The sequence below is a fragment of the Sesamum indicum genome, linkage group LG7, assembly GCF_026168435.1.
Source record: "Sesamum indicum cultivar Baizhima isolate 11 linkage group LG7, ASM2616843v1, whole genome shotgun sequence".
Taxonomy (NCBI): Eukaryota; Viridiplantae; Streptophyta; class Magnoliopsida; order Lamiales; family Pedaliaceae; genus Sesamum; species Sesamum indicum.
In genome coordinates, this window is record NC_142663.1 from 10,219,873 (window position 1) to 10,328,770 (window position 108,898).

Sequence of the window (108,898 nt, forward strand, 5' to 3'; positions counted from 1 at the left end):
TACTTGTTTTAAATTTATTTGATTTGACCAAACCTGATTTAAATTAGAATTTTCTATTTATGAATTCTTATCAGATAAAACATGACAACAACCAAAGACAGGATACTATGTTTGGTTTCATATTTTTGCATTTTCCGAGACAAGATAAATGTTCCAATGTTTGTTTTTGTGTTTTTATACCTTATCTGTGTATTTTTTTTATTTTTCAACTTTTTATATATAATATATATACATATAATATAAGAAAGATATGATTTGACAATAAACAGTGATTACAACATTAAACATACAATATTTATATATATACATATTATATATAAAAGAGATATGATTTGACAATGAATAGTGATTTTGATATTCCAAATCCCAACATCAAACCTACACCACTTATTTTAAAATATTTTAAATTACCTCAAATTACAAATCTAAACATACCATCTATATTCAACACACTTATTTATTTCTACTTTTCTCTTTCTATCTTCAGAACACAAAACAAAACACTTAAAATACAAATTCAAACATTATGAGTGAGTCCAATGTCCCGATTCTTAACTCAAAAACAAAAAAGCAATGTCCCAATTCTTTAGGACTCATAATCTTTGCCCTTATTATAGATTACTAATACTTGTTTCTTTACATTGCTATAAGCACAAAAACCACAGGAACCAACTCTTTGTTTAAGAAATCATCACAAAGATCGTTGAGCAGCTGTTTTAAGATTAGTAGTTCAACAGTTTCTTCAGCTTCCCATTGCATATATATATATGTGTAGCGTTCGTCTAATTTTTCGCAGAATATTCACACACCCCTCACACTACACACACACACACTCTTCTGTCAGATTCTTACAACATTTTGCTATAGCGATTGTTGCGATCAGTTCAAAGATGTACACAAAGAAAGCCGCAAATACTGTGATTTTTGCCTTCTCCTTGTCTTATATCCTTGCTTGCTCATGTTAGTTCCTCCAACATTTTTTTATTTCACCTACATTTTCAATACTTGCATTTCAAGAAGTCATAACATTCTCTATTTAATTTCCTTTTCTCAGGTGCATTGAGTTCAGAGAAGATTGGCATAAACTACGGCCGCCTTGGGAACAACTTACCATCTCCTTACCAAACGATCACACTTCTCAACTCCATGGAAGCCGGGCACGTGAAGCTCTACGATGCCAACCCTGAAGTCCTAAAACTCTTATCAGGGACAGACCTCCATGTTTCAATCATGGTCACCAATGAGCAAATTTCCGGCATTGCTGCAAACCAGTCGAAGGCGGACCTATGGGTGCAAGAAAATGTCGTGGCCTACTACCCGAGTACTAAGATCCGGTTCGTTCTAGTAGGAAATGAAGTTTTCAGCTATAATGATCTGAAAATGTGGCATGATCTGGTACCAGCAATGAGAAATATCAAGAGATCTTTGAGTATTAGAGACATTCACAATGTTAAAGTCAGCACGGCGATAGCCATGGAAACATTGGAATCAAGTTTCCCACCTTCAAGTGGGAAATTCAGGTCAGATATACCGGGTGAGGTGATCCTACCATTGTTGAAATTCTTGAATGGGACAAAATCGTTTTTGTTCCTTGATGTATACACTTACTTCCCATGGTCTTTGGATCCGACGAACATGAACTTGGATTTTGCATTGCTGAAGGATGGAAATGAGACATACCAGGATCCTGAGAGTTGCTTGATTTACAAAAATCTCCTGGACCAAATGCTTGATTCTGTCATCTTTGCCATGGGTAAATACGGGTTTGACAACATTTTGTTAGCCATATCAGAGACCGGTTGGCCTCACGCTGGCGACATTGATCAACCAGGTGCAAATGCCTACAATGCAGCAACTTACAACCGTAATCTTGTAATGAAAATGACATCTAATCCACCTCTTGGGACACCTGCTAGACCTGGGATTGAGATTCTGACCTTCATATTCTCTTTATACGATGAAAATCAGAAGCCAGGGCCTGGAACAGAAAGGCACTGGGGACTGCTGAGTAACAACGGAAAGCCAACTTATGAGGTAAGAAAGAGATGAAGTCCAGGCCGGGGATGGCATGCAGTCTCCTTCCTTCAACTGATTATTAGTGAAATCTTTGTATTATAACAAATCTTTCCTCACCCTTAACCTATTATCTTCAGGTGGACTTAACCGGGACACGCCCTGAAACAAGCTACGCTATTTTGCCAAAGCCTTCAAACAACCACCCGTACAAAGGGAAGTTATGGTGCGTGGCGGACAGCAGGGCGAGCCTGACGGATTTGGGGCCAGCTTTGGATTTTGCATGTGGACAGGGCAACGGAACTTGCAATGAGCTTGCTCCAGGAAAAGGTTGCTACCAGCCGGTGTCAATCAGTGCACATGCAAGCTATGCATTTAGCTCATATTGGGCTAAGTTTAGGAATGCTGGTGCGGTTTGTTACTTCGATGGCCTTGCAGTTCAGACCACCACAGACCCCAGTAAGTCTTTAGAAGCCATATTCTTCTTCATCTCCTTCAATATTCACATCTGCAATTTCCAATATAGGTTCATTCAGGATTTATCACATTGCTTTCCTAGATTCAAACTACTTATTTCTACTTATTCGTCGTCTTCGAACAGGTCATGGATCATGCCAATTCCCAAGTGTGCTGCTCTGAAAATGGCTATTGTGGATAGTGCGATGGGCAGAGTTTGCTTGGTGTTTTCTGTTTCTGTTTGTTCTTTACCTGTTCATTCATCTTTTGATGATCACTCGTGTTACACATGCTCTGGATTGAGACAATTCCGAAGAATTTATGTCCAAAATATGGGATGTTTTGTTTGGATTCACTGCCTTTGATGTGCTTTATATTGTTTCACTTTCTCATTTATAAGCATGGTATATATAAAGATTTAATGCAATTTACTTCCAAATAATATTATAAATGAACAGTTCATCACCCTATAAAAAAATAATAGAAATTTATCTTACTGTGTTTGTTAAAATAATGTAATTTACCTCATTGTATAAGAAAGTAAATTGCTTCATCTTGAAAAATACAGGGAAATAAGTTATTATATTTTTAAAAATAAGGGAAGTTGCATAAATCCCCCCTATAGTTTTAAAATTTAGCTCAAAATTCCCTTTGTTAAAATAATAAGCCAAAAAAAAAAAACTTGTGTTTTTCAAAATATTGCATAATTTCCCCTTTCGTTAAGTAAGTTTAACGGTGTTAAATTTTGTCTTAAATTGCATGTTATACCATTTTTATATCAACCATTGATCTCAATTGTTAAAAATGAGTGGTTCAAATTTTAAGTAATTTAATATATATTTTTTATGTATATATAATTATATATACCCTATAATTTCTTTCCTGCTTATAAACTATCAGAATGAATTTAGATGAAGGATCTGGACTAGAGGGGAGCTTTGAATTAAGAATTTTAAATAAATTCATACTAAAAATAAAATAAAATTTATATCAATACCACGAAATATAATTCAAAATAGAAGTACAAGAATTTTGAAATCTTTTATGACATGAATTTATCCAAAATAAGTGTGATGAATTTGTCATTACGAACTTGTAACTCTTATTAGATCCAACTTTTTAATCCAAACACAACATTAAATGATTAACTAATAGAAATGGAAGTCAATCGAGATTACTATTTAATTTTAAGCTAATAGATGCAACGGTGACAAATTCGATAGACATGATCAACATCCCCAAAAGTTTCGATAAAACTTTATAATGTTCGAAAAAGAATGTGTAATTTAGATAGATATATTGTTGAGATAAATATTAAATTATTTATCTTTACAATGTAAGTATCCTGCATTATAACAGTATAAGCATAATCTTCTGAAGTAATAATATGTTGTTTTTGCTTCAAGGAAAAAAAAAAAAAAGTTTATTCTTCTTTCATAATACAACTCCTCCTGTTATTTGAATGATAAATTATAAATCTTAAAAATCATAAATTTGAATTGTTGAAGTTGAGGCCTCATGGCTTTAAAATTTTAAATAGGAACTCGACCAATAATGTGAGATACTATTCTATTTTAATAATAATTACTGTTCTATTTTCATAATAGGTACTCATTATATATAATTATTTAATATTAATAATTAGTTTATATGATGCGTGCAAAAAAACACAAGTGAAATAGTTCACGGACTTGAGCTCCCCTGTGGGCCAAATTCCTTACAAACCTGGAGATGGGAACCTACAAAATATATATATATATATATATATATATTAGCATCTCGACACCCAAGTATATACGTATTTTTGAAACGGTAACGTTAAAAGAAGAGACATGAAAATAAGGCATTCAATTTTTTGGGGGATTGGGGGAAGGCAAGAAAGAAACCCCATGACGCGGGATGAACACAAAGAAATCTGTCTCCGCCCTCTTCAGACGGTAACACTAGATGAAAATATTAGCAAAAATGGGGAACTGATGAAAACGAAAAACCATAAAGAAGCTAGCTAAAATCCTGAAAAAATTGGGGATTAACTGGTTCAGAGGGACACCAAAAAGATGGTCCACGTCGGAGTAAAATGAGGGAACAGGAAAACGTAGACCTGATTTCAATTGGGCGGAAAGAAAGTCAAGCAGTTGGGAGAAGGGTGTTGAGGACGGCTCTTAGGGAGGGGGTATAGAGGACGAAGGCTGGAGGGATATGATACTCTCCTATCAATTGCTCTATCCCTATGTTTGAGGATGGAAGATGCCCATTCCAAAGGCGAAGGAGAGACCTCCCTCTCTTCTTCCATAGGGGAAGAACCTTCTCCTTCCTTCCCTTCAAAATCCACGTCCTCCTCGTCGATCAAATGGCAAGTCGCCACTGCCGCTTGGCGGAGAATCCTCCTCCAGCCTAAGGAAAACTAGGCAAAAAACCACTTACCTCCCTTGAAACAGCCTCTATGGGATTATCGTCCGCGAAGGTCTCGCCCATAAAATGGACCAACTCATCGGAAGAAGACATGTTTTATACAAAATATTTATAAAAAATTCAAAGGAGGAGAAGCAAGATACCTACAGAGTTTTCTCAAGGTAAATGCCTGTGATGCTTCAAGAGAAGAAAAGAGGAAGAAATAAGGAGAAGTTTCCTGTTTAAAGACGTGGGGAGGAAGTTGAAGGCACGCTCTTGTAACTACCTATGATAGGACAATCTTGTAACCGCCCTTACACCTGATAGAAGCAGTTATCACCACTCGGCAATTGAGAAGGCTAGCCTTAAGCCTAGCAGTGGCATAGCACGATATTCGAGTACAGACCGTCGAAAGGATGCGTATAGGCAGGAAAAAGCAAGGAAAAAAGGAGGCTGCTTCAAGGCATCCCTCTCCAATTGACAGAAGGATTCCTCTTGATCGAAGGAGACGGGAAGTCCTACTCTAAAGAAGGAATTGAAGGTATCCCTCCTCCTTAGAGTGGGGGAGACTCAATAATGTGTATGACCCAACGAGTTACAGCCTAAGAACGAGTTAAAATGCCAAATACTTTACCCCTCAAACACGACCATTATAATGGAGGAAGCCCGCCTCATGAAACCTAATGATCGTGGCCCAAATACCCACAACTGGTCCTACCCCTACATACACATCACTCTTTGACCCGCGTAGCATATACTAGGACCCTCCACGTGTGCCCCCCCTGACCAGCGTGGAATACATGTGGTAGGAAGGTTTCCCTAAGAACTCGGATTCCTAGACTTAGCAGACTCCTTACGAACTAGGAGTCCCCCTCCGCCTTGAACTCTCTCTCTCACCTAATTAATAATCCTAACAATATAATTCCTAAAAAATAGGACATGATTGTGCTTTATCTTAACTAATTTCACCCATTCATTGCAGGAATATGGAGCATTATTAGTTCCTTAGTGAAGGAGGACACTCTTCTATAAATAGACGATTCATCCCCAAGCAGGAGGAGACCTTCATCAGTCGAAACTTTGGCTATCACTCAGCTGCTTTTGTACTACTTTTACAAACGCGATTTATTCCTATTTTTCATCATTACGATTCATTCTTATAATGTTTTGTGCTATTTCAAACTATTATTTTTCAAATCCAATACTAACTTGGGTGTTGGAGTGCTAAAATTTTGTTTTGTAGGTCTCTTCTCTTCGAATTCTTTTTTAAGCAATTCAGACCCAACACTCAAATCTAAACCTACTGAACCCGTGGTAAAATCACACGCATAAATGCCTATTCATATAATAAATCTGTAATATTCTATGATTATTTAGTAATGATATGATGTATTTAATTATGTGTACAAGTAATTGAATGTAAAACACATAGGCTATATAACATGTTTTTTTAATAAAATTATATGCATACACGATTTACAAATATTTACATATAGCTTTAACATTATTAATTTACTTTATAAAATATATTTGACTATATTAAACTTGCAACATTATTTTATAAATAAAAATTTGAGTAAAATTTTAAAATTAATAAAAGTAGTTTAGTGATTTTTTTTTAATAAAATATACTTTAAAAAGTAAAATAAAAAGTATAGTGTGCAAGTGTGAAGGGCGTTTTTGCTTTTACAATACTAAATTATTTTTTACCAGAGTTCTTAGAGAATAAAAACAAGTTCATGCATACTTGGGATGCATAATGTATTTAACCCATTATTCTATTCTCATCCAAATTTATTATTACGCATCAATCAATCAAGTCCTAAATTGTAAAGAGATTTTGCTGCAAGAAGTATATGTAAAGAGAAAAACGAGTATTTATGTCAGAAAGTGAACTAAAATGGTAGCAATTAGTACGAGATTATACGATGATTGGGGAAAAAACCGGAGGTTCGCATTGGTTTCGACGAATCGAGGTTGATTGACCTACCCAACCAGCCGGAGACTTCAACGTTGTTTCTGCCACTACCCACCAAAAACTTCACTTGTTGGCATTTCTTGGTTCTTCTCCGTTGAAAATTTTATCGCATTCTCCATGAATTAGCAGACACACTGGATATTCTAGTACAATTTAAAGACCCCTCATCTGTACCGTTGAATTTCACCATGATGAACCTGAATTCCTGTTATTTATCAAGTTCGCTTGATCCAAGACTTGCTTTGAGTCATTTGTCGTTTAATCAGCATAGATTGATCGACTCCAGGTTGTTCTTTAAGAAATGTGGAGCGTTTGCCACCGGAAATCGAAAATTTCGAGTTTACTGCGACTCCAAGGTAATTTTTTTTTTTGGGGGGGGGGAGGTGTCCTAATTTTGTTTTGTTGTAATAGTTTTTGACTATCGATTTGTTGAAGTAAAAGCCTTTGTCATGTTGCTGTCTTTCATGGGAATTTACCATTTGTTGGTTGATTAATATAGGCTGATTGATTCTTGAGTTGCTGTAACAAGTGATCACTGTGTTTCTTGGGTATTCGTTTAGTAAAGGTTTGGAGTTCATGACCTGATGATCTTCTTTCAAGTAATTAGTTGAATATTGGTCATATCTGGGAAATTTCTCCCGCTTGAAGCTGACAGGCTCTGAATTTCTTAAGTAATGGATTAGTAATGTGTAAGATCAGTTTGAAGTTGATGCGGAGAATAAAATTTCATTTTTGAATTAATTGCAATTGTTTAAAGTTGATAGAATATAGCTGGTTGGGGTTGGGGCAAAGGTGGTTTCTAGGGTACTTCTGAAAGGAAAACAATGGGAAGAAAGAGGAGTTATCATCTACTCTTTCTTTCAAACACAGGGATGAAAGATTTATTTTTTGGGCAACTTATGACGAGGTAATTTAATCATTTTTTATGCTCTTCAAGAGGAATAATGCTGTAAGCGCCAGTTAAAGAATCTATTACTTCTATACCAGAATGAAGAGTCTATATCGGGAATAGAATTTTAGAGTCACAAACATGAACTTTTGTATACTTTTACACTATAGGGGTTTTGAATGAGCGTTGAAGAACTGTAAGTTCTGTGTATTTTTAATTTATTGTCTTTGAAGCTAGTGGTTAAAAGTTAATGATGTGAAATCATTATTTCAACGTAGAGGATATTTTTGAGAAAATATATTTCCATTTTGGGAACTTAATCTTATCTTGGGCTGTCCTAAAAGGGAAGGTGTATATCGTATCACCAATGTTAAATGTATAAAATTTTGAAATTAATCTCATCAGATCAATTAAGTATAGCAAACGAACAGGGCATGCAAACACTAACAGATGACTGGTGCAGCTTGTTTTAACAAGTAATAGCTGCATAGCACATCAAGAAACAAATGCATTTATGACAGTGGAGTTTGCGAAAACCGAAAAGCTGCATAGAAGTCTGACATAGCAATGTGTTTTTGTTCTTTTGCATGTGTGGTTAATATGTTTTCATTAGATACTCCATATATTTTTGTCATTAGAGACTACCAAATCAACCATGCTGGTTTCTCTAAGATAACTTCTTTATTAACTATAAAATGTGGAAAGAGAAGCCAGTTTGAAAGGGAATGATATAAAAGGAAATATTAAAAGGCAAGCTTGTCAAAACATCTTCTAATCCTGACGAGGGTGATAAATCTGGAAAAGTGTCTAAAGAGCATGGAATGGAGCACATTTTGATCTTTAAACAAGCTTTAGCACATAACATGAATTTAATGAAACAGGAAAGAAACGTTGATAAAGTTCCACCACTGCAAGCCACATGACATTCATGATGCATTAAATTTTGTATATTATTCAGTCTACAGCTGTAAGAACGATTCACCACCATATTTACAGAAGAAAATTAATCTGATAAACATATAGTCTGAAACTAATATCGTTGCTTTTGCATGCCTCAGCTGGTTATTTAGTGCAAAAAGAACAGTGTGAGAAGCAATGCGATTGAGTTTGTTATTATTTCTTAGTTGTGCAAAGACTTTGATTTTAAATGATCTTGTAATGTGGAATTGCTATGCAAAGCAACAAAAAACGATCTGACATCCTTTTCCATTTGAATCCTTTTCGAAGACAAAAGAAATGCAGATCAGAAAGTTTTCTCCAATTTTAGAAAGTGACTTGCTATCAGGAAATGAGGTCTTACCTTCTAATGGGTGGCAAGTAGTTCCTGACATTTGGAGGACTTCTGCAGAAAAATTTGGTAATCGCATAGCATTGGTGGACCCATACCATGATCCCCCAACGAATATGACTTATAAACAGGTTGGCTTCAGGTCTTTGTTCCTTTATGTTCTCTATCAACTCAACATTTCAGGTTTATTACTTACATGGTTCTTAGTTTTGATATCCATCACTTTATTTTCTTTGATAAACTATGGAGAAATGCCACTGAGACCTCCGTCGATTTTATATTTCTTGCTACAACAAAGGAATTTATGTCAAAATGCCAGAAACAATGTGCATGAGCTCCCCTTTGTCATAATGCGCTTCATGAGAAGCACTTTGAATGAACTAGATTTGCCAAGAATTAGAAATGAAGATTGAACAATCACTGTTTTGGGCTAAGTTTTGCAGCTTATTTTAGAGGTTTTCCACATAACTATGATGTCCCATTCACATGAAATGAAAATGAAAGAGGTGAGTATCTTAAGCTTTGGCTGAAGTGTATCATTAGACATCACTACTGGGCTAGTTTTTAACAGTCCAATTTCAAGTTGCCATTAAAAAGGGGTTTGGGGGCATTTCTCTTGTCCAATTGGCTAGTGGGAGCTCAGGGGTGTGTTGTACCAATAATTGCTAGTTGGGATGCTGGGCACTAATTATTGTACGAGGTGAGTGATATCTGCGTGGGAGCCATTTCTTGGGCCCTTGACACGAAGTGCAACGTGTACAAGAGCCAGCAATTAAACCCATAGGAGTCATCCCTAGATCTCGGTGCTTAGGACTTGGTCATAGGCTATATCCTACCCTGATTATGACATCACATTCTGAAGGAGGGTGATGCTGATGTCCTACCACACATGGAAAATGGAAAAGGTGAGCCTTTACTTTGGCTAACAAGTTTAAGGGCATCCTTTGGATATTTCTTTTGGATAAGTTTCATCGCCCAACTTTACGTTGCACTTGATGGATTTGGAGGTAATTCTTATATCCAGGCTTTGGGCATGATAGAACAATTTGTTTGTTTACTTGAAGCTGAAATGGTCTCTCCGTAGAATTGCTTTTGTTAGGAACTAACCACTATTGTGAGTTCATGAACAACCTTAGACATCCATTATCTTGTTTTTGTTTGGTCACGTGAAACTATTTGAATTTATATGAAGAAAGGCTCTTCATTTCAGATTAGTAGAATCCTAAGACTGATTGAACTGTTTCAGTCTTCTCATGGTGGCACTGTCTTGGCGTGGTTGACTGAGTTGGGAAAAGATTCCAGTGTGTATGATATCTTTTGCACTATTACGACCAACTATACCCAATCGATTCGCATATTCAAAATATTACTCGATCTTGGTCGGATAGCAGGAATTGAACCTACATCTTCTCCTTGGAAAAGAGAAACCATATGTGATAATATGTACTTGGATCATATTTCTGCAGCATAGACTCTCTTCAGAGTGATTCCAATAAAAAGGATCACGTCTGGGTCCAAAACATCAAAACCCGAGACTGGTCCCAGACCCAGTTATAGTTCTAGATCCAGATCCATTACCATCCTACAATAAACATAGTTAAATGGATACATATTTTAATGCCTTGTTGAGGAATGGGAGTTCGAGTTACCAAACTTTCCACAATTGAATTGATATTTAGGAGACACTTCCAAGAAATGCAATATCCTTGTGTCACCAACTCTACCCATAATGTTTTCAAACAATTAAGAGACTTCTTTGAGACATCCAATTTGTGGTTGGTCTTGTGCTTCACAATGCTAAGCTCACTTGATTAGACATGTCCTAAAGTGGGTTTTATACTATTGGGTGACCATATATTTCATATATGGGAACAGTGGAACTTTAAAAAATTTCTCAAACCTTTTATTCTCCAGATTGCCAGGTCTTATAATGCTGGAATAAGGTACTTACGTGAGGTTTTTATAACTTTGGGGTCTCCCATTTAAATTGCTAGCTTTTTGAGATAGAGTTTTCTCAAGGTCATATTGTGAAAACATACTTGAAACATTTACGAATATATCTACGTAACCTGTCAGTTGTACTTCTCAACTCCAAGCTCAAGATACATTGTGAAGGGGTTTTATACTGTTGGGTGCTCGTAAGTTTCACATATGGAAATAATGGAATTTTAAAATTCTCAATATCCAAATTGCAGGGTCATATAACGATGTTATAGGGTACTTATATGAAGTTTATATAGCTTTGGAGTCTCCCACTTAAATAGCTAGCTTTTGAAAAAGAAATCTCTCCATCTCATATTATAAAAACATTTACAGTTATATCTATGTATCCCGTCACTGCTGCAAATGATTCATTAGTCAACACTAATTCTCGAAATTCACAACTTTGTTTCTAATGGATCTGGCACACCAAATGGGTACTTAAGCAAATTGATTCATGACCCACAAATGTCCATGGGAAAGAAATTATTACCCCTCTTGTGCATTGGGGTCTTGGTCATCTTAGAGTTCCAAAATTATCTAATTTAAAGTTGATCCAAACCTTGGATGTCTATGTCATCAAAACTATCATTGCAGTTTTGATGCGATAATTCATAATAAAGGAGTATTGAATCTTCAAACAAGGAAAAAGCGAAACCTTTGTCGATGAGAATCTTTATTCTTGTGTTCTTGAATTCTATGACTTAGAATTAAGAGCACAGAGCAAAGAGAAGAGAAAATAGAGGGAGGACGGGGATGGATGTTGTTTGGGAGTTTTTCGGTCCTAATCTTCATGCATTTCTCTCAGACACCTTAGAGCTTCCCTTCCATGTAAGACTTTTTCTCATAGTCAGATGGCAAACACCAAGTGTAAGTTTGCCCATACTAAGTGGACATCCGATAAGTTATTCACATATGACACAAAAGGCTGCTGATGTAGGAAGTTTATGTATTTGGTTCCTTTGAAGAGCGGGCTGCATGCTGTGAGTGGCATTTCTCTTTGCTGCTTTATTTATGTAATCATATTCTCAGTTTTTTATTCGAAAATGAAATTAAATTGCATTCCTGAACTAAATATTAAAATGTAGATGAAAAATTAATTTTGGCATGGAGAATTTAATTAAGAAATTCTATTTATAACCAAATTTATATATAGCTATATGTTTCTTTTTGTTATTCCTGGAAGATTTTTCATTAGCCATAGGTTTTACTCAAATATTGGATTCGTGGTTATCTTTTCTTGTAACCAATTTTATCCTTTATCTCATGACCTTACTCTTTCATATTTAAAATTTTTCTTAGTAGTCTGAGGGCATTTGCTTTCTTATATTATTATCATCTCTCCCTCTCTCTTTTTTTTTTAGTCAGTTTTTTCTGAACCATTTACCTTGATAAATTTCAGCTAGAGCAAGAAATTTTGAACTTCTGTGAAGGTCTGAGAGTCATTGGATTAAAACCAGAGGAAAAGCTTGCAATCTTTGCTGATAATTCCTCTCGGTGGCTTGTTTCAGATCAAGGTATGCAGTGGCTCTCATTATCTCTGCAGCACCTGGTAAAAGCATAGTGGTTACTATTTCGGTAAACTGCATGTGGTATGGAGGATAGAAAAGCTTATGCATTCTGCATTCTCAAGCATTGAACAGTTTAGAAATTTGCTGCTCCTCAACATGTCTACAGTTTACACATGGGCTCCACCTAAACTACTATCAGACATGAGGAGCATATAAAGATTGCAATATTTTCCTGATATCTAAACTCTATCCATTAAAACAACATTAGTACTGGCTTCTTCTCATTATTGGGTTTTTGCCTTGGTTGCATCTAGCAATCTATCTGCTTGTTGCAGCCACATTTATTCTATCATCCAAAATTTCCATTTGGGTAAGAAATTGATATGGATTCCTAATTGGCCAATAGATTCACTTTGACTGAAGGGTATAAATGCTTCCTTGGCTAAAATGCTTATGTAGGTTTTTCTTTTCTGAAGTTATTAATAACATATTGCCAATTTTGCCTTCTACTGGAGGATGAAAGAACTAGCTTGATATCTGTGATTCTCTTCAAAATTTTACTCTTGAAATTTATATTCTCTTCTGAAAGAGGATGATGGATATATATTTTATAATTACCAGTTTTATTTGACTTCATAAACTCCTATGATATCTTAATTGTCTTCAGGTATCATGGCCACTGGAGCAATCAATGTTGTGAGAGGTACGAGGTCATCTGTTGAAGAGCTTTTGCAGATATACAACCACTCTGAGAGGTTAGAGAAGTTCCATTTCTGACATGTGGTCTTCCTGTTCCAGTATATCATACATTAGTAATAGGGGCGCCCAGTGAACCCTACAATTGGGACAGCATCATTTGCATATTCTATCTTTATTGGCAAAGTAAATATATTATTATGCAAGGCTGAACAATTTTAGAAGAAATACAACTCAGCTACCACCAAGCCTGGAACAACATGACCGAAAACTCTAAACCAAGAGACACACAAGAAAAAGTAAAAACTGAGCAACTGAAAATCATAGCAAATAGGAAAATTTAAGTAAGGCGTTCAGTAAGAGCATTATCTTTTGGGAAGCCATCCCAAATTGAAATGCACGATAGTGCTCAATGGAATAAAGCATGAAATGTATGATAGTGCTCAATGAATAAAGCAAAGATAACCCATTTCAATTAAGGCTATAATACAGGTTTGTGAATTTTGTCATTCTGTGTAAAATAATTAAAAGAGGATCTATCATTCCAGCATGTCAAAGAATTATGTTATATGTGATTTTAACTCTCAAGCATTAGAACAGTAAATAAATAATGATAAATGACCCCATCGCTCATCTAAAGGTTATCAGAATTCATATTCCAGAAGCAAAAATCTTTCTGTTTTTCTTATCTGCAGTATTCAGTTGAAAGAGTTCATATCTCTGTTCTTTTGAAATGCTTGGTGAGAGGATTTTAATACCCAAGTATGGTATAACTACAGGAATTGCTTGTCATCAGATGAGGGTGGTGTTTTTATGATTGGTGATAGAATAAGGTCAAGTAAGGAGGAAGAAATGAAACAAATTAAGAATAAATGCTCCTAGACCATTTTTTATGCGTAAAAAAAAATACTGTCATGTAGCTGTAGCAAAATTATACCATCATGATTCATGACCTGTGGTTGTGGGTAAAAAGCAGATTTGCTCATTCAATCGTCCTAATTGTCAGTACTTTGTGAATAAAGTAAAAGGTATGGTTGGTCATCCACTCCTTCAGATAAACAGAAAGACGAGCGAACAAACTTCCATTCACTAGCGTGGTATCATAGTTGTACCTGGTTCCCTAGTCTTTGACATTTACAACCATTTTTACCTTGCAGTCCCACAAGCCTGCCACCATAAAAAAGGGCTATGCCTCACTCTCCGTTCTTACTTTCCTTCTTCTCCACCAAGATGATAAGAAAGACTAATTCCGATGATGAACACAAAGCTAATCAATGATGGTGCAAAATAAGGAAAGCTATAGAAATGACCTCCTATGATATCTATTATTATTTTGGGATTTGTTTATTCACTTCCTACTTGATTATGTCTTATGTTGGAAAATCTGATAATTTTTATATATAACCAGCCCTGGTAATTGTTAAAAGTTTACTTAGCCTGAATTAGAGATTTGATTAGTTGTGATTAATGACAGTTAGATTTGATTAGATTATTGGATTTGACTATTCTTGATTGATTCTTTACTTATGGAGTTCCTAAATATACATGTATAAATAGGGCCTTGTTCTATGTAAATAACACACATAAAAGGTTCTCTCAGTTTTCACATTCACATTACCTGAGCCATGAAAAAAACGAAAGAAAAAAAAATGCCAGAGTTCTACAAGTTGTCTAGATTTCTTCTCTTCCGCCATTTGTGCCTGTTTCCTGCATCTGTTTCTACAAATTCCTCATCCATTCATCTTATTTGATTGGGTTAACTCTGTTTCTTCTCTGTTCCTTACATTTATTTCCTGTCAGGTAATGCTAGTTCAGTTGATGTTCATCTTTATCCCAGTCTTTTACCATTATTGATCGCCAAACTTTCACCACAGAGAAACTGATAGGGTCTGCCAACTATCTTTCATGTGCAGACTCCGTCAAAATGTGGTCCAAAGGGAAGGGACAAACAATAAAGATGTGCCTGAATCTAGTCGTGATAAACGGGAACAGATAGATTTACAACTTTGCAGTCTTTTGCAATCAATTGATCCCTCTCTTATGCAATTGTTTCTTCCCTTTAGACTTGTTATGCAGTTTGGAAGGAAGCCTTAGACTGCTATACAAATGATACCCAAAGGTTTTACACTATTGTGAACAATATAAAGAATTTAAAGCAGGAAGGCAATGGGGAGTCTTATGTAGGTCAAGCTTGTGCTCTTATGGAAGAAGCTGTTATACCTTTTTTTCATACCATAGGCCATGGGAGATGATGCTGGATTACATGAGAAATTTTTCGTGGTTATGGCTTTATCTGGGCTCAATATTGATATAAACCAGCTCGGCATCAAATCTTGACTAGCTCCACCAGTTCAGGCATGAAGGACACTTTCAAATGGTTACTTAATATGACTGTTATTTCCCCCTTCTTTCTGCAAATATTGCTCAACTTTGTGTCTCAAACACCTAAAAACTAGTAAAGTTAAAGGATCCAATAATAATTGCTCGCAATGTTCTTATTGCCACAAATCAGGGCATACTGAAGGGAAATATTGTTGGAAGAAGCATGGTAGCCCTGCAGATCCACCTGCACTTAATAGAGATTGCTCGAACTTTGATGTTGCATGCCAATCTTCCCACTAATTTTGGGGTGACATGTTCTCGCTGCGTGTTATCTCATTAATCATATCCCATCCTTGGCTTTGCAGGGTCAAATTCCTTATTCTATTTTGTTTCGGAAACAATCTCTTCATCCTCTTCCACTTCTCCCCTTTGATTATGTTTGTTTTGTCCATTATGTATATTCAGGACAAAATAAGTTGGGTCCCAAAGCTCTCAAATGTATCTTTGTGGGCTACTCTCATCTTCAGAAAGGATACAAGTGTTACTCACGTGATCTAGTCGGTAATGTCGGTTGGTGTCACCTTTTCTGGATAATGGTTCTTCTACCAAGACACTTAATCAGAAACATCAAACCTCGATCAGGTATTACATAATCTAGTCTTCTCTCCATCTTTACATCCTGAAGATACACAACCTATACCTTCCAAGGATCCTCCTTTGCTCGCTTATCACCATCGTCCTCATCTTAATACTATCGAGTCACCTGATGAAGTTTCCCATGACTCATCTTCTCCATGAGACAATACTTTTACCTCAGTCCCGCATGAGAACGATCTACCCATTGCCCAATGAAAAGGTAAACTGTCTACAATCAATCCATATCCTATCTACCACCATTTAAACTATAACCGTTTATCACCTACCTATTCTGTTTTTCTTTGGAGTTTTTCCTCTATTACTATTCCTAAGACAACAGGTGAAACTTTATCCCATCCTGTTTGGCTCTAGGCTATGCATGATGAAATGGAGTCTTTGCAGTTTTCACTCGGATGGTACTTGGAAATTGGTTTCTTTACCTTCTAGGAAGAGAGCAGTTGGCTGTCATCGGATTTTGACACAAAAATTGGTCCTGATGGAAAAATTGACCTCCATAAGGCAACGCCTTGTTGCAAAGCGATACACACAAATCTTTAGCTTGGATGACCGTCTATTAGTGTTTGCCTTCTCTTACCTATGGCAGCCATGTGAAATTGGTCTCTACATAAGCTTTGGCGATTTATAGGAGGAGGTGCACATGGAGTAACCTCCTGGGTTCGTTGCTAAGGGGAAGTTTAAGAAAATCTCTATATGGTCTTAAACAACCTCCCAGAGGTTGGTTTGATAAATTCACCAATTTGATTCGAGCATTCGGAATGACACAGAGTGAAGCTGATCATTCTATCTTCTATCATCGCTCATCATCGGAACTTTGTATCTATTTGGTGGTTTATGTCGATGATATGGTTATCACTGTAAATGACAACAATGGTATCAAACCACTTATGCACACACTTTGAGACAAAGATATGGGAAACTTAGGTACTTCTTAGGTATTGAGGTTGCACAGTCAAAAGGTGCGGTTTCAATATCCCGAAGGAAGTATGCATGGACATTGTTGAGGAAGCAGGCTTATGCACTGCAAACTAATTGACACTCCAATGGATCCTAATGTTGAACTTCTATCAACATAGGGGGTACCTCTGTCAGATCAAGGAAAATATCAAAGATATCTCATAATAACTTGACCAGACATCTTATTTGTTGTGAGTGTAGTCAATTTTTGAATTCCCCATGTGATACTCATGGGGAAGCTGCACTTCGCATTCTGAAGAACATCAAAAGGGCGCTAGAAAAGGCTTAATCTATGAGAATAAGAGCACGAGGAGATAAGTTATTCTGAAGCAGAGTGTGCTGAACGCCTTTTGATAGAAGGTCAATCTCAGATTTTGTGTTTACTTGGAGTAACATAGGCTCTTGGAAAAGCAAGAAACAACATGTGGTAGCAAGATCAAGCGCAATGGCCGAATATCGAGCTATGACCAATACAACATGTGAGTTCATATGGTTGAGACAACTTCTAGAAGAGTTAAGATTATGCAAAATGACTCCAATGAAACTCATATGTGACAATCAAGTTGTTCTACACATTTTATCTAATCCAGTTTTCCACGAAAGGACTAAGCACATTAAGATCGATTGTCGCTTTATGGAGAAGTTAGTTGAAGGTGTCATTATTACTGAGTTTGCCAATTCCAACAATCAACTTGCAGATGTTTTCACCAAGTCTATTAGACGTCCTTGAATTTGAGTATGTTTGTAACAAGCTTGGAGCATATGACATCTATGCTCCAACTTGAGGGATAGTTTTGAGAGTTGACTTAGCCTAAATTAGAGACTTGATTAGATGTGATTAGATAACAAATAGGGATTTGAGATTAGGCGATTTGGCTGACTCTTGATTGATCTTTTACTTGTGGAGGAACATGTATAAATAGGGCTTTGTTCTTTATAAATAACACACATAAAAGGTTCTCTCAGTTTTCACATTCACAGCAATTATTCATTCACATATACAAATGTTAATCCATTTGCTTTCCTTTCTCTTGAAAAATGGTGGAAAATTGTCAGAGCATTTTTGAATTCCAGAAAAACAAGGACATCACTAGCTTGGATAATTTTATTAAAATACAATCGAATAAACTAATGTAATCTTCATAGTATGAGGAAATACGCAGTAGATGATTGTTTTGTTAGAATGGCCAGTGAAATGTTGATAGATAACACTAGATTGTGATTATGTGAGATGAGACTCTCTTCTGTCCTCTCTCTTTGCGTGTGATGTATGCTATCAGTGCAATTATGTGCATATATTATTAACTGGCACAAAATGCATACTGCAGTTGTGGACTTGTGGTGGATGATCCTGAAATGCTTAACCGGATTTCAGAGACCTTTTACTCCCGAGCTGCAGTGAGGTTTGTCATTTTGCTATGGGGAGAGAAATCAAGCATAAAAAATGAAGCAGCAGGAGAAATCCCTATTTATAGTTATAAGGAGATAATAGATTTGGGTCATGAAAATCGTGAAGCTTTACGTCATTCTCAAGATGCTAGTAAGTCACTTTAAGTTGTTTCTATTGTATTATTATTTATTTCTTTTACATCAAAACTGTTACACCCTGATGAATCCATTCTAAGATATGAGATTTCTTTGCTGACTGCTTGCCATACTCTTTGGTTTTTGTAGGAGAAAATAAGATCTTTTACATGTTTTATTTTATTTTTTTCTTTCAATTGTGTGGTGATGAGCTTCATCGTTAACTCGTCTGCTAATTTTCTATAAGATTGATATATTATGCATAGTTGAGTTCTAAAATTGGATGAATCATAATTTTAGGTAAATTTCAGATAAGATTGCAACAATTCATTGATTGAATTTGTATTAAAGAAATTAATATCTCTTCCCTCTTTCTGGGTGTTGCGTGAATATTTAATATCCTTTCAGGGTTGCGAAGTTGACATATTTAATTTGGACTTTCTGAGCAAATCACTGTTTACTGCTGTGAGTTTTATTTTACAGTATTCCAAGTGAACACTGCTGATCAGTGAACATTACAGGGAAGCAATATATTTATAAAACTATAAGCTCTGGTGATGTTGCTACACTTGTATATACAAGTGGGACCACCGGAAATCCTAAAGGTGTTATGCTCACGCACAAGAATCTGCTGCACCAGGTGGGCTATTTTCTGCTAGGCCTATCTCAGATATCCTTGTTGAAAATTACTCTTTCTAGTTATCCTTCTAATTGACAACTTTGAGGCATGTGACTTTTTGATCAAGCTACATTCAGTTTTAATGGGTCTTCCTACATAAGGTGTACTATTTATTTATTGATAGCACAAAATCATCTCATTTTTGCTTCCGAAGATTTCCAGTGTTCTTATTGTTTTGCAGTTAGTAGGGAAACAGAAATATTAGATCTTTTATGCATATCTGACAATAATCCTTCTGTGGACTTTATTGAGATCCAAATGGCAAGAAAGATGCAGCAAGCATATGTAAAATGTTATATTTCCTCCAGCATAGCATGATTTTGTGTGAAAGCCTGCTTTGTCATCTCATACATGCAAGGAATATACCAGACAAACAGAAACTTAAAATAAGCATGAGCTTCATGCATTGTCTTGGTCGAGTGTTACTCCTTTATGCTTATATCATTGCTGGGTTATGTCCTACCTACATGTGTCAATTTCTCGTGCATACTTATTTCATCTGTAGCACAGTTTGCTTTCCTACAGGATTCAAGAAAGGAAACATGATTAACTCAATGAAGTTATTCGTATAGAAACTTAAAAGTGGTCTGGGTACATAATAACATAGATCAATAGATTGGTTCCCTCATCTAAAAGCTTATGCTATTTTAACATAGAGACAATTGATATTTTCAATGTATATCCTTCTCTACAGAGCAAGGAAGTGAAAGCTTTTATTTTCAAAATTAGGTACTACTGAGATTTAATTCCTTTTATTTTATGTAACTTGGTTATCATATTATACAACCATCTTATCTTAAGGTGTTAAAGAACACAGATGTGAATCCTTAATTGCTTCCAACAAGAACACGTACTTCCAAATAAGTGAAGGCAGGTTGTTCATACAGAGTCAACAAATAATGTTATTTTGTCTAGATTTTGAATTTCAGACTTCTATCACATTCTGCAATTGGTTTCCTTCTTGGGAATACCCAACCAAATGAACTAAAATGAGTCCATGTATAGTTTATCCTGATCTATATGTAGCATAAAATATGAATTGAATAAAGGTAGCAGATGCTTTCAGGTTTTCAATTTCATGTTTTTAAATATTTTGTTGTTGATTATAGACATCAGGTGAGCCTTTATTAATGAGATATTTGGCTGTTGTACTTAGATTACAAATTTATGGGACATTGTGCCGGCTGTTCCTGGGGATAGATTTTTGAGCATGCTTCCACCTTGGCATGCATATGAACGAGCTTGCGAGTATTTCATATTTACACATGGAATTGAGCAAGTATACACCACAGTGAAGAATCTAAAGGTATGTTGTTTCCTTAAAAAATGGAAGCTATACACCTTTAGGCCATTTCTACTTTGTCCCTCCAAAAGTATAGCAACCAAATTATCTTTACTCATCATATGAATTTATTTGATTTTTATTTTTTATATATCAGTAAGTCGACTATCAATTTGATTGTAGGAAGATTTGCGTCGTTATCAACCTCATTATGTTATTTCTGTCCCTTTAGTGTATGAGACACTTTACAGGTAAATTCTACCCTCTAAAATTCCTAATTATTTGTGATGCAGTAGAAGTTAATGAATGTGTGCCACGTGCCTTTGATGTAGAACATTGGAAGAATCTGGTCTGGCTTGTATTTATCTGTTGTTGAAACACTTCATCTTGGAGAGGAGTTGAAGTACTGAAAAATATTGAAAATTCTGATCATGAGGGGGGTTGCACCGAAGAAGATTTATCACTGATATTTCCGTCCTCTAATAGTTGAATTTTCCCTTCCATAGTTTGTCTAATTATTTAATAGTATCTAAAATAGTTTCTCTCATCTCCGTGCTATATGTGAAATTTTTCGCAGAGGTGCTTTGTTTTTATCACATGGCTAGTTATTTCATGATATTACATTCCGTAATTCTTAAAGATTTGTGAACAACAGGAGTAACTATATCATCACAATTTCGGCATCATTCAGTTTGTTTTAACAAGTTCCACTACCCTCCAGTATTTTTGCAACCACTACGATAGAAAATTTCCGAGTTAAATTATCTCTCATATCAGTCTTTTTGTTTCTTGTTAAAGTGTTTTGCCTATTGCCACCCTCTTTGGTCGTTCCTGCCCATTGAATTTTACTCTTTCTTCAAAAAAACATTGCATCTTGTTTCATGTACTGCAGTGGGATTCAGAAACAGATTAGTACGAGTTCTGCTGCTCGTAAACTTGTTGCTCTTCTATTCTTGAGGATCAGTTTAGCATATATGGAGGCCAAGAGAATTTATGAGGTTGGACTTCCTGAACTCTAGTGGTGTTATTAATTTTAACTTATTTCGAGTGTATAGTTGTTTTCTTAGATAATTAAAGTAGAGAGCAACATATTGATACTTTTTGGCATATAGTTCTGGTCAATATGATATAAGTATCTAACATAATGGCTGGATTTCTCCCACTTAATAGATGACATGGACGGCATGTTCTTAATCGGCGTTTTCGGAGAAACTTAAAATGTGCATAATAGAATTTTTTTTTTTTTTTGGTTAGATTAATGAGCTATTGCCAAAGAATATTACTACACCTACTTTGTGTACATTTATGTATTTTTTCTTAAGATTTAGAACTTACACATTATCTTTCTCTAATAGTTTGAGCTTTTATACAATGGACATTGAACATGTAAAGAAACCAAAGTTCTTGAATTCTTTTTATGAAATGTTGTCATAATGACTAAAATTCCAGCATTCAGCATAGGCTTTAGCACGGATGTGATGTGACATGGCATCTAAGCATTGTTGTTGTTTAGCCCATGGTTATTTAGATTTCAAAATCCCTAGTTATTTTCCCGGATTAAATGCATTTTTCGTCCTCTAACTATAGCCACATCCCATTTTAGTTCTTTATCTATCTAGGGTTTGATTTTGGTCCTCTATGTAATTAAATTGCTCAATTTTAGTCTCTATTTTGGCCGGAAAATTACCCAAACCACCGGAAAATTCCACGTGGAGCCTATGTGGACATTTAAATTGGGGCTGAAACCTCATTGGTTTACATTTTTATGATTTGGAAATTTTTCAAATTTAAAAAAAAAAAGAATGACATGGCAGATGTGGAAAAAGAGGGAAAAGGGAGGGCTCTTGCTGTGCTCTCGGCGAGGACGGCGGCGGTCGAAGACTCCGATCTCGTAAAAACTCTGATGAAAATTGATGGGTGAGGTCTCGTTGAAAACGCCTTGGCGAGGGGAGTCCAACGGTGGTGGTCCGAGACGGTGATTCGTTTGGATGGCGGAGATCCGGCAGTTCAAAGGTGGCGGCGTCGCGAAACTTTAAAAGAACTGATCTCGTCGAGGAGTTGATGAAAATGGATGGGAGAGGTGTCATTTGACTCGCCTTGATGAGAGGAATCCAACGGTGGTGGTGCGCAACAGTCATTCGTTCAGACGGCGGCGTATTGACGGCGGTTCAAAGGTGGCGGCGTCGCAAAACTTTAAAAGAACTGATCTCGTCGAGCAGTTGATGAAAATGGCTGGGAGAGGTGTCGTTCGACTCGCCTTGTTGAGAGGAATCCAACGGTAGTGGTGCGAAATGGTAATTCGTTCGGACGGCGGCGTATTGACGGTGGAAAGTTGCGTCGGTCACCTCTTGAGCCCAATGTCAAATCGCAATGAAACTTCAAATTGATGGAGGGGAAACGTTCGCCTCATGATGGGATGGGGAGTCGACTGATATAAGTGGTGTCCGATGATTCATCGGAAATTGGTCGGAAATTTAGAGAGAAGATGCGGCGAGAAGAGGGGAGAAAAAGTGGCCATGTCATTTTTTTTTTTTTAAAATTCGAAAAATTGCCAAGTCAGCTAAAACTGACCAATTATATCTCAGCCCTAATTTAAATGTCCACATAGGCTCCAAGTGGAATTTTCTGGCGGTTTGGGTAATTTTCCGGCCAAAATAGGACTAAAATTGAGCAATTTAATTACATAGAGGACCAAAATCAAACCCTAGATAGATAAAGGACTAAAATGGGATGTGGCTATAGTTAGAGGACCAAAATTGCATTTAATTCTATTTTCCCTTTACCTAGAATTGCACATGTAAGAACATGAATTTAAAGGAGAAGGTAGTAATTATATCAACTCTATTACATAATTCTAATAATTCACTATCATCACATATAGTTATACCATAAAAAAGTGTATTTCCTTCCTTTTGTGTGGATGTTAACCTTTTAAACACTTTCTATATTTTGGTGAAATTTTAATTCTCTGGATGCTACTTCATAACGCTTGTATTTGTTTCTTGTGTATCTTTGCTTGCAATACTAACATGGTATTTCTGAAAAATTATAACAACAAAATTAATCTGAATGTTAGGTCTTACACAAATTTTAATATCTCCATTACTTGTTCGATTTATAATATTTTTAGTTAAATATAAGCAATGAACTTGATCTCAATTTGTTTCTTGTGTATCTTTGCTTGCAATGCTAACATGTTATTTCTAAAAAATGACAAAAAAATTCATGTTAGCATTGCAAGCAACTGACTGTTATGCCTTAAAAATCCATTTCTTGTATATTTTTTTTTCAGCTTGACTGACTGCCTTATAGATTTTTAAGATATACTATATAGAAGGAATAGATCATGATTTACTTATTGAACCATCAAGAATTTGTTGCGCCTTGTTTCATAACTTTTAATTATAGAATTCAGTGAAGTTTTTTGTAAATTTTGATTTCTTATGATAATTAAACTTAGTGAACATTGAAGATGAATAGTGATCCAATAACATTTGTAGTGTAAATACATTACTATTAGTCTCTTATAGAATAAGATAAAATAATATTTAAACTCTAATGGAAAATTGTAAGAAAGATCGTAGCTATCAAATTTTCATTAGAAAATTTACATGATACATTTAATTAATATTCTAATTTTTCTCTGACATAAGATTAAACAATTAAATTAATGCATTTCAAGTTATTTTATCCTTGGAACAAATAAAATGAGCATTATTATGTTCTATTTATTCTCAAGATATGTAATGTAGAAATAACTCTATTAGATATAATCTTAGTTCGGACTAAGTATCTTTAATATGATGGGCTGACATTCTATTGGTCCTTATTTTTGTTATTTCAAATAAGGACGCAAAAGTCTTTTCACACGAGAACAAATATTTTTAGGATTCACACTTTACATTTTTATATGTAGTGTAAACACAGATACAGATAGTCTTCTAAGTCTGCGTCAAAGCACAATGTTCTAGTATAAAAACATTTGAGTTGTGTGCTCTCTAACTGGGTAAGGTAATGCTTCAAAAATTCCCTCCACGGGTGGGTACAGTTCTTCCTTGCTTTTGTATTAGAAGCGAGCAGAAAATGGAAGGACAATTTGAATCTTTATCCATTTCACAACAAAGGGAGGAAGATACATCCTCTTATCGAAGTTGGAAACCACAGAGAAAAAGGAAAGACGTAACCTGATCTAGAGAATTGGGAAATTATCCCTGTTTCTCTTGTTACAATGATCCTATCTATGAACTAGGAAATTAGAAATTGAACAGGATTCTTGTAGTTGACAAAATATAAAATTCAAGGTTCACTCCTTTCAACCGTGTTCCCAAGGCTTCAGGTTTGTGAGGTTACTTAGGTTTGTGTGAGGATCTACTTAAGATGAGCAAGTTTAGCTTGAATGAGGCCAAGGCTTGAAGTGTTTGTCCACAAATGAGATATTATGGTTGGACAAGTTTCATCTATTGCAATTTAACATTAACTGGATTCTTTGGCTTGAGCTTGGCAAACACAAAATGTTCATTGTCAGTGCCCACATACTGCGGTAAAGATGATTCCTTGGATAAAATGACGAGAGATTGAAGATTGAAATAATTAAACTGACACTCTGTTACGGTATTAAATCATTGATAAGGTTGTGAATCTTGAAAACACACACGTAAAGGCCAAAAAATGTGCATTCTGGCAGGGCTCTCATTGTAACTAATTGTAACATGCTGCTTAAGATGACCTGCTCCATTGCAGTGAACAAATATCCATTAATGCAACATGTAGTATTACTTCTAGCTGAGTCCTTATGATCAATGATTGAGCAAATAAATTCCTTTGATATGTCTGACAATGAAAATCATGTGTACTCATTGAAATGATTATATTAGTTAATGAACTTGTGTTAATTATCTCCTCTTTTTTACTTTTCAAAGTTTCTCCATGTTGCAAAATTTTTCCAGAGGTTATCTTCTTGTTGGAGATTGGTCAGTTGGTTCCTTAATCTTTGGTACTGCACTCAACATCAGTTTTGTGCTTTACTAATTTTGCTGCCTGTTTCCTAGGGGAAATGTCTGGCCAGAAACCTTGCACAACCTTCTCAGCTTTCTGCATTTTTTGACTGGTTGTTGGCAAGGATCATTGCTGTGATATTGTGGCCACTACATGCATTAGCGAAGAAAATCGTCTATAGTAAAATTCATTCTTCTATTGGAATATCCAAGGTTCGTATTTTCTATGTTGTCTTTGAAGATACGGGCACTAATATATGATCAGAAGTTCTTCAAAAAGTACAACTTACAAGAAATTCTAAGCAAAAAACTTGCTTTCACATTTGGCAGGCTGGTATAAGTGGAGGTGGCAGTTTGCCTCCGCATGTTGATAAATTTTTTGAGGTGAGATGCTTCTATATTCTTGGTCAATTATAGAAGGGGATGTGGGTGTATTTTTCACCTACTATATTCTGTTGACACAGGCAATTGACATAAAGGTTCAAAATGGATATGGTTTAACAGAGTCATCACCGGTTGTTGCGGCTCGACATCCAACCTGTAATGTAAGAAACCTACTTATGCATTTAGTAGCCATGGAGTTCGGCATCCACTCAAGCACTATAAAATTCAAGATTTTCTTTTAATTTCTGTGAATTAATACTAAGTAGGTTAGAATATAAATTGTTACACCAGTTATTTAGTATACTTCCGTCGAGGGTTAACTTTGATTTATTTACTATATTTGGTCTAATCATGTTTGAGAATTCAATCATCCATTGGGAATAACATCATTTCTCAAAAGGCTACTTCTTGGCATGAGAAAAAAGAGAAACATCAATTTTTCACTACAGTCTACAAGGATAGGGTAAGGAGAAGTTCTATTGATTGAAATAGGAGGCTCCATTGATTGTGAGAAAGAAAGCTGTTTGAAAGCTCTCAGGATCAAGAGCAATTCTAGTATTTCTGCTTTAGGAAGGGTGGCATACTTGAGATTATGCAACAATTTCTGGTAAGGGTATACAAATTTGATTACATGAAACATCAGCCAATCCATAGACATAACAAATTAAACATGCTTGTGATGAACATTGCTCACTTGGAACCTCTGTGCAACAACACTCACATTCAGAAAGTGATAAATATTGATGACACAACAATTTATTTACCAGCATTGTTTTAATCATTGTGAATTGCAATTGGTGGAAATAAAATGTATGCTATAGTTTTATGCTAAGCTGTTCTGAATAGTTTTGTAGGGAATATTGCAGCGCATTCTACTTCTCTCATTATTTGACATTTGGTGCAAGCAGTCTAATTTATGTTTTGGGGCAATAGTTAGATTGCTGAGTTCATGGAAGCTGCGCCTCTCTCCCAGACCCTATTGAAACAGGCACTGAGAATTTGATTCATTATTCGAGAACAAGTTCATGATTTGATGGCAACCCAATCTATATCTGTCTGACCCCTAAATGTTTTCTTCCCTTTCATTAGATAAACAACTGTACTTATATGCACTTCAAGAATATAGAATTGGGACCCATCTTGTATATTTAGACCTTTTAACAGAATATGTTCTTTCTTTCTCCTCCTTAGTAGGCTAAGCATAAAATCAATTTCTAATTTTTTTTATAGTATATACTTTTATCATATGTTATGTGTCTTGACAACATCACAACTTGAACGCTTGAAGGTTCTTGGTTCAATTGGACATCCTATTCGACATACAGAAATAAAAGTTGTTGATGCTGAAACAGATGAGGTTCTTCCTTATAGCTCAAAAGGCATTGTCAAAGTAAGGGGGCCACAAGTGATGAAGGGTTATTACAAGGTAGCTTCAGCTTGTACTATGACAAATGAGGATGTCACATGTGAAGCATTACGTGTTGAATATATCATTATATCTTATCTTATCTTATCTCATGATTTCTTCTAAGATGGATGTTTGTTTGTAGGATTTTCTTCAAAATATATCTCAAACCACATTTTACTACATTGATAAACCACTTTATTTATTACCTAAGACCTTTTATGCATCATTCAACTATTATCATTACATGCTTATCTCACGTCCAAACAGATGCTCAAAATTCCTCCTATCTCTCAAAAGGTATCCATCTCACTTTTTTCTTGTTGAAATGAGATCAAATGAAATGAGACGAGAGGTCAAACAATCATGGCTTACAGCTTTGAGCTTTTAGATAAGATGGCCATTAATTTGCTTTTGTAACAGCTCAAAAGGATAAACCTAGATTTGCCACCAGACACATATGAAAATTCCATGTGCTTGGCCTCAAATAACCCAGTTTGAGCGTATAGTTGAAAACATCATCAACACCCCATATCCTTGAAGTTCACTTAACTAAAAAATTGTTTTCTACAAATTGTTTACGGAACAACTATTAATATAGAAGGCATGTTAATTCTATGACTGAACTCTAAAGAAAGTGTAAGGACAAAAATATGCTCTATCTACCTTGCGCAAAAGGTCCCATAAAAAATAGGTAATGATACTTTTGGTGATGCCATTTTTTACGTTTGTCTTTAATACTTCTTGAATGAATAGATGAGTGCTCTTTTTAGGATTTTGTATTACATGACAACTTGTCCACTCGTCACTACATGCATCTGATGTTTAAATTGTTCTTATTTGTACCTCAACTACGTGTCATATAGAGTTGACATTAATCTAGACATTATGCTTTCGTGCTGCCTGGCTGAACTGAAATTAGTAACCAGTTGTCTTCTGGTAACTCCCAAACATTGGTATTATCATTATTTTCCTAGGAGTATAAATCCAACATGTATATATTTCCTTGTTTCGGTATTCTCAGTTCATTTTTTAGAATTTTTAAGCTTATATAGCTTAGATCAGTAACTAGGAGATAAAACATTAATTTGTTTCTTGTGGAAATGTTATCAGAATCCCGAGGCGACAAGACAAGCTATAGATGAGTATGGCTGGCTAAATACTGGTGATATTGGTTGGATTTCTCCTCCTCATTCTAGAGGACGAAGTCGTCAAGCTGGAGGTGTAATTGTTCTTGAAGGACGTGCAAAAGATACAATAGTTCTTTCAACAGGTAACTTAAGCGTTTCTGGTTGAATAAGGTTTGCTTTCCAACAAAATGACCTCCTTGAATTAAGTAAATTAATGCTGTCTAATATATGTCTTCCAACAAAAAGAGGTGTGAAGATCACGGTGGTCCATATTATTTGAGTATAAACTTCTCGAAAAACCAGAGAAGTTTTCCACTTAAAGAACCAACAAAATTAAAGAGTGTGCATCTGTTTCTTTCTTTTCAGAATTAGTAAATGAAACCTCCTTCCATGCTAGTCATGAGGTTTGACTGGATGGAAAAGAGACTTACATGTAATCTAAATTCCTCAGCATTTCTTTGAGAGAGCAGCTATTTCATTAAGTGCCCATGTAACTGATAATGTATTCTAACTCATGCTAAATGACCAAAACAGGCGAAAATGTTGAGCCATCAGAGATTGAAGCTGCTGCCCTGAGAAGTAGCCTTATTCAGCAGATCGTTGTCATTGGCCAGGTGAAAATAGTCATTTATTTCAATTAGGCCTCTATTGTCTTAATTTGCATGCAACATTACCTTACAGGAGGTAAAGTTTGTGATAAAGTATATGATATTGTGGTCAGTTGCATGATATGGTTTCAATAATGTGTAGGATCAAAGACGACTTGGAGCTATAATTGTCCCGAACAAAGAAGAGATTCTCTTAGAAGCTAAAAGGCTGTCCATTGTGGAATCTAATGCCTCGGAGCTTAGCAAGCAGAAACAGATCAACATGTTGCATGAAGAGTTGAGAAAATGGTAAGAAAAGCTTGTAAAGCATTTGTACCATTTCAAATTACCAGTGCTTATTTTGTCATTGAGACATAAATAAACCATTCAAATTAGCTGTGCTTGAGCTTTTGCATAAAACAAAAATGACTTGGGAAAAATAGCATCTTTCTGCCAGGGTAAGATATGAAATTCATCAGTTTGTTTAGTTTCTGAAAATTCTGTGTATCCATATTCAATAGAAAGCTTGAACCTTATCTAGGTTGGAGGCCGGAATATAATGAATAAAAACACAGAAGCAAGTCTTGGTAAAAAAAACAAAAGTACTGGTTTTATAGAAATCCTGTCTACAATTCGAGTTTGTTGAAAGAATTCTCCCCTTTAAACTTTGATAGTTCGCATTCAAAACCTCTAGTATGGCTTTGATGAGACTTAGACTTTAATGTAGCTTCTCTCCATATGCTTTTCAACATAGACTCATTTCATTGTAGACAAAAGGGGCATCCAAACAACAACCCAAGCTTATGATCAGCATTACATGCTAAGCAGCCTCTCTGCCTGCTCAGAAGTAATTTCAAATCATTTGGATACAAGTAATGACAAGACAACTAGACACTGGTCTAGCGACTGAAGCTTGTGTGAAGCAGCTTATATGTTGCTCAAAATATCAGTCCTCTTCTTTCTTTGTCAAGATCAGGAAAAACTCCTTTACTCGAGTCAAATGGATGTCATCTAATACTCTGTAAGAGTGGAAGGTCTACTGTTTTGGGTTAGGCTTCATTTCTCAGCTCGCCCAACCCTTAGAGCATACCAGTCTACTGAAACTATATAGTAACCCTTGGTTCCAGCAAATGAATCTCAATACAGATGGTGTATTTGTAAGGCTCCTCCCTAAGCTCTATCAGTTGCATTATCATGAAGTCGTCATCTCCCTTCTTGTCTCTTGTGTTTCTCATAGATTTGTACAAAATACCCTTTAGTGCTGGCTTCCATATCTGTTGAGCCCTCAATTAAGTAAACGTAAGAAATCCTTCCAGTCAAACTAAAGATCGTTATTCAATTTAGACATGCCTATGCATTATCTAGAAATTATTACTTACATAATGCAGAAGTTAAAGAGAGCTTTTCTCTCCTCAATTGCTACTATTGCAGGACCTCGGATTGTTCATTTCAAGTTGGGCCGATCCTCGTGCTTGATGAGCCGTTCACGGTAAAACTCTTGCACAAGCACCAAGATCAATGTCGAAAAAGAAAAAAGATCAACTATTTCCCTGAATCTACTCCTTGATGTAGTATCAATAACAGTTTTTACGTCTGATTTCGTTGCAGATTGATAGCGGTTTAATGACACCTACAATGAAGATACGGAGAGACCGGGTTGTGTCTTTGTACAAAGAGCAAATAGACAACTTGTACAAGGGAGTTGCCTGATACAGGTTCTTTATATGCTTAAATAAGAGCTTGTGTGTGTCCATATAAACCTTCTACTTATCAACTGGAGACAAGAATCCCAAACATTTAGAATTTTGAACTATATTTGTATTTGTATATCTATACATCTGGTTGAAGCTTACAGATCATGACCTATCTTTTTGATAATATAATAATTCGACTTGTCCTAATTTTGTTATGTCCTTTTCATATTTATTTTACTCAATTATTTGAGCCATTATAGGCCTACACTAATCAACTTTAATTTTTGAAAAGCTAAAGGCCTTCAAACTTTTGTTATACTTATTGGCCAAATAGCATAAAATCTCTGTGTGTTTTAAAAACTATGTTTCAGAATAGACTGAAACCCTCTTTTGCTTTTTTTTAAAATGATGCTCAATCTCCTCTCCTAGTTGAGTGTAATTAATGGCGTTAACCTTTTTTTTTAAAATGATTGTTGCCATTGTTTATGGTATATATTATTTATTATTTTAATGACGGTTGGATTTTTTTTCTAAATGCATAAAAGTTATAGAATCGAATAAATTTATTTTAACCGTTGGATCTTAAAAAATTAAAAGTCTAGGACTTGTGTTAGAGGAAGGACAAGTGTGCTCCTGCTCATGATCAAGAACGAAGACAGGCTCTTCCCATTGGGTACCAAAATTCAAACGGATTCATTTTGAAATCATTTAGTTCATCTTCTTCTCTTGAGTGCATCAAACGTTGGTAAATAGAATCTTATTCAACTAATGATTTTTTGTTTTGCATGAAATTCATGTCATAATAGCAACGAAATGTGAGATTAGAGTGCAAATTCGTATTACTAATCGTCACGGAGCCGGAACATCTCGTGGCACTGAGCTAATTACACTTATACGATGCATTTGCGTTCCATGCACTGCAAGAAGTGTTCAATTAGCCGACTAGTTTTTGGAGAGATTAGAGAGCTTAAATCCAGATGTCGGAAGTGCAGTCGCCACCGGGATATCTCATCTCATGCACCAAGGAGGGGCCATCTGGTTCAGCTCCAAAGTCCACAACGAAATTCGGGTTGATCGCAAGACCACCTTTCTCAGTATCAACGTCTATCTGCAACATATGGCCACCTTTTTCCACAAGCTCAGGATAAAATTGACGATCCCATGCGCTGAAGACAGAATTCGTAACATAAAGCCTCTTTCCGTCCAAGCTCAGTTGAATCATTTGAGGTCCTCCTCTTAATCGATGTCCCTAAGGTGAACAAAACACGAATAATTAAGTTTATGTCATTGACTGTCAGGAAAAACATCACAAGGATAAAATCTGTCCATGAATACGTTTCGGCGACAAAAACCTGAACGTCTGGTATGTCGACCTGGAACGTCGTACCATCTTCAGCCTCAGCAACCACAGGGCTTCCTTTTCGACATAAACCTCCAAGCCATACTTGGCCAGTTAGCATAGGATTTGCCGGATCTTGAATATTATATTGTCGAACATCACCATGAAACCAGTTGGAAAAGTAGAGGAAACGATCATCAAGAGATATCAAAATATCGGTTATGAGAGCAGGCATCTCAGGAAGAATCCAGTTGTGCACCTTGAGTGGCTTCACTGTTATTGCAACCTGCGACAGGTTCGCTTCCACCTCTGAATCTTAATGCCTTAATTAGAGCTATTGATCACAAAGAAATGTCAATTCTTTCACCTACCTCATGGCCCCATGACCCATCAGGCTTCTTGAAAAATCTTACCATATTGCTTGCTAAACCACACCCCACGAATCCAATATCCTCGTCTGGGTTGTGCAAGAATCTTATCTAAATTCATATTAAGAACACAAATGTATTACAAACAAGTTAATAGAGAAAAAAAAAAGAAAAAACATGTTAGTACAAGTGGTGAAGAGTCGTGATTACCTCCAAAGGCGTGAGACCAGTATGTCCGAGATCCAATATTTGTTTCAACTCACCCTCAGGCCAGCTGTAAACATGCAAATGTCTCCCATAAAGACCTTCTGAAACATGGTCAAGGTTGAAACCTTTAGTGAAAGCAGCTGGGGCTCCTAGAGATGAGCTGATCATGATCTTATGCCGAGGTTGGTACCAAAAATCATACCCAAAACCAGGACTGTGCCCTGCTTTCTCCCACCTATTATACAAAACAAAATGAAATAAAAACGAAATAAGAACCCAGCATTTTGAGAATGGAAACCGGTTTAATGCAATTTAATGTCCTGTACTATTGCATACGAGTATTTTACCTCCTATAGAAAGAATATCAATTTGCTTTTCTGTATTTTTTAATACATAGGAATACATCTTTCTGTCTGACAAAGAATATAGGGACGTATTTCGCTATTTTTTTTTAATGACAAAGAAAGTTATGGATCAACAGATTGTACATTTGCATAATATCAATTTATAGGATTAAATGCATTTTTGGTCTAGTAATTTCAGTCATTTGATGTTTTCGTCCTTTAACTTTCTAGTATAGTGTTTTGGTCCTATTTTTTTTTTTTAAATTTTCATAATTTCAATCCTCATGCTCGCACGAATTCAACTCTACCGGCAAGAAGAGTGAACTCCAGCTAAAAAAAACTGAAATTGCACAAATTAAAATGACGCAATACCACCTTACCAAGTTAACAGACAAAAATGCTGATATAAATGAGCCAATATGAACAAAAACCTCAATTTTATAATTGTCAAGTAAGAGGCACGTGCATGTATCCGGCCAGCGAGAGAAGGGCGAACTCCAGCGAGAAAAAGACTAAAATAAAAAATATTAAAAAGAAAAATAACCAAAATGCTATTCTAAATGACGAAAATGCCAAAACCTAAGTTACGGAACCAAAAATACATTTAAGCGTCAACGGATACTATGCGGTCGGCACATGTCAATCTAAAGGACATCCAAGATGAACAAGAATACACACAAACATATATATAGTACCTTACCTTCCTTTCAAATTAAAATCTGAATCTAGCAGAAGAAATCCACTTCCTTCAGCATTTCCATCTTTGTCTCCAAGGAATGAGACCATGATATCACCAGAAGCAAGGCAATGAGCAGTGTGGGGGTATGCCAGTCCCGTCTTCTCTATTATTTCATTGGGTTCGATTACTTTATGTAAAGTTGGAGCCCTGCTGTCCGTTTCAGTATCAACTACGTATATCCGACCAGAGCTGTGATCAAGGAATCAAACCTCAGAGGATCAAAGACACAAACCTCATCGACTCTAATTTTCGCGTGATAAATGTCAAAGAAATCAAATTTTCAAATCAAGTTATTAAATTTGTATACTATAGCGATCTATATTTAATCATTGCTAGTTGTCATGGTTAATAATAGATAATCGTAACAATAACTATTGATTACGATTATGATTACACAATGGTTGTTGGTCGTGGTTTTCGTGACGGTGGCTACAACATTTGCTACAGCTAAAAGCTTTGGTAAATACTTTTATCATAACTTTTAGATGTAGCAAATAATTTTTTATGATTAAAAATTATTCTTTTGTATTGATTTTATTTAATCGTGATTGATAATAATTATTTATTATGATTTTTCATTATAATGATTAATATTGTAGTGAATAGTAATCTTTTTCTAGTTAAACAAGACATAGGTATTGCATGAGATGAGCTCTTATGCTTGTTTACTATTGGTCTTGACTTGAGTGAACTTTTTTTAAAAGAAAATGCAGTATCAATTCAACAATTAATTATGTTGCCATGCGACAAGTTCATATATATGTTTTTTGACTTAGGCAACGATTATATAATACACTAATATCCCCTCCCTCATCGCCGCATCCCCTTCCCCTTCCCCCTCCGCAGCCTTTGTCCCTCCCTCTTCCCTTTCACGTCGCCGTCACCATCGCCTCCCCTCCCCATTCCTTTCTCCCTCCGCGTCCCTCTTCTCCGCGATGGAGTCGTCTCCATCGCCGGCCCCTCCCCCTTCTCATCCCCACTGCCCTCCCCCTTTTCTGACCTCACCATCAATGTTCTATCTCTCTCTCTCTACATATATATAAATATTGATTATGTATAATATATATTTTTTTATATATTCATTTATATTGTTTAAATATATATATTTAATTAAATATTAACCGCCGGTTGAAATAAATCAAAATTTGGGCCGTAGATTTACTAGTTCAATTTGAACCTTAGATTCATTCAACGGTTATTAAATAAGACATATAATTTTTATAATTAAAAATTAAAAAATAAAAAAATTAAAGAAAAAACACTTGAATCACCCGAACTCACGTAAGGGGTGTAATTGCTCTATTTTTCTTTTCATATAAGGATAATTTGCTAATTTTTTTTCACAATGGTAAGTTACTCATTTCATATAATACGTGGGGATGACTTGCATTTAACCCGTTTAAAAAAGGCAGATTAGAAATTTGAGCACTTACAGCAGGGAAGGCAGGAGAAGAAAGCTTCGTGAAGCGAGCGGATCAGCATGGCAAGAGCTACAGGCATTCCATCCAGAATGATGTAGTTCGTCACCAACATACGGCATTGGCAGCCTGTGTACTACTTTAGAATATGTTGGTGAGCTTGGATCTACGTCCACTGTCGCAAGGTAATCTGGCTTCTCCCTTCCTGTTCCTGTACTCGTCAATTCAAACACAAATTTCACAAAAGAAAAGCATTGATTTGAGCATATGAGAGATTTGCATTTTGTTTCCCTTAATTTACCAAAATGTACCCAGCTGCTATATATTTAAAATATTTTTAACATAAAATAATTCTATGGTTGGTTGAAGCACCACATTTCTCAGTCTCTACTACTAATTGTTGTTCATTCACATGATCTGAATTTGGATTCAGGTTAAGTATAACAAATATTCTAAGTTTAGATTCATGTCCAAATCTATAAAGTGTCCTGCAAATTACAAGTTTGGTAAGAATAATATTAGAAAAGCTTGCACAGTTGGATCGGATTGGACTAACCCAATCCAAGATCGGATTGAACTAATAAAAAATGATTGGTTTGGCCTAGTCCGGTCTTGGGTTGGTCCCAGGTATTGATTTGCAGGACCAACCCAGCCCAGTGCCCCAGGACCATTGGTCCTAGATCGGGCTTGCCCCGGCCCGTTGGGCCTTTTTTTTAAGTTGATTATATAATTTTAATTATTATTTTTTTATATATAAACTCTTTTGTGATTTTAATTTATTATTTATTTATTTTAAATAAATAATATAAATTTAAGTAATTATTTATAAGAAAACTCAATATAAAAAATTAAACATGCACATTTGGGCCTAGTTTTGGCTTGGTTTGAGCCTCAATCGAGCCGGTTCATGGGTTGGGTCTGAATTTTAAAATGAACACAATTGGGGCCCATTTAGAAACCCAGTACCGCCACAAGACCAATCATGAACAGTAGTGGGTCGGTCCTAAACTGGCCTTTTTCAGATTGGTTCGTGTCAGTCTTGGGCCGACCCAGCCCGTTGTGCACCTTGAGTTATAGCTAGGCCTTTGATGTTATAACAGTGTTAATGAGTAAGGTAAGATCCTACCCAAACCCATAGATTAATTCTAAAATTTAGATCCAATTTCAATGATTATTATTATACCCAGATCCAAAAAAATATAAATTAGGTTTGGTCTGGGTCTCTACCCATCAATACCCATGGGTTTATGTACCCAATTTAAACCCAAAAAATATGTTTAGTTTTCTTCCTTATTTAATTGGATTATTATTTATCAATCGACCTACCTTCAAGTGAACAAATCTAAAAAATTTAAGACATCACAACATTATTTATCGTTTGATATTTTCATAAGATTATTTTGTAAATGGTATAAGAAATTATATATTATCAAAAAATTCTATAAAAAAAAAAAGAATTATTTGTGAATTGATCTCAATAATTTTGAATTTATTGATAAATTATGGATAAAAATAAAAAGTAAAAAAATAAAATTTAATTTAATTAATATGATTTGCAAGAAAAAGAAGTCAAAACAAAGAAAAGAAAATCAGTTCTGGGTATGACCGGACCCAAACACCAAGTCTGATCGAATCTAGAGACCCATGGGTCTTGAGTTGGGTTCAATAAATTTGGTAAGAGTTGGATTTAAATTAATTTGTTTGGGTCTTTTTTGAGTTTGGACCTGGGTAGGGTAATGCCGACCCATTGATAATTATGTCAGTAAGGTTATTCATAGTGAAAGTAAATAAGATAGCAAAACTTGTACTTGACAAATGGGTGTATTTCTATAGGTAGGACTGAGTTATATGATGCTACATGAACCTTAGATTCAATCTTAATGACGGTTGTCGTGGTCTCATACATACTTAAGTTTGGACTAGTCGGTTCGGGTCGAAAAGACACAAACATGGTGTGGATTCTTGGTCTTTTATGGTATTAGAATCATGTTCAAAGGCTTTTTAGTCAATCCTTTCTATTTGTAGTGTTTTAAGTTCTCATTTTTGTTCTTGCTTTCAACTTATATTTTTACACATTCTTGTTCCATCTCAAAAACCAATTTTCCTTCAAATTCCCGAGGGAACGATCAATAACGCTAGTTCTGGAATGAACGCATATTTAGATGTAGGAAATTTGGCCACTCCTTTCGTCTCTTTTGATCCCCCTATTCTCCTATCAATAGAGATGCGGATGAAGCGATGGTGATAATTTGCATGATGATTTGGGTCGAGGTAGTTAGTCACCTCGTGCATCTTCGGAGTAGTGTTTAAGATTTGAGAAAAGAGCAGATTATGAGACTTTTTGGAAGATCCCTAACTAAAACCCTTCGATACTTAAATTAAAATTGGGATCGAGATAGAAGACAGTAATCTGGAAGTATTTAATGCGAGTTTGAGTGTAATAAAAGTCTTACTATAAATGAAGTACAAATGGAGTATTAATAGGGTTTGAAAGAGTCCACTTGTCTGCACCACGTGTCATGATCTTGCCTCATGTGTTGTCAGGCGAATCAACAACTAAAAGAAATGGGTCCTTTGTTTGGGATTGCTTGCCCGAACCCGAATAAGAATGGCGTGGATCTTGCACCTGGGGCTGTGATAATCCATTCTTTTTTAAGGATATTTATATAATTTCCGAAATAATAATAATAATCCCCTATCACATGAGAGTGCTAGGTTATTTCCTCCTGATGTTGATGCAGCCACTGTTACTCCCCATCTTTCATTCCCCACCATAATTCAAATTAAAAGAATTGGATAGTTTGAGGTCAAGGTTTAAAATTTAGGTATTTGATAATCCTACCTTCTACAGAGAGGATGCACCCTCCTCCCCCTCTTTACAGAACTTTTCGCACATATATAGCAATGTTTGAGGATGGTTTTCAACTTTACTATTAGGGCTACTTGGCGTACCAACTAGTTGTTAGAATGCTGGCTAGGTTACGCGTTGTAATGCCTTGTTGAAAACAATCTTATTTCTTTCACATAAATATATTCGGCATTCTTCATCCAGACATTGTAGTATATTTAAATTATGCATAATATGATGAAGCCTCTAGGCCATATATAGCGCATTGTCACGCATATAATGGTGACCATGAAATATGCATTCAAGATCTCGACCTTACACATTTCATGTTAATGATCACTTATATGTGGATCTCTTTAAGCCAACGGTGACTCGCTCACATATGCTTTTTAGGGGAAGGTCTCTTTTCATGGATGTTGGCATAGAGATACTAATGTATGAGTGAGGATACTTGTTCTGAATAATCCACTTGAACCACTCAGTAGGAGATCCTTTATTGGAGTGATAATGTCAAATTTAAAATTTCACTATTGTGATCTTATGTTAAGTTTCTTGTGCTTTTATTCATTTCCTGGTCATCGAGACGATCATATATGGATGTTTTTTGAACAGTCCATCTCATATGAAGATCAACATATAGCGCACTGATATTCATCAATCTACCTTAATTAGTAGGAGATCCCACATGCTCTTCATCAGTTTTTAGTTAACATGTCCTTGGCCAAGGGGACATAACAACAAGTTGCAAGGTTTTCAAGGTCAATTGATTTAATCAAGAAAACAAGTGATGTGATGCATGATTATTAAGCCAATTAAGTTTCGACTCAAGATGCACAGTGTGTTGAGTCGGTTCAGGACAGGCACAGACCAGCTTTAGAAAACGCAACACAGGATCAATCCACTACTGTTCATGAACGATCGTGGGGTGGTCTTAGGTCTTTACATAGGCCCCAATTTGGTCCATTTAGAAACCCAAGCCCAACTCATGAACCAATTCGGTTGAAACCCGGACTAGGATCGGACCATGTCCATATCAGGCCCTAATGTGCCTGTTTATTTTTATTTTTTATAAAATTGAGGTTTTTTTTTTTTTGAACAATTACTTAAATTTATGGTTGTATTATAAAATAAAATAAATAATAAATTAAATCACACAAAATATTATAACTAAAAAAAATAATAGTTAAGGCTATATAATGAACTTAAATAAAAATTGGATGAACAAGCTTACAATATTATAATTAGATGATAATATATTAAAAAATGACTTAATATAAACTTTGACAAGAATAAATGAAAGGTATTAATGTATTAAAGTACTAAAAATTTAGAAGTAGAACAATAAAGATAACGATTTTTAGAATTTTAAAAGTATAAAAAAAGCTATTAGAATAATTAATTTAAAATAATAAAATAAAATTTGTATGTCATGTAATTTTTTTTAAAAAAAAAAATTGACCCAATAGACTTGATCCTGAACCACTAGACTGGGCTAGTCCTAGGTTTCAAAACCTAGAATTGGCCCAAGACCGGCTTAATCCTGAACAGGTTTGGGCCATTTCGACTCATAATCCATACCTTTAACTTAGTCGGGAGATCATGAATGCAAAGACCTTATGTGCATGACAATCGACTAAAGATTGCCAACTTCACCAAGAGATAGGTCTCATGATGCGTTGTTGGATGCAAATATGGATAATGAATGTTTTTTTTTTTGGAATTAAGGCATTAATATCAAAATAATTGAATTAATATGTTATTTAAATAGATATATATATACATTCACATGCAGTAATGTGCGACAATGTATAAGGGTTATTTGATTATAAAAAGATTTATTAGACCTACAGTAAATCAATAATAAGTCAATAGGAGTAAATAAATATGGATCCGTTGTTTTTATTAATATTATCAAATTCGTTGAATTTTGACTAACGAAAAAACTGATTTGTTAGACAAAAACAAATCTTAATAATATACTAAATGTAATTTCTTAAACTATGAAAGAATTTACGTGTAATTACACAACAAATTTAAGAAAGAGGATATAATAATCCCAAGAGAAACCCCACATATATTTATGAAAGTGTTAAATGCCAAAAAGCCACCACACAGAACTCACAAGAAACCCCAGCACATAAAATTATAATGAAAGACGACCAAGATAATCAGATAGTGGAAGGGAGAGAAAAAGCAGAAAAGAAGCATCATGAGGTATATATATATACCTGTGTAAACACAAGTAACATAAATAAGAGTTTCCTTTGGACCAGACATGGCATCAAGGGGAGTAGCATACCCTGGTCCTCTCTTGCAGCAACCATTTTCAGTCTTTGCATTTGCCATTTCCGTTTTTTCTCTGTAATAATATTTTGCTGTTCCCGATTAATTTAGTAAGTGTGTCGGGATCTCAAAGAAACTAGATATTATCATCCGGCCATACAAGGTGTTTGAATGAAGATTGGCAAGTACACTTTGTAATCTTTATGATGAGTGGCTTATATTATTAGAGAAATTGGAGGGGAAATATCATTTTTCTACATTGTACGAGTAGAAACATATACTTAGAATTGTGGAAGTATTTACTAATTATTACATTTAATAGAGTTATTACTAAATGTGGAAGTAGTATAAATTATTACATTTAATGTGGAAGTAAAATATAATACATAAAAATCATATTTGAAATAAAGTTAATAGTCAAAGTCCTTATTTTTTATTCTTTATAAGAAATTTCAATTAATGAATTTAATCATGTTATTTTCTACGGCCACTATATTATGGAGAAAAAGGGCCATCTAAATATAATTATTTAATATTAATTTTAAAATAAAATCAGTTAGTGGGAAGTTGTTCAATTTAAATTTTTTAACAACACTTTGAATTTAGGGTTCATTTGGTTCAAGTGGGAGGAAAATGGAAGTAAAAGGGGGAGGAGAGGGAAGGAATAACAGTTTTGGTAAAAACGTACTTTAGGATGAAAAAACACGTCCTTAGAGGTGGTATACAGCCTAGCCATGTTCTGGTATGTTCATGCATTCAAAGAATATGACCGTGTTACACAACTCGATCGTGGTGTCTAACTTTTGGTTTGTATGTATAATATGCTCAATTGGAGAATACACTCATGTCATAAAGCACAGCTATATAGGCCATATTTAGTTTATCTTTTTTTTAAAAAAAATATACATAATAACAAATAACCCCTGCAAACTAAACCATGTGTAGGTCACATGACTATTGTCTTGATCATATTTTCATCAAAAAATGGTCAGAGGGACCGATTTGAGATAAAAACTAAAGTTTAAGAATGCTGAAATTAAGAAATAAAATTTAAGGACTAAAGTGATTTCAAACATAAATTTAAGGGACCAACTATATTCTTTATCCTTTTGTATAATTGACTCTTATTTATTATTGAAAAGAATATTTAAGTACTAATGTCTTTTCACAATAGGAATAAACATTCAAGAAGATTCACACTTTTTATATATTTAATCATAATCATAAGTTGCACTTATCGATATTATTTTATCTCCAGTATATTATGGTAAAAAAACAAACATACGTAGTATAATCTAAAAATAATTATATAATATTAATATTAAAATAAAATCAATTAGTTAGAAGCTGCTCATATATTAAATCTTTCAGAAGCAATTGTAATTTAATAAGACTAAAACTTTTACTTAAAATTTCATGATACCTATTCTTTCATTTATTTTATTTTAATTAATTTTTGAATTTTTTTAATTTTAAATTTTTATTAGGTCCCACAAATTTAGAAAAAATTCACTTTTGGTTCTTTGACAGCTTTCCGTTAATTACTTGATAGAAAAGGGCACGTGCTAAGCACATGGCTGTACCTTCCATGCTCGAAAAATTAACGACCACGTGCATAGTACGTAGTATTTTCTATCTAATAGCTAAAGAAACGTACAAATTTTAAATTATGAAATCAAAAATACAATTTTTCCTCAATAGCACGTCCTGAATGGAGAATATTCTTGTTCTTGTTTAATGAATATTTCTAATATAAATTTTTAAATTCAATTTGTAAATTCTTAGTAACTTAAAATTATTCTACTATAATATGAACTTGTTTTTTCTCTAGGAGAATGAAGAGAAAAGGTGTTAATCAGTGAAAATTCAAGAAACAATCTTTATTTCTCAATCTATTTTTCTTGTACCAAATATAAAAGTACGTACAATTTACTCATTTTCCAATAATACGAAACAATTTAAACGAGAACTATTACTCTTTTTCCTCCTCGTCTTTTCACTTCCCTGTCCGTTTTTCCTTCCCATTTCCCCTTATTTAACCAAACGAATTCTAGCAGCAACTGGATATTTATTGGAATATCTGGTGCAGTTAGTCCTGCTGCTGCTACTCTCCATGAAGACGATGCTGGTGCAGAGGAAGAGGCTGATAAACTGGACCAAGGATAGCTTGAGAAGAAGAAACGTGTTCCAGATATCGTTTTCTTCATTACGTTTTTTCCCTAGTCATTTGTACAGTCAAAATATATGTGGCAGTTAGGAGCTAGTAGTGGTTAAAGGCGGTGACTTTATGTACTTAGGCACAGAGTCTTCTTCTTCCTCTGTAACTTGATTCATTCTCAGAAATGCAGAAAGCTACCCCAAAATTCATGGCTTCTCTCCTTCCTATGTTCATCTCTGAAATTTATTTTCTTTAGTAAGTTAGAAGACAAGAACAGAAAGAACTGAAAAACATAAAGTTGATTATCACACTTATCTTTCATGTAGAAAGATGAATAAGTCCATTTATGCAGTTGTTGCAGTAGCTGATTATATTGTACACTGCGTTTATGTAAGAAGAGTTGAATTGGATAAAATGTTTTGGAGAGATTAGAGAGCTTAAATCCAGATGTCGGAAGTGCAGTCGCCACCAGGATATCTCATCTCATGCGCCAACGAGGGTCCGTCTGGTTCGGATCCAAAATCCACAAAGAAATTCGGGTTGATCGCAAGACCACCTTTTTCTGTATCAACATCTATCTGCAACATATGGCCACCCTTATCCACAAGCTCGGGATAAAACTGACGATCCCATGCGCTGAAGAGAGAATTTGTAACGTACAGCCGCTTTCCATCCAGACTCAGCTGTATCATCTGAGGCCCTCCTCTTAGTTGATGTCCCTACAATGAAATGAACAGTTTAGTTCTAAATGTAAGTCTAGATGTGGTTAGATTCAGAAAGGAATATACATAGAACAAGTACCTGAACTTCTGGTACGTCAGCCTGGTATGTCGTACCATCTTCAGCCTCGGCAACAGCGGTGCTCCCTTTTCGAAACAAACCTCCAACCCATATTTGGCCGGTCAGCTTAGGATTTGTAGGATCCTGAATATCGTACTGTCTAATATCACCGTGAAGCCAGTTGGCCAAGTAGAGGAAACGGTCATCCAGGGATATCAAGAAATCAGTTATAAGCCCAGGCATCTCCGGCAGAATCCAATTCTGCACCTTGACAGGCTTCACTGATATTGATACCTGCAGCAGGTTGAGATTTACATCTGGAATATTTATGCCTTGAAGATGTTGAGTGTAAAGAAATATCAGTTCATACACATACCTCATGGCCCCATGATCCGTCTGGCTTCTTGAAAAATCTTACCATATTGCTTGTTAGTGCACACCCCACATATCCACTATCCTTATCTGGATTGTGCAAGAATCTTATCTGTACTTCAAATCAACAACATAGATGTATTACAAATGAGTTAAGAGAGAGAAGTTCTTAAGCATATGCTTGCAAGAAGAATGTCCATAGATGTTAGTACGGACGACACAAAGTAAAAGTCCTGCTTTGGTATATATGGGAAACCACAAGAAATATATATATATATATACATATATATATAGAGAGAGAGAGAGATCTATATTTACCTCCAACGGTATGAGACCAGTATTCCCAAGATCCAATGTCTGTTTCAACTCACCCTCAGGCCAGCTATAAACATGCAAATGTCTCCCATAAAGACCATCTGAAACATGCTGAAGGTTGAAACCTGTCGTGAAAGCAGATGGGGCTCCCCAAGATGTGCTGATCATCGTCTTATGCCGTGGTTGGTACCAGAAATCATACCCGAAAAGGGGGCTGTGCCCTGGTTTCTCCCACCTATAACAGAAAACAGTAACACAGCTATTAGTTGTATTATTGATTCGCTCATAACTCCATTACTAGTTGTGTTTGGAGATTAATATGAAGCAGCCATTGTGAAAAACAAGATAGAACTGCAAGTAAATATATATTATAACTCTAGCAGGAAGTCCGCAGATGATAAAGGATTGATCGGAATCAGATTATTTTGTGTTGTCAACTTAAATAAAGCATTTGACACATTAATATTGGTTAAAGATTGGGAACTGTGAACCTCAAGGAGATGGAAAGAGAGACTACCTTCCTTTCACATTGAAATCTGAGTCAAGCAGAAGAAATCCGTTTCCTTCAGCTTTTCCATCTTTATCTCCAAGACATGACACCATGATATCACCAGAGGCGAGGCAGTGGGCAGTGTGTGGATATGCCAATCCCGTCTTCCCTATGATATCATTGGGCTCTACAACTTTATGCAAAGTTGGAGCTCTAGGGTCCTTTTGAGTGTCAATTGCATATATACGACCGGACCTGAGATCAAGGAATCACTCAGAGGTTAAAAGAATGCCTTATCATCTCCCGTTTTACATTCGAAAACTTAAAAGAAAACCAACATCTAAAATCAAGCTATCAAATTTCATACGTTAGGCTTGAATTCACATAACAAATTAAATAATAAACATAAATAGTTTTCATAGAGTCTTCCAAGAGTTCAAACATACCATGAGAAAATCTAACATCCACGAACCATAAATTTTCTTATGAAACATAGTAAAAACTTCATTTGTTTCCTGCGTGCAACATATACAGCAGCGAACGATAGACTCCATAAAAATGTCTGATAATTGCATGGACATACAAATATCCCAGGAGAATACTACGACTCGAATATTACGGACACTACATATTAGAAACACCTCTAGGGCTCTCATTTACAGAGTACATGAACGTTCAATTGTTATTTTCAGGAGTTCTTATTACATTTTCATTCTGAGGCACAATCTGCAGACTAATATCTCTAGCTGGATTTCAGTTGTAGACAAAATTACTTTCCGGTTTTTACTCAAATAGATCAGGTAATCATGCAAAGACAGAGCTGACCATATTCTACTATATATACATAATACTTACAAGGAGTAGTAACCCAAAGACGAATTAGAGATTCGGCCAACTTACACTAGTGAAGGCAGGACAAGATAGCGACGTGCAGCCGATGGATCTCCATGGCAAGAGCTGCAGGCATTCCATCCAGAATGATGAAGTTCATCCCCGACATAAGGCATCGGCAGCCTGTGGATGATTTTAGAATACGTTGGTGAACTAGGATCTACATCGATGGTGGCAAGATAATCCGGCTTCTCCCTTCCTGTTCCTGTAAAACATCAAAGCAACATAATCGTCGTAAGCAAGTCTTAGAAACCATCATTGAGCCCTCCACCTATTACAAAGAAAAGGATTTAACCCAGAATTTGAGAGAACAATAAAAGGTCACCCAAACTACGTTAAATGACCACCTCATCTACGCGTTTGAGTGGTTGGAACACACTGAATCCAGGGAAAAAAAGTTAATCCCTTTCTCATGAGACATGGATTATCGTTAAGAGTTTAAATGCCAAATTCCCAAATGATTTCTACAGCAATGAATCAGTTCTTCATCACTCTTTCTTGATTTCCATCACTCCAAAATCATATCTAAAGTAAATTCAAATAATTCAATAATATAAACGAACATCAAATAAAATAAAATTCCACAAAAAGTAAATAAGGATTTAAAATATAAAATCACCAAAAAGACATCAGCACAAGAATCAAACTAACCCTCCGCATAAAGAAAACCCAGCATACGTTCAAATAAAAAAAAAAAACCAAGATCAAACAAAACGGGGAAAAGAAAGAACAACAAGAATCCGAATATACCTGTATAAATACAAGTAACATATATAAGAGTTTCTCTGGGCCCAGACATGGCATCAAGAGGAGTAGCATATCCCGGTCCCTTCTTGCAGCAGCCATTTTCCACCTTTGCATGTTCCTCCACCACCATATCAGTTGCCATTTTCCTTTTCCGCTCCTCCTTTCTCTCTCTAGACTTTGATGAATTTAATCGAGACCCAGATCCCAAAATCGCCTCCAAATTATCACCCTTTTCGACCCAGAGTCTTTTCTGAGAGTTCACAAGCGTTCTTTTGGAATCTCTCGATATTATTACAGTGAAGATTAGCTGACAAAGTTGGTTGTTCTCTGGTGCAGTGTTTGTCTGAACGTGGGCGTGATATTACACTACGTACACTTACAGCCGTGTCTAAGTGGGATGTATCGAACACGAGGCGAGTGTCGTTTTAGCAATTGTTATCTTCCATTTTAATTCCAAGGGAAGTATGGTCACAACTTTTTTCCTACCATATGGGCATGTATGGTTTTTGTCTTCCATATCAGTTTTCACTGAAAAATATGTATTTTATTTTATATAAATTTTCGTATAAAAATAAAACTTCCATTTAGATTTAATGATGAAGCTGTATTTTATGTCGTTGGTGATATTAAATAAATATATATTTTTTATTTACTGAAAATAATAATTTTACTTTCTATTGTCACTAGTGTCAAAATAAATGAATTTTTTATATTTAAATCAATTGATGGTTGTATTCTTTTATTGATTTGGAATTGTTAATTATGTCGTATCAAAATATTATAAAAAATATATTATCAATTTATAAAAATGATTTTTGAATTTTTTTTATATGTATGTAGATATAAAAGTAAAATATGATTGAGATATGAATGATAATAAAGTATTTTTAGTGAAAGTACCTATAAACTAACATATTTTCACCTTCATCACTGTTTAAAAAATCTAATAAAATAAAAAATATACGGAACAAAATAAAAAATTCCGAACCCTTAATAATTGATAAAAATTCGAGTTGGGATCCAACTATCTTACTAATGAACCAAAAGTTTATGATTCGGGTGGCCATAACTACTGTTTTGACAATGATTTTCGGACACATGTCAAAATTGTTCTTTTTTTTATGAAAAAAATATAAATAAATCTCCTGTGATATTGTAAATAAGAAATTACCTTTTTATAAAAAAAAAAATAGCAATTTATTTTTATGTAGTTTTTAAAATGAATCAATTAAAATAATTTAAACTCAAAATAATTAAAATATATCTTAAAATTGTCCAAAATACATAATTTAAACACAATTAATGTATATTAACATTTAAGATAAATTACATTGACACCTCTTGAAGTGGGGCCCATAAGAGCTTTGATCGATTGAAATAGGCCCCACAAGGGGTACGTGGTTAGTGGTGATTCGCTACGAGTTTGAAGAATATATATATATTAATTTTTAATTATTTTAAATATGGTTTTTGGAGGAATTGGGAAAATTGATTGGGAAAGGGATTTGGATGTCCCCTTGACGTGGATTCCAAACACAAGTGAATGTGATTGATCCCAGAATTTCTTGACCCCATTCGCTTGCTTCCAAGCAAATGACATCTAGATTGAGAATTTAATATTTAGTAAAATTACAATAAAAAATTATATTACTGGTAAAACATTAAATAATAATTCAAAAAATTATTATTAAAAATATATATCATGTTAAAATAATTTTAATTTTATCATAATATAACTATTAATAACAAAAATTATGCACAAAATTATTATAAATAATCAGTAACACATGACGGATCAATAACAATATAATATGGTAAAAACAATTAATTGCTACCATTGGATTGTCACTATATACTTGCACATTAATTCCTGATGATGTTTGGTTAGATCTTATTTGAAATATATTATAAGCTCTTACGTCTTATAAAATATTTTAAGAATTTAAACACAATAACAAATAAACTTCTTGAAATTTTTTGATAAATAAAATGTCCAAACTTATATGTTAGTGCGTTTGCCATAATTAATTCTTTATAATGACCCAAAAGCTATCAAATTAACTATAGAACTTAAATTAAAGTTAATTACTCTTAGATCCATTTTTAAAAATAAAAAATTATATTTTTTTCAATTTTTTTTAAAATTACACTTACACTCCCTCTGAAAATTCGCTTAATTACATAAAATTTTAATTTTTACCCCTCATTTAACATTCTTATATAGTAATTTTATACTTATAAGGGAAAAGATGAGAATAATATTAACCTCATTCTATATATATATATGTATATATTATACTTATTCTTTTATAAGTACAAAAATATACATAAAAATATTAAATAAAGGGCAACACTAAAAATTCATGCAATTATTTTGTTGATGTCAATATTTTTCGTCCAAACCATAACAGAAGGGAGTCAGAAGTAAACGGAGAATTTATGGAGGGGGTGTAAGTGTAATTTCAATAATTTTTTAGAAAAAAAGTATAATTTGCATTTTCAGAAAGAGTCCATTTTGGGGGGGGGGGGGAGGGGGCCGCCAATTATATGAAGGATAAAAGTGAAATACCAATAAAATTATAAAACATGTGTTTTAATCTATTGGATGTTAAGATTAACTTTTTTAATCTATTGGAGCTTATAAAATACCTTAAAGAAAGTTGGGTAAAATCAACTTTTTTTCCCTAAGAGCTTATAAGATTCAAAATGGTTTAATTTAAGTTCTTATAAACTCTTCTAAAGAAAAAAAAATGTCCAACACTTTCACAAATTTATGAACTCTGAAACATCTTATAAAATATTTTGATAAGCTTATAAGCTCAGCCAAACGTGATTACTTATTAATGTTTGATTGAGATTAGGAAGTCGCTAATCAGAAAAATAAATCTAATTCTTTTTTCATGTTTGTTTTAGAATTAAATTAATATGTGGAATAAGGTAACCAGAATATCTTATTCTAAAGTAATTATATAAATAAATGGGATTTAAATAAAACTAACTATGAATTATTGTTGGGTAAATGTAAGTTATATTAAAAAAAATGATGTAATGATGAAATAATAACTATTATTAATTATTAATAAGTAAACCAATCATAATGAACAAGGACAAGTGATGGGCTGTCTGGTGTGTGAGAGGGAAGTGGGCCAGTTCCTCCTCTCAGTAAACGTGTGGGCTGTGCTGTCGGCCCAAAAACTGGGCCTGATCAGAGTCCACATACATCTCTTCTCAGAATACGATAGGGTGGAGTGGTAGAAGGCCCGCTTGTTCAGATGGGTGCAATTTTAGGTGGGAGTTGCGGTGAAGGGCATCGAAACCTACTAAAATCGGCAGAAAAGATGGCGATAAGGTACAATACGGCTGGACTCTAGAAACAAGTCCGATTCAGTAAGATCATTGGATGAATAGTGAGGACAATATGTTGGATAGATTCTCCAAATTCACAAGTTATGTTAAACCAAAAAAATCTCGAGTAAAAGTGGAATTGGTTGAATCAAGCAGCTAGTAACTACTACCCATATCATCACTTCGTCAAAATGAGTCTAAATCATGTTTTGATTATTTTGTTAGTTATATAACATCCATGGCTTTCTAATTATATACAGTTTGTTATAACTAACCTATGGATTTTACTTTAAACTTTTTTATAAATAGAGGTTATATTGCAGTCAAAGAGGTTATTCAAGCAATTGATACTCACTGCACTTACTCTCAACAAACTACAAAAAAATCTGTTTAGCCACAAGCTCACTTTAACTTACATTTTCATATTCGCACATTCTATCTCACATATTTCATGGATAAAATGCATGAAATCCCCTTATATTTTAAAAAGTATGCAAAACACACTCCTCTGTTTTCAAAATAGGCTAAAAATCCCCTCCTGTTTTGTTTTAGTTAGCAAAAAAACCTCCCATTTTGTTAACAACTAACGAGAAGTGGAGGAGACGGGCGTTTGCTGCGTTTCGTAGTCATTTTCTCCGATTTAGATTCATATATAATAATAATTTGAATCAAAATGCCCTTCTATGGATCTATATAATATACAAAGGGCTTTTTAACTTGTTTTGTGTCTTTTCTTTGTCATTTCAAACCCTAAAAATAAGTATTAAATTTTGCTGTATTAAATTTTGCTATATAATAATTTTAAATTAAAATATTAAATTATATTTAATTTATTAAATATTAAATTATATTATATTTAAATTCAAATAATTTTATAATTGTTAGTTATTAAATCTAAAATTATTTTTAATTAATTAAAAAATATATTTTATTACAATAATTATTATTATAATTATTAATAACTAGCCAAAAAATATTTAATTATTGTAATTATTTAAAATATTCTTAATTAACTAAAATATATTTTAATTAATATAATTAAAATTAATTAAAAAATTTAAAAAAAGAAAAAAAAATCTGCTATTTCGCCCTTTTTTCGCCGAAAACTTGTTTCTAAGTTTTCGGCTCCATCCGGACGAATTTTCGAAGGCCAATGGTACCATTAGAATCTTCTCTTCAAAACGAACATTTTCATACCTTCAATTTGAGTTTTCGTCAATCACAGAGAGTGAGCTCAAGCAACGACCATCGAATATGTTTGTCGTTGATTCGTCTCCATTCGGTCGAATTCTGGAGATATGATGATTTTAATAAAATCTCGTCATTGGCGACGAGATTTGGGGGGGTGGGGGGCAGCGGGGGTAAGGGGTGGGTGGGGTAATTAGTTTTTTTTTAATATATAATAATAATATATTTTAAAATTTTAAATTATTTATATATAATATAAGTTAAATAATTTGTTGAATCTAGACTTTTTATTTTTTTAAAATCTAAAGGTTGAGATTAATTGATTAGATCTAACGATCAATATTTAATTAAAAAAGATCAACGGTCATTAAAATAAGAAATAATATATATTAAGAAGGGTATAACGGTTATTTTCTAAAAAATTAACACCATTAGTTGGATTTAACGGAGAGGGGGCGATTGAGTTGAGTTTTACAAAACACATGGGAGCTTTTAGCCTATTCTGAAAACAAGGAGGGTTTTTTTGCAGATTTTTTAAAACATAGGGGGTTTTATGCATTTTGTCTATATTTCACAATTATCTTATGTTATCCCAAGTACTTTTCAACTCTTTACTTAGTAATTCAGTTACTAACGAAAGCATTAAAATGCTTACTTTTATTTTGTTGGTTAGTTCTCAGGTGATTTTAGGATCTTCACAAAAATCTTCGACCATTGTATTGCTATTGGACCACAGTATGCAACAATTATTATTTAATGAAGTGTTTATTACATAACTGAGCAACTAAGCAATTCATCGATTCGATTGATATAACTAAAGACCGTAAAATAAATTAATTACAATAAACTCTCTTAAAGTAAAAGAAATACCCACAAGTTCAATAGGACTTGAACCTATAATTACAATAAATTTGTTCGTGGAACCTCAACTTTAACAACTAGACCGTGACATCATTAGTATTAATCATGTGCTCATTATCCATAACAATATTTTTGCCTCTAACCTACTGATGTAACTCAATTGATGAAAAGATAATTATTTATTTATAATTTAATATCTTTCCAACATATTTATTCATATGTCCATATAATTCAAGATTTTACAAACACTACATACACTATATATGCCCATATATAGTGTATATATCAAGAAACAAAAGCAAACATTGAAATTAGAACACAATACATAAAAGTAAAAAAAAAAAAAAAAAAAAGATAAAGAAATGGCCTAATTATAAAGGGCAGGAGATAGTCTTGGGGTAATAAGAACCTCAAGTGGTGTGGCTTTCATGTTTGATAGTTCAACACGCTTAGTCATGTCAACCATCTCATCACACACAGTTGAGAATTCAAATGCGTGCAACAAGCTAGCCAACACAAAATGCAACATTTGCAGGGCAAGATTCATTCCAGGACAGATCCTCCGACCAGCACCAAATGGTAACAACTCAAAATCATGGCCCTTAACATCAACACTTTTGTGCGTACTAAAAAACCTCTCAGGCCTAAACTCTAATGGGTCATCAGGCCACACGTTTGGATCACGGTGCAACTTCCACAAGTTCATTATAAGCCATGTGCCCTTTGGGACGTAGTAGCCTCCTATATGACTGTCTTCACTAAACTCTCGTGTAGCTCCTAAGGGGCCTGCGGGGTACAATTTCAGAGTCTCTTTAACAATGGCATTGAGATAGATTAGATTGCTGATGTCTGAATCATGTACTAGTCTTTCTTTTCCGACGTACTTGTTTAATTCTTCTTGAGCAATTTTCAGGACACGACGATTATTTAACATGAGGGAGAGTGCCCACACCAAAATGGTTGCTGGAGCATCAGTCCCACCAACAATCAAATTCTGGTCATGTCAATTAAAACAAATCAGATGTGCAAGCTTTGAATTAGCTTATAATCCATCCTGTAACAATAGGAGTTCTTCATGCATAGTGATGTTGGGTAATTTTCGGGAAAATTCGAATTTCTCACATATATTTTCAATCTAATGGTTATCCCAAAACTTTAATCATTGAATCATATATTCTAAAAGAATACGTTTTTTAAAAAAAAATCAAATTTTGTAAGAAACATTAAGATTCTTGTTTTGGGGGAAAAAAAACTACTTGATTTAAATGAAGTATTTCGAAAATTGTAAACATATAAATAGTATTAAATCAATAAATATTAATTAGGATAATTCAAAATAGGGCTATAAATTAACCCAAAACAATTAGCTTTTTTTTCTTTGAGCAATCTTAATTTTGTAAAATGAGTTTTTTCTATTTCTTTTAAGTTTTTTGGTGTGTACTCGATCAATTTAGTTGATCAATCCACCGATGTTTTCAGATATGTTTTTTTCTTTAGTACATGTTTTTCTATTCTTATAATTTTATTAATAATCAGATCGGACTCTTGAATACGATTTTTTGATTAAATCAGTCAAATCTACTATCTTGATCTGATTTTAAAGATCACATGTAAGTGAATACGCAGATTGAATATTTAATTTTACATTCTTATTATATACTTTATTTTATTTAATATATATAATATTTTAAAAAAAAAAAACATAGATGATGTTTAACCCACCTCGCACGTAGCTTTGATGATGGTATCAGCATCATATTGATCCTGAAGGTCTGCACTTTGCACAACTGACAGCATGACATCCATGAAATCCTGCGGCTTTTTCTGATCCTTGCCGGAATATTCCTTTTCCCTATGCTCCGCCAACCATCCTCCAACAATTCCTTCAAATTTTTCCGCAGTTTTCCTCAGTTTCTTCTCAAATCCACCTAAATCCAACCACCCAAGATAAGGCATTGCGTCGGCCGTCACGAACAGCCTCCCCAAGTGCTTGTAGAAGTCCGTCATCACCTCCCGGTACCGCCTCGACTCCTCCGTATCGGCACCAGTGCCGGAATATCTCTTCCCCACCACCATCCTAAGGGTCACATTCAGATTCAAGTTCCGGAACCACTGCTTCATGTCCACCAACACGCGGCCTGACTCGTCTCTTTTCTCCTCCCAGAGCTTGTAAAGCTCGTTAACAGAGTGAGCTGTTTCTGACACACGTACGTCGTTCAGCAGCTCCAGTCTGCGGTTAGAGAGCAGCTCACCGGACATCAGCTTTCGCACCCTGCGCCAGTACGCGCCGTGATGGGAAACTCCGAACATGGGAAAGTCATCGCTCAAGTTTTTGTAAGCTTTCAGACTTGGACGGGAGAACACCGCCACGTCGAGTCTGGTGAATAATTCTTTCGCCAGTTCCCAGCTGCTCACCACTAGTGCTCGGTGTACGCCAAGCCGGATGGTGAAAACGGGGCCGTGTTGGTCGGCCAGGGCGCCTAAGTTGACGTGAGGAGGCCCGGTGGAGCCTCCCTTCATGAGGTGGAGATGGCCTATAAAAGGCCACGCGCCGCCAGCTTCAGGTGGCGCTTTGTACTTTTGGGTTCTTAGCTTAGTATAACTTGAATACAGGAGGTAATAGAAGAGAAAGAAGAAGGCAATGGCCGCAACAAAGACATAGCTGAATTCCATAGCTAAGAAATGATAGGCTTGCAGGGTTGTTTAGGCATGCATGTATTTATAGCTTGAGTTTATGTTATTTGTAACTTTATAAATGAAGAATATTTTTCAAAATTTAAGGGAAGTGAAAAGAAATTAATCAATAAAATTGCATTCATTTTCCTCTTTATGCTATCTGTGTTAACAATTAGACTCTGGTTGGTTGAGGTGAAAAGTGAAAGTATAAAAAAAGTGAAAATAAAAATGAATGTATAAGAAATAATTTTGTATTTGGTTCGGGAGAATATACGGAAGTGAAATAAAAATTGATGTATATGAAACCCTCAGAGGGCTAATTTTGTCTCCGTCAAAATTGGACAGAAAAGTGGAAGTATAAGGCAAAAAAAAAGGTGCAATTTTTATTATCCATATATATATACATATAATTTTCCTTCAAAATTATTTTTGGTACCAACAAAGACACTGATGTTTGAACTAGAATTTGTTGGTAGAGAATCTTGTCAGTAAATTTTATTTTATTTAAACTAAATAATTTAAAATAAATGAACAATACTCATTTTTAATCAATATTTTTACTAATAAGATTTTTAAATTTTTTATATGCTAAAATTATATTAGTATAATATTAATTTATTTATTTTCTAATATAAAATAAAGAGAATGATAATTCAGTAAAATTACAATTAATCTTTTCTTTTCAATTCATTTTTCTCGTACCGAACAAAGGAAAGTATTTAAAATTTATTTATTTTCCAATCATACCAAACAACTTGATAGAAATTTATTATTCTCACCCTCACCCTTCACTTCCTCTCTCACTTCACTTCCCTTTTTCTCTCTCATCAATTAAACCAAACGAGGCCTTAATTAGTGGCAATTCTCGTGGTAATAATACTCTACAATCTTAATAGTCCAAAAGTAGATAGTGTTACCAAAAACGTTAAACAATATCGTTAGTGTTTAAATTTATTTTTAGAGCATTTTGTCTTATTTTATGGAAACAGAAAAAAATAAAGATAAATAAATATATTTTGAAAAATATTATGTATGTTTGAATTTGTTATTAGAGATAATTTAAAATTAGTGTTGTATATTCTATTTTATTTTTTAAAGTACAAAATTCACTGTTTATTATTAAATCATATCATTTTTTTATGTTTTTGAATTTATTCATATAGTTTTGTATATTCTTTTAACATTATTTCTGTGGCAACTAATTTAATTTGTTTTTCTTACTTTATTACAAAAACAATAATTTTTCCATTAGAGAAATAAAATTATTATATACAAAAATAATACGGTGAAAACCTCCTCCTATTTCTTCGTATGAACTAGTGGTAGTATGTCCTTCAGGTGAGCATCAGCCTTCGGCCGATAGCGGCAAGGGTTTCAACGGCGAACTGTGGTCCCATAAGTGGATCCATTTTCAATTTTAATCCTATATTGTAGATGATTCACATATTGCATTTCATATGTGCATTTTTTTCAATTTAAGAACACCAAATGGGTTTCCGTTAATTTGCTAACCGGGGGTGCTGTTTTCATTAAGTGGCTGGTAGTCTTGGAGGAAAAATGTACGAATTTAGTGGAAAAGGCTAATTTCTTCTTCTTCCTTCTACAAAGAGTTGATTTCTTTTCTTCTCTAATCTATTTAGTAGGAAAAAAATTATAAAACATGACTGTTAATTGAAAAGATTTTTGTTACTATGGACCTCATGGACTAACGACAACCCAAATAGAAGATTTTTTGGGTTTTAAAAAAGAAATAGGTGCAGTTTTGGGTGTTTTTCTTACAGGTTCCTTTTCAGGCTTGCAAAGAATTTGAAGCAAAAGCTTTGAGACCAAAGACTTTACTAATGAGCGAATTTTGCTTGCATCAAGTGGAATCATTTATGGAAATACGAAACTAAGACGTTAGGATCAATGGAGACGCCAAGCAGTAGTCTGAACAAGCAAAAAATAGTGGATGCATTCGGTGACACCCAGGTTCTTCATGTGGTATTTGGGACCCCATTGGCCACCTGGTTGGTTCCCTAGGTGATAGCATCTCCTCTAACACCTCCTTAAGAAAGTTATCTCCAACTCTATCGGAAACTTGCAACAAATGATTGCTAAGTAGTGTGAATGCAACTGATGGTTGTGACTCAAGTGCCTACAATGGCTCCCACAGCTGTAGAGACACTAGGTGAGGGAGACAGACCCTCAGCTCAATGGCCATTGACTCCCCTCGGGTGCAGGACCATCAATTCTCGTTGGAGGAAGTTCCCCAAGATGTCCAACATCATGTGATGGTAGTCCCATTAGAGGAGCAAGGTGGCATCCTTTTCACCGAGGAAGTCATGGTGGACCCCCTTGAATTGTTGAAAGATGAGACAATCATACAATATGAAAGTAAATCCATAATGAATTTTTTAGTTTGAAGTGCAATAACTTCTTAAGAGATACACAGAAAGCAATTGCTTGCTTCAGTAAGAAATTCCAAGGTGGTTTCTAAGATGTAAAGTAGGCAGGTAATAGCATTAACATTTAATGTGAGTTGCCACATATACTTGTAGACCATTTTGTTAGCCTTTATTATTACACATGCATGTTATGTTTATAATGATCTATTACTTAAAACATTATTAGTTGATGTATGTGTTTATACTTTAGAAAGATTTCAAAAAATGTTCTTGTGAATGTCTTTTCTCATTAAATCAATAACATCAAGAAAAATCGATTATTGACTTCAATGATAATTAAATCAATAACATCAAGAAAAATCGATTATTGACTTCAATAATAATTAAATCAATAACATCAAGAAAAATCTCAGCATGGTAATGGTGATAAAAAGTTACCCGTTGCCCCTCATGCCTTGAACAACTTTGGATAGGTATAGTATCCTCCATTCTTGAAACTAGAATAGACTTTTAACCACAAAACATCTCGACTTCTTTCAAGAATGCATCCCATCCATTATCTCTCAAGTGTTGTAGACGATTTTTAACGGTGACAATCAACCCCGTTGCATTAACAATGTTGATCTTTCTGTTGTAAGACATTAGATAATTCATCTGTCATTCCCAACACTCTTATAATTAAATGCAAGATAAAAACAAAAAATCTCACCCTTTTCTAATTTCCTTACAATCTTCTTATGATGATTTTAAAGCAATGCATTTCTTTTTTTACATGAAACACCCACAATATTCATAAGTCACAAACAATCAAGATATTTTTTTGCAATAGAAACAACGACCAATTGCAACCGATGGGCAAAGCAATAGATGTAAAAGGCAAAATGAATTTGCCTTCAGAATTAGTGTCTTCAGATCATGAAATTAACCTCTCATATTTGATTAATCGTCATACCCTTGCCCTTTTGTTCAAGAAACATAAACCATAACAAGCAAACATATCGTCTAGCGTTGCTTTTAGAGAAGGAGTTGAAGTTTCGTTAACATGTTCAACACCAAAAAATCTTTTAATAACTTCGTCCCTTTTTATTCACAAACCCCACAATCACAATCATCTGCTCCTTTATTGATTTATCACGGGACTCATCAACATGAAGAGAAAAATAATTATCTCCAATTTTACAGATAATATATATCTAACCTTGTCTCTGTGTATAACTTCTCACCAAATCTTTTTATATCGGTGAAGAAGTCATTTGATTGAATAATATTGTTATGATGGTCTATGGATTTTGTTACAATGTTAATAGAATTTTAACATAATTATAGGAGCGCAACAAAAAGCCAAGAATGAATACTTAATTTCTATTCATTTAATAATATTACATTCCATCGAATTTGTCAAATACATTACATAAAAATCAATCCAATTCACTTTTTGATCACCTAACAAGAACTTATATAGATCACATGCAATCTATATATGATGGGTTGGAAAAAAAAAAAAGAAGAAGAAATAGGAGAAAAAAAATGGATTAACTAATTAAGAAGAAAAAACAATTGACAATAATAAAAGTTGTCCAAATCTCGATAGAGATAGTAAAAAATCTTAAGAAGAAGGAAGAATCAGGTCATATGACAAAAAAAAAAATATTAAAAAATTATATCCTTTTTGAAATTTTATTTAAAATCCTTTTTATTCCGAGTCGATTTCTGTTTTGTTTTTAAATTTAGTTTTAGATCATTAAATGTTAAAGACACTCTATAAGAATAAGATGAAGAGAGATGAAAAATTATAAAGAGAACTTATACAATATAAAAATGTTGTTGTAAAAATACAACTTTATTTAAAACAAAATTAAGTCTGCCATTTATTGTAGTAAGAAATAGCAACGTTTTGTTAGGAAAAATTCCAGCGCACTTCCTAAATAATTGTTGAACTATTTACAAGAAAAAAATAAATACAATTTCGAGTGTATTATCAAGATAATTTATACTTGGAGTTCAAATGCATGGCGGGTCTTATATTTCCTAATACCATAGTTTTATTTTTGATTGAGGGGAAATCAAGAAATCGTTCAACCGAAATCAGCCGGGCTCGAATATTGTGACCTTGATCTGCGATTTCGATCGTGCCACGTCGTCGTTTCGGAACCTTGATAATTCTTGAGGATCAGAAAACACGTCAAGCTAGTCGGGTTCGTCCTCAACGAAGACACTCCGACGCTCAAGTTAGTTCTTGGTCGAGATATATGAATGCGGATTAAAATAAGCTAGGTATCTTGATAAAAAATGAAGTTACCTTTAACCGGTTAGACACGGTGTATTTATGGGACTAGAGTCGATTATGAGAAGCTGCCACGTGTCATACTCATGGACTTCAGTCCTCCAATCAGATGGTTCGTCGCTGACCAAATGTTTGGATTGCGTGGCAGGCGAAAATCTGCGATCCTGGCCGTAGATCACGCACAAGGATTTCCATCTTCCCTGTAATTTTGGCTTGAGACGGTTTTACAGTATGAATATCCTTTTTACCTTTAATAAGGAGTATTTTGGTCTTTGTAATTTATCACTCATCAAGCCGAACCGAGCTGAAAAGAAAACAATGTCAGTGCTGGAGAGGGAGACATCATTGCTGAAATAGCCAGCCGACCTAGCAAATTTATGAGATAAAGTGTTATGCTCTCTACGAATGAACCAAAAATTAACATAAATAAAAGAATGAGACAAGGTACGAGTGTCGAAAAATTAACATATTGTATTATATAATTATATTTGTTATCATTATTCCATTCATTATATATAAATGACTTGTATAAAACCACCCTTTAATTAGATTTATGATCATGTACAAAATTAAATGATGATAGGATTTTAACAGAAATTGTTTATATGCATATTATATTATATCATTATTTGATTTTCTATATAGAAATGTTATATATTATAAATCATACTTTCATATTATGTTTTACATGTATACCATAAAAGTATGCAATTTATTATAATAGATGATCAGAAAACTAATTAGATTGACAATTTTTTAACATGTTTGCAGCATTGAATTATTGAATAAAAGTTATATTCTATGAGACCGTTTTTCTGTGTTAACTTCATATGTTACAAAATCCACAAACTGATTATACAACCAAGGTTGTTAGGACATCTATGCAACTTTATTGATTGATTGACAAGGGTTGTCGAGCCGACTGAACTGGCTCATGAGATCATCGTATAGAGCTTTTGAGGTTGGTCAATACGACTAATACTTCTAGGCTCGGTTAGTACAGAATCTAGTCCTCAAACAGTAAGAACCACTACATATACGTGATGGTCATATCTTGGACTTGGCAAGAAATGACCGTGTCTTTTAATGTGATTGTAAGTCTTGTCAGTGAGTTAACACATATTGTGAGGACAGTAGGTTTCAAAATAGGATCCGACGCCTGTCAATATGTAACAGTAAGATCTCCTATGCACCGTGGAACACGTTTAAGCTCCAGAGATCTATGGTCAGGATGAGAATCGAGCTCCAATGCCCTAACTTAAATTGGGAGATAGCTGATGAAAGGACCATACCTATATGATATTCCAAATATGGCTATCATGCTTATTACAGGGCACATAATCAAAAACTTCTTCATTGATTGGGCACATTGTACTGTTACTTCTAATCAATCACACCTCTTCTTATACTTGTCCAGTTTGGAATCTTGCCTATTGATTCTCTTTAATAGACTCGAAACCACCTCCTTTAATCTCTCGCACATATTAGAATTTAATTATTCAAACGAGTTCAGTACGCACCCCACAAAATAACAATGACAAACACATCATGCCTTAAAACATATTGATATCAAACTAAATAAAGCATAGCACACATTAGAACCTTGCATCCAATGAACATTCTTCCTAGGTCGTGATGAATCCAAGAAGTCCAACTAAGAAGAGCATTGCATTATGAATGTTGCCGCCTTCTTTCAAACGGCTCCTACAATATAAAATATTAGTACAATATTATACTAATAAAATATAATAAACCTAAAAGAATATTTCACATATAAAAGTTTCAATAAAAAATATTATAAAAATAATAATTTGAATTAAAAATGCCCCTCTGCAGTAAAAAAAAAAAAAACTTATTCTACATGAAAAACTAATTAAATAGTGTAGCAATTTACTTTATATTTATAAGTTTCAACAAACATAAAACCATTAGCAACACAATATATTAACAAATAAAGATATTACCTGTATTCAATTAATATAAACAAAAGAAAACGCTTTAACTATAAAGCTTTGAAGAAAGAAGTTGACAGAAAATAGCTTTTGAGAAAAAAAGAAATATTCACAAACAAAATTTTCAATTGATTTTAATTATTTCTTTTAATTTAAGTTTATATTTAAAATGCGTTTATTTATTCTTATTAAGAAATAAGGATATTTTTGTCCTTTTAAGTTGAAATTTCAAATTTAGGAGATCTTTGAAAGTTTTAAAAGTAGGATTTTTTTTATACAATCTCTACTGAAGAAGAGGGCAAATTTAACACAAATAAAAATTAACAAAACAGATAAAAACCTCTCATATCTTTTTGAATATTTCGTTTTTCCCTCTTTTTCTTAGTTTAAGATTTACGTACGTTTTCATCAACGCTATGCAAAAAATTTCCATTTTCGATATTATGAAAATAAAAAGTAGAGACAGTTTTGAAATAATCTAATTTCTTTCGGAAAACTCCATTTTCTTATTTTCTACGAATTTTTTAGTTTTCCACGACACTTTTTTATTTCCTAATTATGTAGAAAATATTTATTTTATACTCTTCGCCAAAGTATATAAATTCTTATGCCACGCATAAATATTTCATGTAATGATAATTTATTTAGTATTATGCTAAATTTGTAATGTCATATGTATATATATATAAATGTAATAAAGACATTTTATAACACATAGTTAAAAATAAATATTACATTATTATTATTTAGTTTCAATAGCAACTATATTAAATAATAGTTCCAAATATATAATAATACACTACATAAAAATAAATTATTTTGATTAGCATAAGTGGTACAAAATTAAAAATGGATATATTTGAGGTAAAAAGAAAAAAAAATTATTTTTATGCCTATTTTATATATATATATATATATTATTTATTAAATCGAAACATGTTAATACGTATTGTTTTCCAAGGAACCAAACAGAGCCTTGAATATGTTTCCAATTTTATGCTTTCTGGCCCTTTAAGAACTGCGTTTGTGCGTTTCAACTCGAACTCGCATTAGGGGGGAAGAGAGAGAGAGAATCGAGAAGAGAAGATGGGGTGGATTGGGGAGCAGATCGATTCTATCAAATCTTTGAACTTCAGACAAGTTCTTACTCAAGCCGTCAGCCTCGGTTCGTACGAAGAATTTTCTTTTGTTGTTTGTTATTGATTTAGAGATTCTTGTCTCTTGAATTTCTGGATATCGTCAGCTTCATTTCTCATTTCGTGCCTTTGTTTTTTAAGTTCAATTTTTACTTCATTAATGGATTAAATTCATATACCTGCGGTGACGCTTATTTCGTTACTTTCTTGGCGAAAAATACATAATTGCTGGTTTTTATATCTCTTCCCGGTTTTTTGGAGTGGTATTGATTATGATTTCGCTGTTTTGCTAATTCTTTTGGGCTCACTTCTTAAAGAAAAACAAATGGCGTTTGCGGAAAAAAGTACATAAAAGAGAAATTAGGGTTATGAACTCAAGGAAGTTTGGGAATCTTAAAATGGGAAGCTTTTACGTTTTATTTAAGTAAATATATCCAATGCAGTGGTTAAACATAGTGCTATTTGCTTAATGAATTAAATGTTACTGCTTAGGGCTTGTATGAAATGCAAAATGTTTTGTTTGACAATCACAATTAGATTAAGTGCCGCATATTTGAGACTAAATGGGAAGCAATTTAAAAGAATCTGCAGAAAAAAAAGAAAAAGAAAAAGACTCTTTTGCCCATTTTATTGTTGTGGTTTCATTAGAAGCTGCACTAGCTTTTGAGTATTTGTTGCTTCAAAATGCTTACTGCTGAAATATTTTATTCCTTTGTTCCACAATGAAGGAGGGGAGAACATTTTGATCACAAGATGACCCTTCATTTATGTCAAATGGAAATACTGCAAATTGCAAAGGATCTCTTTTACATTGATGTGTTTTTGTGTGGGTGTGCAGATTTGATTCTTCATATAGATATTCTACAGCTGTCCAGTTTTATAATAATTGACCCATATATTTGGATGTTGTGCCCTTTAATTGCACTTATACATGTAGAAAATGAACAATTTGTCATTTGGAGGGAGTTTTGCAATTGCTGTTGGGATGTGAATGTTTCATTTACCAGTCATCAGTTATGCAGGATGTTTCTCCTCAGCAGTTGATCTCTAATGTGGACTCTGGTCTCTTGTATCTTTGCTCTGTGTGCATGGGCATTTTTGTTCTCTTTTTGTTTCTTTTTTTCTCTATTTTAACTAGGAAGAAGTGTTTAACGAAGTAGTCTTATTATTTATCATTACTTTCAGGTATGATTGTTACGTCAGCACTTATTATATGGAAAGGGTTGATGTGTATTACTGGGAGTGAGTCACCTGTAGTTGTTGTGCTCTCTGGAAGTATGGAGCCTGGTTTCAAAAGGGTGAGTCACTTGATGCCTTGGTTATGTAAGAGATATTATTAGCTATGTCTTGATTGATCTGCCAATATTCAGTTACTTTCATGGGATTAATATTGGAAGATAAAGTTATTGAGTTGGCTAATAAATGGTGCTTAATTTTGTGTATCATTAAAATTGACTCTTCACCCACCTTAACTTATGCTGCCAAACTTCCCTTCCTTCAACCCTCCGTCCTAGGGATTTAGGGTTGGTTGAGGGAAGAATTGTGTTTCAGGATGCAAAGGTAAATGTTGAGGCTTAAGCGTCCACTGTATATAATTGCAACCTTCATGTTTGTTAGGACTTCAAAGTTCAAAATACAAACATTCTAAGTCTTGGTTTGATGAACTAAATTAAAATTATGCTTCGGCAATATGATGCTCATATCTTGTCCTTCTTTTATTGTTTAACAGCTGCCAGGTACTTTTGTCATTGATTACGTGTATTGCTTTATATCATATCCTTTTTGACATCTTGCATTACTATTCTTTTATATGCCTTTTTTAGTAATTTTTCCTAGATCTTCACTTCATTATTTAATTTCTTTCAGGGTGACATCTTGTTCTTGCACATGAGTAAGGATCCTATTCGAGCTGGAGAAATTGTTGTGTTTAATGTTGATGTACGTGGTCCCAGTATCATATTTCAGTTTCGCTGTCATCTCATTTCTTTTCTGCTAGCCTCTGCTCTTCATTCTATTTTTCCGTGCACCAGCTTTTGTAAGTAGTTAGTCCATGATGGCATGATCCAATTTGGCTTTTGAAGACCCAAGAAATATACTTCTCAAAAAATTAATTAACTCATCCAGAGTTTTTATCTTCTCTTTCCTCAAAATTGTTAGATGGGTGAATAAGTATATCTTCACTCAAGTTTTGGAAACTCAATGATGAATGGTGCTTTGAGGATTTCAGTTCATTATTTGCTGTCAGTTGATTTCACGTGACTATTCGTAAATGTTGGAGAAATGCTCTTTTGGTGCTGGTTTGACAACTTTTATAAGGATAAAGCCTTTATTTCAATTATATAGAAATATCAAATCCTTCCATCTGCTCACTCTCTGGTGATAGACATTTATAATCTCAGTTTTTAAATATTTCTGATAATTATCGTGATTGTTGTTGCTTCCTGACAGGGACGTGAAATTCCTATTGTCCACCGGGTTATCAAGGTACGATGACTTTCATTTTTCATTGGCCTTTTCTTGCGTTCTATTTCTATTGGAACTAGATCAGTGCTGGATATGAGTGGTTTTCCGTCTGTTTTAAAAGAAAGGCAAGAGAAGGGAAGAAAGGAGTAGAGAAAAGGTTATTCACATTGTATAATTGGAAATCATAAAATTTTAGGTGGTGGGAAGGATGGGAAACAAAGGGGGAAGATGAAATTTAAATGCCCCTTATTATCAAGTTATACCATGGATCATGGGATGAGAAAGAAACAAGACATCAGCGTTAACATAGCCATGATACATGCAAGCATTATTTGTTTCTTCTCTCGAGCTTATGCGAACAGTTGTTTGTATATGTATTTTGTGACATTTCTTTTTAGTCCAGTTATCTATATTTTTTACCTTAATCAAAACTTAAGTTTAATGGTTAATGAAACACCAATCAACATGTCAGAACCTGCTTATTTGTGCCTGTATTTCAGAATTGGTTAATTATTTCTGATAACCAACTGTTTTGGCGGTTAAATGTTTTGCTTCTATCATTTTGCTCTGAATTGTAGCTTAAAAGGTACATAGTGATAAGAAGAAGCATGGAGTTCACGGAAGGGCATGTGTGCTTGCTTTTTATAAGAAAAGTCTCCATTCTGATGCTGTATCTTCTCACCATTTGTCTTTTAGTGCTAACAATAAAGCTGCTATTTCTTTAAGGTTCATGAGCGCCAAGATACTGGAGAAGTAGATGTTCTGACAAAAGGTATGCATTTGAATTATTAGATATAACTTTGATAATCCTAAATGTCTAAGCACTGCTGAATAATTGAGAATTTCAGTATTCAAATCATAAGATATCACTTTTTGGAGGTAAATTTGAAGCATATGCAAATTGACGCATGATGCACTATGTTTCTGTGACAATGAAATTATGGCATTTATGTTAGTCTGTCGTTGATTTGTCAGGAGATAATAATTTTGGGGATGACCGACTTCTGTATGCTCACGGTCAGCTCTGGCTGCAAAGACATCATATCATGGGAAGAGCTGTTGGGTAAGTTCATAGTTCAATTGTTTCTGTAATATTTCCATATATAACTTACAGTGTCATGCCTACGTAGATCATGTGTCTAAGTTCTTGCAACAAGGCCCAAGATGTCAGATCTTTTGGACAATGGTGTTGACTTTGTTCTGTGGTTTTGGAGTGGGATAGTAAAGGATCTAAATTGAAAAGACATCAGGGAATCATATTAGGGGAATGATAAGTTCAAATGAAGATTATTAATGCTGAAACTCTTTACTTTCTGAATGTTTTCTAGTATTTGGCTCCAGGGGTCATTTTGAATTGGATGAGTATTGGTTTTCCTATTCACTTTCACAATTGTAGTGTCCTCTTATGTCCTAGAATAGGAGTTATAAGTCTTGTTTTCATAGGATTAACTTATTTTCCTCAAAAGTCTATTTGTAGCTGGAGCCTATATTTGGAGATATAACCTTCGTTAATTTCCTTAAGTGTTGACTATATATTACTTTTCTGGGATTCATGGAGGTTTGAGCTTCTATAATGAAACTGCAAAAGGTTAGCATGTATCATGGAAAAGAGTGCAATTCCTAGATCTTTATTATCTTCCTTATCATGTTTTTTGTATCCTATATTTTCGATTCTCTGTTTGTGAACATAATTTTCTTTCATTCGTAAATTGCAAAGTGCCCATCCTTCCAGTGTTTCTCAATTTAATATACCTAGTCCGTGTTTGAGACATCAACAAGTAATGTCTTTGTTTCTAAACTACAATTTTCTAATCCTAATACTTTGAAGTCATGATATGATTACATTAACTCAGTATGACTACTTGCAAGAGAATACATATCCAATACTTTTCTCAACTTAAACCTATATGCTCATTCAAAATGGTAAATTGGGATGGTTGGAGTATGAAAAGGCCTTGATAACAGCAAATTCTTACTCAGGGAGCCCTAAGCAACAGTTAAACATCCTTGATTTTGGAGTATCTCGTAATAGTCTCTGGAAGTTTAGACACCATGAATTTTTGCGGTCTCATTCTCTCGAGATAAACATACTTTCAATTGTGTTGGGCCAAAGCATCAAATACTTCAACCCTCACCAATTTCTAAAATTTTATATGTAATATAGTTTATCTGTAGGCGCTTGCTGGTTAAGATGTTCATCTTTCTCGTCGCCACTAAGTTATAATATCCTGTCATATCTCCCTGTCACCTCTCTCTTTATTTTGTGTTCTCTTTTTGCTCATCAACCTTGTTAGTTTGGTAAAGTTGTAGAGATATTATTGAATTATTGCATAGACAAATTATGTTTGACTTGATACTAGATTTTGCTTCAAGTTCTGTAGTGTGTGAAGTATGGATTTTGTCAACCATACAGTTTATATGCATGCCTGCTATCTCATAAAGCAAATTCAGTATCGCAATTAAATGATTCAGTCCTTCTGCAGCATTGCTTTGATTTTCTAGAGATCTAATGAGCAATCAACCCAACTTCTATGCTTCTTTGCAGATTTTTGCCTTACGTGGGTTGGGTGACTATAATCATGACTGAAAAGCCTATCATCAAGGTAAACCTTTGACAATTTCTGCGACCCCCATCCCCGGCAAAAAAAAGAAAAGAAATTAACAGTTACTTCAGTTACCTCCACCACCACAATTATTACCTCTGTTTTTGTAATAAGTTATCCAAGGGGCAAGATTGTATTGACTTGGCTTTCCATATTGCAGTACATACTGATAGGTGCTTTGGGATTGCTGGTGATTACTTCTAAAGAATAGGGTTGAGGTGTGCCCGACTTTGTGTTGCTGAACTTACTATAGAGGAATACAGAGAAACTATTGGGAAAACTTCACATCTCATCTCTGATTGTGTACTAGTGTACTCCAGAGGGAGTAGAATTTAGTATTAACTGGAACATGTTCAGTGTTGTGTAGACTGTACTCTATTTTTGCAACTTCGTTGGGCCAAAGATATCTTTACCATTATGCACCGTCTTCTTAAAAAGAACAGAAACAACACAGAAAAATTCAATTCCTTCACTTGCCTGATTTGGCAATACTTATTATGTCTTCATTTATGCAATCCCTTTGTTGTGTCAGTTGCTAGTAAGTTGTAGACGAAAGGAATCACGAGTTGATTCTGATGCTTCAGCACAAGCAGTTCTAGAAAAGTGTAAAGGACACTATAAAATGAACGGAAAACTGCAGTGACGCCCTCGTCGTTTTTATGATTCCAATTGTTGTGCTTAATGTAGTTGTATGGTATCGTTTTTATGATTCAAATTTTGTTGCGCTTAATGTTGTTGTGTGGTCCACTATACATTCGTTACATCTCTTTTTTATCTATATGTTCATTCCATCATATTTCGATCTCCAAAGATTAATATCAAAGTTTTGGTTGCTATTTAAATGATTGCTCAGAGACTCGAGTTTGAATTCTCAAGCTAAAGCTTGTTATCAAGGTCCTTAAAATGCGTTCAAACTCAGTTGAGCTAGAATGGACTCATGGGTGGCATATGGATTAAATGGCAAATTATCTCTGATGTTACAGAGGATGAAAACTGTTTTATTTCAAGAAAACAGTGGGATCGAGTCCTTTCACATGTTTCTTCTGTTTTAGTACTCGACACACAAGCATATTTGTATTACGAATAGTCTAAAAGTTATTAAATAGTGAAAATTTTGAATGTAAAAAAACGTATCACGGAATGCAAGCCTGCATCGAGACAGCACAATCCTGTGCTCGAGGTAGCCTGAATTCTGCTGAAACTTTGGTAGAAAGATTTAAGGCTTCAAATACAGGTATAAAGGCTCCAAAACATTTGACTTCCATCACCTCTCTTTCTATCCATTAGCCTCTTTCAAGGAGAATCACAAAAATAGCAAGAAAAAACCAGTTCTTTTGACTGCCCAACCATTCTTTCACGTAATATACATGCTAAAGTATGCATAAAGCTCAGTAGTAAAAGACAACCTGACAAACCCAGGTCGCAAATGACACGATAAGCAGGTAGGCATCACAAGTAAGATCTGTTGTTAATAAACAATATATGATATGAGGGTACTTCGAGTAGTTTACTGAACATTTAGGATTTGACAATTGTGTTCAGCAAGAGTCTTTCTGATGAAATTCTCTACAGATGGTCTCCAATACTGGGCGGCACTTGAAAGTTCAGATTTTCTGGTCCTGCTCTTCATTGGGGAACACGCAAGTTAAAGGGTAGCTAGTAATCTGCAAAGCAAACAATGAAGCATGGCTTAATATCTTACACGGCGGAATGGTAGGGCATTTGGGATGTGTGAAATAGAACTTTACAATCAGTTCACTCCAAATCGCTGCTGCAACAGCAACCCAAGATTCAAATTATGGTAAAATAATTAATAGAGGCCAAACTGCTAACGAAACTACATAAACTGCAACTAATATGTTTACAACCTAAAGTTCATTGTTCCAGGAAACATGCCTAAGAACAAGAAATTGAACTATCCACAACCCCGCCAATTAACGAAACTTCTATTCCCAATAAGGCACCAATTTATGGTGTCTTAAAGGTCCCCCAGTTATCCACATAACATTTCTATCAGAAATGCATCTTGGGACAGATAAATTTCTGTCCACGGGATTTACACTACCAAGTAATTCAAGTTATATGTTGAAAACTTATCAAAGTTCTGTTCCATGGCCACATGGTAAACCTCAATCAGATTTATGAATCAATCGGTGCGAGAATTATAACATGAACTAGTTTTGATCTATTCTCAATTTTCAAAGTTGTATTTCTGCTCAAACAAGATTCGAAATCACGAAATTATCAATTGGCGTGAATGATTAAGCATAAGGTACTACTTCAAAATATGACTAGCATAATCTCACGACAAAAGCTGCACAAACCTATAAAGCATACTGCAACATGTCCGTGCAAAATATACAGCATGAAACCATTCACTAAATAAAATAAGGTTTGGAGATATGAGGTACCCTCTCGACGTCTAGTTCACATGCAGAATTTCCCGCATTGATCTACAACTACAATAATCAAAATACAGCAACCTAACATGTTTCGGGTTATTTTCCACCCATATATAAATGACAAAACCCTAAGCTTGCCAACTTGAAAACACTAAAACATCATCACCATGTACAAGATCAGCCCACCCCCACATGCATAGTAAGCATTCCAAATACTTCCTACAGAACATGTTAAAATAATTCAGAGAGACACCACAAATGCATCCACTCACAGGCTAAACAAAACTTCCCACTGATAATGCAATACATGCAGAACAAGTTTGACTATATTATGTCAGGCAACCAAAAGTTTACCATAATTTATCTTAACAGAAGTCTGTAAGAGTCAGATCCAATCTGAAAAGGAGAAGAATTTGCTGTCTATAAGTCAAGCAAACTTGTGTTAATGGTTAATAAATACAACAAAAAGGATTTCGTTAAAGCTACGGCAGACATGGTAAAAAGTATATCAAAATATTTGTCCTTTTGTCCTAATGAGGAAAAGTCACTTATCAACTACAGTAATTCCTGAGCATCTCTAAACAAGTTTTGCACACTCCACATACGACTTTGAATCTATGTCAGGACAAATTAACATTAAAAAAAAAACACATGACGAATCATCAAATCAGGAAAACAGCAGCAGGTGAAATCCAACTAAGGAAGCAAACTGAGCATGATAAGAAATTAGACCTTTAATCAATCACTGGGCCATAGCCTCAAAACGCTTCAATGCATCACAATTTGGTGTTTCCCGTCGGTAACCCCAATGAAGTTGCTGCCACTCAAGCCTGCAATTATGCACAAGGACTGAGTGATAGTCATCCTCAACCCGTTGTTCAATTGCAATGCGTTCTGGACTATTAGGTGGATATTGTTGCTCAAACTTTGCAGCTTTTACATAAAAATTCACACCCTTTTGTGTAGTTAGCCTATAGTCATGGGAATAAGATCGAGAGAGAGAATAAACTGGCTCTGATGATGGCAAGAAGTTCACCAACAAAATCAATATTACTGGCAACAGCTGAATCAACATCCTCACCCAGTTAGACCCTTGATCAACTCCACCTGTTCTCATCCTCACACCAGGCCCAAATGTAAACCCACTGAAATTGGCAGTGGTGGCTGGATGCATTCCCCCGAAAAAGAAGTTCCTAAAAATCTCATCTGCATCGACGTCCCCTTCATAAAACCCATTGAACCCTCGCATTCCATTAACACCTCCACCTCTCCGCTCATAAACAGGCTCTTCTGATCCAAGAAGGTCATACTTTTTCCGACTCTCTTCATCACTCAAACATTGAAATGCCTTTGATACCATCTTAAATGCCTCCTCAGCCCCTGGGGCCTGGTTCTTATCTGGATGGACCTTCAAAGACAACTTCCTATATGCCTTGCGAACATCTTCAGCAGTACAACTCTTCTCCAAACCCAATATCTCATAATAGTCTTTCTTCCTCTTAATCTCCCGGACCACAGTGACCTGCTCCTCTGTGTAGGTAGCTGATGTGGTGGATGAGGAGGATGAAGATGGACCAGCCGGAACCCTGCGGCGAGGGCCATTTTGGGAGGGCTTCGAAGGATTTTCATTGGTGGATTCATCAGTTTTCTTGTCTTCTGGTTGCGAAGCATTTAGATTCAACAAAAGATCATCAATTTCAATAGATGGGTCTAATCTACGAGCTTTATTGAGAAATTTCAGGGCACGGGTTCTGTCGCCAGATTCAATCGAACTCTTGGCAATTTTCAAGCACTTCAAGGCTTCATCTTTGTTACCGTCCATCTTACAGCAAAAGGGCGTCTGATTATATATATCTACAAGGGCAAGGAAATACGTATAATCAGAGAGAGTTGAAAAAGGAACTCACAAGTAGAAATCAGCTAAATTGAATTGAGGAACTTAAGGCGATGAATCGACAGGGATTATTACACTTTGATGGGATTGATTCACCAGTTGAAGATAATTGGTTCGCGTAAGACTACGTCAAAACTATCATCGATCAATTGAGTATTTAACCATATCACACATATTCTATATAACAGGAAAGTGATTTTTTACACAGAAAAAGTAATTTTAAACGTCAAAACCCCTAAATCTATATTTCGAGTCGACAAAAAATTCAGCAATAACAGGAATTTACAGAACATTCAGCAATTCAAATTCTCCAAAAAATTGTCTCAAACCTCGCAAATCGATCACAAAAGCTTTCGACTACAGACGCCAACCAGCAAACCCAGATTCTCAGGCTGTTGTCAAATCTTATGGGCAAAGAAAAGGGGTAAAAGAAAGAATTTATCTGGACGAGAGACACGGCGGATTTGGGCGTCTCTGGGAAGTGCTAGGTCTCCTTCCGTGTTTCCACTTTCTAGAGTCCAGCACTCGTGGGAGAAGTGAGTTTGCTCCGGTGGTTTGGGCCTCAATATCACGATCTGACAGTTGTTTGGTAATTCAAGTTGGGATTACACTATCATAATTTCGAGGGTTACATATTCTCATCCTTCTAATTATTATTTATAAAAATAAATCACATATACGACCAAATAAATTATATTTTTTAGTATTTGTAACCAAAAAATAGAGTTTTTAAGATTTTTCAATTGCATTATTTTTCTTGTTATATACTCTTCTCTACTTTAAAGATATAAATTTATAAAAAAAAATAATAATTTAATTTCATCAAAGTTTATAAAGTAAAAGACGTAGGAGAAATCATGGAATACGATATTCCTAACCTTTTTATTTTTAAAGTCCATGGCCTAATAGATTGAAGAGAAACCTAACCACTAGAGACCAGCTCGGTTGATTGGGTCTAGTAGAATAAACCAACCATCTTGGAGGAATCTAGTAAGTTAGGTCTTAGAGATTTGCAACTAACTGCTAAACTAATTTAGAGAAGATCTAAGGTATTGTTCCTAAAAGTTTGAGTGATATATCTTTGTACTAGCCAGTTGAGCCACATCGCATAAAATCAAGTTTAAATATACATACACATGCACACACGCATATATATATATATATATATATATTGAGAGAGAGCAAAACACAACCAGCCCGTGTTCACAACATGGTTGAGTTCGATCTTCTTATAAAGAAATCAAGCAAAGAAAACCACAAACAGCGCCAAGCACGATCAAGCCATGCTCCTAACCGTGGTCGTGTTTATTGAAGCATTAAGAAACAAGGCCTCCAAACTTGCATCTCTTATAGACAGAGGGTTGATCAAGGTAATAAATAAGTACTTCAAGTCCCACCTTCAAGAAATGCTTAGCATGGCCTTCGAGCCTTGAAGTCGGGGCATCTTTTCACATTGAGATTTTTTTAGATAAATATTAATTAGAATTCAATAATTAGATCGTAAATTGAATTTTATATCAAATTTGGATTGCATAAATTTCTAAGATCAATGGATCTAGAATGAAATATTGAATAATTTTTTTTTATTATAATTAGCTAATTTGACTAAAACATATTTAAATATGACTCATTAGGATTCATCACCCAAAAGATCCATGATGTTTAAGTCTGGTAGAAGTAAGCTCCAAGTTAAAAAAATGGAGGCAAATACACATAATTTGACTACTTTAAGTTATATCTTATGATTAAGATAATGAGGTCAAATAACCTATGGAGAGTCAATAAAACCGCGCCACCTCATCAAACAATCACAATATGAGTTTTTACTCTACAACTATAAATAGGGGTAATTTTTAGTAATTCCACTAGGGCCGCAAACGAGCCGAGCTCAGCAAAAAATCTGAGCTTGAGCACTAGGCAATGTGGTTGAGCGTCTAGTGCTCGAGTTCGAGCTCAATTAATTATTTTCTTAAAATATCTGAATTTAAAAAATATGGACTATTGTACAATATGAAATACATTATTCAAAAATTATAAAATAAAATTGACAGCCATGAAAACATTCGGTCTAATCATTTAATGAGAAGTAACCAAAGTTCTATATCATTACTTAATATTTAAATTAATATCAACAAATTCAGTTCACCTAAATCTCATAACCCCATCAGTTCAATCATTTAACGAGCAACCTATTCAAGTAATATAAACTAAAATAACATATCTTAGTATCATTCTTAAGATATGAACTAATGATTTTAATATATAGTGAATAATTGCATTTTGTTGTAATGCATTGAAATTGTAATGATAAAATATATGCATTATATGAAATATTTATTTATAAAATTAATAATTATCTAAAAATGTATTAAATTATTGATTAAGCTTGTTTTAGATATTGTAAACCAAAGTACTATATTTTAATATCATCAAAAATTAAAACATGATATATTGACTAGCATATTAAAATATATGGTGAATTTTTAAAATAAAATGCATTTTGTTGTAGTGAATATTGAAATTATAACTATAAAACTCATATGCATTATATTAAATATTTATTTAAAAAATTATGAAAATGTACTAAATTATTGATTAAGCTTTTCTTTTTAGATAATATAAACAATAAAACCATATTTTAATATCATCTAAAACTAAAATATGAGTTATAGATTAATAATTCTAATATATAGTGAATAGATGCATTTTGTTATAATGGATTGAAATTATAACAATAAAATTTATATGCATTATATTAATATTTATTTATAAAAAATTACCAAAACGTACTAAATTATCTAATAAGCTTGTTTTTAGATAATATAATATAAAATACCATATTTTAATATTATTTAAACTAAAATATGAGATATTAACTAATAATTCCAATTGATAATGAACTTTAAACATTTATTTACAAAAAAAAAGTATCAAAACTTACTAAATTGTTGCTTAAGCTTATTTTTAAATAATGCAAATAAAAATACAATATTATATTATTATATGAAATTAAAATAAGAGATATATTGACTAATATTCTAATCTATGATGAATTTTGAATATAAATTTGATATAATATTGAATATGCATTTAATAATATATATAAAAGAAGGGGGTGAGCTCGCAAGCCCACGAATAGAAAGTATAGAGTTCGAGCTCAAGTTCGAGCCAAGCTTGAATACGAGCTGACTCGCTAGCTCGCGAGTCGGCTCGATTCACCTTGCACTCCTAAATTCCACACAACAAGTCAAGCTATACAATAAGAAAACAAGTCAAGCTAAACAACAGGTAACACGTCAAGTCAAATAGTCAGCCAAGAATATGCACAAGAATTCAAATTTAGATGGATAGTTAAGTCAGATAACTGTTCAAGTTACACAACAAATGGGAGACATAACAAATCAAATTCAGAACTCTAAAATCTAAAGTTGTCAACCACGATAAAGAGTTGCAATTATACGGGTCGCATATCTATCTTGATATCAAAATTCCAAGTCCTTGATATATTTAAATTTCACAATAATGTATAATTTGCTCTAAAAGATTCAGAAAAAAGAATGATTCATTTACATTCAAATTCAAAGACAATTTTTCCGCCGTTAAATCAAAATCTTAAAAAATAAATTAAAAAATAATATTCATTTTCAGAAACCCTCTTCAAATATTATAACTCTTCATTAATAATTTATATATATATTATATATTTCAATCTTAAAATTCTTTTTTCAAACCCAAAATTTATGTGAACATCTCCATTATACAGAATATCTGGTCGTCTTTGAGAAATATCTTATACATTTACCGGGTAATAACTGGTCGCAAAGCTATGTAGCTTTCTCTTAAATTACAAAACAACCCCAAATCTTTATGAAATTCTAGATCGACCGATAAACCCTAAAAATCTCACCCCAAACTGTCCTTCCTCCCTTTATAAACTCTTGTCTACCCTTCTTTTCAACTCCTCTCACACCCACTCTCTACTTCCACCAGGCACTATACCCAATCTCAGATCCAGACTTGCTTTCATACTCGCGCAACCCATGGCGCTCGTAGTTGAGAAAACAACCTCCGGCCGCGAGTACAAGGTCAAGGACATGTCCCAGGCCGATTTCGGGCGCCTCGAAATCGAGCTCGCCGAGGTCGAAATGCCGGGGCTCATGTCCTGCCGAACCGAGTTTGGGCCATCCCAGCCCTTCAAAGGTGCCAAGATCACCGGAAGTCTTCACATGACCATCCAAACCGCTGTCTTGATCGAAACCTTAACCGCCTTGGGCGCTGAGGTGAGATGGTGCTCCTGCAACATCTTCTCCACCCAGGATCACGCCGCTGCCGCAATCGCCCGCGACAGCGCTGCTGTGTTTGCCTGGAAAGGTGAGACCCTGCAAGAGTACTGGTGGTGCACTGAGCGGGCCCTCGACTGGGGGCCAGGCGGTGGACCCGATTTGATTGTCGACGACGGTGGTGATGCTACTTTGTTGATCCACGAGGGAGTGAAGGCTGAGGAAGAGTACGAGAAGTCAGGCAAGTTGCCCGACCCGAGTTCCACCGACAACGCTGAGTTTCAGATTGTGCTGACTATAATTAGAGATGGGTTGAAGGCTGATCCAAAGAAGTATACAAGGATGAAGGAGAGATTGGTTGGTGTTTCTGAGGAGACCACAACTGGAGTTAAGAGGTTGTACCAGATGCAGGCTAATGGCTCCCTGCTTTTCCCTGCAATTAATGTCAATGATTCTGTCACCAAGAGCAAGGTATATATAGATTAACTTGTCTTTGTTTGATAGATCTGATCTCTGCTTGTGATATTTATGTGGGCTTATGTTGGTGTCGGTAGAGTTAGTTTACTAGAGCTGATCTGTTAATGTTTTATTGGATCTAGCTTTTCTCTTTTAATAATTTATTGGATCTAGCTTTATTTTTGTGAAATCTTGAAGCTTTAGAGTTCATCTAATTCTTGATTGTTTGATCTGGGTTTGTACTTATTGCTGCGCATTATTGTCATTTGCTTCAACCTTTGTGGGAATCTTCATAGTACATCCTCCTCTGTTTCCGGGATCCTGTTTTAAGAATGGGTTACTTAACTTAGAGTCTGATCTCCTCCATTACTAAATCTTAATTGGTTACATGTGTATTTGTGTTTGGAAATGATCAGTGACCTTCAATTTCTGTTATGAATCTGAGTTGTAGTCTGTTTCAATTTTGTCTTGTATGATGAGCCTTGTATTGTTATGATGTAGTTTCTAATTCTCAGATCAGACTATATATATAAAAGAAGTCAAAATGAACTGAATATCGCGGAATGGCCTCAATTGTTCACTTTTTAATTTTTATAGTGTCAAGTTCGGCCATTTGATTTTTGTTCTTGATACTGACAATCTTCTTGTTCTTTTGCTAGTTTGATAACTTGTATGGGTGCCGCCACTCCCTGCCCGATGGACTGATGAGGGCCACTGATGTGATGATTGCTGGAAAGGTTGGTGTTGTTTGTGGCTACGGAGATGTTGGGAAGGGTTGTGCTGCTGCATTGAAGCAAGCTGGTGCACGAGTGGTCGTGACTGAGATTGATCCAATCTGTGCCCTTCAAGCCCTCATGGAAGGTTTCCAAGTATTGACCCTTGAGGATGTCGTCTCAGAAGCTGATATCTTTGTCACCACCACTGGTAACAAGGACATCATCATGGTTGACCACATGAGGAAGATGAAAAACAATGCCATTGTCTGCAACATTGGTCACTTTGACAATGAAATCGACATGCATGGTCTTGAGACTTTCCCTGGTGTGAAGAGAATCACCATCAAGCCTCAAACAGACAGATGGGTCTTCCCAGACACAAATTCCGGTATCATTGTCTTGGCCGAGGGTCGTCTCATGAACTTGGGCTGTGCCACCGGCCACCCTAGCTTTGTCATGTCGTGCTCCTTCACCAACCAAGTTATTGCCCAACTTGAACTCTGGAAGGAGAGGGCAACCGGGAAGTACGAGAAGAAGGTCTATGTGTTGCCCAAGCACCTGGATGAGAAGGTTGCAGCTCTCCACCTTGGAAAGCTTGGCGCTAAGCTTACTAAGCTGACCAAGGAGCAGGCTGATTACATCAGTGTACCAGTTGAGGGTCCTTACAAGCCTCCTCACTACAGGTACTAAGAGGGACCATGATTCAAGAAAGGAGTTTGCTAAACCGGGTTATTGTTAGCTTTTGATTATTCTGATCCGATTTTGTGTTAGGTTAGTAGTTTAAAACTTTCTGCTGCTGGTCCTTTTTTTGTGTGTTTTTGGAGGAAGAAGTGGTCTCTAAGACCATAATTTGTCGGATGAGGTATGAGGTTAAGGGTGTGTTAGATGGCAATTTTGTCGTCTGTCGTCTGTTGTCTGTTGTCTGTATTCCGTTATCGTTTTCCATTATCAGTTATGAGAAAAAAATGAACAATGTTATGTTGTCTGCTTTACACCAGTATTTTCTGTTGCATTTAGCAGAGCTTTCCCGTCCTCGTTTCCGATTCTTGGGTGAAGCATCATCACTGCAAATAACGTTTATACGGTTGATTCAAAAATTTCCTTACACCAGTTGGGTTGTTAATTTGATACAACTCTTTTTGGGTATAATATTGAACTCAACTTCAAAAATTTGTTCGCTTATTCAGACAGTTAAATTGGTATAGTAGGACAAAATGTTTGATTTACGGCAGAAAGATTTGTACATTTGTCGTAAGTACGTGTTAAAGATGATGTTTTGAGATAAGAGTTGTGTATGAGGTCTAATTATATTTAATTATATAAATTTTTATTATTTTTTTATAAATATAAGGCTTAATTATATAAATATTTATTTTTTTGTATAAAAATTTATTATTGTTAAGTAACGAACCTTAAGTGATATAATTTTTGCAAAGGACAAAAAATATTTTTGTAAAACCTAATTTTAGAGAGAGTGGATCTGATTTGCTTTTTGGGATAACAATCCATCAATCAATCTATAGATATAGAATGATTATTGGAAGGAGTTGGTTAAGAGTAATGGGTTTGACACTCTACCCTCATCTTATCCGAAATGCCAAAATAGTCCTACATAAAAACAAAATTCACTATTTACCACTTTGAATTTAAAAAAATAAGTGAGATACTTTCCTCATGCAAATGGTGTGCACAAACCACCACATATATATATATATATAAATTTTGTTATTTGTATCATAATTTTATAATTGTTGAACTAATACAACACAAAGCAATGATTCAGATTATATTTATCATAATCTATGATTCGTATAAAGTATTATTTAAATGTATTTGTTGATATATTGTCTTTACAAAGCAACGCTTTTCAAATTTAACTTTACATATATAACTTATATACAAAAATTGTAAAATATATTTTATAAATATATGTCTAATAATAATATTATATACATATATTTGTAATATATGTATAGAACCTCCCCCGCCGATGCTGCCCCGCCTAGTCGCTCTCTCCCTTCCCTGTTGGAGAAGCCATAGTCGCCGCCCCCTTCCGGATCATCACCAGGACGCGCCCCTCCCCCACCGGCGCGCCTCCCCTTCCCTCTCTCCTTCTAAATCGCCGACCACCACTTCCTCTGCATCTCAAATCGACGGCAGGTTCAAATACTTTGTGGTTTTTTTTATTAATATTTATGTGTATATATTGTATGCTTATGTATAATTTTTAGTTTATTATTGTAAAAAAATTATCTCTTATATTTTATAATTTTAAATATGTGGAAGAAATGAGGGATATGTAGGATTTCTGTATTATCAAGTCGAAATAAGAGTTTGACTTTTTCTCTTTAATTTTGGCACTTCTAACCTATTTGGTCTTAATTTTGATACATTTAGTTTAGGGATTCACACATTTGACTGTGGGTCTCGAATATTTAGTTTTGAGTTGACAAATTTTATGTTGAGTTGTAAATATAGTCCTACAAAATAATTTTCTGCCAAAATGTGTTTGCGAGAAGGGATATGACAATGATGTGTCTGACACACTTGCACGTGGCAATGCAGTGTTAATGCACGTGTCAATAACATATTTTTTTCCGCCAATACATGTTGGTTGGAAAAATTGATGAAGGACGAAAGTTGACAACCCAAGATCAAATTTGTCAACTTAGAATCAAACATGCGAGATTCAGGACCAAACGTGTAATGTCATGAATCAAATGTGTCAAAATTAAAGTCAAATATGTGAGAATATAAAAATTATGTAAATTAATTTATAATTACTAAAAATGTAGGACTGAATATGCCATATCTCCATAATTGTAGGATTATAATTTTTCCTTTTTCTTTTAGTATGTGTCTGAGCGTGTGTTCAATGGTAAAAGTCTAAAAGACGCCATTTTTTCAGTGCGACAAAGAAAGATGAATAAATGGCAAAGCGCCCACCGTGGGGCTCGAACCCACGACCACAAGGTTAAGAGCCTTGCGCTCTACCGACTGAGCTAGACGGGCTTGTTGACAATATTTAACTAAAATATTATCAATCCGAAGGCCACTTCAATAACTATAAACTATTCTAATGACAATAATCGAGCATTTTTACTGTTGATATTACATAACGTTGATGTAGGAGACATTTTTACTGTTAATATTACATAATGTTGATGTAGGAGAGCGTACTATATTAGTTGCAAATAAAAAGTTTAAATAATTTATAAATACCAAGGCCCTCTTTTTTTAATAAGGCTTCTTTTTATGACAAAATTGTAATGTTTATACAAAATTATAATGAACAATACATCATCACAATAGAGCATCGATATAGTCGCTTCGCATCAAATATATATATATATTTATATATGATGTGTACGGCCTAAAAAGACTTGGCCCAAAAGGGGTTTATAAAGTCCAAGCTAAGCCCGTCAGCCCAAGAAGAAGATAACCTACCAAAATGACCACGGACTTGATCCATGAAGGAGGCCTAGTAAAACACTTTTCAAATTACGAGCCTAAATGCAGGCCCAACTAGAACAACCCAAGAGAAGGGATACATCCCCCAAGACCCAGGACTCTTAAATCTAGAGGGATTCCCCTCAGGAAAGAAGTCATCTTCCAAGCAAAGACGTAATGTTGTGAGCTAATAAGTTGAAGATAAGATCAAAATCAGGCTTTATCTACACGTATTTTGACCCCTTTTTCGAGGATAAAGATGATGTACAGTGTCCAAGCAGAAGGGAACGCCCCCTCTATATATACAGGTTCAGTCCCCCAGCAGGGACACCTACTAGAATTTGAAAATTTGTTCTTTATTCTTTTTTTACCTATCGAATTATACTCTGATCATAATTTTTCTACGAATTTCTTAATCATATCTCAATTTCTTACTATGATTATTTATTTCTAAATTTGAGACTAATTTGAGCGTCAGAGTGTTAATGTGTTGTTTTTCATTTTTTTTTTTTTTAAATTCTTTTGCTTGATCGGCCCAAATCCACCACCGAGGTCCACATTTGTTGGATCCATGCTAAAATCACACGAATCAATATATGCGTCACACAAATCAAATACTATCTGGTATATAAAACTCATTTGCAAATCTACCTAATTAATATTTAGAAGATGATAGGATAACATAATTCACACCATCAACATTAATCAAAGAGTGGAATTCACGTCATCAGCACTAATTACCAAGCTTGACCCCATACATTAGCATTATTGAGGAGCGCAAATCAACAAAATTAAATTGAATATTTCATGAGTTGAAATTACTCAAATGCCATTGAGAATGCTGTCACTGACAAATAAAAAATGGATTAAATACGATTTACCCTTATATAAAAAAAAAATCATATATAAAAAAAATGCAATTTACCCCCTTATAATTTAAAAATAACACAATTTACCTTCTTTCAAAAATGGGGTAAATTACACTTTGTTTTTCACAAAAACTTTTTGATATGTTTTTTATCAATACAGAGATAAATTGCATTTAACCCAATATAAAATGTAATAACACGGTCTACTTTCCCTAATTATGAAACTCAATAAATAGGGGATTCCAAGTTCATTTCGAAATTGTAAAGTCGTTGGCCTCCAGTTTGTACTGAGACTTGAATTTATACCGTGTTTATCAGTTAGTACATCTTTGCTTTTTGTGATATGATTAAAATAGGATTAATTAAAATGTGATTAAAGATGTAATAATTAGATGTATTATCGGTTAATTTTTTTTATTGTATATTATTAAACTAAAGATTAATTAATAATTGCCGTTGTTGTACTGTTTGCAATCAAATCATCAACATGTGTCTAAATAGTACAAAGACTATACTATCCTTGGAAAAAAAAACAAAAATATCACTATTGAGTTTACGTTTGAAAAAGAAGGAACAGTGAAGATATGAAGTAGGATGCATCTGTAATTTTATGAATGTTGAAAGGAGTGTGTTTGTGTAATTAGATCTAATCTCAGAGAGTGTCAATGTAAATTACCTTTAATGTTAGGAGTTCGGAGTAACATAAGATGAAAGTTGTGCAAGGTATATGCAACAACTTAGAGGGTATGGTATTCTCAATACCGGTAGAAAATAATGTATTATTGATCATATTACAGATCAACAATATTAGGTATTTGTAAATATTTAAAATAAACACTTATCAGCTTATTCTTGAAAATAAGTTTGGAAATAGTAATTTTGTTTTACAATTTTTCTTTTTAAATTGCTTAAATTAATCAGCACAACACCACTAGGGATGATCATAAAAACTTGAAAATAGCCTAAACTTGTCAAATTAAATTCAACCAAACCGTTAGACGTGATTTGTGCCGTAAACCATTTATCATAAAAATTAAAATGAAACCACACTGCATTTAATAGTTTGATGGAAATTTAGAATTGAAAGAACAGCCAACAAATCGAACTGCCAAATATTTATAAATTCTTATTTTTTTAAAGATTAAGTATATAAAATGAATATGATGTTGTTAAATAAAATTTACTCTGTTCTGAAGCAAAAATGCACATTGACCGTTATGAAATCGATACGTTTTTCATTAATATGCAAGGACTTATGATCATTTTTGCATGAGATGAGTATAAACCTGCACCAGTATGTTGAGAATTTGACCTCCCAGCCTTGTCATATTGAGGTTGAACATCAGGTCGCACATGTTGAGGTCGAACACCCGTATCTCTATCAGAAGTTTTCTTGAAGATAGGAAACACTCTCCCAATCCACAAACCATGCAAATATGCACATACAGATGCAAATTTTACACACAAATTGCATAGTGTTGTCGCCTGGTTACCGTTTCATCGATGCAAACTGTGAATCAGGCAGCAAGAATGTTCAGTCAGGTTCTACTTCAATTGGTTCTGAAAGGGTGCTTCATGTTTCCAATGAGAAGGGTCATGTGCCTTTGCGATGAATTAAAGAATGCTACACTGATTTGTGATCAAGTCTTGTTTTGACAGGTAGTCGTGCTAGAAATTGATGATCACAAACAGCAAAAGATGAAGCATGATTGGGGGATTTCATGCAACTCCCCGAGTAGGTTTTCGATCCTTAGGATGTCTACATGATGATAACATAAAGCAAAATGGTGATATTACCACATGGAAACTATGTTACCCAAGTGGATGGTATGAAATAAGCCAGAAACACTACAGAGAATGCATGCAAACATAATATTCTTATTCTTTTCCAACACGGAAAAGCAAAACTTTATGTTGTACAAGGCAATTGAGAGCACGTAAATACATATATACAATGCAAAGCTACCGTTTCATCAATACAACAAATGATCTGCATTCCGCTCTATATCCATAAGCACACAAAGAAGTAGCTTTTGTTCATACTTCATAAGACTTCTAGTTTCGTAGTCAACATTACATCAAATATGGAAAGAGTAAATTCTGGTTGCCTCTGTTTTTTTCAGTTTTCACTTGTGCTTCTGTAAGCTAAAGTTCACGGAAAATGAAAGGACCCTTTAGGCTAATCAAGTAGCTCGCCTAAACACTAGAACAACATATGGTTTCACAGAGTAGGGGAGAAATGGACAGAAGAAGATAAGTAGTCTAAGAATTGAATAGGGCAAAGCAAATTGAGAAAAAGTATGGACCGCAATTATAGACATTAAAATTATACAGTCAATGGAAGATGAAGTACACGTTTGTGATGACGGAAATCAGCTAAACAAAGGTCTTATGAAAATGGAAAGGATACACTGAAGAGTTGATGCAAAATGTAGAAACTGAAATAAAAGCAACGTATTCTTTCCTCTCTTCCCTCTCTTAGGAGGTGGGGGTAGACTGGTGGCAAATAATGAAACAGTTCAAATAGTAGAAGCGAACAAAACATATGATCACCCCTTTAAACAAATAGTTTCTCTAAGCGAGTTTATCTAGTAGAAGTGAACAAAATATATGATCACCCCTTTACACAAATAGTTTCTCTAATTGACAAATCTCCATCAAACTGGGACCCTGTCTGGATTCCGAATCATATCCAGATTCGGACTATCAACGAGTTCTTCAAATAGCAGAACACATATAGAACCACAGAAATCTGACAGCAGGTATGAGGTATCATAAAAGATACTATACCAGGATGCCACTCCACAAATCAAGCTTCGCATAGAGTCTCTATCGTAATTTCTTTTTATATCTTAAACTTTCAATTGTAAAATTTCAAGAAAATGATTATCCATCCAAACAAAACTATATGCAAAGGTGCTGTTTAGTCTATCTCATGAAGAACAATTCAAATAACCAAATCCTCCCTCTCCAGCACTAAACAGAGTCTCCTAACCTCTATGGCTGTTCTTCACATTTCAATACGATTACAAAGAATGATCACTTAAAAACCAAAATGGATGCAGAAGAAGTTAAAATTTATGCAATTCAGTCAAACAATTACTTAATTTCAACCAACACCACTCTCAAAGGCCTTCCAAGAAAACTGCAGAAGAACATATATATATATATATTATTTGAAATTGAAACGACCTATATAATTTAATTAGTACACCAAGAGGGAGCACCCGCAGACAAAATTCTTAAAGAGGCTTCCCACACTCGAGGTTAAAGATCTAGAAATTAAACAAAAGTAACATTTATACCATACTAGTATACTTGCATCATAGAAACTGAACACAAACCATCAGACTTCTTAACCAGACCTTAAGTTACATGGGGGAAAGAAAAAGAAAAGAGAAAATTTTACCCATCCATTGCATTCTCTTACTGTAGAGGTGTCAAGAATCAAACTTGAACTCCACTAATCTCCCCTTGCACACCTGGTAATAATTTCACAACCTCTGTTGTAAGTATTAGCCACACCAGGGCCCTTACAATTGTAATATGAAGCTCCAGGCCTATCACAGGGCACCAAATCCCTTCTCAAAGTATCATAACTTATATATCTTTTCTGCATGAATAGAACCCTTCTATTGCTCTCAGAATCCATCATCTCCTCCTCTACTGCCACTTCTGAGCAATCACCAACTTTTCCTACACAAACCCTTTTCACCATTGCAGCCAATTCACCAGCTTTCACTGAATTTACCTCCAAAACTGAGATCCCACTACAGATTCCCACCTGGATTTGCAAGAAAGACAGTAATATCAAGAAAAGGGTGCAAAAGGGTTGTACTTGTAGCTGAGTTTTAGGCATTTTGTTGGATTTAGGGTGGAAACTTCAGCCGTAAGAGTGGTGAAACGTGAAAGTGAGATAACACGTCGTTGTGTGTTGTGTGTGTAAAAATGGTGGGGAGTCGGATCTTTTCGGGTAGGGGTAATTAAAGAGTTTGGAGAACGGAGGGTCCCTCTGTTACTACCATATTGTGATGTGCATTTGAGTGCAATGGGGTGAGTGAGAGTGACCCACCACCCTCATGCGCATATTTATTGAGCATGGACGCTTTCAAAGTTTCAAACATGTCCGTCTTCCAAAGTTACATCCTGTGGACTACGCTTTTCTTTTTGTTCTTCTACTCTTTTCAGGAAAACGGTGTGAACACAAACTTTTTAACATGAAAAAGTCTAAAATAATATGGATTACACTCCTGTCATTTTTGTTATGTCATTTTGGAATTATCATATGCGTGAACAATCAGTACATGCACTGATCCTATCAGTACAGTAACATTAAGGATTGTATCACGGTAGTTTTGAAAAAGAAGAGAACATAACTCTCAAATGTTTGCGACAAATGCACAAAAGTCATGCAAATTTACTTTAGATAGTACAAATTACAATATAAATATTCAAATAAAATTTCCGATTGAAGGGTTGTTATTTCGCTCTACTTAAGGAAATTCAAACTCACCACCTCAAAACATTGTCGTCCGTCTAATAATTTCATTTTTCATTTATCCTACTAGAATATAATAGCCCAACAATACTATATAACTCTAATACACTTTGGATAAATCGTAGAACAAAGCCTTATACATCAAAATGAACACATCCTTTCAACTGAAAAAACTCCTTTATTTTTACAAATATTTAGTGTATGTTAATGAAGAAGAATCATCCATTTTCATAGGTGGTGAAGTCCCCCCACTGCATAAATAAGAATTTGTGGACAATACTATGAATGCATTAGATGACAAAGTGGGAATAATGGCTAGTGAAAGAGATAATAAAGAAGTTAAAAAACCATGAGTTCTCTCTCGCAACATTCCTCCATTACAGAACCAACTGTAGAAAGTCTTTCACCGAATCAACATCTCTCTGTCCCCGTCGACCTTCTTCTACATCTGCGGAGGAAGTCCATACTCCACATACCATCAATCCAACTCTTCTACCTTCTGAACCCTCCAACTACTCCTGACCAAAACCCATCACGCTCATCGTCCACAATACCCACATACAAGCAAAAACTGGCAGTTCATACTCAGCATGTATATTTTCCATCTGTGATTAACAACTGGAATGATCAACTCACAACTATGGATGCATGGGGCATAGGAACTTTGTCTCTAAATATACCTAAAATTCAAAATTCACAATGTTGTATCCTAGAAATATCCAAGGCATATGCTAACGTGCGGAAGGGATGCGAAGGTCTGTTGAAATTAGAGCAACAGCATCTTTTTGGGCAATTCACCTATTTCATGGAAGACAAAGAAGCAGGCTACAGTGTCCAAATCCACTGCCGAGGTGGAATAGAGGAGCCTAGCTTCAACAGTGTGTGAACTTACTTGGATTAACTATCTTGTACAAGATCTTCATGTTGCTCTTCGGACGCCTATTCCACTTTTTTGTGATAACAAAGTTGTTATTCACATTACAGCCAATCCTGTATTTCATGAAAGGACCAAATATTTGGAAATTGATTGTCACATAGTAAGGGATAAGTTTAAGAGTGGCTTTGTTCTTCCCACTCATGCTGCTGCTAAGGACCAATAGGCGAATCTATTCACTAAGCCTTTGTCTGGTACAGTCTTTGAGTCTATGAAGTCCAAGTTGAACTTGGTGTCATTCTCCCCACGTTCAACTTATGAGGGGATGTTGAGATTAGAGCAACAGCAGCTGCAGCCTTGAAGCAGAGTAAAACAGCAGCAGTTCACTTGCTTTAGTGCAGAGTGATGAAGAGTCGTGTTTATTATTTCAGCAACTTAACCAATATCATGGCCAACTGTTGTTTGCTCAGGGTTTCTCTCTTTTCTTTAGAAGAAAAGGTTTTACAATTTGGATTTATTGGTCGTTTTCATGTTCCTATTAAAATTTAAACAAACACATTTTTTCTTGACATAATAAAGTTAGGAATTTTTTTAAACTGAAACTAAAATCTTAACATTTGATGGTTGGAACATCGTTCAGTAAATTACAATGAGTTCTATTAAAATTTGTTATTAATACGATTTTTAATCGCGATGCTTTAAATTAATTTTTTTATATATAAAATGGCACTGCAATTTAAAATCGTGGAACCACTAAAATTTTTGTTTTTTAAATAAAAAAATGGCAGCACCGTAATTCTGTCTATATCTATAAAAAATTCAAAACAATTCTATTTCTGTAAAAAATAATTTTAACATTATTAAAATAATTTCTCCAAGGAGAAAATATCTAAAAGTGAAGAGATGATAGAAATTAGTTTTTGAACAAAAAAACTATAAATTTCGATTTTATTTTATTTTTTATAAAGCTTTTGCCTCCTTCATCCTCTAGTTTTTATTTCTTCTGGTGCTTTCTGATAATCAAATATCAAGTTGTTGGCTTATAATTTAAAAAAAAAAAATCAAAATGGGCATTGGGGCAAAGCCCTGTTAATATATGTCAATGCTTAAAATCATATAAATAAAAAAATATTAATCGTGGGCTAGTAATCTTGGTCTTGGGCCAAGCTTTATTGGCCGCATGGACTTGACAGTGATCGGCACGACTTAGAAGTGAGAAAGAAAAAGAGGCAAAAAAAATAACGACAGAAAAATAAATAAATAAATATTATTTATATATTTTTTTTAAAAGAAATGCAAAACGCTATTTAAAATTACTATTTGGAATAAATATTTACAATTTTTTAAAAATAATAAAAATAAATATTTTATTTTCTAAAAATATGATAACATCAATTTAAATATTATAGTTTATATTTATATATTTCTATTTGATTAAAAGCAAATTGGAGTAGTTGGCGTTATAGATGCATTCACGTTATTTGTATTAGAAATGAGGGTGAATTTAGACATTTTGGCATGCCAAAAGTGGGTGGGAAATTGAAAACAATTCTACGATTCACATCCTCGCGTGAAACACACTCTTCACTAGAAATTGACAGAATATCACAAAGGAGTGTTTGGCGTAGTTCCATATCACATACGACTTTTGCGATTTTTGGTTGGTTTTCCTTTATTTGTTCTGCTGTTTCTAATTGTTGGAATGAAATGGTAAGATATATGTGGAAGTGATCATATTGCAACAGTTTGGAGTTGTAAAGAATACAATGAAGCCGAAAGCAATACATTTGCGCAGCAAGTACACTTTCTTCATATACTCTCAAATATGACAACAGAGAAATAAAAATGAAATTCACTGTGATGACTACTCAAATCCCCTCTTCAACTTATTCTTGGTCATCATCCAATGAACTCCCAAATTGCTGAACCCCCTCAACAACACTTTAGGTGATTCAAAAGAAACATTTGTGCTGTTAAACTAAATTGTTTTCCCAGTTTTATGTTGCTTTCCCCTTAGTACCTGTAGTGAGGAGGCTTGTAAGGACCCTCAATTGGGACGCTAATGTAGTCGGCCTGGTCCTTGGAGAGCTTGGTGAGCCTTGCACCAAGTTTGCCCAGGTGGAGGGCTGCAACCTTCTCATCAAGGTGCTTGGGCAACACATAGACCTTCTTCTCATATTTGCCCGACTTCCTCTCGTTCCAGAGCTCAAGTTGGGCAATAACTTGGTTGGTGAACGAGCACGACATGACGAAACTAGGGTGGCCGGTGGCACAGCCCAAGTTCATCAAACGACCCTCGGCCAAGACAATGATGCCTGTTTTTGTGTCTGGGAACACCCATCTGTCGGTTTGAGGCTTGATGGTGATTCTCTTCACACCAGGGTAGGTCTCAAGACCCTGCATATCGATTTCATTGTCAAAGTGACCAATATTGCAGATGATGGCGTTGTTCTTCATCTTCCTCATGTGGCCAACCATGATAATGTCCTTGTTACCAGTGGTGGTGACAAAGATATCAGCTTCGGAGACGACATCCTCGAGGGTGAGGACTTGGTAGCCTTCCATGAGGGCTTGAAGGGCACAGATGGGATCGATCTCAGTCACAATCACACGGGCACCGGCTTGTTTCAAGGCAGCAGCACAACCCTTCCCAACATCACCATAACCGCAAACAACACCGACCTTTCCAGCAATCATCACATCGGTGGCCCTCATCAGTCCATCGGGCAGAGAGTGGCGGCACCCATACAAGTTATCAAACTGGTAAACCACAACATGACAAGGTTATCAGCATCAAAAAAGAGAAGTACAACAGAAAAACTTGAAACTTTACAAACAATTCCATGATATTCGGTTGATATTGAATTCCTTTGTATATAATCTGATCAGATAATTAATTAGCAACGACATCACAACAACCACAACTAATACAACAATAAAGCCGAAATAGACTACAGAACAGATTCATAGCAGCAATTGCAATGTGCCAATTATATCAAATATAAGTAAACATCTAACACCAACTAAGATCTAATCAAGATTGATATGAGATCTAAAGCTTCAAGATTTGGCAAAATCAAAGTTAAATCCTATGAATCAATAAAAGAAAAAAAGCAAAATCCAATAACACATAAAGCAGTATCAGATTAAAGAAAACTACTTTCTACCTATAGCAACATACTCCCTCATAAATATCACATGCAAAGATCGGATCTATCAAACAAACAAACGAGAATGTAACTATACCTTGCTCTTGGTGACAGAATCATTCACATTAATTGCAGGGAAAAGCAGGGAGCCATTAGCCTGCATCTGGTACAACCTCTTCACACCAGTGGTGGTCTCCTCAGAAACGCCAACCAATCTTTCCTTCATCTTTGTGTACTTCTTAGGGTCAACCTTCAACCCATCTCTGATTATAGTCAGTACAATCTGGAATTCAGCATTGTCAGTAGAAGTGGGATCGGGCATCTTGCCGGACTTGGCGTACTCCTCCTCAGCTTTCACACCCTCATGGATCAACAAAGTAGCATCACCACCGTCGTCCACAATCAAATCGGGACCACCGTCGGGACCCCAGTCGAGGGCCCGCTCAGTGCACCACCAGTACTCCTGCAGTGTCTCACCCTTCCACGCGAAAACGGCGGCACTGTCGCGAGCAATAGCAGCGGCGGCGTGGTCCTGTGTGGAGAAAATGTTGCAAGAGCACCATCTTACTTCAGCGCCCAAGGCGGTTAAAGTTTCGATCAAGACGGCGGTTTGAATTGTCATGTGAAGGCTGCCAGTGATCTTGGCGCCTTTGAAGGGTTGGGAGGCCCCGAACTCGGTCCTGCAGGACATCAGCCCCGGCATTTCGACCTCAGCAAGCTCGATCTCGAGACGGCCGAAATCCGCCTGGGACATGTCCTTGACCTTGTATTCGCGGCCGGAGGTAGTCTTCTCAACGAGAAGCGCCATGGGTTGGGCGAATATAGGGAAAATCAAGGATGTTTGGGTAAAAGATCTAGATTTGCAGCTCAAGCTCGTCGGGTGAGTAGAGTTCACAAACTAGAAGGCAAGGGTAGAGAGGTGAGGAGAGGGATATAAATAGGTTAAAAGGGGTAAGAATGGAGGGTTGAGATTTGGAGGGTTTGGTGGATCTGAGATCTAGTAAATGCTTGTGGTGGGGGGTGGGCCAACATGATGACATGAGATGCAAATGTATAGCTTTTGTTTGATATTTAAGTTTTAGTTCTAAAACTTTATCCCAACTATTTTTACTCATTTTTTCATTATAAATAATAATTGGTATTTTTTGAACTTTTCTTATAATTTGTATAGTCAATCTATGGAAACAACTTTTTATAAGTGAAAATTATATTGTTAGATGTATTAAATGCAGTACGTTAGATCTGATAAATCTGTTATTTTTGGATAAAAATAAATTAACAAATTCATTCATTTTAAAATAATGATGATTTTTATTATTATTTTAATGAAAATTGAAGATAAAAAAAAATAAAAATCTTGGAAAAGATATTCGACCATGTTATTTTTAGTCACAAAATTACACTAGAAAAAAATATGAATCATTCCCTATATTTTAAATTACTATGGTTTAAAAATTATGCCAAATCAATACTATTTACTGCTGTCAAACAAAACAATGCAAAATTTGAATTTCTATTGTCGTATCTGAAATAATTTTAACTACAGCCAAAATATTTTTCATAAATTTTCTAGCTACTGTGATTTTTAGCACAATATACTTAATTAGTTTTGATTATTTTTCTAGTTATAGGGAAATAATTCAAGAACATAAAATCTTGCAAGAGGTGTAGAAGTTGATGTTTTCTTGCAAAAGTGGGAAAATTTGAAAGGGAATAAAAGGGAAATTAGGTGTGGAGGTTGGAGAATTGTGTGTGATAGAGCTTATGTGGTGATTTGTATGGGCAAAGAGCAAAGTTTGATCAAGTGAATGGATTTTTGTTACTTAAAGAGACAAGTCTTTGAACTCTAAGATGTGCTATTATTAAGGGAACAATTACATGTGATCTATAACTAAGGACAATTATTACCAGATAAATGGTAGTTTTCGTCGTTCTGAATTTATTTTAATGATTTCGATATAAGAAATTTGTCTGATTATACTTTAAAAATTCTTGCATTCTATACTAAAATTGAAAAGTCGAGCTTTAGAAAGTGACGGGAACCTTTCGCTCTTTCTTGTCATTTCATAAATAAAATTTTAACAGGATACTGTACTTGTTTTATGAGGGTGAATTTCATTTTCACCCTCTGAATTATAAGAAAAATATAAATAATTTCTTACGTAAAACGGTATAGCTTAATAGCCGTTCGTGTTTGTATAAATTTTTCGTAAAATTCCCTTTCTGTCAGAAATTAAAGAAAGGCGCATCTCAAACACTTAATTGAGAGTGAGCTAGTTCCATCTTTGATTTTTTGTGTGTTTATAGATCTTTTAACCATTTAAAATATATCAAATAATATTTTTTAATTATTAAAAAGAAGGTATTATTATTATTATTATTTTCGGTCGCCTCTGCCCCTTCTCCTTCCCCTTCAATCAATTCGGTTGCCGTTTTTGCCACACGCCCCCATGAAATCCACCCTACCCCCTCTTGGTTTTGAAGCTCGTCCTCGCCTCTTTTTAATCAGCTCTTGTCACTTATTATTATTATTATTATTACATTAAGAATATTTCTATTAGTATTGAGAAAAATAATATTGTCTCTTCCTATCAACGTGGCCATTTTTTACATATAACTATGACTAATAATATAAAAACATAATCAAAGCTTGATATTTTTTGAATTTATATAACTTTTGTGGTGAAAAATAATAATGAAAAAAAAATGTTTAGATTTTGTGTCAGGCGCGGCGACAAGAGCAGGCATTCATCCAACCTTTTCAACAAAGCGGTGGCAGCAGGTGTCGGCAGCAGCAACTTTCATATATATGTATCCTTACATTTTCCTAGGTTGGGCCGCGCGCGTTTGCATTCGTTGCTTCTCCCAAATTACTTCTTGTGTTTCAAGGAGAAAACTCATGATTGGAAGACTGCTCGGCCGTTTAGTTTTGTTTTCATTTCATTTTTATTTGTGATAATTACATTCTCTTCATTTGAGATTTGGTATAATTATATATATGTATTTTTTAGTTTGAAAAATTATACCTAATACCCTTGAATTTTACTTCTGTCTGACGAATAAATTCCTTCGTTAATCGAAATTTATCGAATTTTTCGATATTAACAAAAAAATCAGAAGAAAAATTTGTATAAACCTCTTATTGACTTATTGCATTTCAATAAATATTTTTTATAATCAAGTTACTTTCAACATCTTCACGCTTTAACGCATGTGAAAAGATATATCTTCACCGTTATAATAAATAATCGCAATGAAAAAATTATATTTTTTCTAGCACCCAATACATCTTTTTAAGTGTTTACTTTGTAATATGGGAGTTCAATTTTTTTCTCATTCGGTACAATAACTCAACCTACCTATAAATCAGTAGATTGAGCTATTCAACCTAAACAATCCAAATAAATATAATATAATTAATATAGGACTTTTTGTTATCCTATCACTTAAATGACTCATATCGCAAAGTAAACGGGTTCTGAAGGACTCAATGTGTTAGAATTGAAACATAGAGAACTAAATCCACATCAGTGACAAACTTCAAGGATGATAATGCAATGTTTCCATGAGAAGTAGCCCAAAATTTAATTAAGAGCATCATAATTGTCCATCATATAAAGCTCTATGAGAGAACTACAAATGAACCCTCAAAATCTTCAATCCAAAAAACCTCAAATATTATACAAAAAATTTATGAATTAATTCACTTGAACAAGTTTGTCGAAATAAAAGGGTAAATTGCATATACATCTCTTGGATTTATATATAATTACACAGACACTCCTATACGAAATAATAAGTACATTCTTTAAGATTTGTACCCCGTGTAACTCAAATGTCATTTACCCAAATGAAAGGGAGTGAACCTTTTTTTCAGACAAGTCATCTGATTTTACAAAAGGAAAATTAATTATATTATTGCATAGAATATTAATATCTATTTAAATAGAATAAATATTTAATTCAAGATATATAACTATCATGATGATGTTTTGTGATGTGGTTGGTGGAAAGTCTTGTCTTTAGGGGTTGTTAATTCATAGAATTTGAGGTTTATGTCCTTCCACCCACCCTTCACCAACTACAATTAAATTATCAATTTCTTTTTTCTTACATATAAGTAATATGATCACCATCACATACGAGAGTAATATTTCCAAATATATAAATACTTATATTAATGACCTATCAATTTAATTTGCATATGGAGAAAAATAATTTGAATTTACAATTATTTGATTGAAATAATATTTTTATTGATAAAATCGATAAATACTGACAATATATACAACAGTAGATAGTGAACGTAAAAGGGAAGATGAATAATAGTTATACCAACGAAAGATTAGTGATGTAATGGAGTCGACAAAAAAATAGAACGTGAAAATATATCTAATGCAAATATTGAAGGATTGATATGGAAAAAGAGAAGAGATACATGTGCAAATTTTGGGGGGGATATGAAGGGAACATGGCAAGGAAAATTGCAAAATGGCCCCTATTTTTTGGCAATATTGCAAAAAAAAAACCCTATTTTTTTTTCAATATTGCCAGAATAACCCATTTAGTGAAACAAAATAAAAAGAAAAAATCGAGTTTAAAATCATCAATTGATTAACAATTACTTAAAAATTTTATTGCATATCTTCATATTTCTTGAATTATTTTTAGGTTTATTAGAAATGATTAAGTAAATAATCCCTTTGAAGCTTTCATATTTATTTGGTTGGAAAAGTTTAACCTAAAAATAGGGGTAGGTATCAAGTCCATCAAAGGTTGACTGTGATGGGCAATTCAGTCATTTTTAGTGTTTAATTCTTAGTTGGTTTGACAAAAGGGAGGAAAAAACATTGTATAATAGGTCAAATGAGAAAGCGTTAATTGGAAGCATGACTTTTCACATATTGTTGGAAACTTTATAAAAACAAAATAATTATTCTTTATATTATAAAATAATTATAAATAAAGGTTATGACAAATTAATTTATCAAAACTATTGAATAAAAAATTATTTTTTGGTTGGGACAATTTATATCTAAGAGATTGTTTCTTTTTAATTTATATCATGACATTAAGTTATGGTTAATGCTTTGGTTCTACCTGTTGCCACAATGATTAATAGATATTGTCTGATCGTGGTTGATTAGTCACTTAATTGATCAGATTAGTATTAGTATTTTTAAATTAAAATAAATTTATAAACTTGTATTTGTGTATTACATTAAATATATTTTTAAAGACAAAAATATTGCAAGTGATCGTCGAGCTTATTGTTTTGGTATCCAACTGTCAAGTGAGGTAATATTTATTTTTATTTATTGTGTTTTCATGTATAATTCTATTTCACCCATTGACCTAACCATAGGTCCAACATGTTAGGTTTGTCAATTAGTGTGCAATACCCGAACCCATTTTGATAGGTTATCCGTACCTAATATTTCTATATTAGATCCAGACTTGGATACATATATATATGGTAATATATTTTTTTTTATTTGGATAGAGCCTACGCTCTGAAATATTAGTGGGTAAAATTTTGATATGCAAAAATATTTCTTTATTTGTTATTTAAAATTAGCAAATTCATAAATTTTTATAATTATCGATACGACTATTTATACACTAAAATTCAAAATAATTACTTTGTACTTAATTAATCTATACAAATCCAGTATTAATTTATAAACATTGTCGTTGAATAAATTTTTCAAATTGATTGATATATTTAAAAATATAGGATATTAATGTGAATAAATCATATAATTAGTAGTTAATGGCATGGTTTTTTTATTTTTATTTAATTTAAAGGATTACAAAAAAAATAAGGGGTAAATGAAAATAGGCAAGAGAAACAAATAAATTAAAAAGATTACGTCCAAATATCTCAGCCGACAATTGCGAGATCCAATGGTGAAATTTAGATCTGTACCCCCCACCCCCCAACCCAAAAAAAAAAAGAAAAGAAACTAGTGACAAGTAGATGTACACATTCATGATATTCGTGACGCGTCATTTTCATATCATATTTAATAATTCACTCGCCACTCTCGTGTCTACACCTTTTATTTATTTATTTTTTATAAAATAATTAAAATAATAATATTTTTTATTTATAAAAAAGAACGAGACTCGAATTCAGAGTCTCTTATTTAACCTTATTGTATTATTATTTTCTGCATCTCCAAAGAGCTCACAAGATAATAAAAAAAATAAAAAAAAAAGAATATCAGAGTGGCTGCTACATGTCCAAAGTGTAATAAAGAATTAGATTGCAATGAGTGTGTGAGATCCAGATCTCAGACTCATTCCACATCTCTCACTCACACACATACACTGTCGGTGGGAGGTGTATGTATTGCTATGTGTGTTGCTGTGTGCAAAAGAGTGTGGAGAGAAGGTGAGGCTTTAAATGTTAGAGAAATCGTGTTTGCATGTGCCCTTTTTTTTCCCCCAATTAAATACACTTTGTACCTCTCAATCATACATTTTGTTTTATTTACGCTCCTAAAATATAGAAGGTAATAAAAACACTCTTGACAAAATAATTCGACATTGATAAGACAAAAGTGTCTTTCTCATTTATCCCTATTCTTTTTTATTCTACTTTCTATAATATGTTTTATTAAAATATTTTTAGTAAAAATAATATTTATAATTTTTTATAAATTATGGAACACTACAAATACTAATAAGCTCAATATATGCAAATACTATTTTACAAAGTAAATATGTTGAAAAGTACATCTAAATATGTGTCAATATATAATGCATATAATATTATAGAAAAAAATATGTTGTATAACTTATAAATTTTTATTCAATTATATGTCCACAAAATAAAAATATGTCATATCATTATTTTAAAAAATATAGAATATTATATATTCATTATAGTATAGATTTGCATATTTCACAGTACATATATATTTGATGTAATATTTTAAATTTGCATCGATAATTTATTTTTATAAAAAGTTCAATATATATAACAACACAGACAAAAATTATGTAAATATTTTACCAGTTGTGTAAATAATATAAGAATTGTAAATTTTTAGAGTTTATACAGATTCTGTACTCAATATAAAAATTATAAATTCTAGGTAGTATTTATTTTAAATAAAAAAATTAATAATTCAGATTATATTTAGGAAAATAATTGTAATTATATTTTAGGAGTGTAAATAATAAGGGCACTTTTGTCATAAAAAAATTAGTGTATATCATGAGAGGTTATTTGTTACATTTTATAATTCAGGGGTGTAAAATGCACTTTATGCATAGTTCAGGAGTACAAAGTATATTTAATCCTTTTTTTTTAATACACTAAGCTGACATATAATTTCTGTGTGTATATATTAAATAATTTTTATATTTTAAAAAAATTTATAAATAAAAATAAAATACATAAATTGATACATCACATTTTAAAATAAATAAATAAAAAAAATCAACTTAAGAGTATTATCAATATAAAAAAAAATGGTGCGATATGTCACAAACTGGTGTTGTGAATAAAAAATGCCTTTTTTTTAGATATATATTATTGTAGATATATAAAAAAAATTGTATGGTTTCAATTTTGATTATCAACAAAGACTGAGTATATGCTACCCGAACCATGAATAGCTTATAGGGTACTTATAGATTATTCAGTAACGCAACCCACTTACTGGTCGAGGTAGTCAAATATATACCCATCTAAAGAAAGGTCGTTTGTTATTACCAAATGTCGGCAATATTCATTATGGCAACAACCCTCATTTTTTCAGAGCATAACTCCAAACATCGATTTCTTTATTGTTCGTCTAGTTAGTTATCAATCGCCATATTAAAAGTATCGACTAATCTATACCTAATTATTAGGTGCGAGCACCACTTTGATATCACAATTTATTTTGGTCTACTAATTTATATCTTTTTTAATATTTAATTTAATTAATTTATTAACTCCCTTCTTCCCATTCTTTTACACCCCAAAACCACCCTTCTAAACCCTCGAATTGCCCATTCTTTCCAACTTTCACTAACTCTTTTTTCTTATTCAACGTTTTGAATTTTTTCAATTAAAATATATTTTTAAAAATATAAATTATTTTTTAAAATTTTTATTTAATTATGCATACTCATTTGAGTGCGCCACATATTCTAGTTACAATTAAATTAGTACTGGAGCATACTCGACGTGTATGTAAAATAAAATAAAAAATATTTATATATTTGATTATATAATTGTCAATTTTAGTGAAGAAGCATCTCTATCTTCCTTGGGTGACAAATAAAGCAAATTTAAAACAATTTCTTCACTTCACGAGGTCTAATTTCCTAATATTTTATTCACATGCTCCCCTTGCTCTCTCCTTATTTTCACATCAATTCCTATGAATTTGCCTTTTTCTTTGTTCTTGTCCACACAATATTTTATCCTATTTATCAATTTCATGATCAAATATGATAATATTTATTTTTAATTTATCGAAATAATTTTTTTTATTATATTTGCATAAATAATAAAGCTAAGGGTCAATTCAACCCATATTTCTTGAAATCAGATCTAATTATACAAACACTGCTACTTTATACAAATTACAAATATACCCCCTAACGGGGTGTCGGATGTAATGCGGCTTACAGGTCACCTTACCTTTTCTAAAATTACATGTCGATGTAATGGACCTTAGAGGGTGACTATGTAATAAGAATATATTGATAGAAATTATAATTACAATCTCTCGGGGTGTAGTTATTTTTTTTGCAAAGGGCACCAAATGTTTATGTAATTATATCTAACCTTAAAAATGTCGATGTAACTTACCCAAAGGTTAATTACAATTATGGGTTACTTTATGATAGAAAAGCACAAAGACAGACTTTAGAGCTTAGAACCAAGAATGGTGTTTGCATGGACCACTAATTTGATTATTTAATTAAAAAATTAAAACTATATATATTTATTGTAGTTGCAAATTGCAATTGCAACAAACTTGGAAATTAGTGGTGGGCTATGGAACAGATCTCCTGGAGTTGGTGAGTGTTTGGTGTAATGTTGACGACACCTTCTTTTTTAATTATTTCTTTATTTCTTAATAAATATATTTTTTAGTGAAAGAATTTTATTACTTCATTTTAGGGTTGTAAGTGATTCGAGTTTAGTCAAAATACATTATTGTTTAAATTTATCCGAATTATTATCGGGTTTCAAAAATTATATTTGAATAGGGGTTTATTATGGATCTAATTAAGCTTAGACGAGTTTTAATTGGATCAGATATGCACGTGGCTCGAGCAATTTGATGTTTTGAAGTATATTTTATTATTTTTGTACTAATCAAATCGAGTTAGAAAATTTTGACGAACCAAAAGTTTTGTTCAGGTTTAGTTTGTTAAGTTTAACATTTCGAGATTTTATCGGTCGATTTCGATAAATAAACGGGTATTTTATATTTATATATTTCATTATTAATTAATTATATATATATTATTATTATAACATATATATAATATATATTTAAAATTTCGGTATTTTGTTGGATACGATTCAAAATTGATACTGAATCAAATACCATAATTTTAAAAAATATTATACCGAATATTAACGTGCAGTCGTCCACTTACCGAATTAAAGACAGGGTGAGTGAGGTAGGACGAAGTCAAAATCGAGGGTGGGGTGGTGGGGGTCTGTGAAAGGACAAAATTGCCCCTCAACAACTTTTCTACCAACCCACCACAGAGCGACAGAATGAAGTCATCATTACCACAAAACGGCACTACCTGGGCACCGTTTAAGCAGCCTATCAGACTTTTAACTAAAGGGCCAAAGATCTTATTAAAATAGGACAAATTGCAATTCGCACCCTCAAAATATTGAATTTTAAACTAAACTCCTTAAAATTGCAAAAGAGCCAATTTGCCTCCGGAAAAAATGGACATTTGTTGCACGTTGTCCTAAAATAATAATAATAATGCTCTTATGAATGTCCTAAAACTTGACTTTTAGGTTATCTTGATACAAATTTTATTTTTCTCGAGAACACAATTTTATGCAACAGAGTTCCAAATTTTACATCGAAAATAGATACGATGTAGATGGAAATATAATATTTGAGAACGGAAAGAACATAAAAGAATAGTAGCCAAATTTTACACGACAATAGCTATTTCTATATAGGGAAAAATTAATTAATGAAATTAAACTCTTTCTTTGGCCTAATTTTTTATCAAAAACTTTAGCTTATATTAGTCATTATTGGTTTGATACTTGATGCGGCTTGCCATCCTATTGATGCCCTGTTGCTCGAGGTAATATCCATGCTTGCCTACATTATTAGCCCCCAGACGAGGGGCTTGGGAGGGGCACACGACCTCCTTTCCACATAGGACACCAAGTGATGCGACTTGCAACTTGATCAGTGTTCTGTTGCGCAAAGTATGATCTGTTCTGACATCATATGAGCCTCACATGTTTGTTATGAAAAGGCGCTTCGCTAGATAGATGAAGCCTTGGGGCTTGTAAGCTACTCAAACTTATTTTTTACAATTAATGTGGGATGTTTGTATACATCAATATCAATAGTAGTAATTGTTTCACTATGTATAAGGACAAATGTTTATATTTTAGGGGGCATAATTATTTATTTTGTCTTTTTGGGGAGTTTAGTTTAAAACTCAATATTTGAGGGGGTAAAGTGCAATTTATCCCATTTAATAAGAGAAATATCACTAGAATTCAAGAAATCAATTTGGTCATTCAGGTTAAAGTCTCATAGGCTGCTCAAACGGTGCCTAGGTACTGCTGTTTATCTACTTAAGTGATAATGATTATTAATAATTAATATTAGATTTATTAAAAATCTGAGCTCTAAATAATTAATTCCAATGGCAAATATGTATTGACAAATTATTTATTCATAAAAAAAAAAATCCATTTCTTCAATCAAATAACTCTCAATAAAATTGTATTCATGCATATTTAATATTATTTTATTGTAGTAATTTTGATCTTTTTTTATTTTATCTTCGAATTTTTCATCTAATTAGTAAAAAAAGTATAGTAAAATTTTAAAGAGATAATACGTTAGTAATAAATCAATCAAAGGTAAATATGAATTTTTATTCATTTTTTTGCATTAGTATCAGTAAATTCGATGAACTTTGACTAATAAGAGAATCTACTTATTAGACAAAAATAAACATTAGGAGCGCTAGGTATAATTTTGAAACCACAAGAGACATACGTCCAATAACACCAAACCTCAAAGAATGACGGTGTGATATCCCAATTTTAAATTATGTTATGTATCAAGTGTGTTTCAACTGCTAATACAATTCTTTACGTTTTTACTAATAAACAAGAATGTACAAATATATTTTTCTTCCGCATAAAAACTCAAATATTATTATTTTGTAACTTTTATAATTATAATTATTGACGAGGAGGAAGTCTTTGTAGATAACGCAACAATTATAGGGTAGGTAATTAGGCAATCCTCCATCAATTTTAGTCATTTGGTCTGCAGAATTAGCTTTCAAAAGGTGAAGAATTTTCTACTATCTTTTGGTATGATATACTGGAATCTTTTCTTTTTATTTTTTTTCATACGTATGTACTTACTCACACACGTTTTCAATGGGTGTTAAATCTAATATTTTTACAATGAAATATTGAGTCCCAAATTATTGGACTGTTCCCTAAAGAATTATATACTGGAATTCTACATATATATGGGTCTGGCATGTGATCCACTTTTTAATTAAAATTGAAATTTTAGTATACTTTTAACTTTTATAAGATACATATCATAGATCCTCATTGCTAATAAATGGGAAATGAGAGTGTGATTATCCTACTATGAACAATGGACTTTCTTCTTCTTCTTCTTCTTTTTCCTTTTCTTTTTCTTTTTTTTTTTACTTTATTTTTAAATAAATTATGAGCAAAAGATTTGGATGGTGTTTGAATAAGTTGATTTAGAAAAATTGATAAGGTTTAGTTTATAAAATATTAAATTATCTACAAAAATAGGTTGATAAAAGTATTTAGATAAAAATAATATATTTGAGTTTAGGGTAAATAGCATAACATCCCCGTGTATTTTTAAAATTTAGCTAAAAATTCCATGTATTAAAAAAATAGGCATAAAACCCCATGTATTTTATAAAATATAGCAAAAAACTCCATCTCTATTAGAAACTAACAAAGAGTATGTGACACTCAGCCTATTATGCGAGTGGGCCTCATTTTTTGATCTTTTTTGAAATTACTTTAAGCGTATAATATCCATTTTGTTCTTTCTTTCATATTTAGATAGACTATAAATTAATTTATTTATATTATTATTTTATTTAAATATATTTAGTTAATTTAAATTATTTATTGAGTCCAAATATATCAAATATTTTAAGTTGTATCACTTATCAATAATATTTAAATTAGAATCACTATATTTTTAAAATAAAATTTTAATCTTTTATTTTATTATTTTTAAATTTTGGAAATTAAATTATTTTTGTTTCATTTTTTTTAAAAAAATATTCTATTTAATTTCAGATTTATTTATATGTATATATATAATATTAATATAAAATAAAACTTAAAAATAAAACATTAGAGTCGTTATCTTCGACTCTTCGCTTTCCGTCGCTCCGCCTACTGGCCATCAGCTTCAGCCTTCTACAGATCTAGTGATGGAGGTCTTGGGGAAGGCGACCTCCGTCGCCCAGATCAAGGGGCGACGGCGAGGTCTCCCCTTTCTGCGGGGGCGATTCCGTCGTTGCCCCTTTTGCTTTGAGCAGGCAACGATGAGGTGGCTCAAATCTAGACGACCTCATCATTGTCCTGAGTTTTGGCGACGATCAGCGTCGCTGCCCATAGAGGCGGCGGCCGTTGCCACTTCCTATATATAAATATATATATAACTGGATATGTATAGATATATAACTAATACATACATATAAATGTATGAATATACATATCTATATATAACTGTATAAATATAAATATATATTTAAATAATATTTATTTATATTTAAAATAATTTTAAGTATGGATTGTTAATTTTAAACTGTTGAGGATCAATGTCTATTATAACAAGAATATAGCGGTCAATTCTTTGAAAATTTGAACACCGTCACCTTTAACTAAGGGCAAGGAAGAGTGTGCATATTTTCGAAAAATATAGAAATTATTTAACTAAAATGTGAAAATTCGGGGCTTTTATGCAATTTATCCTAGAGTTTATAAAATAATAGTAACAATAATTATGTAAGTATTACGACCAAAATTGAAGAACTCTATTAAAATTTAAAAATAATTTAAGATTTTCTAATTTTTTTCAGAAAAAATTCTAAAACTTTAACTTCTTATTTTTATTTATGTTTTCATAAGCTAATCCTTTAAAAAAAATATCGAATTTGGTAGGTTTATTTTTGAGAAAATCAGATTTTTCAAATATTTATATAAACACTTCACGTAAATTATGTGCGTACCCAAAACCTCTGTCTTTTTTCCTTTTTCTTTTATTTGCTATCAATGAGAGAATTGATTGGGATAAATTTGTGATGGTTGCTCCAACTAAGAACCCTAGCTATCACTGAGTATTTTTCTCACCAAAAGTCATTAAATATTTCCCAAATTGATACCGTAACCCACCATCACGCTATGTTTAAGTCTAATCTCCATTGAATTATATTTTATAAGCCTATCACTGTCTGCTTACAATATAACTATATACAATGAAGAGTTCTACGTACATTCTCGATGAGATTCAAATTTATAACAATTTGAGTAAAAGTTAATGATTTGACTACTAAATCATTGTACCGATGATTCCAAACACACTCTTAATATCAAAGATTTGTTGGTCCAACATTAGAGAAATTGTCACAGGATAAATGTGTTTTAAAAAAATTTCTTGCACAATCCCCGGCACTGTGTGGCCTGATTTACACAGATTAGTCAGCCAACAATTAATCCACACTCACACTGATTCAGGCCGAGATACTCGGTGATTTGGCGATGACCTAATGCTGATCTAGCAACTTGGATCTGGATTAATGAGGTTGGTTTGCACAAAAAAACGTTAGGTTTACTTATGTGGCGCTTAGTTAAAGTATTATAATACTTAAGTTAGTATGAGTTCGAGAGTATTGAAATCACAAAGTGCAATCTAACTATAATAAAATATGCCTATAAAATGGCCCCCAATGTAAAGGGTCATGTGTCAAAGTCTATATGGGACACATATCATTCAAATAACCATCGGATAGGTTGGAGATCAATGGTTGACAGTTTTGATCATTCGGTCAGGTGGTCGACTGCGACCTGGCCACCAAAAAAGACACGAATCCTTTGGAGTGTTTTGGGATTTTCATGTTTGTGGAAGGAAGTTCGTCCTTCGAAGCTTGTCCATTGTATTTCCCCTATCATAATTTTTCCACTTCTTTAAATGTATCTGAAATAACACTTAGAGAAGTAGAAAAATCCCTTCATCTTAGCTATTCATCTCTCCTTTACTGTCCCTTCTTGTTTATTGGATCTTGGCGCGAATCTCTATGAAATAGGGTAAGTTAACATTTTGACATCCAAACTATGCATATTTTTATGCTTAAGGGTCATTAGCTTTTTTCATTTGAACTATGCACATCCACGACGGAAGCAGAATACAGGGCCATGGAATCAACAGCATGTAAGCTTGTGTGGATTTCAGCTCTGCTACAAGATCTTGGTGTATGTGTGCCACGCCCCATTCCTATTTTGTGTGATAATAGAGCCGCATTGCACATCATCAGCAATCATGTGTTTCACGAACGCACCAAACACTTGGAAATCGACTGTCATTTTGTTCGTGATCATTATAAATCAGGCTTCTTGGCTCCTTCTCATGTTCTCGACAAGCTGGGCTTCATTGACTTTATTACTAGTCCAGCTTGAGGGGGGAGGGGGGGTTGAAGACAGAGTGGTGATGAATTGCACCAAAATTGAAAGAGAATCCTGAAGGAAGAAGACAATGAACAGAGCTTGGGAGAAAGTTGCTATTTTGTAAACTAGCACCAACACTTGTAATGTTCTTTTGAGTTAGCACAACCTCTTATATAGGTGCGACTTTATTAGTGGAATAGCAACTTTAGTTGTTTTCAGCCTACTAGCCGTTGAATCAGTTATTTAACTGACTTTTCTTCAGCTTATATACAACTCTGTACTCCTTCTCCAGCATGAACTGCGTGTTAACTTGATTTTCTTGGATTATCTCTAAATCATTATTCATCTTTAGTGTTAAATTGAAATTTTAAGCCCATACCCAACACATACTACTCTAAAGTATTTATTTTAAAAACTAAATAAATTGGAGTCATTACTTTCAACTCACATTTTCAGAAAAACAAAAAATTTGAACTTTAGTTGTGTAAAAGTTTAGTGACAGACGCAGTCATTAGCTCACCTCACTTCTACCTCAACGCCCCAATTAATCATAAGTCATATACTAAAGTTTTTGTAAAATTCTTTTGAATAATTAATTGTCCGTTGATATCTATCAATCTATGTATGCTGTAAAATAAAACACTTTTATCGTACAAACTTTTGAATACCCACATTATATTTACCCTTCAATTTGTTTCTTCTGCTAAAAAAATTGGCCAGTGTTGAAAAATACAAAAATAATTTACCTATAATCGTCATATTTTCTAAAATTTCAGATAATATTTTAATTTCGAAACTACAAATTTCAGACAAACTAAAATTTGTCCTATATATTAGTACCTAACTACCTATACAATGGGTCTGAAACATTTAAGGGCCTACAAGAACAGTTTCTTGTTTTTTTTTTTTTTTTTTTTATAATTTAAAATAAAAGACAACGTTAAAACAATGAAATCTGAGGTGGGGAGAAATGAAGACGTGGGAGCATATTGTACATTCAGTAGGACCATCAACTTAGATTTGATCAAAATTTTGTACATTCGCTTTCACTTAAATAATTTATTGTCCTCATAAAATACTTGCTAATTGTATCGAGTATTTCATACCAAGTATAGATAATTATATTGGGTAAATTGAAAATTATTTTCTGTAATAAGCGAAATATTTAATTTACCTCTTTATGGAGAAAAATTCCAATTTACTCCTCTATCATGTTAGAAAAAATGTGCAAATTCCCCTGAAAGCAGGGATTGAATTTTCTGTTATAAATCATATTTCATCTTCTACTCTATTTAATATACACAGTTCAAGTGTATAAAAAATAATATTGTGGAGTTGGAGGGAGTTCTCCGAAGAGACAATGGATTATGGGAGTGTTTGACTTAGCATGAAACTCTAAAACGCCACCAAATCCACTTTCAGCCATTAGGACGCACAAGCGTGCCCAAGCTGCCCAATGTAGCTTTTGTTCGGACCCATAAGAACTCCGAAAGAATTTATTCAAAAGCTTCTCAATTCTCACAAGCACATTGCTAGGGCTTAATAACATATAAAAGATGAATCGGCTAAAAGAACAATACCGACTTAATCAATTGTAGGCGCCCGAATTCTTTTCCCAACCAGCAACATTAGAGGCCAATGCTTCGATCAGTGGCTTGAAAAGCATGGCCTTCTTCCACCCTACATATATCGGGGCACCCAAATAGGTGAATGGGGAAAGACCTATGGACGAACTCCATCAATCTCTTAACCCTCCGGATAATCAAAGCTGGGGCCTTCGGCACAACCAAGAAAGAGCCCTTGGAGACATTTATGCACTGGCCTGTCGTCGTTGCAAAGCCATCAGGGAAATCCTTCACCTTCATGAAGTCGTTTTCATTAGCATTATTGGTTATATTGCACAAGCTGATGGGATGGAATTCGTTTCACAAAGTCGAGGTCTTGACCTTCGGAATAAGCAAAATAGAAGTAGCTGTGAAGCTTTGTGGGTGGGGGTGGTCGCAAAAAAAATCAAAAACTGCATCCAATACACCTTGCTTAATCACCTCCCAATATCTTTGTAAAGAGTATTTGTAATTATGGCATACCTCAAACACCCTCATTATTTGAGAAATTATCAATATTTATCTAATATTCGATTTAATTATGTAATTTTTTGACATGAGCCCAAAAATATTCAATTTCCCCTTCTATTTATTATTTTTTTTAAATTAAATTTGTAAAAGACCGACGAGGTGAAACTCCTTTTTGCCTTCTAGTCAATAATTTTTTTTTAGAAAAATGTATAAAATAAGTAAAGTTATTTTATAGTCACAAAAGGAATTTTGGTCATTGCACAAAAAATGGATGAACACTTAAAAGGAGATTAATAGAAGGCTAAATTCCTATATATGTTTTCCTAAATTAGTAAAAAGAAAATTCATGATTTGAAAATAGGCAAAAATCCCCCTCGTGTTTTGTTAAACCCTACCGTCGGGAATTGACAGAGGTTGCACGCACGAGCGGTGAGATTCGGGGATTGTTTTGACGTTCTTGCATGACTTTTTGTTGACTTTATGACTAAAATGCCCCTATTATGACTATATAATAGTTTTTTGGCATTTTTACTTGTTTTTAGCTTGTTTTGAGATTTTTTTTATTTTCATCACTCTAAAAATTAAAAAAATCTTCAAAGTATATTTATTTAAAAATAAATATATGTATATATAATTTTTAGTACTTAATAATTTAAATTAAAAAATTAAGGATAAATACAAATTCAATTAGTATTTTAACGTTGGAGATAAAAATTTGATATAAATTTTTTTCTTGACAATTAAAAAATTCAAATATAATTATGGAGATAAAATTTTGGATAAATACAACATAAATATGTAATATATTTAAATAGATGATGTTTCTAATTTATAAGTTTTTCCTTAATAATTAAAAAATTAAAAACACCATAAAATAGTATTTTATCAAACTTCGTTCTGCTATATATATATATATATATAGGTAAGACATGCAAAAGTCTCAACCACACACAAAACCACTTCCACCCCCCCCCCCCAACCCCCCTGACTCCGACAACTCACCCACTCCATCTTTCTACGCACCATCGAAACAAAAATACAGCCTGATGTGGGGTTGTCTAATGATATTTACATAAACGTCCCCTGCTTTTTCAATAATTATACAAATACTCAAGATTCACATTTTTTTATTGCTTGAGTTGTACTAACTTGGTTCTATTGAATTACTTAAAATTATATAACTTGAAATATCTTTAAATATTAGTTCTCGAGGAGTTATGTATACTTCATGACGCCTTAAATGTTTTTAAAATCTCTATATTTTTATTTTTACGATCTTATAATCGATACATTTCTGACAATGTGTTCCCGTTTGTAGGACACACACCACCACCGAAAATTCCGGGGCAAGAATTTTTAAAAAGAAAAAACAGGCTACAAAACTGAAAACTTGCTATGATGTGTGGACACGGACACGACATGACATAGAAGATCTCATAAATATCAATTTTTTTATTATATAATACATTTTTCATTATATATATTCTCAATTTAAGACACGACACGTCACTGATACAACTACATAAATTATATATTTTCTCAATTGTTTATAAAATCAAAATATATAATATGAAAAATATGAAGATAAATATAAAATGAACATGTTCTCATGTCTAAATTCTTAATAAAAAATACAAGACTTAACAAATATTTATATAAAAGATCCTATCCAATACCAATACCGTATTTTTTTTTTTTATTATTCAACATGTCTTCGAATTCTATGAAATTCAATACTGCATCAAGTAATTTTTTATAATGTCCGTACATTATAATTTGGTGGTTGTAAATGAATTCCTCGTCTTGATGACAAAGCCCACATAGTATTCCCATCTGACCCAAGCACGCTTTCTTTCACTTCCATAAACAAATAATAAAATGACAACTTCTCTTATAAATAATGGAAGAAAATGACTTCATAAGAGGGGACGAAAAAAAGATTCATTTCAGGTAAAATCGTTATAGGAGAAGACAACACTCTCTTTATGGAAACTATTCTCTTCCCCAAATTTACCACTAAACTGCCCAAAGGATTAACATATGAATCTTTTTTTTGATAAATTATAATCACCTTCCCAGAAATTTGATATAATTATAAATATTTTTTCGTTGTTTGAAAAATTATAAATATTTCCTGATTTTAATGTTTGTTTAATAACGAGCCCATCAATTAGATTTACATTCAATTTTTGTATTAAACTAACCAAAATACCGTTGACATTATAATTAAATTTTTATAAACTAATATTCCTCATGGAATATTTATTTTATCCATCCTAAAAAGGTTTTATTATTATTTTTAAATAGTTA

General features: G+C 33.8%; 10 protein-coding genes, 1 non-coding gene and 1 pseudogene across 11 annotated transcripts; 4 read left to right on the top strand and 8 right to left on the bottom strand.

Annotated features, from left to right (window-relative positions):
* Positions 1 to 1,038: 1,038 nt before the first annotated feature.
* Positions 1,039 to 2,834, top strand: LOC105179661 (O-Glycosyl hydrolases family 17 protein; the record flags this gene model as incomplete). The annotated part of the gene is made up of 2 exons (XM_088882401.1): positions 1,039 to 2,034; positions 2,154 to 2,834. Coding segments are annotated over 2 exons (1,677 nt in total), but the record flags the coding sequence as incomplete, so codon positions are not given.
* Positions 2,835 to 6,663: 3,829 nt separating this feature from the next.
* On the top strand, positions 6,664 to 31,021 carry AAE16 (AMP-dependent synthetase and ligase family protein). The gene is made up of 18 exons (XM_011103287.3): positions 6,664 to 7,194; positions 8,955 to 9,146; positions 12,398 to 12,512; positions 13,174 to 13,261; positions 18,464 to 18,675; positions 19,181 to 19,299; positions 20,495 to 20,644; positions 20,804 to 20,871; positions 21,513 to 21,618; positions 25,669 to 25,827; positions 25,945 to 25,998; positions 26,079 to 26,159; positions 27,287 to 27,424; positions 28,517 to 28,676; positions 29,068 to 29,147; positions 29,284 to 29,429; positions 30,552 to 30,609; positions 30,729 to 31,021. Exons 1-18 carry the CDS (start codon positions 7,027 to 7,029, stop codon positions 30,828 to 30,830), a joined length of 2,196 nt encoding a protein of 731 aa, XP_011101589.2. The 5' UTR covers positions 6,664 to 7,026; the 3' UTR covers positions 30,831 to 31,021.
* LOC105179649 (selenium-binding protein 2) lies at positions 30,770 to 40,527 on the bottom strand. Its single transcript, XM_088882430.1, has 7 exons — positions 40,306 to 40,527; positions 35,245 to 35,440; positions 33,773 to 34,000; positions 32,732 to 32,963; positions 32,525 to 32,632; positions 32,167 to 32,439; positions 30,770 to 32,063 (listed from the first exon to the last, which is right to left on the bottom strand). Exons 1-7 carry the CDS (start codon positions 40,421 to 40,423, stop codon positions 31,782 to 31,784), a joined length of 1,437 nt encoding a protein of 478 aa, XP_088738556.1. The 5' UTR covers positions 40,424 to 40,527; the 3' UTR covers positions 30,770 to 31,781.
* A 2,275-nt stretch (positions 40,528 to 42,802) lies between these two features.
* On the bottom strand, positions 42,803 to 46,490 carry LOC110011366 (selenium-binding protein 2-like). The gene is made up of 7 exons (XM_088882833.1): positions 46,117 to 46,490; positions 45,376 to 45,571; positions 44,503 to 44,730; positions 43,989 to 44,220; positions 43,675 to 43,782; positions 43,320 to 43,592; positions 42,803 to 43,237 (listed from the first exon to the last, which is right to left on the bottom strand). The coding sequence occupies exons 1-7, from the start codon at positions 46,253 to 46,255 to the stop codon at positions 42,956 to 42,958; spliced, it is 1,458 nt and encodes a 485-aa protein (XP_088738959.1). The 5' UTR covers positions 46,256 to 46,490; the 3' UTR covers positions 42,803 to 42,955.
* Positions 46,491 to 51,874: 5,384 nt separating this feature from the next.
* Positions 51,875 to 54,183, bottom strand: LOC105180139 (flavonoid-6-hydroxylase-like). The gene is made up of 2 exons (XM_088882830.1): positions 53,230 to 54,183; positions 51,875 to 52,501 (listed from the first exon to the last, which is right to left on the bottom strand). Exons 1-2 carry the CDS (start codon positions 54,178 to 54,180, stop codon positions 51,875 to 51,877), a joined length of 1,578 nt encoding a protein of 525 aa, XP_088738956.1. The 5' UTR covers positions 54,181 to 54,183.
* A 2,723-nt stretch (positions 54,184 to 56,906) lies between these two features.
* LOC148787565 (uncharacterized) lies at positions 56,907 to 59,049 on the bottom strand (annotated as a pseudogene).
* A 2,735-nt stretch (positions 59,050 to 61,784) lies between these two features.
* LOC105180292 (uncharacterized) lies at positions 61,785 to 67,501 on the top strand. Its single transcript, XM_088882916.1, has 8 exons — positions 61,785 to 61,971; positions 63,128 to 63,240; positions 63,809 to 63,880; positions 64,391 to 64,426; positions 65,132 to 65,177; positions 65,381 to 65,468; positions 66,951 to 67,008; positions 67,169 to 67,501. Exons 1-8 carry the CDS (start codon positions 61,893 to 61,895, stop codon positions 67,217 to 67,219), a joined length of 543 nt encoding a protein of 180 aa, XP_088739042.1. The 5' UTR covers positions 61,785 to 61,892; the 3' UTR covers positions 67,220 to 67,501.
* Positions 67,502 to 68,320: 819 nt separating this feature from the next.
* LOC105155333 (chaperone protein dnaJ 49) lies at positions 68,321 to 71,920 on the bottom strand. The gene is made up of 3 exons (XM_088882946.1): positions 71,634 to 71,920; positions 70,143 to 71,264; positions 68,321 to 68,672 (listed from the first exon to the last, which is right to left on the bottom strand). Exon 2 carries the CDS (start codon positions 71,230 to 71,232, stop codon positions 70,153 to 70,155), a length of 1,080 nt encoding a protein of 359 aa, XP_088739072.1. The 5' UTR covers positions 71,233 to 71,264; positions 71,634 to 71,920; the 3' UTR covers positions 68,321 to 68,672; positions 70,143 to 70,152.
* Positions 71,921 to 75,250: 3,330 nt separating this feature from the next.
* Positions 75,251 to 77,748, top strand: LOC105180104 (adenosylhomocysteinase). The gene is made up of 2 exons (XM_011103754.3): positions 75,251 to 76,055; positions 76,700 to 77,748. The coding sequence occupies exons 1-2, from the start codon at positions 75,345 to 75,347 to the stop codon at positions 77,444 to 77,446; spliced, it is 1,458 nt and encodes a 485-aa protein (XP_011102056.1). The 5' UTR covers positions 75,251 to 75,344; the 3' UTR covers positions 77,447 to 77,748.
* Positions 77,749 to 79,695: 1,947 nt separating this feature from the next.
* On the bottom strand, positions 79,696 to 79,768 carry TRNAK-CUU (transfer RNA lysine (anticodon CUU)). Its single transcript has one exon. It is a non-coding gene; the product is annotated as a tRNA-Lys (tRNA).
* A 2,522-nt stretch (positions 79,769 to 82,290) lies between these two features.
* On the bottom strand, positions 82,291 to 85,142 carry RALFL24 (ralf-like 24). Its single transcript, XM_088882331.1, has 2 exons — positions 84,485 to 85,142; positions 82,291 to 82,585 (listed from the first exon to the last, which is right to left on the bottom strand). The coding sequence occupies exon 1, from the start codon at positions 84,932 to 84,934 to the stop codon at positions 84,539 to 84,541; it is 396 nt and encodes a 131-aa protein (XP_088738457.1). The 5' UTR covers positions 84,935 to 85,142; the 3' UTR covers positions 82,291 to 82,585; positions 84,485 to 84,538.
* A 3,023-nt stretch (positions 85,143 to 88,165) lies between these two features.
* LOC105180103 (adenosylhomocysteinase-like) lies at positions 88,166 to 90,517 on the bottom strand. Its single transcript, XM_088882782.1, has 2 exons — positions 89,694 to 90,517; positions 88,166 to 89,207 (listed from the first exon to the last, which is right to left on the bottom strand). Exons 1-2 carry the CDS (start codon positions 90,402 to 90,404, stop codon positions 88,461 to 88,463), a joined length of 1,458 nt encoding a protein of 485 aa, XP_088738908.1. The 5' UTR covers positions 90,405 to 90,517; the 3' UTR covers positions 88,166 to 88,460.
* Between the last annotated feature and the right edge of the window lie 18,381 nt (positions 90,518 to 108,898).

Excerpts from the sequence above, each read along its gene's own strand:
- AAE16 (XM_011103287.3), top strand. The coding sequence starts at position 7,027 with ATGATGAACCTGAATTCCTGTTATTTATCAAGTTCGCTTGATCCAAGA. Across the intron at positions 20,872-21,512 it reads GTGTATGAGACACTTTACAG|TGGGATTCAGAAACAGATTA; the intron begins GTAAATTCTACC and ends CATGTACTGCAG. Across the intron at positions 28,677-29,067 it reads TACAATAGTTCTTTCAACAG|GCGAAAATGTTGAGCCATCA; the intron begins GTAACTTAAGCG and ends TGACCAAAACAG.
- LOC105179649 (XM_088882430.1), bottom strand. The coding sequence starts at position 40,423 with ATGGCAAATGCAAAGACTGAAAATGGTTGCTGCAAGAGAGGACCAGGG. Across the intron at positions 32,964-33,772 it reads GATTTTAATTTGAAAGGAAG|GTGGGAGAAAGCAGGGCACA; the intron begins GTAAGGTACTAT and ends TTTGTATAATAG. Across the intron at positions 32,064-32,166 it reads TCGACATACCAGACGTTCAG|GGACATCGATTAAGAGGAGG; the intron begins GTTTTTGTCGCC and ends TGTTCACCTTAG.
- LOC110011366 (XM_088882833.1), bottom strand. The coding sequence starts at position 46,255 with ATGGCAACTGATATGGTGGTGGAGGAACATGCAAAGGTGGAAAATGGC. Across the intron at positions 43,783-43,988 it reads CTGGTCTCATACCGTTGGAG|ATAAGATTCTTGCACAATCC; the intron begins GTAAATATAGAT and ends TTTGAAGTACAG. Across the intron at positions 43,238-43,319 it reads CTGACGTACCAGAAGTTCAG|GGACATCAACTAAGAGGAGG; the intron begins GTACTTGTTCTA and ends ATTTCATTGTAG.
- LOC105180139 (XM_088882830.1), bottom strand. The coding sequence starts at position 54,180 with ATGGAATTCAGCTATGTCTTTGTTGCGGCCATTGCCTTCTTCTTTCTC. Across the intron at positions 52,502-53,229 it reads TCATCAAAGCTACGTGCGAG|AATTTGATTGTTGGTGGGAC; the intron begins GTGGGTTAAACA and ends TGACATGACCAG.
- LOC105180292 (XM_088882916.1), top strand. The coding sequence starts at position 61,893 with ATGGGGTGGATTGGGGAGCAGATCGATTCTATCAAATCTTTGAACTTC. Across the intron at positions 65,178-65,380 it reads AGTAGATGTTCTGACAAAAG|GAGATAATAATTTTGGGGAT; the intron begins GTATGCATTTGA and ends TTGATTTGTCAG. Across the intron at positions 65,469-66,950 it reads ATCATGGGAAGAGCTGTTGG|ATTTTTGCCTTACGTGGGTT; the intron begins GTAAGTTCATAG and ends GCTTCTTTGCAG.
- LOC105155333 (XM_088882946.1), bottom strand. The coding sequence starts at position 71,232 with ATGGACGGTAACAAAGATGAAGCCTTGAAGTGCTTGAAAATTGCCAAG.
- LOC105180104 (XM_011103754.3), top strand. The coding sequence starts at position 75,345 with ATGGCGCTCGTAGTTGAGAAAACAACCTCCGGCCGCGAGTACAAGGTC. Across the intron at positions 76,056-76,699 it reads ATTCTGTCACCAAGAGCAAG|TTTGATAACTTGTATGGGTG; the intron begins GTATATATAGAT and ends TTCTTTTGCTAG.
- RALFL24 (XM_088882331.1), bottom strand. The coding sequence starts at position 84,934 with ATGCCTAAAACTCAGCTACAAGTACAACCCTTTTGCACCCTTTTCTTG.
- LOC105180103 (XM_088882782.1), bottom strand. The coding sequence starts at position 90,404 with ATGGCGCTTCTCGTTGAGAAGACTACCTCCGGCCGCGAATACAAGGTC. Across the intron at positions 89,208-89,693 it reads ATTCTGTCACCAAGAGCAAG|TTTGATAACTTGTATGGGTG; the intron begins GTATAGTTACAT and ends GTGGTTTACCAG.